Below are 144,179 nucleotides of genomic sequence, written 5' to 3' on the forward strand. Positions count from 1 at the left end.
CCCTAAGCTCGATCGTGGCCCTCGACCCTGAGCTCGATTTGGGCTTCGATCGTGGCCCTCGACCTTGAGTAGGTACCTGCGCTTACTGGGGGTATGTACAGACTCCAGAGAGGATCTTTCAACCCAAGCGCTATAATCTGCACGGACAACTCACGTGCGATAATAATAAAGTATGCTGCAGGCGGGCAACCCCGATCCACACTCATCCTCACCAATCAGGCCCTCGGCCTCACTCAGTCACAAGTATGCTGCAGGCGGGCAGCCCCGATCCACACTCATCCTCACAATTCAAGCCCTCGGGCATTCAACCCAAAACATTTATATACATCAAAATAGAGTCATAAAACTGAGTTGTGCGGTAAACAAATATAAATATGGCTGAGTATAGATGTTCAATCAAAAACGGTGAGAGGATGATAAGAAACAGCCCCTAAGGGTCCAAACAGCAATGGAGCAAGGCCCAAACATGGCATTCAACCCAATTTACTGAAATTCTTTCTAAAACATTTAAGTATCAAATGGTTTCAACAAAGTATGCAACTTTACAATTGCTACGGGACGGACCAAGTCACAAATCCCCAATAGTGAACGCCCAAACGCCCGTCACCTAGCATGTGCGTTACTTCAAAATAATAGAATGATACGAAATCCAGGGTTTCATACTCTCAGGACTAGATTTACAATCGTTACTTACCTCAAACCGGTCAAATCTCTACCCCGCAATGCTCTTGCCTCTGGACTCTGCCTCCAAATGCTCCAAATCTATTCACAATCAGTATAATACCATCAATATACGCTAATGGAATGAATTCCACACGAAAAGCTTCAAACTTAGACCAAAATCCGAAATTGGCTCAAAAATCCCCTGTGGGGCCCACATCTCGGAACCCTACAAAAGTTATAAAATCCGAAAGCCCATCCAACCATGAGTCTACCCATACCAATTTTACCAAAATCCGACCATCAACTCGACCCTCAAATCTACAAATCTTATTTCCAAATTTCTAAGTTTCAATCTCTGATTTACACCTCAAAATCATGAAATCTAGTCGGATTACTCGATGATAATTCAATATTATGGAGTAAAAATGATCACAAGGGACTTACCTCAAGTTTTCCTTGAAAATATATCAAAAATCGCCTCTCTCCAAGCTCCAATTTGTCAAAAATGGCAAATAGGACGAAATCCCTGTTTTTATAATTCTGCCCAGACATCCTCGGTTCTGCCTCGATCTTGGACTTCGATCTTGGCCTTCAATCGAGGTCCTTGATCCTGGTCCTCGGTCATGCCTTCGATTATGACTTCGACCCGGCCTTCGACCGTGACCCTCGACCCTGGGCTCGATCATGCCTTCGATCGTGGCCTCCGACTCTGGGCTCGATCATGCCTTCGATCATGGCCCTCGACTCTGGGCTCGATCATGGCTTCGATCGTGGCCTCGACTCTGTGCTCGATCTGGCTTCGATCGTGGCCCTCGATCCTGAGCTCGATCTGGGCTTCGATCGTGGCCCTCGACCCTGAGCTCGATCTGGGCTCGATTTCTGGGCAGAATCAATTTCCAACAAAAGGAAATTGCAGCAACTGTTCTAGTTCAAATTTTGATCCGTTAACCATTCGAAACTCACCCGAGGCCCTCGGGACCTCAACAAAATATACCAAAAAGTCCTAAAACATCATACGAACTTAGTTTAATCCTCAAATCACCTCAAACAATGCTAAAACCATGAATTACACCCCAATTCAAGCCTAATGAACGTTGGAATTTCTAATTTCTACAAACAACCCTGGAACCTATCAAATCACGTCCGATTGATCTCAAATTTTGCACACAAGTCCTAAATGAGATAACAGAGGTATTCCAATTTTCAGAATCAGATTCCGACCCCGATATCAAAAAGTCAACCCCCCAGTCAAACTTCTCAAAAATAAAACTTTCGCCATTTCAAGCCTACTTCCTCTACGGACTCCCAAATAATATTACGGACACGCTCCTAAGCTCAAAATAACCATACGGAGCTATTGGAATCATCAAAATTCAAATTCGAGGTCGTTTACATATAGGTCCATATCCGGTCCACTTTTCTAACTTAAAATTTTCAATTATGAGACTAAGTGTCTCATTTCACTCCGAGTTCCTTCCGGACTCGAACCAACTAACCTGATGTAATATAATATAGTTGAATAACACAAAAAGAAGTAGGAATGGGGAAAACAGGGTTATAACTCTCGAAACGACCGGCCGGGTCGTTACATCCTCCCCCTCTTAAATATCCGTTCGTCCTCGAACGGGTCTAGAAACATACCTGGAGTCTCGAATAGGCATGGATATCTGCTCCGAATCTCCCACTCGGTCTCCCAAGTGTCCTCCTCCACAAGCTGACCTCTCCATTGCACCTTCACTGAAGATATATCCTTTAACCTCAACCTTCGAACCTGCCGATCCAAAATAGCCACCGGCTCTACATCATAAGTCATATCACCCTCTAACTGAACCGTGCTGAAATCCAAAACATGGGATGGATCTCCAATATACTTCCAAAGCATGGAAACATGAAACACTGGATGCATACTGGACAAGCTGGGTGGCAAGGCAAGCTTATAAGCCACCTCTCATATCCTTTGAAGCACCTCAAAAGGCCCAATGAACCGGGGGCTCAACTTTCCCCTCTTCCCAAACCTCGTAACACCCTTCATGGGTGATACCTTCAGCAAAACCTTCTCCCCAACCATAAAAGACACATCACGGACCTTCCTATCCGCGTAGCTCTTCTGCCTAGACTGCGCCGTGTGAAGCCGCTCCTGAATCAATTTCACCTTATCTAATGCGTCCTGGACCAAGTCTGTACCTAAGAGCCTAGCCTCACCCGGCTCAAACCATCCAAACAGAGATCTACACCTCCTCCCATACAAAGCCTCGTACGGAGCCATCTGAATACTCGACTGATAACTATTGTTATATGCAAACTCCGTTAGTGGCAGAGACTAGTCCCATGAACCCCCAAATTCAGTGACCCAAGCACGTAACATGTCCTCCAATATCTGAATAGTGCGCTCGTACTGCCCGTCAGTCTGAGGGTGAAAAGCTGTGCTTAACTCAACCTGAGTACCCAACTCTCGCTGCACGGCCCTCCAAAACCGCAATGTGAACTGAGTACCCCTATCCGAAATGATGGAAACTGGGACACCATGCAGGCGAACGATCTCTCGGATGTAAATTTCAGCCAACCGCTCTAAATAGTAAGTAGTACCAATTGGAATGAAGTGCGCGGACTTGGTCAGCCGATCCACAATAACCCAAATATCATCAAACTTCCTTGAAGTCCGTGGGAGCCCAACTACAAACTCCATAGTGATCCGCTCCCACTTCCACATTGGGATCTCTAACCTCTGAAGCAAGCCACCCGGTCTCTGATGCTCATACTTAACATGCTAACAGTTTAGACACCGAGCCACAAACCCAACTATATCCTTCTTCATCCGCCTCCACCAATAGTGCTACCTCAAATCCTGGTACATCTTCGCGGCACCCGGATGGATGGAATACCGCGAGCTGTGGGCCTCTTCAAGAACCAGCTCTCAAAGGCTATCTACATTAGGCACACATATCCGGCCCTGCATTCTCAGCACACCATCATCACCAATAGTCACAACCCTAGCATCACCTCTCCGAACCCTGTCCTGAAGAACGAGCAAGTGATGGTCATCATACTGACGCTCCCTGATACAGTCATAAAGAGAAGACGTGGAGACCACACAAGCAAAAACCTGACTAGTCTCCGAAATATCCAATCTAACAAGCTGGCATGCTAAGGTCTGAATATCTAATGCCAAAGGTCTCTCTGCTGCTGGAAGATAGGCTAAACTCCCCAAACTCTCTGCCCGGTGACTCAAAGCATCAGCCACCACATTGGCCTTCCCCGGATGGTACAAGATAGTGATATCATAGTCCTTAAGAAGCTCCAACCATTTCTGCTGACGCAAATTAAGAACCTTCTACTTTAACAGATACTGCAGACTCCGATGATCAATATAGATCTCACAATGAACCCCATACAAATAATGCCGCCAAATCTTCAAGGCGTGAACAATGGCTGCTAACTCAAGATCATGGATAGGATAGTTCTTCTCATGGGTCTTCAACTGGCGCGAGGCATAGGCAATCACCCTACCCTCTTGCATCAAAACACAACCAATGCCTATCCTCGAGGCATCACAATACATGGTGTAAGAACCTGAAGTTGATGGCAAAACTAACACTGGAGTTGTGGTCAAAGCAGTCTTGAGCTTCTGAAAGCTCTTCTCACATTCATCCGACCACCTGAATGGAGCACCCTTTTGGGTCAATTTGGTCAAGGGCAATGCAATATATGAAAATCCCTCCACAAAGCGACGGTAGTAACCCGCCAAACCAAGAAAGCTCCTAATCTCCGTGGCTGAGGACGGTTTGGGCCAACTCTGCACCGCCTCTATCTTCTTCGGATCCACTTGAATACCCTCACTGGACACCACGTGCCCCAAGAATGCTACTGAACTGAGCCAAAACTCACATTTAGAGAACTTTGCATAAAGCTTCTACTCCTTCAATCTCTGCAATACAGCCCTCAAATGCTGAGAGTGCTCTTCCTGGCTACGAGAGTACACCAGGATGTCGTCAATGAATACAATGACGAATGAGTCCAAATAGAGCTGGAATACACTGTTCATCAGATGCATGAATGTTTATGGGGCATTGGTCAGCCCAAAAGACATCACCAAAAACTCATAATGGCCATATCGGGTTCTGAAGGCTGTCTTGAGAATATCTGAATCCCGAATCTTCAGCTGGTGATAACCGGACCTCAAATCAATCTTGGAGAACACCCTCGCTCCCTGAAGCTGGTCGAATAAAGCATCAATACGAGGTAAATGATACTTGTTCTTGACTGTGACCTTGTTCAACTGCCTGTAATCAATACACATTCTCATGGAACCATCATTCTTTTTCACAAATAGAACCGGTAAACCCCAAGGTGACACACTAGGCCGAATAAACCCCTTATCAAAGAGTTCCTGAAGTTGTTCTTTCAATTCCTTCAACTCTGCCGGTGCCATACGATACGGAGGAATAGAAATGGGTTGAGTGCCCGGCACCAAATCAATACCAAAGTCAATATCCCTGTCAGGCGGCATACCCGGTAGGTCTGTAGGAAACACATCCGAAAATTCACGTACCACCGGAATAGAATAAATGACAGGAGTCTATGCACTAACATCCCTCACAAAAGCCAAATAAGATAGGCAACCCTTCTCAACCATGCACTGAGCCTTCAAATATAAAATCACCCTACTTGGTACATAATCTATATAACCGTTCCACTCAACCCTCAAAATTCCCGGCATAGCCAACGTCACCATCTTAGCGTGACAATCTAGAACAACATGAAATAGAGATAATCAATCCATACCCAATATCACATCAAAATCAACCATACTGAGCAACAACAGATCTACTCGGGTCTCCAGACCCCCAATAGTCACCACACATGACCGATATACGTGGTCCACAATAATAGTATCGCCCACAGGAGTAGATACATGTACAGATGAAACTAAGGACTCACGGGGCATATCCAAAAAATGGGCGAAATACGAGGAAATATATGAATACGTGGAACCAGGGTCAAATAAAACTAAGGCATCTCTGTGGCAAACTGAGACAATACCTGTAATCACAGCATCTGAAGCAATAGCATCTGGTCTGGCAGGGAGAGCATAGAAACGGGCCTGACCACCCCCTAATCTGCCTCTCTCTCTAGGGCGACCCCTAGCTGACTGACCTCCACCCCGAGCTGACTGGGCGGATGGTGAGGTAGCTGGGGCTGTAGTCGGAGGCTGACTCCTCTGCTGAGATAGACCTCCATGAAGACGAGGACACTGCCTCCATATATGCCCAAGCTCCCCACACTCAAAATAACTCCCTAGTGCTAGCGGTAGAAACTGAAGGGAACCCCTAGCACCGGGATGACTGGTAGAAGAACCTGGCATGGAAGAGCCCTGAACAGGTGGAGTACGGGACGAACTCTGAACTGGAAGGGCACTAAGTGATGAGTGGCCCTGATGAGAATTGTGAGAACCATGACCAGATGATGCACCCCGATGAAATGGCCGAGCTGACTGAGCCTGTCTGAAATGACGACCTCTACCGTGCTGGAACTGACCCCCAAAAGGAGCACCGCTGAATCCACCCTGACCACGAGGCCTTTTGGCCTCCCGCTCAACCCTCTCCTGATCGCGAACCATCTCAATATGCCGAGTAATGTCGACAACCTCATCAAAGTTAGCACCCGAAACTCACTCCCTGGTCATGAACAACTGCAGCTGATAAGTGAGGCCATCAATAAACCTCATGATCCTCTCTCTGTCCGTGGGAACCAACCAGATAGCATGACGGGCCAAATCGGAGAACCGCATCTCATAGTGCATCACAAACATATCACCCTGGCGTAGCCGCTCAAACTATCTACGCAGCTCCTCTCTGCGGGATCGAGGCACGAACTTCCCCAAAAAGACCACGAAGAACTGCTGCCAAGTAAGGGGTGTTGCGCCGACAGGCCTATGCCTCTCGTAAGTCTCCCACCATCTGAGTGCAGCCCCAGAAAATTGAAAGGTAGTGAACGAGACCCCACAAGTCTCCAAAATACCAGCAGTACGGAGTATCCTCTGACACCTGTCCAAAACGTGCTGAGCGTCCTCTCTCTGTGCCACTGAAAGGTGGTGGCTGAAGTCTCCCAAACCTCTTCAACCTACGCTGATCATCCTCAGGCATAGCAGGAAACACATAATCCTGAGCAACAACAATCGGATGGGCTGGTGGTGCCTATGGTGTCTGAAGTCCCTGAATAACCTGCTCGGGTGTGCGAGCGACGGGAGTCTGAGTGCCTCCCCTGGCCTGAGAAGTGGTTGTGGCCGTCGAAATAGAGACCGCCTGAGCAAGGCCAGTACACGCTGTCAGAATCTGAGTTAGGGCCTCCTGAAGGCCTAGAATCACAATAGGCACATATGGTGCCTGAGCTGGTGCATCAACAACTGGAACTTGGTCCTGATTTGGGACAACCGGTGGATCCGTAGGTACTGCCCCAACTATTGTACGGGCTGCACCTCTGCCCCTACCACGACCTCTACCGCGGCCTCGGCCTCTCGCGGCCCTGGCTGGTGGTACTGGTAGCTGGCCCTCCTGACCGGAAGCACGAGTCCTCACCATCTGTGAGAGAATGAAACAACAGATGTTTAGTTACTAGAATCAACAGATTCACATGACAAGAATTCAAGAATGTGGAGTTTCTTAAAGGTTCTGCAGCCTTTTGAAGATAAGTACATACGTCTCTGTAGCGATCCGCAAGACTCTACTAAACCCGCTCATGACTCGTAAGACCTATGTAACCTAGGCTCTGATACCAATCTGTCACGACCCAAAACTAACCCTCTGCCGTGATGGCGCCTATCGTGGAACTAGGCAAGCCGACACATTTTCAAAACGAAACGAAATTTTTATTTCAAAGATAATTTCAAGGTTATTTAACATAACAACCTCCATTTAAAGAGTTCAAATCAAAGAAAAATAGAAGTGCGGAAAAGAAAAGCCCGACATCGGGGTGTCACTAGTCATGAGCATCTACTATAATATGTCTAACAATATCAAGGCTAACTCAGCCTGGAAAAATAGCTAAATACTACTAGAGGAAGATAAGAGGGAGAAGAGCAGGGGCTGTGATCGCCAAACAGCTACCTTGCTATCTCCAAGAAAATCTGCAACCAGAACACTCAATAACCGTTACCGTGTCCAGCCACACCTGGATCTGCACACAAGGTGCAGGGAGTAATGTGAGTACGCCAACTCGGTAAGTAACAACAATAAATAAAGGCTGAGCACTAGTGACGAGCAATAAAGCATATAACGTTCATATCAGGAAATCTTAGCAAAATACCACATGCTCGTAAAAATTAGGATTTGAATCAAACATCTCGTTTAAACCCAGTTCCAATAAAAATCATTTTAAAGACATTTTCCAATAGTTTTTCAAACAAAGGCTCAATGCAAAGGTGAGCAAAAATGATGAAATCATAAACAGCCACTCGGGCAAACCTCACAGTCACTCGTGCCACTCGGGCATACCTCACAATCACTCTTGCCACTTAGGCATACCTCACAATCACTCTTGCCACTCGGGCATGCCTCACAATCACTCTTACCACTCGGGCATGCCTCATAATCACTCTTGCCTCCCAGTCACTCAGCATTCGGCACTCGCACTCAGTAGGTACCTGCACTCACTGGGGGTGTGTACAGACTCCGAAGGGGCTCCTTCAGCCCAAGCGCTATAATCTGCACGGACAACTCATGTGCGATAATAATAAAGTATGCTGCAGGCGGGCAACCCCGATCCACACTCATCCTCACCAATCAGGCCCACGGCCTCACTCAGTCACAAGTATGCTGCAGGAGGGCAGCCCCGATCCATACTCATCCTCGCAATTCAAGCCCCCGGGCATTCCAGTAAAATAGGGCATTCGACCCTAAACATTTATATGCATCAAAATAGAGTCATAAAACTGAGTTATGCGGTAAACAAATATAAACATGACTGAGTATAGATTTCCAATCGAAAACGGTGAGAGGATGATAAGAAACAGCTCCTAAGGGTCCAAACAGCATTGGCGCAAGGCCCAAACATGGCATTCAACCCAATTTACTGAAATTCTTTCTAAAACATATAAGTATCAAATGGTTTCAACAAAAGTATGCAACTTTACAGTTGCTACGGGACGGACCAAGTCACAAATCCCCAATAGTGCATGCCCACACGCCCGTCACCTAGTATGTGCGTCACTTCAAAATAATGGAATGATACGAAATCCGGGGTTTCATACCCTCAGGACTAGATTTACAATCGTTACTTACCTCAAACCGGTCAAATCTCTACCCCGCAATGCTCTTGCCTCTGGACTCTGCCTCCAAATGCTCCATTTCTATTCACAATCAGTATAATACCATCAATATACGCTAATGGAATGAATTCCACAAGTAAAGCTTCAAAATTAGACCAAAACACGAAATTGGCTCAAAAATCGCCTGTGGGGCCCACATCTCGGAACCCGACAAAAGTTACAAAATCCGAAATCCCACCCAACCACGAGTCTACCCATACCAAATTTACCAAAATCCGACCTCAACTCGACCCTCAAATCTACAAATCTTATTTCCAAATTTCTAAGTTTCAATCTCTGATTTACACCTCAAAATCATGAAATCTAGTCGGATTACTCGATGATAATTCAATATTATGGAGTAGAAATGATCACAAGGGACTTACCTCAAGGTTTCCTTGAAAATATATCAAAAATCGCCTCTCCCCAAGCTCCAATTTGTCAAAAATGGCAAATGGGACGAAGTCCTTATTTTTATAATTCTGCCCAAACATCCTCGGTTCTGCCTTGATCTTGGACTTCGATCTTGGCCTTTGATCGAGGTCCTCGATCCTGGTCCTCGGTCATGCCTTCGATTATGACTTCGACCCGGCCTTCGACCGTGACCCTCGACCCTGGGCTCGATCATGCCTTCGATCGTAGCCCTCGACCACTAAGCTCGATCTGGGCTTCGATCATGGCCCTCGACCCTGAGCTCGATCTGGGCTTCGATCGTGGCCCTTGACCCTGAGTAGGTACCTGCGCTCACTGGGGTGTGTACAGACTCCGGAAGGGATCCTTCAGCCCAAGCGCTATAATCTGCACGGATAACTCACGTGCGATAATAATAAAGTATGCGGTAGGCGGGCAGCCCCGATCCACACTCATCCTCACCAATCAGTCCCTCGGCCTCTCTCAGTCACAAGTATGCTGCATGCGGGCAGCCCCAATCCACAATCATCCTCACAATTCAACCCCTCGGGCATTCCAGTAAAATAGGGCATTCGACCCACAACATTTATATGCATCAAAATAGAGTCATAAAACTTAGTTATGCGGTAAAAAAATCTAAACATGATTGAGTATAGGTTTTCAATCGAAAACGGTGAGAGGATGTTAAGAAACAACCCCTAAGGGTCCAAGCAGCAATGGCGCAATGCCCAAATATGGCATTCAACCCAATTTACTGAAATGCTTTCTAAAACATATAAGTATCAAATGGTTTCAACAAAGTATGCAACTTTATAGTTGCTACGGGACGGACCAAGTCAAAAATCCCCAATAGTGCACGCCCACATGCCCGTCACCTAGCATGTGCATCACTTTAAAATAATAGAATCATACGAAATCCGGGGATTCATACCCTCAGAACTAGATTTACAATCGTTATTTACCTCAAACCGGTCAAATCTCTACCCCGCAATGCTCTTGCCTCTGGACTCTGCCTCCAAATGCTCCAAATCTATTCACAATCAGTATAATACCATCAATACACGCTAATGGAATGAATTCCACAAGAAAAGCTTCAAAATTAGACCAAAACCCGAAATTGGCTCAAACATCGCCTGTGGGGTCCACGTCCTGGAACCCGACAAAAGTTATAAAATCCAAAAACCCATCCAACCACGAGTATACCCATATCAATTTTACCAAAATCCGACCTCAACTCGACCCTCAAATCTACAAATCTTATTTCCAAATTTCTAAGTTTCAATCTCTGATTTACACCTCAAAATCATGAAATCTAGTCGGATTACTCGATGATAATTCAATATTATGGAGTAGAAATGATCACAAGGGACTTACCTCAAGTTTTCCTTGAAAATATATCAAAAATCGCCTCTCCCCAAGCTCCAATTTGTCAAAAATGGCAAATGGGACGAAGTCTCTATTTTTATAATTCTGCCCAGACATCCTCGGTTCTGCCTCGATCTTGGACTTCGATCTTGGCCTTCGATCGAGGTCTTCGATCCTGGTCCTCGGTCCTGCCTTCGATTATGACTTTGACCCGGCCTTCGACCGTGACCCTCGACCTTGGGCTTGATCATGCCTTCGATCGTTGCCCTCGACTCTGGGCTCGATCATGCCTTCGATCGTGGCCCTCGACCCCTAAGCTCGATCTGGGCTTTGATCGTGGCCCTCGACCCTGAGCTCGATCTGGGCTTCGATCGTGGCCCTCGACCCTGAGTAGGTACCTGCGCTCACTGGGGGTATGTACAGACTCCAGAGAGGCTCCTTCAACCCAAGCGCTATAATCTGCACGGACAACTCTCGTGCGATAATAATAAAGTATGCTGCAGGCGGGAAGCCCCTATCCACACTCATCCTCACCAATCAGTCCCTCAGCCTCACTCAGTCACAAGTATGCTGCAGGCGGGCATCCCCAATCCACAGTCATCTTCACAATTCAAGCCCTCGGGCATTCGACCCAAAATATTTATATGCATCAAAATAGAGTCATAAAACTTAGTTATGCGGTAAACAAATATAAACATGACTGAGTATAGATTTTCAATCGAAAACCATCTGAAACTCACCCGAAAACCAATAAAAGGAAATTGCAACAGCTGTTCTAGTTCAATTTTTGATCCGTTAACCATCCGAAACTCACCTGAGGCCCTCGGGACCTCAACCAAATATACCAACAAGTCCTAAAACATCATACAAACTTAGTTTAATCCTCAAATCACCTCAAACAATGCTAAAACCATGAATTACACCCCAATTCAAGCCTAATGAATGTTGGAATTTCTAATTTCTACAAACTACTCCGGAACCTATCAAATCACGTCCGATTAACCTCAAATTTTGCACACAAGTCCTAAATGACATAATAGAGGTATTCCAATTTTTAGAATCGGATTCCGACTCCGATATCAAAAAGTCAACCACCCGGTCAAACTTCTCAAAAATAAAACTTTCGGCATTTCAAGCCTTATTCCTCTACGGACTCCCAAATAATATTCCGGATGCACTCCTAAGCTTAAAATCACCATACGTAGCTATTGGAATCATCAAAATTCAAATCCGAGGTCATTTACATATAGGTCCATATCCGGTCCACTTTTCTAACTTAAAATTTTCAATTATGAGACTAAGTATCTCATTTCACTCCGAGTTCCTTCCGGACTCGAACCAACTAACCTGATATAACATAATATAGTTGAATAACACAAAAATAAGTAGGAATGGGAAAAATAGGGTTATAACTCTCGAAACGACCGGCCGGGTCGTTACATTTCTCTCCTTATCGGGTGATTTTGAAGTTTCTGAATGAATGTTATGACGGAAGAGGGGAATCTCTAAATTGGGAATCAGGGTTTGAATTTTGAAAGTAAGATGATAAATACGGGGAAGAGGCAGAGACGAGTAAAGTGACATGGAAAATTATTAACCCTTCCTGAGTACACGTGTTTTAGTAGCTTAATTGTAATAGATGGCTAAGATTGAAAGTTAGCTAAATCAATTGATGGCCTAGATTAAATCTTCAGCTGGGTTGGTAATTGGGCCTTTAGTTAGTTAGTGGGTCGTTGTAGTATTGGGCTTTATATTCCAAAGAGCTCTAAAGGAGATGGTTATGCAATCTAGTAATTTATTTTCTCTACTATTCCTTCCTCTCATTTTCTCTTCTCTTCTCTTCTCTTCTTCTGTTCTCTCTCTCTCTTCCTTACCCAATTCTAATTCTTCTTTTCAGGTAATTCCTCCATTAAAGTTCAAGTTCCAGCTGAAGACCCAATAGTTTTCTACTTGTAATTACCTTTGAGTTGTAATACAAAAGACAATTATCAATAAAAGTTCGATTTCTATTCCATTGCATTTACAGTTTCACCTAAGAACATTATATTTTGGATCAGAGCATCTCCTGGCCCTACAAATCATGACTATTATAAAACTAGATCAAAATCTTTGGAGGACAGTCTCAAGAAGTTAGATACAACTCCAAAATCACATAACAGAAGAAAGCAAGAAATATGAGACCACATATGCCAAAATTGATGAGCTGGCTCAAAAGTTCAGTGTATTGATGGAAAAGTTATTGCCCAACCACGCAGGCATACAGGGTAGTGAACCAGTAGAGATCCATCAGCAAGAAGAACAGAGGAGTGGCCTCGGGGGGAGCAGATAGCTGCTTCCTTGGTCGGTGAAAGAAATCATCATGGTGGTCATTGCACATATAATTCCAGAGTTGAATTCCCTTATTTTGATGGTGCTGTGGGATCTTACCCTTGTTCTTGGTTGAAAAAGTGTGAGATATTTCCACTACAACCATGTATCCAATTCAGAGCAAAAACTTGAAGAAGTAGTCTTATACCTCAATGGAAGGGTAGAAGCTTGATATTTCTCCTATCACTTAAGTAAAGGAAATATTAGATGGCTAGAGTTTTGTGAAGAAATCTGTAAGAGATTTCAGGATGCAGATAATAGTAGATTCAATCTCATTGGAGAATTTAAAAAGATAGAGCAAAGGGGGACAATTAATGAATATTTGGAGAAATTTAAGAACCTTAAGGCTTAGATTCTAATTAGGAGCCCCACTATGCCAGAAGAATTCTTTTTGGAATTTTTTGTAGAAGGCCTCAAGAAAGACATAAGACATAGTGTGAAGATTATGAATCCCTATACCCTAAGACAAGATGTTGAAAAGGTTAGGCATCAAGAAAAGGTGATTAAAGAAAACGGTTTAAGGGAAAAAGAGTGCAATGCGTGCTTTCAGACCTAAGGCTTCGTATTGAAGGATCTATCTTAGCTCTAGATCAGACTTCTGCAGGGGTTAGTTTTGAAATGTAAACGAATATGGGAGGGTCATACCTTAGCAGTAGTATAGTTTTAGATGCGACGCATTCCAATTACTTGATAATCGTTTTCCGTTTATAATACCGAGCTTGTATGATCCCTTTCCGACGATTTCGAGAACCTGATATGGTCCTTCCCAGTTCGGTCCTAGTTTTCCTTCATTTGGATTTCGGGTATTGAGGGTGACTTTCCTTAGCACTAAGTCCCCAGGCTTAAAATGGTGGAGCTTGGTTCTTCGATTATAGTATCTTTCGATTCGTTGCTTTTGGGAGGCCAATTGGACGAGAGCAATTTCTTATTTTTCGTCCGATAATTCGAGGCTAGAGTTCATAGCCTCGTTATTTGATTCTTCTGTTGCATATCGAAATCTGGCACTGGGTTCGCCGACTTCGACTGGTATCAAGGCTTCGGAGCCATATACAAGGAGAACGAGGTTGCCCCCGTTCTAGATTTTGATGTTGTTCGATATGCCCAAAGGACTTCGGGTAGGATTTCTCTCCGTTTTACTTTGGCGTCGTTCAACCTCTTCTTTAGGTTTTGAATGATAGTTTTGTTTGTTGATTCAGCCTGTCCGTTCCCACTGGGGTGATACGGTGTTGATAATATCCTGTTCTTCAAGCCATTTAGAGAAATAGTCAGTCATAAATAAAATGAATTTATCTTTACCTGGGGTCGATGGAAGAGGGCCGACGATATCCATTCCCTATTTCATGAATAGCCATGGGGATTGGACTGAATAAAGTTGCTCTCCGGGTTGATGGATCATTGGTGCAAACCTTTGACATTTGCCACATTTTCGAACAAATTCCTTTGCATCTTTGCCCATATCGATCCAATAATACCCTACCCTGATTATGTTTTGGACTAATGAATCGGCACCAGAGTGATTCCCACAAGTACCCTCGTGCACTTCACGTAGGATGTAATCGGTATCTCCCGGACCTAAGCATACTGCCAATGATCGAATGTCCTTCAGTATAGCGTTCCATCCAAAGCTAACGTGAATCAAGCAGCTTTGGTTCGTAGAACCCTTGAATCTTTAAGGCCCGATGGGAGCTTTCCGTTCTTTAAATATCCAATATACTTATTTCTCCAATCCCATGTTAAGCTCGTAGAATTTATCTCGGCATGACCTTCTTCGATCACGGATCTCGAGAGTTGAATGACAGTCCCCCAGCTCAACTCACCTTCCTCGACCGATGATCCCAAGTTTGCAAGTGCATCAGCCTCGTTGTTTAGCTCTTGTGGAACATGCTGTAAAGTCCTTTGTTTAAAATAGTGCAAAGTGATATGTACTTTGTCCAAATACCTTTGCATTCTATCTTCTCGAACTTCGAAGGTTTTGTTTACTTGATTTACCACCAGCAAAGAGTCACACTTGGCTTCAATGACTTCTGCTCCCAAGCTTTTAGCTAGCTCGAAACCTGCAATCATGGCCTCATACTCGGCCTCGTTGTTAGTCAACCTGGTAGTTTTGATAGATTGCCTAATAGTGTTACCCGTGGGTGGCTTTAAAACTATGCCTAGCCCGGATCCCTTCACGTTCGAAGCCCCATCCATAAAAAGGGTCCATACCCCCGATGACGTACCCGATTTCAACAGGAGTTCATTTTCGACTTCAGGTACGAGGGTTGGCGTGAAATCGGCCACGAAGTCTGCTAAAATTTGAGACCTGATGGTCGTATGGGGTTGATATTCGATATCGTACCCACGGAGTCTAACGGCCCATTTGGCTAATCGGCCTGATAGTTCGGGCTTGTGCAAAATATTACGAAGCGGGTAAGTGGTTAATACGCATATGGGGTGACATTGAAAGTACAGTCTTAAATTTCTAGAGGCGCTTATTAGTGCCAGTGCCAATTTTTCTAGGTGCGGATATCTAGCTTTTGCTTCTCCTAAGGTCCGACTTATATAATAAACGAAAAATTATGTACCTTGCTCTTCTCGAACTAGGACACCGCTTATTGTGATTTCCTATACTGCCAAGTACAAGCAAAGGTTTTCGTCTTTTTTGGAGTATGAAGTAGTGGTGGGCTCGATAGATATCGTTTTAGTTCCTCTAATTCCTGTTGGCATTCCGGCGTCCAAGCAAAATTGTTCTTCTTTTTTAGTATAGAGAAATATTTATGACTTCGATCTGATGATCTTGAAATTAATCGGCCTAAGGCTGCAATCCATCCCGTTAGCCTTTGTACAGCTTTCGCGTTGTCCACGATGGTGATGTCTTCGATGGCCTCGATTTTATCGGGGTTAATCTCGATTCCCCGATTTGACACCATGAAGCCGAGGAACTAGCCCGAACCGACCCTGAAAGCACATTTTTTGGGGTTAAGCTCCATGTTGTATTTCTTCAAAATCTCGAACGTTTCCTGCAAATGGGTCAAATGGTCCTCTGCGCGCAGAGACTTAACTAGCATGTCATCAATATAAACTTCCATGGATTTACCTATTTGTTCTTCAAACATTTTATTTACTAGGCGTTGGTAAGTAGACCCTATATTTTTTTGCCCGAAGGGCATCACATTATAACAATATGTTCCATATTTGGTGACAAATGAAGTCTTTTCCTGGTCCTCCAGGTTTATCTGGATTTGATTATACCCGGAATAGGCATCGAGAAAAGTGAGGATCTCGTGGCCGGCTGTGGCATCGATCATGCGATCGATGTTGGGCACCGAAAAAGAATCTTTGGGGCATGCTTTGTTCAAATCCTTATAGTCCATACACATTCTAAGTTTGTTCCCTTTTTTAGGCACTACAACTACATTGGCTAACCATTCGGAATATTTCACCTCCCGAATGGACCCTATCTTGAGAAGTTTGGTTACCTCGTCCTTTATGAATGCGTGCTTTACCTCAGACTAGGGTCTTCTCTTTTGCTTCATCGGTCTGAACCTAGGGTCCAAGATTAGCCGATGCATCGTTATGTCCGGTGGGATCCCTGTTATATCTAAATGGGACCAGGAAAAGCATTCAATGTTATCGATAAGAAATTGAATAAGTTTCATCCTGAGTTCGGGGCTTAACCCCGTTCCCAGGTATACCTTCCGTTCGGGCCAGTTCTTGATTAATGTGACTTGCTCCAGTTCCTCAATCGTTGATTTGGTGGCGTCAGAGTCATCGGAAATCACGAAGGATTGAGGGATCCTCTGATCATCATCTTCTTCGATCTTCTGGTTATCTGGTTGGGTCAAAGATGATGTCTGTGATTGCTATTTGGTATCTCGTTCCCCTTCTGAGCCCGATCCCTTTATTGGCGAAGGCGAGGATATTGGTTTCGCTTCCTCGACGACGAACATTTCTCTTGCGGATGGTTGTTCTCCGTACACTGTTTTGACTCCTCTCAATGTTGGGAATTTGAGGACCTGGTGTAGGGTCGAAGGTACAACTCTCATGTGGTGGATCCATGGCCTTCCGAAAAGGGTATTGTATCTCATGTCACCTTCGATTACGTGGAACTTCGTTTCTTGGATGGTTCCGGCCACGTTTATTGGTAGAATTATCTTGCCATTGGTGGTTTCACATGCCATATTGAATCCTTTTAGAACCAGGGTTGCGGGTACGATCTGGTCCTGCAGGCCGAGCTGTTCTACGACCTTCAATCTGATGAGGTTGGTCGAGCTACCTGGATCAATCAACACACACTTAACTTTAGTTTTATTCATGAGTACGAATATTACCAGTGCATTGTTATGAGGTTGTATGACTCCGTCTGCATCTTCATCATTGAAGGACAATGTTCCTATAGGTGTGTAATCTTGAGTTTGAGATTGCTTTTCTCTCAGAATCGATGTCTTAGTGCGTTTAAGCACTGGTCCCTGAGGGGTATCGGCGCCGCCGATGATCATGTGAATGACGTGCTGTGGTTCTTCTTGTTCGTTTTGCTTGACGAAATCCCTGGTTTTAAAATGGTTCTTCGTCCTATCGCTCAAAAATTCTCGAAGGTTCCCTTTGTTGAATAACCGGGCTACTTCCTCTCTTAGTTGTCTGCAATCTTCCGTTCTGTTGCCATGTGTGTCATGATATTCGCACATTTGATTGGGATTCCTCTCGGCAGGTTTGGTCTGCATGGGTCAAGGCCATTTAGTGTCTTTGATGCATCCGACAGCCGAAACGATGGCGGATGTGTCAATGCTGAAGTTATATTCCGATAACCAAGATGCTTCCTTAGATCCGGCAGGCCTATCGAACCTACTTCTGTTCATCAGCCCCCGGGACCCTTGACCTCAATCACTTCTTTTGTTATTTTGCCTGAGGCTATGTCTCGATTCACTGACTCTGTGGCTTCCGTTGTACGGTTGGTATCGATCACCGATTGTTCTCGATTAGTATCCCTTCGAACAGCGGGTTCAGACCCCAATTGATCATCTTCGACCCTTATTTTTTATTGGTACCGATTGTGCACCTCGGCCCACGTGATGGCTGGGTATTAGATCAGGTTATACTTTAATCGTCATGAAGCCGTCAAACTTCGTTCGTTCAAACCTTGAGTGAAAGCCTGAATAGCCCAATCTTCTGTGACTGGTGGCAAGTCCATTCGTTCCATTTGAAAACGAGTTACGAACTCCCTCAGCATCTCGTTATCCTTTTGTCTTACCTTGAAGAGGTCCGATTTCCTTTTTGCGACTTTTATGGCGCCGGCATGTGCTTTCACAACAGAATCTGCTAACATGGCAAATGAGTCGATGGAATTTGGTCGTAGGTTGTGATACCAAATCATTGCCCCCCTTTGAGAGGGTCTCTCCGAATTCTTTTAACAACAAAGATTCGATTTCATCATCTTCTAAATCATTGCCCTTGATAGCATATGTGTAAGAAGTGACGTGCTCGTTAGGATCAGTCGTTCTGTTATATTTGGGAATTAAGGGCATACGGAATTCTTTCGGGATCGGTTTCGGGGCTGCGCTCGAGGGAAAAGGGTTTTTCATGAATTATTTCGAAGCCAACCCTTTTATCATTGGTGGAGCTCCCGGGATCTTATCGACCCTAGAGTTATAAGTTTCTACTTTTTTATCGTTGGCTTCGACTCGCTTTGTGAGTTCCTCAAGAAATTTAGCAATTTCAGGAGTAGTCCCCGATTCTTGCTCATTTTACTTCACTATGGCTGGCTCCGTTCTGTGGCTGATTTCTTGAGGTGGATTGGGCTCCGGCCTGCTTTGTAGCTGGGTTTGGCTCTGCAACTGAGCTATTTCTGCATGTTGGGCTTGCAACATTTCAAAAATCATACGCAAGATAATGTCATTTTCCTCGACGTTATGGGTATCTCGAGCTGCAGACCGAGTGCCACCATGGATGCTATTCTCGGGTTCAGCATATAGTTTCGCCTCAATGACTACATGTGAATTGATATCTATTTGCGCTCCGATTCGAGCTCCAACGGCGTTTACAAGTGGTATTTTAGTACTAGGTGTCAAGTTGTTGTTTTTGTCTTGAAGACCGGCCCCGTTGTCGATTGGTGAAGCCATTTGATTGATGGTTAGTCGTAGCTAATCCGAAATTTAAGATATTTTTGGAAACAAGCGCAAAACACAATGGCGTGTTTTTTCATATTCGTATCAAATAACCACTGTTATCCTTAGCCTCACGGTGGGTGCCAAACTGTTTACCCGAAAAATAGATGGAGTTGAATTTGTATGTAGTTCTAAGGATATGTGGCACAACTTAGTACAAATTATAAGGATAAATAGAAATATAAGTATGACTTTCAAAGAATGCAAAATAGATAAGGTTGTATAGAAGATGAATTTTAGGACTATAGGAGAATATGGTGTTTTGATTACAATGTAAGCATCAAAAAGCTTTTTTTTACAGAAATAATAACCATGCCCTTTATAGTAGACGGATCTTGCTTTAAACATAATTAAAAATACTCGGTGGGAGACCCACGATAAATCAGCTTTTTCACAAATCCTGCTAAGATTCTCTCCTCTAGTGGGATTGCAACGGCTTTTGTCTGTGAGCTCGATCTCTTGATCTTGGTTTGAGCTCGATTCTGACTCGAGCTCTCGATCTTGGATCGAGCTTGATTCTGGCTCGAGCTCTCGAATTGATTTGGGGTCAATGTTGGTCGGTCTCTGGATCATAAGCTTGATAGCTTTTCTTTTCATCCTAGTTCGATTTGGATCTGAGCTTGATAACGATATCGAACTCGACATTGATCGGCCCCTTGGATTCGAAGCTTGTTTGTACCACCTTCGGAACCCATCTCGAGGTCTCACTTCGATCGATTATCTTTCGAACTCGATCAGACGTACGAAGGCCGGAATCTATTTCGACCGTATACACCTTGAAATGTCATAATCATATTTTTCTTGGGCGGTGAAACATACTCCCATGCCACGTGTATATATCTTCTCTTTTGTTTTTGGTACTTTTTCGTTATTCTTTTCATTTATAACTTATTCTATCCAAATATTTTCTTTTTTCTTTTTCATTCTCTTTCATTATCGTGCATATAGTTGCGAATACGGACAATTTTCCTTCCCACGGTCACCAACATTTTTTTCCGTTTCATTCTTTGAATAATTTTGTCGGCAAGCATTTAATTATCCTTTTTTAGTTCTTATTTTTTCTTTTTTTTCTATTCCTTTCATTTCTCTTTTTCTTCATCTTCTTTTTCTTTTGTTTTCTCTTTTCTTTTTCCTTTTCGTTTTTGCTAGTTGCCGGAAATAATGGTGTTCCGATAACTTCCTCCAACTAAGATAGTAGCAGATTAGCGCAAAACAATTCCTATCACATTAATATATCTATCAAAGCAATGCCTTGATAATAGTTGCATCATAATTTTCATTTTATAGTAATATATTCCCAATATATTTCTTTTATTTGCTTTAGGTTTGTAGGGGAGTCTTAGGAGAAGGGTGTTTAGGGTTACAACAGAAGGTGTGCTGTTCTTGGAGGGGATGACTTGATTTTCGAAAAAAATAAAATAAAAAGTTTAAGAGATAATGATTGATGTTTCATACGTCAATGCCATACAAGAGGGGGGAGAGTGATTTGTGTGGTGTCCAATTTTCGCGTGTACTGATTATAGAAGGACATGGTTCTTCTAAGTGTTCCTTATATTACTGTTGCAGAAATAGTAAATGCGAAAAGTAAAGAACACAAGTATTTTTACGTAGAACACACTCGGCTCAAAAGGTGAAAACAACCACGACATACTACTCAGCAGAATTTTTCCCAACACTAAACTAAATCAATGAACCAAAACAGCATTTACAAAACTCTTTGTAAACCTAAGGATTAACTCTAATCTCGTTGTGGAAACCAACCTCTAACTGTTGCAACAACTTCAAGTTAACTCTAACTTGAATACTTAGAGTACCTAATACAATTGCTTCTAGATAAAACTGAAAGGTACAACTTGAAAACACCTACTACAATTGAACTAGAGTGAAAGACAGACGCTTGGAACTGGTTCTTCTATCTTGTTCATGTACCTTCAGGTTCGCACACTTGAATCACATAAGAATTGCTTGCAAAATGCCTTGCTATTTTGCTCTCAACTCACGTTTAACTTCTGCTTTTGTGCGTACCTATAGAATGAGAACATCATGCAATATATAGAGTTAGTAGAATAAGAAACAACTAGAGTTCTAATGCTACTCTTCCTTGGTGGAAGAGTTCTAGTTATCCTCAACTTCTAACTCCTCCCTTATCTTGGATAGTGTTCTCTTTGAGTAAGGAGTCCTTCTCCTTATCAATTATGCAACCTTTTTGATCAGGAGATATTAGATATAACAAGCTAAGCTTATCTCCTTCACGTGCATTCCTCATGCTTGAATCTGCCAGTGTCTGTGTACACAGGAGATGGGCCTGGTTCATGCCTGAGCTTCCTTTGTCAATCTTCAAAATAAAACTTCAATTGGGCCAACAAATTCCCCATTTTTTATGATGACGAACTCTGTACTTTTCATAAGCTTAGGCCCTGTTTCAACTCAGCTCAACATCAACACAATGTTAGAATATTTTACCTTTTTAAAGTCACTTATCATCAAGGACCAGGTTTCCTTAGGTTATAAACATCACTGTCCAAAGTGAAAGCACAACCCTTTTCCCCCATTTGGCATCATCGAAAAGTTGCATAATAATGTTAGATAACCAGATTTTAAGTAGAAATTACTCATGGTCACTGGGGCTACTTCACATGCACTCATGGAGTCAAATATCATCAATCAATCTAAGGATATTAGCCATCTAAGAAATATCAACAAACAGTTAGAGCAAAAACAGTGAATTTCATTGATTGATAAAATCCTACCACAAAGTATAAGAAAAAATAAAGACATTGGATCATGAGCAAAAAAAGCAAAAAAAATCCCGAACTGGGTCACTGGTTGATCTACACTAGGCTAGTAAAGCTTAAGGCTGGGAAGGACCAGATTCTTGGTTTTTGGCTTGGAGCAGTTTCAGCATATCCTGAAGAATGCCATCATTCTTCTCCTTTTCTTTTTCCAGCTCTGCTCTGAGAGCACCTCTCTCAGTCTCCACTTCTGCCAACCTCTTCTTCAGCCTATCAATCTCAGCATCCTTAGCTCCACTTTCTTGCACCAAAGCTCGCACTTTGCTATTTACTGGTACCTTTTTGGATGAACTAAGTTCTTTGGAAGTGGGTTGGACTTCATAGTCACAAGCAGTTAAAGTGTTTGCCCCAAAATGATCCTTGCTTGTACCAACTTTCCATTTCTTGATGGGTACCTTGAAGTGTGCAAGTACAGTCATGAGAATAAAACCATAGGGTATGGCATGAGTCTTGGTGCCATTTAGAACCCTATCAAGAAGCTGGATGATAAATCCATGCCAATTGATTTGCCTCTCACTGTCCAAACATTCCATAAGGACCAGGTCCATGAATGTAGAAATGTGCCTCCTTTACTGCCTTGGCAGCACACATTTGTTAACAAATTCGAATAGCACTTTGTGGGGTGGCTTAATCTCACTTTTGTAAATAGCCTTGGGCTCAAGTTCCTCTTCATTGTCACCAAACTTAAAAGTCACTTTCACCCCCTTGACCACACTGGTGACCCTACCAGCTTTGATCTCACAGTTTGCCATGAACTCTACAATTTCAGTCCTGGCCAGCTTTCCATCCATCTGAAGGGCCATGTCCTTCCATCCTTGCAACTGTAACTTCTCCAGCAACATTAACATTCATTCCTCCTCCAAGTCCTTGAGGAGTCTGCCTTTAAAGATAGTTCTCTTTCCAAATTTAACCATTTTGTCCTTCTCAGCATCAGAAACTTCTTTTTCTTCCTTTCCACTCCATTCTTCTTCCTCCGCAATTTTAACTTTTCTTGATTTCATAGTAGACCTGGTTCTTTTAGCCAAAGTGGTTCAGCGGACTTTGAATTTGAAACATACTTCTTTGTGGAAGTCTTGGCTTTCTTAGCTTTAGGAGTCACAACCTTCACTTCTTCTGTCTCATCTTCATCTCGAAGGACCAGGTCCATCTCATCACTTTCAGCAGGCTCAACCACCTTCTTCTTTCCCTTAGCAGCAACTTTTCTCGTACTTTCTTCTAAGGCCTTCTCTAGTTCAGCCTCACTCTTCTTCTTCTGACTCCGTGTAGCTCTTCCTCTTGTGGGAGGAATTTCTACATGGATAGAATAGGCATCCTTCCTTTTCTTGTTTGCCCTAGTAGTGCCAGGGGTTTTAACTCCTGAACTTCCTTTCTTCTTGGGATTGTAACTGTCAATCACCCTTTTCAGTAGGTCTGCGAGGGTTCCCTATTTAGATGGAATATGTTCATCAATGTTCTTCCCTAATCGAACCAACCCCCCAACAGCTTCTCCAGACCCACTTCCTCCTATTTCTCTCATACTTTCCTTTTCTCCACCAGATTCCTCACCCCAAACTACCATAGCACCTGATTCTTTAGTTAGGCCAACAAGAGTGGGTGAAGAACCAACCACTCATTTTCCCATACCCCTCACAGTACTCCCATCACACTCTATCTCTTTTTCTTTTCTCTTTTTATTTTCACCACCCACCTTTCTAGACTCAGTAGTTTCAACACTTGCCGTAGATCCTACCAGCACAAACCTAGTCTCCAAATTTGTAGCAAGCTCAGAAATAGTGTCAGGAGTAAATTTAGGGCCGGATCCTACCCACTTTCAATTTTTTATTTATTTTCTTGATTTGTTCTTTACCCGCAATAACCTTGTGAGCAAGCATCTTGACTCTGCTTTTCATAAAGGTGGGTGTGATTTTATGTGTGATAGATGGTGTGGGTATGATTTCTTTGGGTGGTGATGATGGATTATCAGAAGGGTTTGCCATTTCTGTATGTGGAAATTTTGGAAAGTTGGGTTTGTGTGTGCTTGGAAGATGAGAGAAGAGAGAAATTATTGACTACTTGAGAATTTAGAAGTGAGGAAATTAAGGAGGCCTAGTCAATTTAAAATGGAAGCTTTTGATTGGGTAACGACAGCCTTTACAGAAGTCTAATCAAACTGAAATTCAATTTGAAAAGACATTGAAGAATGTCCCTAGAATCTAGGCACTTAATGTAGTTTGGAATCTATTTGAATGAAATCGGTCCATTTTTGTAACTGATAAGATCGAGGGGTTTAGAATTGAATGGGACTCTCCTTTTGATCAAAATCCAAATATAATTATTCCAAATTAATACAGAGTGGAGAATACGTACCAAGTAATCTTGATGAACCAAGTTCTTCACTGAGAAATCTCTTGTATAAGTCTGAATTTTCAAAGAAAATAGAGATAATATCATTAAAGATTAATGAGTCATTTTAGCACATGGCACAAGAGTATACTGATGAAAGTATGAGATTGAGCAAAATCTAATCTAATTATGTACAAAATTTACAGATTTTCTAACCAATTTTGTTTTTCGTTATGAATTTGAACAGGTCCTTTTAGGTGATCTTAATCATCCATAATTTTAACTTGTTCCTTTCAAAGTGATATCTACTAGGAGATTTTGTGAAGATGTCAGATATTTGCTTGTCAGTAGCACAAAACTCCACAGAAATCAAACCCTTTTCATAGTTATCCCTCAAAAAGTGATTCCTCACATCTATGCGCTTAGTCCTTTTATGATGAACCGGGTTCTTGGTCATACTAATTGCACTAATGTTATCACAAAATATGGGGATACATCCTACATCAATCCCAAAGTCCATTAATTGCTGTTTGATCCACAGCAATTGAGCACATCATGAAGAATTAGCAACATACTCAGCTTCAGCAGTAGATAAGGCCACAAAATTTTACTTTTTGGTGGCCCAAGACATAAGACATGAGCCAAGAAAGTGTGCCATACCTGAAGTGCTCTTTCTATACACAAGAAAACCTGCATAATTAGCATCAGCATATCCCACTAGATTGAAATTACTACATTTTGGATACCATAGACAAAGGTCAGTGGTGCCTTTTAGGTATCTCAAGATCCACTTGACAACAGTCAAGTGAGACTCCTTTGGAATTGCCTGAAATCTAGCACAAAGGCCTACACTGAAAACAATGTTAGGTATGCTAGCAGTGAGATACAACAAAGAGTCAATCATTCCCCTATACAACTTCTGATCAACAGATGAACCAGGTTCATCTACATCCAATTTTGTGGATGTTGCAATAGAAGTGTCAATTTATTTGGAATCTTCCATTTTAAATCTTTTAAGCAACTCTTTCACATACTTCTACTAATGGATCATAGTTCTATTTGAATTTTGTTTAATTTGCAAGCCTAAAAAGAAATTAAGCTCACCAATCATACTCATTTCAAATTCACTCCCCATTAGTTTAGCACATTCTTTACTTAACTTATCAGTAATTTCTCCAAAGTTTATATCATCAACATATACCTGAACTACCAGGAGATCTTTACCTTTTTGTTTCAAGAATAAAGTATTGTCAAATTTACCTCTCTTGTAGCCATGCTCAAGCAAAATTTTTGATAATCTTTCATACCATGCTCTTGGAGCCTACTTGAGCCCATAAAGTGTCTTGTCAAGCTTGTACACATGATCAGGACATTCCTTGCTTTCAAAGACCGGAGTTTACTTGACAAACACTTCTTCCTTTGGATAGACATTGAGGAAGGCACTCTTGACATCCATCTGATGGAGAGTGAAATCCATGTAAGCAGCAAAGGCTATAAGGAGTCTAATTGCTTCCAATCTTGCAACTGGAGCAAAAGTCTCATCATAGTCTATGCCCTCCTCTTGACTATATCCTTGAACCACCAATCTTGCCTTGTTCCTTGTAACTATTTCATCTTCATCAAGTTTGTTTCTGAAGACCCATTTAGTGCAAATTACTGATTTTTCCTTGGGTCTTGGTACCAGATGCCAAACTTGACCTCTCTCAAATTTGTTGAGTTCATCTTGCATTGTATTCACCCAGTCTGCATCCTGCAAAGCCTCAACAACATTTTTAGATTCAATAAGAGATAGAAAAGCATCAAAAGCACAAAGATTTGTCAAAGAAGATCTGGTTTTGATTCTAGAGGTTGGTTCAGTAATTATATTCTCAATGGGATAAGAACGTTGGTACTTATAAGGTTTCACAACCAGTTGGTTTCCCCTAGATGTTCCTTCAGTGTTTTGTTGCTGAGGAACAGGTTTATGGATAGGTTCCCCCAGGGTTTAAGGATCAGTTCTTCTTTGTTTAGTTTCCCCTGTCAGGTTTCCCTGGGTAGAAGGACCTGTTCCATCACCTATTCATTTTTTTGGTGCAGCTTCAGTCTGGGTTGTGGTTTCATTTGAGTTTCTAACCAGCCCAATTGCTTCCTCTTCATGTTCCTATCTCTCATAAAGAATGTTAGTTTCATCAAAAACTACACGTACACTTTCTTCTACACACATAGTTCTTTTGTTATAAATCTTGTAAGCTTTACTATGTGAAGAATATCCCAAGAATACTCCCTCATCACTTCTGGGATCAAACTTACGTAGAGAGTCTTTATCATTATTGTGCGCATAGCATTTGCATCCAAATGCCCTAAGATGGGATATGTTTGGCTTGCTCCCTTTAAGTAACTCATAGAGAGTCTTCTCTACAAGAGGTCTAGTCATGCACCTATTTATGATGTAACATGCAGTGTTCACAGCTTCTGCCCAGAAATTATGAGGCAGTTTACTAGAAAGAAGCATAGTCCTAGCCATATCTTCAAGTGTCCTATTCTTTCTTTCAACTACTCCATTTTGTTGTGGAGTCCTAGGAGCAGAAAAGTTATGATCTATGCCATGTTCATCACAAAATTCAGCAAATTTAGCATTCTCAAATTCAGTACTATGATCAGACCTAATTGATGCAAGTTGATTACCTAGTTGTTTCTGAGTTTTTCTAACAAACGAAGTGAACATATCAAATGTTTCATCTTTAGATGTTAAAAATAATGTCCAAGTAAACCTAGAGTAATCATCCACAAGCACCATCACATATCTCTTACCACCTCTGCTTAATGTTCTCATTGGTCCACAAAGATCCATATGGACCAGTTCCATTGTCCTGGTGGTGCTTACCATTTTCTTGCTTTTAAAAGAGGATCTTACATGTTTCCCTCTTGCACAAGCCTCACAAACCTTATCTTTCTTGAACTTAATGTTAGGCAGTCCTATCACCAAGTCCTTGGAGACAAGTTTGTTGAGTTAACTTAGACTGGCATGTCCAAGTCTCTTGTGCCAAAGAAAGGGATCATTATCCAACACACTTAAGCAAGTGAGTTCATTTTCTAAAAGTGTGGACAGATCTACAACATATATGTTGTTCACTCTTTTTCCTTGCAAAACTATATTGTTAGTGATAAGATTAATCACAAAGCATTTGGTAGATGTGAATGCTACCATGTTACCTCTATCACACAATTGTGATACACTTATTAGACTGTACTTTAGTCCATCTATCAAGTAGACGTTCTCAATAGAATGGGAATCGTTCTTACCTACTTTTCCAACCCCAATGATCTCACTTTTCTTCCCATTTCCAAAGGAGACATTACCTCCTTTAAGGTCCTCAAGTGAAAGGAATTGGTTCTTGTTTCCTTTCATGTGCTTTGAGCAGCCATTATCCATGTACCATATTTGGTTGCTCTCCTTCACTTGGACCTCAGTTTCCTCATCAGATTCTCCAATGGCCATAAGTTCTTGTTCATCCCCATCATTATCATCTGAGCTTTCTCCCCAAGCAGCGACCATAGCCTTGGTTGATCCTTTGCTTTTCTTGGGTTGAACCTGTTCCTTTTTCTTGTTCCTTCATTTAGCTCTTTCCTTCTTCCATTCAATTTCCCATTGGGGACAGTTTTTGATGTGGTGATCAGTCTTTTCACACTTGTAGCATCCATCATTGGTTTGCCTCTCATGAACTTTTGATTTACTATAGCTTCCACTTCTTGAAAGACCCTTTCCTATCCTCAAGTACTTCTTGAATTCCTTGGTGATCATAGCCATTTTATCATCTTCTATATCAGAACATTCAATGATTCTGAGTGTCAGGTTCCTTTCCTTATTCGGTACATCCATTTTCATGGTTTGTCTCCTAAGTTCATAAGTAGTGAGATTTCCAATTAATTCATCCAGTGGGAGGGTGGCAATGTTCTTTGATTCCTGAATGACAGTAATTTTGCTCTCCCAAGTAACAGGCATAACCCTCGTCAATATTTTCTCGACACTATCTTCTTCAGAAATAATCCTTCCAAGAGACTTTAGTTCATTTGTAAATGTAGTGAACCTTGTGTGTGCATCTCTTGAATGGTTTCTCCTTCTTTTATAGTAAAGTTCTCATATTAAGAATACAGTAGAGTTCCTCTGGACCTTTTTACCTGAGGTGTTCCTTCGTGATCCACTTGCAGAGTGTCCCAGATTTCTTTGGCAGTGGCACATCTTTGGATTCTGCTATACTCATCTAGACCAAGTCCACAAACAAGCCACTTCTTGGCTTTGGCATTCTTCTCCCATTTCTTCAAGTCCTCAGCTGTGCAATTTGCTCTTGTCTTTGGTACCTCTACTTCTTCAACATTTATCTTCATGATAGACAGTGGGCCATCTGTGACAACATCCCATAGCTTATAGTTTTCCTCTATGATGTGATCTCTCATCCTGTTTTTCCACCAGGAGTAGTACTGGCCATTGAAGAGTGGTGGCATAGCAGTGGATTGCCATTCCCAGTTTCCAGGTGGTGCACTCATTTTGATCTTATCCTAAGGTGTTAGCCTCTTCAAGGGTAACCCGCTCTGATACCAATTGATATTTTATGCGTTAATGCCACACAAGAGGGGGGTGATTTGTGTGGTGTCCAATTTTCGCGTGCACTGATTATAGAAAGACATGGTTCTTCTAAGTGTTCCTTATACTACTGTTGCAGAAATAGTAAATACGGAAAGTAAAGAACACAAGTATTTTTATGTGAAAAACACCCGGCTCAAAAGGTGAAAAAACTATGTCCTACTACGCAGTAGGATTTTTCCCAACACTTCACTAAATCAATGAGCCAAAACATCATTTACAAAACTCTTTATAAACCTAAAGATTAACTCTAATTTCGTTGTGGCAACCAGCCTCTAACGGTTGCGACAACTTCAAGTTAACTCTAACTTGAATACTCAGAGTACCTAATATAATTGCTTCTAGATAAAGCTGAAAGGTACAACTTGAAAACATCTACTACAATTGAACTATAATGAAAGACAGACTCTTGGAACTGGTTCTTCTATCTGGTTCTTGTAGCTTCAGGTTCACACACTTGAATCACACAAAAATTGCTTGCAAAATGCCTTGCTATTTTACTCTCAACTCACGTTTAACTTCTGCTTTTGTGCGTGCTTGTAGAATGAGAACATCCTGCAATATATAGAGTTAGTAGAATAAGAAACAACTAGAGTTCTAATGCTACTCTTCCTTGTGGGAAGAGTTCTAGTTATCCTCAACTTCTAACTCCTCGTGTTCTATTTTAGTAAGGAGTCCTTCTCCTTATCAATTATGCAACCTTTTCGATCAGGAGATATTAGATATAACAAGTTAAGCTTATCTCCTTCACGTGCATTCCTCATGCTCGAATCTGCCTGTGTCTGTGTACATAGGGGATGGACCTGGTTCATGCCTGAGCTTCCTTTGTCAATCTTCAAAATAAAACTTCACTTGGGCCAACAATGATAATTAATTAAATATAATTAATGTTTTATCCAATTAAAAATGATTGTTGCACATATTTGTTTGTTATAATCTTATTTTTCGTGCTTTATGTGCTTCTAAGAGAGTGAACTCACTCTCTTTGCCACCTCAACATTTAGAGAGGTAATAATTTCAGATTGAGATAATTTAGGTGGGTAAAAGGACCCCCGAAAAGGAAATATGTGTAGATGAAACTTCGGTCATAGGTTGAAGGGGTACTAATGCGTTTTCCCTAAGATTATCTTGCATGCCAAAAACAATTGGGTCGTCTATATTTTGGTTGCGGAAATTATTGGGTAAGTTAAAATTTAAATTCTATACTAAGGTAGTTTATCAAACACACAGTACATATTTTCTTGTCAAATATCCTATCTTAGGAGAGTGTGTCACACCTTACCTCAAAATCATTCATTTCCAACGAAGCTAGTCTCTATGTCTACCAACAACATTCGACAACCTCAACCTATATTAAATAATATGGTTAAAGTCCATTTTTAATCCCAAAGAAATTTATTCTTTTCAATTAAACTTTGCATAGAAAACCCTAATTCAAGATTTTGATTTTCCAAATCTTGCCTTAAATCTTACCCTTGTAGTGTTTTCAAGTTGCTAACACTATTCGTAATTTTTTTCTTTTTGGTAAGAAATTTATATACCAAAACTGAGTATTTACAGCACAAGCTGTAATGATCCGGCCAGTTATTTTGAGTATTACAATCACGTTTCCCCTATCTACTTCTCAATTTGTACATTACAGTTGTTATATGACTTGTCGGGGTAATTGGTTCGAGTCCGGTAAGGTTTTGGAATGAATTGGAATACTTAGTTTCAATGTTTAAAGCTTAAGTTAAAATAGTAATCGGATGTTGATTTATATGTAAACGACCCCGTAATAACGTTATGATTATTCCAATAGCTCCGTATGGTGATTTTGGACTTCGGAGCGTGTCCGGAAAAATTATTTGGAAGCCTGTAGCTAAATCAGGCTTGAAATGGAAAAAATAGAAATTTAAGTTTGGAAGTTTGACCGGGGAGTTGACTTTTTGATATCGTGGTCAGAATCCGATTCTGGAAATTTGAATAGGTATGTTATGCTATTTATGACTTGTGCGCAAAATTTGAGGTCAATCGGACTTGATTTGATAGGTGTCGGCATCGAATGTATAAGTTGAAATTTCTTAGTTTCAAAAATCTTGTCATCTCACCCGTCTACACTATTCTTCACACACTCACATACACAACAAGGAGGGGTCACGAAATAGGAGGGGATTTTCTACATTAAAAAAAGAGAGAGGGAGTGGGGACAACACTTTTTAGGGGAAGGGAGGATTTTCGGGTGAGAGAGTTTGAGTGGGGGTAACACTTTGAGCGGAAGAGAGGGTTTTAAGGAAAGAGATAAAGGGAGGTGAGAGAATAGAAAAAAGGGAAAAGGGAATTAGATTTCGGATCCATCCTGAACTCCAAGAAACGGACAGAGCAATAGAAAGGGGGCAATTGAGAGAAAACGGAGACAATCGATTAAGCTCACAAAAAATCAGCAGTCTTCCTCATTAACACTATGTAATACACCTATGAAATATACCTTTATCCAGGTGAACCATCGAGCTCCAAATTAAAGCATCACCATCATCATAAAATCACTCGTTATCTCCATTTCTTCAGTTTGTCGAGTAAAGCAAGGCTTGGGTGAGTGGCCGTGTCAAAAGGCGAGGTCGTCGTCGGTTTTTGATTTGAGATTTTCTGTCAAAAGTTCCCTGATGCTATTTCTCTGATTGGATTTCAATTGTCGGAATTCTATTTTTGCTGTCAACATCTCTTGCGTGTACTGCTCGGAGGATATTTTTATTGAAAAATCTAATTAAAGATTCGAGACATTTCGAGGCCGATTCGCGAGGGAAAGGCATTGCAGAATAAAGAATTACACGGTTTAAGGTAAGTAACACTTCTAAACTTGGTTATGAGGGTATGAATTCACGAATGTGGTGTTATATAAATTGTTTGGAGGTTACACAGATGATAGGTGACGAGCGTGTGGAGCACCATAGAAATTGTGACTTGAATAAATCCTGTGAAGTTGTAAAATTAAAGAATCATGTTATTATTCGCATATCCTTCACGTGTTAGGAAATTGAGCTGAGACTCGTATTAAAGATCATGATTTGGCTACGTGCCTATATTTTGGGACCCATAGGGTCGTGTTGCTGTTGAATTAATTATTTTGAAGTGTACATTTCATACTTTGTCATGCTCATCCATTGTGAGGATATTATTATGGGATCGGGTTGCACGTCGTAGCAGGCCTTATAGGCTTTATTGTTCTGGATATGGGCTGCACGCCGCAGCATGCCTTATTGGCTTTATTATTATATGGATCGGGGCTGCCCGCCTGAAGCAGGACATATCGGCTTTATATCATGCTTGGACTGAAGGAGCCCCTCCGGAGTTTGTACACACCACCAGTGAGCGTAGATAATTATGTATATTCGGGATGGACTTCCCAGGGAATGGACTTTCCTTATCTATAATGTGATGAATTTTTCCTGGACATGGATCTTATCCGTATCATTTACATTTGGGGATAAATTACCCCAGGGCTGGATTAGACTTATACAGTACTAAGTGACCGACTGTCAGTCGATATGTATATATATATGGGATAGTATATCCCTGGGATGGATTTGCCATAAATAGTACCGAGTAACCGAATGATTAGTGACCAGTAGTACATGAGGTCTTTCCACTGAGATGTCACATTCCTCATATCATGCAATATTGATATCTGTTTGCTTGTACTGAGTTTAACTGTTGAACTTGAAAGCATGCCTACATTTCTGTACCATTATTTATGTATTGGACTGTACCTGCGGAGCTCGTCACTACTTTCAGCCTAGAGGTTAGTCTTGTTACTTATTGAGTTGGTTGTACTCATACTACACTCTACACCTCGTGTGCAGATCCAGGTGCTTCCGGACATGGCGGCTGTTAGACCTCAGTGTGTTACCAGTTGGAGACTATCAAGGTAGCTGCTTTGCATCCGCTGACCTTGTCTCTCTTCCTAGTAGATATTGTACTGTTCTATATTTTCAGGTAGTGTTTTTAATCAGTCAGGCTTTGTATTCATTTAAATGCTCATATACTCAGTGACACCGAATTTTTGGAGTGTTTTGTATCTGTAATTGTGATGTTTTCTATTGAAATCAAATATTATGTTTCCAACTTAAAGGAAATTACGGTTATTTTAGATTGTTGGCTTGCCTAGTATTGAGATAGGTGCCATCACGACAGGTGAGATTTTGGGTCATGACAAGTTGGTATCACAGCCTAGGTTACATAGGTCATACGATTCATGAGCAGGTTTAGTAGACTCTTTCGGATCGGTACGGAGACGTCTGTACTTATCTACCAGAGGCTGCCGAACCCTTAGGAAAAAATTCACTTTCTTGTATTCTGTCATGCAAATTATTGATTCCAGAAACTAAATTTCTGTTATTTTATTCTTTCACGGATGGTGAGGACACGTACTACCAGATCAGACAATCAGCCAACAGTGCCACCAGTTAGGGCCGTGAGAGAACGGGGTCGTGGTAGAGGCCGGTGCCGAGGTAGAGGTCAAGGTGTAGCTCGTATAGTAGAGCCGACAGGACTAGCTCACGCACCAGTTGTGCCCATTATGATTTCAGGCCTTCAGGAGGCTTTGGCCCAGATATTGACAGTTAGCACTGGCCTTGCTTAGGTGGTTTCGGCTCAAGCCGCACCTGCCACTTCTCAGGCCGGGGGAGGTACTCATACCCCTGTTGCCCATACTCCAGAATAGGTAGTGTAGGGACTTCAGATAGCGGCGGAACTACCAGCCCAACTGGTTGCAGCTGCTCAGGCCCCGGTAGTCCTCGTTACGGCAGATAACGAGGAGAGGAGACATGAGAGATGTGGGAGGCTTCGACCTCCATCATTTAGCTGTGCTAAGTCAGAAAATTCTTAAGGTTGTTTGGACAAGTACCAGTGTATGCTTCGGACACCGGGTATTCTGGAGACCAGTGGGGTCTCATTCACTACTTTTTAGTTTTCTGGGACTGCCTTCAGATGGTTGGAAGCTTATGAGAGGCTCGGGCCGGTCGGTGCAGCACCACTTACATGGCAGGAGTTCTTAGTCCTCTTTCTGGAGAATTTCATGCCGCAGTTTCGCAGGGAGGAACTGTGAAGACAGTTTGAGCAGCTTTGGCAGGATGGCATGTCTGTGACCCAGTACGAGATGAGGTTTTCTGAGTTAGCTCATCACGCAGTTTGTTTGGTTCCCACTGATAGGGAGAGGATTAGGAGGTTCATTGATGGCCTCATGTATCAGCTGCAATTGCTTATGACTAGGGAGAGGGTATCTGGTGCCACTTTTGATGAGGTGGTTGACATTGCTTGGCAGATAGAAGCGGTCCGTATCCAGGAGCGTGGTGAGAGAGAAGCCAAAAGGCCTCGAAGTTCGGGCTGTTCTGGTATGGTACCTTCTGGAGGGCAGTCGTACCACAACAGGGGTCGCCCTTATAGGCACGCTCAGACGGGTCGTCCAGTTCACCGTGGTGCATCATCCAGCCATGGTTTATACAGTTTTCATCAGGGTCAGTCATCTCTCAGTGCCCTGCCAACCCAGAGTACGCCTCGTGCTCCTTCAGTTCAGGGATCATCTGTACCAGGTTCTTCTGGTAGTTACTTTGGTTCTCGAGGTCCGCCTCAAAACTCACCAAAACTCACCACCATTTTTTGAAAGGGATTGCTATGAGTAAGGAGAGCTGGGTCATGTGAGGAAATATTGCCCCCGCCTTTTGCGAGGTCCAGTTCAGCAGAGGAGTCAGGATACTAATTTTGCACCTGTTTCTCCATCACCCACCCACCCAGCTCGGGGTGGGGCTCAGTAAGCTAGGGTTGCCCAAGAGGGGGAGGCCAATCAGGTGGTGGTCAGGCCCGATTTTATGTTTTCCCTTCCTGGCCAGATGTCGTTGCTTCAGATACAGTAATCACAGGTATTGTCTTAGTGTGCCACAGGGAAGCTTCTATATTATTTGACCCTGGTTCCACATATTCGTATGTTTCATCGTATTTTACTCATTATCTGGATATGCTCTGTGAGTCCTTAGTTTCACCTATTAGTGTATCTACGCCGATGGGCGATACTATTATTATGGACTATGTGTATCGGTCGTGTGTGGTAACTATTGGGGGACTGGACACTAGAATTGATCTCTTACTGCTTAGTATGGTTGATTTTGATGTTATTCTAGGTATGAACTGGTTGTCTCCATGTCATGCTATTCTGGACTGTCACGCAAAAACGATGATGTTGGCGATACCGGAATTGCCGAAGGTCGAGTGGAGAGGTTCTCCAGATTATGTTCCCAGCAGGGTAATTTCGTACTTGAAGGCTCAACGTATGGTAGGGAAGGGGTGTTTGTCATAGTTGGCCTTTGTGAGAGATTTTGAGGCAGATACTCCTACTATTGATTCATTATCGGTAGCGCGGGATTTTCCGGATGTATTTCCTACAGACCTATCGGGTATTCCACCCAACATAGATATTGATTTTGGTATTGACTTGGAGTCGCGCACTCAGTCCATTTCTATTCCTCTGTATCGTATGGCACCAGCTAAGTTGAAAGAATTGAAAGAACAACTTCAGGTACTCCTAGATAAGGGGTTTATCAGGCCTAGTGTGTCACCTTGGGGTGCACCGGTCTTGTTTGTGAAAAAGAGAGATGGTACTATGCAGATGTGCATTGACTACAGGCAGTTGAACAAAGTTACAATCAAGAATAAATATCCTTTACCGCGTATTGATGATTTATTTGACCAGCTTTAGGGAGCGAGGGTATTCTCCAAAATTGATTTGAGATCCGGGTATCACCAGTTGAAAATTCAGGATTCGGATATTCTAAAGACGGCATTCAGAACCCGTTATGGCCACTATGAATTTCTCGTGATATCTTTTGGGATGACCAATGCCCCAACAACATTTATGCACTTATGAATAGTGTATTCCAACCATATCTTGATTTATTTGTCATAGTATTTATTGATGATATCCTGATGTACTCACGTAGCCAGGAGGAACATGCACAACATTTGAGTATTGTACTGTAGAGGCTGAGGGAAGAGAAACTTTATGCCAAATTCTCTAAGTGTGAGGTCTGGCTTAGTTTGGTGGCATTCTTGGGACACATAGTGTCCAGTGAAGGGATTAAGGTGGATCCGAAGAAAATAGAGGTAGTTCAGAGTTGGCACAGGCCGTCTTTAGCTACTGAGATACAAAGTTTTCTTGGCTTGGCTGCATATTATCATCGCTTTGTGGAGGGCTTCTCGTCTATTACATCTTCATTGACTAAATTGACCCAGAAAGGTGCTCCATTCAGGTGGTCGAATGAGTGTGAAGAGAGCTTTAGAAGCTCAAGACTGCTTTGACCATAGCTCCAGTTCTAGTTTTGCCTTCAGCTTCAGGCTCTTATACAGTGTAGTGTGATGCTTCTCGGATTGGTTTTGGGTGTGTCTTAATGCAGGAGGGTAGAGTGATTGCTTATGTTTCGCGCCAGTTGAAGCCACATGAAAAGAACTACCTTGTCCATGATTTAGAATTGGCACCCATTGTTCATGCATTAAAGATTTGGATACACTATCTCTATGGTGTGTCTTGTGAGGTATTTACAGATCATCAGAGTCTTCAGCACTTATTCAAATAGGAAGATCTGAACTTGAGGCAGCGGAGATGGTTGGAGCTGCTGAAGGATTATGATATTACTATTCTGTGTCATCCCGGGAAGGCCAATGTGGTGGCCGATGCCTTGAGTAGAAAGGCGGTAAGTATGGGTAGACTTGCATTCATTCCTGTTGGTGAAAGGCCTTATGCAGTTGATGTTCAGACCTTGGCTAATCAGTTCGTGAGGTTAGATGTTTCGGAGCCCAGTCGGGTTCTAGCCTATGTGATTTCATGGTCTTCCTTATATGACCGCATCAGAGAGTGCCAGTATGATGATCCCCATTTGCTTGTACTGAAGGACACAGTTCAGCATAGTGATGCCAAGGATGTTACTATTGGAGATGATGGGAAATTGAGAATGCATGGTCGTATTTGTGTGCCAAATGTAGATGGACTGCGTGAGTTAATTCTTGAAGAAGCCCACAGTTCGCAGTATTCCATTCATCCGAGTATCGCTAAGATGTACCAACACTTGAGGCAGCACTATTGGTGGAGAAAAATGAAGAAAGATATAGCTGGGTTTGTCGCTCGGTGTTTAAATTGTCAACAGGTGAAATACGAGCATCAGAGACCGGGCAAGAATTACTTCAAAAACTAGAAATTCTAGAGTGGAAGTGGGAATGTATTACCATGGACTTCGTACTTGGACACCCACGGACTTTGAGGAAGTTTGATGTTGTTGGGGTAATAATAGATCGGTTGACCAAGTCCGCGCATTTTATTCCAGTAGGTACTACTTATTCCTCTTCGGAGCGGTTGGCTGAAATTTATATCTATGAGATTGTTCGTCTACACGGTGTGCCAGTGTCTATCATTTCAGATCGGGACACGTAGTTTACATCACAATTTTAGAAGGCAGTACAGCGAGAGTTAGGCACACAGGTATAATTGAGTACATCATTTCACCCTCAAACGGACGGACAGTCCGAGCGCACTATTTAGATATTGGAAGATATGTTGCGTGCTTGTGTTATAGATTTTGGAGGTTCTTGGGATTAGTTTCTACCACTTACAGAGTTTGCTTACAATAACAACTACCAATCGAGCATTCAGATGGCTCCGTACGAGGCTTTATATGGTAGACGGTGTCGGTCTCTGGTGGGTTGGTTTGAGCCCGGTGAGGCTAGGCTATTGGGCACTGATTTAGTTCAGGATGCTTGGAAAAGGTTAAATTGATTCAGAAATGACTTCGCACGGCACAGTCTAGACAATAGAGTTATGCCGATCGGAAGGTTCGCGATGTTGCTTACATGGTAGGAGAGAAGGTACTACTCTGAGTTTCGCCTATGAAGGGTGTTATGAGATTTGGGAAGAAGGGAAAGTTGAGTCCTAGGTATATTGGACCTTTTGAAATAATTAAGAAGATTGGAGAGGTGGCTTATGAACTTGCATTGCCGCCTAATCTATCGAGTGTTCATCCAGTGTTTCATGTATCTATGCTCCGGAAGTATATCGGGGATCCGTCTCATGTTTTGAATTTCAGCACAGTGCAACTGGATGGTAATTTGACTTATGATGTGGAGTCGTTGGCCATTTTAGACCGGTAGGTTCGAAGAGATCAAAGAACATAGCTTTACTGAAAGTACAGTGGAGAGGCCAGCCAGTCGGAGAAGCTACCTAGGAGACTGAGCGGGAGATACGGAGCAAATATCCAAACCTATTTGAGGCTCCAAGTATGATTCTAAACCCGTTCGAGGACGAACATTTGTTTAAGAAGGGGAGAATGTAACGACCCGGCCGGTCATTTTGAGTATTACAACCATATTTCCCCATTTACTGCTCAATTTATGCTTTACAATTGTTATATGACTTACCGAGGTAATTGGTTCGGGTCCGGTAAGGTTTTGGAACGATTTGGAACACTTAGTTCCAAGGTTTAAAGCTTAAGTTAAAATAGTGACTGGATTTCGACTTATGTGTAAATGACCGTGGAATAATATTTTGATGATTCCAATAGCTCTGTATGGTGATTTTGTATTTAGGAGCGTGTCCGAAAAAGTTATTTGGAAGCAGGTAGCTAAATCAGGCTTGAAATGGCAAAAATAAAAATTTAAGTTTGGAAGTTTGTTCGGGGAGCTGACTTTTTGATATCGGAGTCGGAATCCGATTCTGGAAATTTGAATAGGTTCGTTATGCCATTTATGACTCGTGCGCAAAATTTGAGGTCAATCAAACTTGATTTGTTAGGTTTCGGCATCAAATGTAGAAGTCGGAATTTCTTAGTTTCAAAACTCTTGTCATCTCACCCTTCTACACTATTCTTCACACACTCACGTACACAACAAGGAGGGTCACGAAATAGGAGGGGATTTTCTATATATATATATATATATATATATATCTACATAGAGAGAGAGAGAGAGAGAGAGAGAGAGAGAGAGAGAGAGGGAGTCGGGACAACACTTTGAGAAAAAAGGAGGATTTTTGGGAGAGAGAGTTTGAGTGGGGGCAACACTTTGAGAGGAAGAGAGGATTTTAAGGAGAGAGAGATAGAGGGAGGTGAGAGAACAGAAAAAGGGGAAAAGGGAATTAGATTTTAGAATCATCCTGAGCTCCAAAAAATGGACAGAGCAATAGAAATGGGGACGATTGAGAGAAAACAGAGACAATCGATTAAGCTCATAAAAAATCAGTAGTCTTCATCATTAACACTATGTAATACACCTATGAAATATTCCTTTATCCAAGTGAACTATCGAGCTCCAAATTAAAGCATCACCATCATCATAAATCACCTGATATCTCCATTTCTTCATTTTGTCGAGTAAAACAAGGCTCGGGTGAGTGGCCGTGTCAAAAGGCAAGGTCGTCGTCGATTTCCGATTTGAGGTTTCCGGTCAAAAGTTACCTGATGCTATTTCTCCGATCGGATTTTAATTGTCGAAATTACATTTTTGCCGTCAACATCTCTTGTGTGTACTGCTCAGGGGATATTTTTATTGAAACAGCTAATTAAAGATTCGAGACGTTTCGAGGTCGATTGGAGAGGGAAAGGCGTTGCAGAATAAAGGATTACATGGTTTAAGGTAAGTAACATTTCTAAACTTGGTTCTGAGGGTATGAATTCCCGAATCTAGTATTATATAAATTGTTTGGAGGTGACGCACATGATAGGTGACGAGTGTGTGGATGTGCACCATAGAAATTGTGACTTGAATAAATCCTGTGAAGTTATAAAATTAAAGAATCATGTTATTATTCGCATATCCTTCAGGTGTTAGGAAATTGAGCTGAAACTCGTAATAAAGATCATGATTTGGCTACGTACCGATATTTTGGGACCCATAGGGTCGTGTTGCTGTTGAATTAATTATTTTGAAATGTACATTTCATACTCAGCCATGCTCATCCATTGTGAGGATATTATTATAGGATCGGGCTGCATGTCGCAGCAAGCCTTATAGGCTTCATTGTTCTGGTTATGGGATGCACGTCGCAGCATGGGCCTTATTGTCTTTATTATTATATGGATCGGCTTTATATCACACTTGGACTGAAGGAGCCCATTCGGAGTCTGTACACACCCCCAGTGAGCGTAGATGATTATATATTCGGGATGGACTTCCCAGGGCATGGACTTGCCTTATTTATATTGTGATAAATTTTCCCTGGACATGGATCTTGTCCGTATCATTTATATTTGGGTATAAATTATTCAGGGATGGATTGGCCTTATACGGTACTGAGTGACTGACTTTCAGTCGATGTGTATTTATATACGGGATGGAATATCCTTGGGCTGGATTGGCCATAAACAGTACTGAGTGACCGAATGACTAGTGACCAGTAATATATGAAGTCTTTCCACTGAGATGTCACATTCCTTATATCGTGCAGTATTGATCTATTTTGCTTGTACTAAGTTTAACTGTTGAACTTGAAAGCATACCTATATTTCTGTACCATTATTTATGTACTAGACTGTACCTGCGAAGCTCGTCACTACTTTCAGCCCAGAGGTTAGTCTTGTTACTTATTGAGTTGGTTGTACTCATACTATACTCTGCACCTCGTGTGCAGATCCAGGTGCTTCCGGAAATGGCGGCTGTTAGACCTCAGTGTGTTACCAGTTAGAGACTATCAAGGTAGCTGCTTGGCATCCGTTGACTTTGTCTCTCTTCCTCGCAGATATTGTACTGTTCTATACTTTCAGACAATATTTTTAATCAGTCAGGCTTTGTATTCATTTAGATGCTCATGTACTCAGTGACACCTGGTTTTGGGAGTATTTTGTATCTGTAATTGTGAGGTTTTCTATTGAAATCAAATATTATGTTTCCAATCTTAAAAGAAATTGCAGTTGTTTGAGATTGTTGGCTTGCCTAGTATTGAGATAGGCGCCATCACTACAGGTGAGATTTTGGATTGTGACACAAGCAGAAAAAAAAAGAAACAAGAGAGAGTGCACATCATCATCATCTCTCAAACTATTTCTTCCACTACTTCTACCATACTCAGATTCTTCAACTAAACTGAACGGTCAAACTTAGACATCAAGGATGGAAATTGAGAAGTTGAAGTTTTCCTATTAGTCAACTCTTTAGGTCACCTCTATAAAATATCTCCTGAACCAACTGTCTAACCATACTATCTTCAGATCTCTGCTATTGTCTGAACACTCTGTGATTCCTCTCGTGCTATAGAATATGCACACTCCCAGCAAGGCACATTCTATACATCTGAATTGTGGAACTATTGCGGAAGCATGTTCAATTGCATGCCCACATAACTTCATTTGGCCATTCCATTTGTTGCCTAAGTATTCATTGCAATACAGCATTTGACTCAATAACCTTGCACTCATCGAGCATTGAAAGAATAAGTGAGATAGATTTCTACTGCATATTGTATAGAGGACAAGTCATTGAGTCAATGATACCCCACTATTCATAATTTAATGGAAGTAATATATAAACGTTGGGTGAAAGATTAACTTTTGAACTTCAAACCCTAACTTCTCTCCTTATCGGGTGATTTTGAAGTTTCTGAATGAATGTTATGTCGGAAGAGGGGAATCTCTAAATTGGGAATCAGGGTTTGAATTTGGAAAGTAAGCTGATAAATACCGGGAAGAGGCAGAGACGAGTAAGGCGACATGGCAAATTATTAACCCTTCCTGAGTACACGTGTTTTAGTAGCTTAATTGTAATAGATGGCTAGGAATGAAAGTTAGCTAAATCAATTGACGGCCTAGATTAAATCTTCAGTTGAGTTGGTTATTGGGCCTTTTATTAGTTAGTGGGTCGTTACAGTGCTGGGCTTTATATTCCAAAGAGATCTAAAGGAGATGGTTATGCAATCTAGTAATTTATTTTCTCTACTATTCATTCCTCTCATTTTCTCTTCTCTTCTCTTCTCTCTCTCTCTTCCTTACCCAATTCTAATTCTTCTTTTCAGGTAATTCCACCATTAAAGCTCAAAGTCCAGCTGAAGACCTAATAGTTTTCTAGTTGTAATTACCTCTGAGTTGTAATACAATAGACAATTATCAATAAAAGTTTGATTTTCATTCCATTGCGTTTACAGTTTCGCATAAGAACATTATATTTTGGATCAGAGCATCTCTTGGCCCTACAAATCATGATTATTATGAGACTAGATCGAAATCTATGGAGAAAAGTCTCAAGAAGTTAGACACAACTCCAAAATCACATAGCAGAAGGAAGCAAGAAATATGAGACCACGGATGCCAAAATTGATGAGCTGGCTTGAAGGTTCGATATATTGATGGAAACGTTATTGCCCAACCATGTAGGCATACTGAATAGTGAACCAATAGAGATCCATCAGCAAGAAGAACAGAGGAGTGGCCTCAGGGGGGGAGCAGATAGCTGCTTCCTTGGTCGGTGAAAGAAATTATCATGGTGGTCATTGCACCTATAATTCCAGAGTTGAATTCCCTTATTTTGATGGTGCTGTGGGATCTTATCCTTATTCTTGGTTGAGGAAGTATGAGATATTTTCACTACAACCATGTATCCAATTCAGAGCAAAAACATGAAGAAGCAGTCCTATACCTCAATGGAAGGGTAGAAGCTTGGTACTTCTCCTATTAGTTAAGTAAAGGGAATGTTAGATGGCCAGAGTTTTGTAAAGAAATATGTAAGAGATTTCAAGATGTAAATAATAGTAGATTCAATCTCATTGGAGAATTTAAAAAGATAGAGCAAAGGGGGACAATTAATGAATATTTTGAGAAATTTGAGGACCTTAAGGCTTGGATTCTAATCAAGAGCCCCACTATGCCAGAAGAATTCTTTTTGGAATTCTTTGTAGAAGACCTCAAGGAAGACATAAAACATAGGCATCAAGACAAGATGTTGAAAAGGTTAGGAATCAAGAAAAGGTGATTGAGACTTGGAATAAGAAAGGAAAATCTACATGGGGAAAAGGAGAAACCTATACCAGTTACCAACAGTCAAACACTCAGAACCTTCATAGAGGTGCCAAGGGTGCAGGGGTGTCCAACTAAAATATACCGGTAAGCAAGGGCTTTGAAAATATGAGAAATAATGGGTTGTGTTGGAAATGTGGTGACAAATATTTCCCAAGACATGTATGCAAGCATAAGCAAATTAATATTATGGCTGCTTCTGAAGATCCAGACTATGATGGAGCCAATAGAGGAAGGAGTTAGTCCAATCTATCAGGCAGGAGAGGAAGTCATGGATGATGCCAATAGCCTCAATGCTCTTTCTAGAACTAAGGTGCCCAACACAATTAAGCTGAGGGGTAAGTCAAAGAAGAACCTAACAACTATTTTGCTAGATTCAAGAAGCACACATAGCTTCATGGATATAGAGAGAGACAAGAAGATGGGGTACAAGATCACAGGGTCTACTCGTATGAGGGTCACTGTGGCAAATGGCAACCATCTTATGAGTAGGCATACTTGTCACTGTTTAAATGGATGATTCAAGGAGTGGAGTTTAAGGATTCTTTTAGGCTAGTCAGGCTTGAAGTAAATGATATGATATCAAGGGGGATTGGATGAATGGCCATAATCCAGTTTTGCTAAAAGCATGTTGGGCTCGCCTATTTACTGTAACTGCAGTAGAAGGGGCAACTAGAGTTAAGCATCCCCTTGTCAGCAACTAGAGTTAAGCATCTACTTAAGAAGGGGAAAGCTATTTGGGCTCACTTATTTACTGTAACTGCAGTAGAAGTTGAAGAACCAGATAAGGTACCTACAGTTATCCAGCAGGACCTGAAGCAATTCCCTGATGTGTTTGTGTAACCTACAACCCTTCCTCCCAAGAGGAATCATGGTCATTATATCCCCCTGAAACCAAACACAACACTAGTCAGCATAAGACCTTATAAGTGCAATTTCTTTCATAAAAATAAAATTAAGAAACAAGTGAATGAGATGCTAGCAAATGAAATCATACAACCTAGTCATTTGCCCTTTTTATCACCATTATTATTAGTTAAGAAGAAAAATAAAAGTTTGAGATTTTGCATTGACTACAGAGCTTTCAATAACATGACTGATAAGGACAAATTTCTCATTTCCTTGGTTGATGACTTAATGGATGAACTACGTGGTTCTTGTATATACTCTAAAATTGACTTAAGGGCAGGTTACCACCAAATTAGAATGGGAGAAGAAGATATTTATAAAACAACCTTTAGAACACATTTAGGCCATTATGAGTTCAAGGTTAAGCCCTTTGGCTTAACCAATGCCCCTGCCACATTCCAATCTCTCATGAACCATGTGTTTAGGGCCTATTTGAGGAAGCTTGTTCTGGTTTTCTTTGATGATATATTAGTTTACAGTGCCTCACTAAATGATCACACACAACGCGTTGGAAGAGTACTTGAAATATTGAGGAAGGAATAGCTCTTTGCTAAACCTTCTAAATGTTCCTTTGGCCAATCAAAGGTAGAATATTTTAGGCACATTATCACTAGAGAAAGAGTAGCTACAAACCCCTCTAAGGTAGAAGCAATGACTAATTGTCCTGTTCCTAAGTCCATTAAGGCCCTAAGGGGTTTCCTAGGTCTTACAAGCTACTACAGATGATTTATATAGTCTTATGGCATCATCAGCAGACCATTAACCAATTTGCTAAAAAAGAATGCATTCCAATGGCCTGTAGAGACTAAAACTACCTTCCTAACATTGAAGCAAGCCATGTCTACTGCCCTTGTACTAGCCCTAGCAAATTTCTCTAAGACTTTTATAGTGAAAACTGATGCATGATCTACATGAATGGGGGTTATGTTGATGCAAGATGGCAAACCTCTTGCATTCTCCAGTAAAGCTCTAGGCCTTAGGCATCTGGGCCTATATACTCATGAAAAGGAATATATGGATGTCCTATCAGCTATAGACAAATGGAGACACTTCATATAAGGAGGATGTTTTATTATTAGGACAGACTACCAGAGCTTGAAATATTTGTTGTAACAAAGAGTGACCACTTCTTTACAACAAAAGGGTCTGGCTAAGCTTCTTGTCTTAGACTACGAGGTCCAATATAAAAAAGGAAAAGAAAATAGGGTTGCAGATGTACTATCTAGAAGGGAGGAGGAAGGGCCTTCTTTATATGTAATTACTACTACCAACCCAACTTGGATGAATGATATTGCGCATAGCTATGATCATGATCCCATGGCTCTACAATTGTTAACTGAGATAATCACTGGCCCTGATAACAGGCCAGATTTTATCCTACAACAAGGTATCATCAAGTATAAATAGAAGATTTGGGTTGGAAGAAATGCCAACCTTAGAACAAAAATCTTTGAGGTCTTCCATCAATCACCTTTAAGAGCCCATTCTGGGCAACAAGGAACTTACAGAAAAATTTAAATGGTTTTCTATTGGCCCAAAATGAAAGAGGATATACATAAATGGGTAGCTCAATGCGATGTGTTTCAAAGAGTGACGACTGAAAATGTGCATTACCCAGGCCTGCTACAGCCCTTGCCCATCCCTAAAGGTCCCTGGCAAGATACAGCTATGGATTTCCTTGAACGCTTGCCTCACTCAGGGCATAAGAATTCCATCTTAGTGGTAATGGATATATTAACTAAGTATAGGCATTTTATTCCTCTTAAACACCTCTAAACAGCTAAAAAAGCTGCAGATGTGTTCCTAAAGGAGATATATAAGTTACATGGGCTTCCCAAGTCCATAGTAATAGACAAGGTTCCCATATTCACTAGTCAATGTTTGCTACAAATGTTCAAATCCTTGGGCACTAAGCTTAACATGTCCACCTCCTACATCCTCAGTCAGATGGCAAGACAGAGAGGCTCAATAGATGCCTAGAGTTATACCTACGAGCCAGGATCTTTTCTAATCCTAAACACTGGCTCAAGTGGCTTTCACTAGCAGAGTGGTGGTACAACACAACTTACCACATAGCCCTAAAGGCAGCCCCATTTTAAGCTATTTATGGATACCCACCTCCTCAAATTCCTATGGGGTCTTTACCTCATTCCATGCATACTACCGTGGGGGATAACCTAGCTCATAGACAAACCATGCTACAATATTTAAGAGAGAATTTGCAGGTGGCACAAGCTAGAATGAAATTCTTTTGCAGACAAAAACAGAATAGACAAGGTTCTAAATAAAGGAGACTTCGTTTACTTAAACCTAGAACCTTACAGGCAAGCTTCAGTAGCAGTAAGAAAAAATTTAAAGCTCAGTGCCAAATACTATGGGCCCTACCAAATCACAAAAAAGATAGGTTCAGTGGCTTACCGGTTAGCTCTACCAGCAGGTTCTTAGATCCATCTGGTTTTCCATGTGTCACAATTAAAGAAGCGCGTCGGTCTAGGTGTGGTGGATCGGCTACAACCTTCAATATGTGGTCAAGATGGTCGATTGATAGTCCAAGCAGTAGCATTCTCTAGCGATGCATAGTCAAGGTGAATAATGCAGCAGCGGTCAAGGTTCTTATTTAGTGGTCGAACCTTGGAGTCGATGAAGCAACGTGAGAGGACTGGGGATATATCAAAAGCCTGTTTCCTGAATTTATGGCTCAACTCCGGCCTTGAGGACAAGGTCGATTTGAACATGGGGGTATTATTATGTCGGAAGAGGGAAATCTCTAAATTGGGAATTATGGTTTGAATTTGAAAATTAAGTTGATTAATACGGGGAAGAGGCGGAGACGAGTAAGGAGACATGGCAAATTATTAACCCTTCCTGAGTGCACATGTTTTAGTAGCTTAATTGTAATAGATTGCCGAGGTTGAAAGTTAGCTAAATCAATAGACGATCCAGATTAAATCTTCAGCGGAGTTGGTTATTAGGCTATTAGTTAGTTGGGTTGTTAGTTAGTTAGTGGGTCATTGCAGTGTTGGGATTTATATTCCAAAGAGCTGGGAAGGAGACGGTTATGCAATTTGGTAATTCATTTTTTCTATTATTCCTTCCTCTCATTTTCTCTTCTATTCTCTTCTTCTCTTCTATCTCTCTTCCTTACCCAATTTTAATTTTTCTTATCGGGTAATTACGCCATTAAAGCTCAAGCTCCAGCTAAAGACCCAATAGTTTTCTAGTTGTAATTACCTATGAGTTGTAATACAATAAACAATTATCAATAAAAGTTCGATTTCCATTCCATTGCATTTACAGTTTCTCATAAGAATATTGCAATAACTCATATTGATTCAATCCATAAGAGTGTTAATCTCAATATTTTGGTGTGATATCTAACAAGCTTTAGTCACGAATTGACCCAAAGAACTTACCTTGACAATTCTTTCAAAGAGGTGCTTGAACTCTCTCTGGAAAGTCCCAAAACAGGTCTTAAGAAACATAAAAAGGCCAAAATTAACTTTCAACTATTGAAAATAGATTATTTTAGTCCTCCCTTATCTTTTGATATCAAATCTACCCTTGTTGTTAGAAAAGTACCCCTTAAAACTAATTGTTGTCCATGTGAGCATATAGAACTGAAAAAATAATAATTAACCCCATTAACCCGTCTCACTTACCTAATAACTTGTGTTTTAACCCGTGATCTGTCTCTTTATCCCCTCTCCTTTAATGCCCCACTAGAAAAATCATCATACTATATTATAAGTGTGAAAACTTTTAGGTTTAGTTATTTTACTAAAATATCCTTCAAAAGTTGAATGACTAAATTACCCTCTACTTAATAATTTATTTATTAATTTAATTTATTATTATTATATATGCAATATTATGAAGAACTCAATAGTCAGTTTTTTCATTCTTTTCGTTGTCTAATATATCAATAGTTACTTCTTTAATACTACCTCTTAATTAGCCTCCCACTCTTCCTCCTCTTTAATTTTCTTAATTAGCTTCTATATCCCATCAAATTCCTACGTCAAGTTATTATCCACATTACTTCAACATTTTCAAGTAACAACAGATGTGTATGCAAAGAACAAAGATCAAATAACGAAAGCGGAGAATTGGATGATCGATAGCATTCTATATGAGATGCAAAGTGTTTTGTAGCGTATCTAAAACCCAAAACATGAAATGGAGTCTTCAAACGTCTGTATTGTTTATGGATTTGTTGTACTTCTTTTTCTCTATTTTTAGTATTTTAAATTTTCTCTGAATGTTTAGGTGGAATATTGAGATGCTTGCAATTATAATTATATCATGAATATCCACTCTTTCTGATGATGATCTTGAACTAGACGCAATATTTGGTCTTGGTATGTTTATCATGGCTAACATTTACGAAGTCGTACTAACAACTAGCCTTTGCAGTTATTGTAAAATATTGATTGTTAAGACTAAATTGCTCACAAATTGTAAGTCTGTTCATGTTATCATTACTTGCGTGGAAAACAATTATATGAAATTTTAAAATATAAATATCATGGGATGAAAAAATATTTACTCCGTCCTATTTCTCCCCCATCAGTAGCTAGCATTTTTGTTTGTTAATTGTATTTTAGGTTGACACTGACTCATATTTCACCTAAAAAAATTGATCTTCCTCAAAACAATTACTCTTTATTATTATATCCTCCGTTATACTATTCACTTCTTAGTGTTATGAAATAAAGTGAATATATATGGATGTTCATTTAATCCATCCATACATATTATTCAATGTACTACTTAGATAGATGTACCTATTAATTCTTAAGATGTATCTGATGATCTTTAGGTGTTATCTTGTATACTATAAATAGGACATTCTTTGTCCATGGAAGTACACACAAGAAACACACTATAAGATAATTTCTACATTCTCCTCCTATATATCTTGTCTACATTACTATATTGTTCTATTTTGCTCTCATTTCTTAACACGTTATTAGCACGAGGTTCTAACCAACTGAGGTTATCTGCTTCATCCGAATTTTATCTTCTTCCTAAAAGAGGTAGTTAGTTTCTTTTCCGATTCAGGTATACATTCCTATGTTTATAACGTTTCTATTAGGATATTCTTTAACCTGCAATTTAATTATTATATGCATAACTTGTTTTGAATATTATTATAATAATTGCACTGGTATGAAAACAATAAGTTTCGGTTAAATTATTATTTCATTATATAAACTATGAAGAAGTTTAATCCTATACATAAAAAAATAAGTATTAAAATTGAATTACAATAATTAGACTAATTAAGCCCACATCCACTAATTTATCATCGCACTGCACATAATTATTTGTTTGATAATTTTACATATAGAATATTAATACACGATTATGTACTGCACTAAATTGATAATAATTCTTGTCATTCTAATTCACTTATTTCTACGATAGTTTTCACTATGTCGAATTTGTCAAAGCTTGAATTTATGGCACTTGACATCTCTGGGAATAACTATTTGCCATGCTGAAATTTACCTTGACGCTAAAGGTCTTGGTGACACTATTAAAGAAGGAAATTAAGCATCAAGTCAGGATAAGGAGAAAGCCATGATTTTCCTTCGTCATCATCTCGATGAAGGGTTAAAAAGTGAATATTTAACCGTGAAAGATCCATTTTAATTATGGACTAGTTTGAAGGAATGATATGACCACCTAAAAGACACGGTATTTCCAATAGCTCGTCGTGAGTGGATGCAGTTACGGCTACAAGATTATAAGACCATAAGTGAATATAATTCTGTTGTATATAGAATAATTTCCTAGCTAAAATTATATGGGGAACCTATGAATGATGAGGGCATGCTGGAAAAGGCTCTTTCCACTTTTCATGCCTCAAATATGGTGTTACAGCAGCAATACCGTGAAAAGGGCTTTAAGAAATATTCTGAGTTAATTTCATGCCTTTTGGTGGCTGAAGAACATAATGCACTTTTAATAAAAAATCATGAAGCCCTCCACCACTGGATCAGCTCCATTTCCAGAAAATCTGGGAACGATAGATCCAAAGTATGAAAAAAGATAAAATAATTATTGTGGCCGTATAAATATATGTGGGCGTGGCAAGAGGCGAAATAATAATCGCCATGGTGGTGGTCGTTATAAATAAGAGAACAATAAGGGTTCTTAGAATAATCCTTCAAAAGGCAAAGGTAATGTTTTCCACCGATGTGATATGAAAAATCATTGGGCACGAATTTGTCGTACACCTGAATATTTTGTCAAACTTTATCAAGCATCTATAAAAGGAAAACAAAATAAAGTTGAGACTCGATTGACTTTTCAAAATGATGTTGAGGCGGGCCCTATGAATAATCATGATAAAGTTGAAGCAATCCTTGCCTTTAAAGATGATATTTTTGAAGGCCTTGCAGATATTACTCATTTAGAAGCTGGAGACTTCTTTGAGCATCATAACTGAAGACTTATTATTGGAAAAAATTATAAGAATAAATGTATTTCTTTTTATGAAGTTCATATTTTGAATAAAACTTTTTATGTTGTCAGTATTTAATTTCATAAACATAGTTTCTTTTGTTCTTAAATTTTTCAATATTACTTATGATGTATTTTATTTTTTTTGAAGAATATGAAAACTTCTCAGTCATCAGTTGGCCGTATGAATAATAAAGAAGAAATATGTCTTCTGGATGGTGCTACGACGCACACCAAATTAAAAGATAAGAGATATTTCTCTTATTTAATTATGAAAGAAGACAATATCATAACAATATCTGGTAGTACAAAATTAATTGAGGGCTCTGGAAGAGCGACTGTATTACTACCAGGAGGAACTATATTGGTTGTTAATGATGCATTATATTGTAGTAAGTCTCAAAGAAACTTGTTGAGTTTCAAAGATATTTGCCACAATAGCTAGACCACTAATGAAGGAAAGGTTGAATACCTTTATATTACTACAATAAAAGCGGAAAAGAAGTATGTCCTTGAAAAGCTTCCCGCATTTTCCTCTGGATTATACTACACTAATATTAGTGTAGTTGAATCACATGTCATAGTAAACAAGGAGTTTACTAATGATTTTATTATTTGGCATGACCGGTTGGGCCATCCTGGTTATAATATGATGCGCAAAATAATTGAGAATTCACATGGTCATTCATTGAAGAATCAGAAGATTCTTCAAACTAAAGAATTCTCTTGTGCTGCATGTTCTCAAGGAAAACTGATTATTAGTCCATCAGTAATTAAGGTTGGAGTTGAATCTCCTGTATTTTTGGAACGTATACATGGTGATATATGTGGGCCCATATACCCTCCATGTGGACCATTCCGATATTATATGGTTTTGATAGATGCATCTACAAGATGGTCACATGTATGCTTGTTATCAACCCGCAATTTGGCCTTTGCGAGGTTACTAGATCAATTAATAAGATTAAGAGCACAGTTTCCAGATTATGCAATTAAGACACTTCGTCTTGATAATGCAGGTGAATTTACGTCTCAGGCCTTTAATGATTATTGCATATCAACTTGGATAACAATTGAGCATCCAGTTGCTCATGTTCATACTCAAAATAGTCTAGCGGAATCATTGATCAAATGCCTCCAATTAATTGCTAGACCAATGCTTATGAGAACAAAACTTCCCATTTCGGCATGGGGCCATGCTATTTTGCATGCAACAACTTTTGTGCGGATCAGACCCACAAGTTATCATAAAGTCTTCCCAATACAATTGACTTTTGGTCAGGAGCCAGATATTTTCCATCTTAGACTATTTGGATGTGCAGTATATGTTCCAATTGCTCCACCACAACGTACAAAGATGGAACCCCAAAGAAGATTGGGGATATATGTTGGGTATTAATCTCCTTCTATTATAAAATATTTAGAACTTATAACTGGAGATTTATTTATGGCAAGATTTGTTGATTGTCATTTTGATGAATCAGTATACCCAATATTAGGGGAAGAAAATAAGCAGTTGCAAAAGGAGATAGATTGGAATGCATTATCACTATCTCATTTAGATCCTCGAACAAATCAATGTGAAAACGAGGTTCAAAATATAATTTATTTGCAAAATATTGCAAATCAACTACCTGATGCATTCACTAACCTACCAAGGGTGAGTAAGTCACATATTCCAGCTACTAATGCTCCTATTCGAATTGATGTCCCGGTTGGACAATCTATAAATGCAAATGAGTCTAAGCCACGCTTGAAACGTGGTAGACCAATTGGTTCCAAAGATAAAAATCCTCGAAAAAGAAAAGGAGCAAATAATCTAGGAGATCATAATATGGATGTAATTGCTCAAAAAGAGCTTTGTGACATAACAAATGATAAGACCTCAGAGGAGGTCCAAGTAAGTGAAAATAATAAGAATGAAGAGATCTCAATAAGTTATGTCTCTACGGCAAAAAGGTGAAACCGAAATAATATTATTGTCGACAATATTTTTGCTTATAATGTTGCTTTTGAAATAATGCAACAAGATGAGGATCTTGAACCAAAATATGTCGATGAATGTAGACAGAGAAATGATTGATAAAAATGGAAAGACGCTATCCAGGCAAAATTAGCATCACTTGAAAAACGTGAAGTATTCGGACGTATAGTCCGAACACCTGAAGGAATAAAGCCAGTGGGATACAAATGAGTTTTTGTGCGAAAACGAAATGATAAAAATGAAGTCGTTAGATATAAAGCACGACTTGTGGCACAAGGATTTTCGCAAAGACCTGGCATTTATTATATGGAGACATATTCTCCTGTGCTGGATGCAATCACTTTCAGGTATCTTATAAATTTGTCAGTCCATGAAAAACTTGATATGCGCCTAATGGATGTTGTCATAAACTATTTGTATGGCACATTAAACAACAAAATTTATATGAAAATCCCTGAAGGGCTCAAAGTTCCTGAAACTAATAAAAGTTTTTGGGAAACTTGTTCAATAAAGCTTCAAAAATCCTTATATGGATTGAAACAATCAGAGCGAATGTGGTATAATCGCCTGAGTGAATATTTGCTGAAAGAAGGGTATAAAAATGATCCAATTTGTCCTTGTGTATTTATAAGAAGGTCTGGATCTGAATTTGTTATAATCGATGTGTATGTTGATGATCTAAATATCATTGGAACTCCTTGGGAACTTCCAAAAGCAATAGAGTGTTTGAAGAAAGAGTTTGAAAGGAAAGATCTTGGAAAGACAAAATTTTGTCTTGGTCTACAAATTGAGCATATGAAAGATAAAATTTTTGTCCATCAATCAACTTATACCGAAAAGATCCTAAAGTATTTTTATATAGATAAAGCACATCCATTGAGTACCCCGATACTTGTGAAATCACTTGATATAAATAAAGATCCATTTCAACCTCATAAAAATGATGGAGAGCTTTTTGGTGATAAAACTCCATATCTTAGTGCAATTGGGGCATTAATGTATCTTGCAAATAATACTCGACCAGATATAACTTTTGCTATAATTTTATTAGCAAGATTTAGTTCCTTTCCAACAACAAGACACTGAAATAGTGTTAAGCATATTTTTAGATACCTCCGAAGGACTATTGATATGAGATTATTTTATTCTTATGAATCCGATTCACAGTTGATTGATTATGCAGATGCAAGTTATTTGTCTGACCCACATAAAGCCCGATCTCAAACAGGCTATCTATTTACTTGTGTGGGTACAACTATTTCATGGCGTTCAACAAAACAAGCTTTAGCTACTACATCTTCCAATCATGCAGAGATAATAGCTATTCATGAAACTAGTCGAGAATGTGTATGGCTGAGATCAGTGACCCAACATATTCAACAATTATGTGGTCTTTCTTTAAAAACGAAGATTCCAACGATATTGTATGACGACAATGTTGCTTGCACAGCTCAACTTAAAGGAGGATATATCAAAGGAGACAGAACAAATCACATTTCACCAAAGTTCTTTTCACACATGATCTTCAGCAAAATGGTGAGATAGATGTTCAACAAATCCGTTCAAGTGACAATCTAGCAGATTTATTCACTAAGGAATTGCCAACATCAACATTTGAGAAGTTGAGACATAAGATTGGAATGCGTCGTCTCCGAGATATCAAATCAAACTTTCATCAGGGGGAGTATAATACGCGTTGTACTCTTTTTTTCTTAACCAAGGTTTTGTCCCAATTGGGTTTTCCTGGTAAGGTTTTTAATGAGGCAGCACTCAATGCGTATTACAAGATATGTGTACTCTTTTTCCTTCACTAGACTTTTTCCCACTGGGTTTTCCTAGTAAGGTTTTAATGAGGCACATTATCTTTCAAATGAACATCCAAGTGGGAATGTTATGAAATAAAGTGAATGTATATGGATGTTCATTTAATCCATACATACATATTATTCAATGTACTACTTAGATAGATGTATCTATTAATTCTTAAGATGTATCTGATAAACTTTAGGTGTTATCTTGTATACTATAAATAGGACATTCTTTGTCAATGGAAGTACACACAAGAAACACACTATAAGATAATTTCTACATTCTCCTCCTATATATTTTGTCTCAATTACTATATTGTTCTAGTTTGCTCTCATTTCTTAACACTCATGGATTTTTTACCGTTACACTATGGGGGCAGATATATCCTTATTTTAAAGATAGTGCCAGGTGTCACTAGCATATTAAATTGACCCATCCTTTTTTTCCTAACCCCGTTCACTTCAAAAAATCCACTACCCAACCCAAAGTCCACCTGCCACAGCTTCTCTCTCCTCTTTTCCTCCTCTCTTCTCCCTCGCCTCACTGTGATTTCTTCTGAAACCCATCAATTCAATGCTTAAAATAGTTAATACAAACTGCAACATTGTTCTACTGTAGTCTCTCTCTGGTGACAAATCTTTGCAAGTCTATTGTCCTACTATTAATTAGAAATTATTGCTCAAGCATGGACATAAAACCAGTTGAATATTGCCAAGATCGAAACCTGCCTTAGTCTCAAATAGGGCGCAAGCTAGGGACAGTACTATATGAACGAGACTTCATCCTTATTTATTAACCCCTTTTTTTCCTGAACATATCACATTGGGAATATCGTTCCAATGCTTAGGCTAAACCAAAATGTTCAAACACAACAAAATCAAGATTCAAGCTCTCTTAATATCAAACAGTGGAGACTGTTTCGAATTCAAATTTCAATAAGCAGCTAAATGACTCAAGCTCTCAGTCTGCTCCCTAAGCCTTGGAATAGTTCTCCTTACGGTAAAAGCGCTAGCATTGTTCAATGTGTGAGCACCACCAACTTTCACTTTGCTGCAGTCTTTGCAACCCCAAACATCAACAACTTTCCTCTTGACAGATTTGATAAATAAATAAATAAAACATGAGAAAAGATAACAATGACTCGCCGGAAAAATGTATTTCCAATCAGATCCAGTAAAATCTAGAGCCGAAACTTTCAGATCTTCGGTCTCTTGTATTTCCGATCAGATCCAGTAAAAGCTAGAGCCGAAACTTTCACACGCGGTCCCGAGGGGCTCGGGTGAGTTTCGGAGTGGTTTCAGACCATTTCTAAGCCATTTTTAACTGCTGGTTTTTGGCTACAGCAGTGTGCATCGCGAGAAATGTCTGTTGCACAGGGCTGACTTTGAAAGCTTATATCCCGCAATTTATAAGGAATTTGAAGATGATCAAAAAATCCCTTTAAGTCTAGTTTCCAGAAAGGTAAACCATTCATCATTTGGATATTTGTACAAAAAGTTATGACGGATTTACTGAAGACTAGTAATGCAGTTTTTGCCTGGAATCAATGAGACAAGTCGCATTTGAGAGATGCGACTTGCTTGGGCGGTAGATTGCTTCAAATTCGGGAGTTCAATATTTTTTCTCATTTTTTGAGTTTTAAGTCTCAGGTTTGGACGATTTCAAAGGAATTTTTCACAAGTTTGAACTGGGTAAGTGTTCTTTATCCTAAATTGATTGTATTTCATGATTTCATACTTATTTACATCATTAATTAGTGAATTTAATGGAAGAAAATGTGGTTTTTGTAAAATCTTCAAAAAATAAAAAATGAAGATTTGAAAGGCGATCCGATGTCAAAATTCGATAATTTTTGTATGGTTGAACTCCTATCGGAACGGGTGTTCGGATTCCGTAAATTTTTGTCGGGTTCCGAAAAATGGGCCCCACATTGACTTTCGGTTGACTTTTTCAAAAATGACTTAAATTAAGTCTCTTTCGAATTGTGAATAATTTCTAAAGCTCCAATTGAATTGTTGGCCAATAAATTGCTAGGTTTGATTGATTTGGAGACTAATTCGAAAGGAAAAGCCATGGCCATGACTTAATTGTTATATTAATTGATTCTCTTATTTTCATTGCTTACTATTATGCCTTGATTTCATGCCTTAATTGTTACATGCTTATTTGACTTTTGTGTCATAATTGCTACTTGACATTTAATATTTCATATATTATATTGTCTAACTCCTCCTTGATTCCACACTTATTTGTTACTTGTCCCTGTTTGTTTTCTATATAAATCATAATTTTGTATACCTTGTCGCCTTATAATTTTATATTAATTGTGGCATTTATTGAAGTAGTCTTACGTATAAGTGTTGTTAATTGATATTGTTGAGGAGCGGGTTGCATGCCGCAACAGAATTGATTGAAAGATATATCAGGGATCGGGTTGCACGCCGCAACATAATTGAATAAAAGTTTGTATTGTGGGAATGGGTTGCACGCTACAACAATAATCAACCCCATTAACCCGTCTCACTTACCTAATAACTTGTGTTTTAACCCGTGATCTGTCTCTTTGTCCCCTCTCCTTTAATGCCCCACTAGAAATATCATCATACTTTATTATAATTGTGAACGACTTTTAGATTTGGTTATTTTACTAAAATATCCTTCAAAAGCTGAATGACTAAATTACCCTCTACTTAATAATTTATTTATTAATTTAATTTATTATTATTATATATGCAATATTATGAAGAACTCAATAGTCATTTTTTCATTCTTTCCGTTGTCTAATATATCAACAATTACTTCTTTAATACTACCTCTTAATTTGTCTCCCACTATTTCTCCTCTTTAATTTTCTTAATTAGCTTCCATAACCCATCAAATTCCTACGTCAAGTTATTATCCACATTACTTCAACATTTGCAAGTAGCAAAAAATGTGTGTACAAAGAACAAAGATCAAATAACGAAAGCGGAGAAATGGATGATCGATAGCATTCTATATGAGATGCAAAGTGTCATTAACGTATCTGAAACCCAAAAAAATGAAATGGAGTTTTCAAACGTCTGTATTGTTTATGGGTTTGTTGTACTTCTTTTGCTTTATTTTTAGTATTTTAAATTTTCTCTGAATGTTTAGGTGAAATATTGAGATGCTTGAAATTATAATTATATCATGAATATCCACTCTTTCTGATGATGATCTTGAACTAGACACAATATTTGGTCTTGGTATGTTTATCATGGCTAACATTTACAAAGTCGTACTAACAACTAGCCTTTGAAGTTATTGTAAAATATTGATTGTTAAGACTGAATTGCTCACAAATTGTAAGTCTGTTCATGTCATCATTGCTTGTGTGGAAAATAATTATATGAAATTTCAAAATATAAATATCATGGGATGGGAAACGTTTACTCCGTCCTATTTCTCCCCCATCAGTAGCTAGCATTTTTGTTTGTTAATTGTATTTTAGGTTGACACTGACTCATATTTCTCTTTCTTATCCGATGTTCGTGTTGTTATTTCCCAAGCACTATGTTTGTTTGTATCATTTTTCTCTATCCTTTAAAATCTAACTTACAAATTTGCCCCTTAAAAAGATTGATCTTCCTCAAAACAATTACTCTTTATTATTATATCCTCTGTTATACTATTTACTTCTAAGAGATTTCTTACCGTTACACTATGGGCCAGATATACCCTTATTTTAAATATAGTGTCATGTGTCACTAGCATATAAAATTGACCCATCCCTTTTTTCCTAACCCCGTTCACTTCAAAAAATCCACTACCCAACCCAAAGTCCACCCGCCACATCTTTTCTCTCCTCTGTTCCTCCTCTCTTCTCCCTCGCCTCACTGTGATTTCTTCTGAAACCCATCAACTCAATGCTTAAAATAGTTAATACAAACTACAACATTATTCTACTATAGAGGAAGAGAGGAAGAAAAGAGGAGAGAGAGAAGCTGTGGGGTTGGACTTTGGGTTGGGCATTGGATTTTTTGAAGTGAACCGGGTTAGAAAAAAATGGATATCTCGTAGTGACACGTGGCCCTTCGTCTAAAATAAGGGTATATCTGGCCCTAAAGTATAACGGTGGGGGCTATGAGAGATGGATACTATAACAGAGGGTATAATTAAATAATTTATGAAAGTAAACGGATATATTTGACCATTTTCTGTTGTATTTAAATAGGTGTGTATCTCAGTTGGTCAGCTGTTAATATTAAGGGTAATTGTGATCCAAAAACTAACGGCAAGGATAGTTTTGATACCAAAATTTAATGGAGGATAAAAGTTGTCTATTTTGAATAGTTCAATTTTGAACCTTTTACGTTTAAGAAAATTGACATTTTTCTCTCTTCATCATTGTTTCTAAGGAAAAGGGCCAAAAATGCCCCTAGGGTATTGAAAATGGTTTAATTTTGCCCTCTTTTTACCTACCGGGCCATAAATGTCCTTAACATTAGTTTTTGGGCTCAAACTTGCCCCTATATCTAACAGAAGGGCCAACAATACCCCTAACATATTGAAAATGGCTCAGAAATACTCTCTATTAACCTGTTGGTCCGCAAATGCCCCTAAAGTTTATTTTTGGGCTCAAACTTACTCATATATATAACGGAACTAACCTGGTCGATTTTTTGACTTTAATTTTGCCATGTGGCATTTTTTTAATCCGCCACGTGTATTATTTGTATTAAATAAACCCACCTGTATCTTTTAAAATATCCAACGACCCTGGCTCGCTCCTATATATTTGGACGGTCGGTTAAAAATAATTACATTCGCTAGTTAAATATAAAAAAAATATAAATTGATTATATATATATATATATATATATATATATATATATATATATATATATATATATATATATATATATATATTATATTTTGCATGATATTATTTTTAGGAGAAATTATACGGTGTAGTTTTCTCTTCAAATTTTACAAATCTTAACAAGTTTAACAAATATAAATTTTAATTTGCAAACATAAAAATGATAATGTTCTATTTATATGATTCTAAAGGAGAAGCAAAGAAACAGATGGAAAGAAAATTATTTAAAACCTTTAATTATATACATATCCAACTGCTTAGCATATTAATGGATTTCACATGATCTTTTTAATGGGAACTAATAGTGTTTTAATATATAACGATAGAGTTAAAATATTAGCAAAAACTGTCGTTCCATTGTCAGATTTGCTTAATAAATTCGAGTTATAAATCATAATTAATAGAAAAAACTACATCGTATAATTTCTCCTAAAAATAATATCTTGTAAAATATATATTAAAATATTAATGTATAATATACATATTTTTATATATAATCAATGTATATTTTTTATATATATTTAACTAGCGAATGTAATTATTTTTAGCCGACCGTCCAAATATATAGGAGCGGGTCAGGGTCGTTGGATATTTTAAAAGATATAGGTGGGTTTATTTAATACAAATAATACACATGGCGGATTAAGAAAATGCCACATGGCGAAGTTAAAGTCAAAAAATTGACCAGGTTAGTTCTGTTATATATAGGGGTAAGTTTGAGCCCAAAAACAAACGTTAGGGGCATTTGCGGACCAAAAGGTTAATATAAGGTATTTCTGAGTCATTTTCAATACGTTAGGGGTATTGTTGGCCATTCTGTTAGATATAAGGGTAAATTTGAGCCCAAAAACTAACGTTAAGAACATTTATGGTCCAATAGGTGGACGGAGGACAAAATTGAGCCATTTTCAATACCTTAGGGGTATTTTTGGCCCTTTTCCGTTGTTTCTATACGTGTTTTTGACTAAAAGCGTTGAAGCCTTGGTGGACGCTTCACATCCAACTGATCCTGCACTTTTCTTCCTCATGGCGCCTTATACTTGTCGCGTCGGGTGTGCCTAGGCAGTTTTTGGCGCTACGGAGGGACTTTGCTGTTTTTCCATTTGCGGCAAAAATAGTCTTTGAGGGTCGGACGCCCTAGGGGACGTGAAGCATCGCCAAATCCTATCACATTTGCTTGATTTCGCTTGCGCAGTTTCATTATATGCAGTTGCACTACTCTAGACCTCTTTCAACTTGTACAACAAATGTAAAAATAACCTTCCAATGACTTTCACCCTCTCATGTTCATCGATATACACCTTTCGGTTTCATTAATTATCAATTACACTTGAAAATATTTTGATTATAACTTTCATAAATTTGTGGGGCCTTATATCATCAAATATATGAATAAAGGAAATTGTAGGGAATTTAATTTCTTGCCATTACGTAATGACACCGACAATTAATGGATTTCCTCTACCAATTGATGATCTTTACCATAATAAGAAAAGGCCGCTAATGTATGAACTAAAGACATTTCTAAAGCTGCATAGTCTCCATCTTGATTGTTGGTGTTGGTAAGGCTGCTAAGATTTATGTCTTTTTCTCTAATAGTTTACTTGGATTTTAATCTCTCTTTTTTTTTTACAGAATAAGAGATACTTATATTAATACTTAAATTTGTCATCAACATTACAAAACACAGAAATGCTTTCTAAGGCATTTTAATTACCAAATTCAGCTAACTAGTAACTTAATACATATGCTATCCGAGATTGATTATCAAGTTCAGCTAACTTTATCTATTGAAACATTTACATGTAACAAATTTCATTGTAAGACATAACAATTATTGAGTTTCAAAAATCAAATAGCAACCTTATGTCCTTATATTTCCAGACTTTCCTAACATTAATGATTAAAACAATATAGAAATCTCTCCTTAATGAAGTCATAGAGAAGAACAGAAAACTCAAATAAGCATGTACCATGATTACATTTATACAACTTGTTCTAATTAAAACTATATAAAGTATTTAAAAGATCTCTATATAAAAAAAGTTTATGGTCACAAAATTTTATAAAATAATACTATATAAATACATACATACACATATGGCGAGAATACACACTGCGTCTACAGCCGGAGCCCCCAGTGACAGCTACGGCTAGGGGCAGAGGCCGAGGTAGAGGCAGAGCTCAGTCTAGAGCTCGAACAACAACACCTGTTGTGGAACCTCAGGTGAATTTTGAAGAGGAGGTTCCAGTTCAGACTGTACCCATTGGACCAGCTCATGTCCCAGAGGGATTCATAGCCACTCCAGTGTTGCAGGACGCTCTAGTCCGTTTGGTGGGCCTTATGGAAAGTGTGACCCAGGACAGTATATTTCCAGTGGCACTCTCACAGGCTGGGGGAGGAGCACAAACTCCCACTACTCCCACTCCGGAGCAGATAACTCCCCAGTATCAAGCTCCAACAGCCTCGCCAGTTGGGGTAGTTCAGCCAATTATTGCGGCACAGGCCGGTAATAGGCCCGCTTTGTCCTCTCAGGCTTTGTTGAGGTTGGACAAGTTTATCAAGCTATTTTCATGTGTAGCGGCGTATAGACGAGATGACGACTGTCTATACATCGTCAAATTGCTTGTTTTCGCGCTTTTACGTGTTTCACTAATTGCCTTATTTCATGACTTAATTGTTATATTAATTGATTCTCTTATTTTCGTTGCCTACTATTATGCCTTGATTACATGCCTTAATTGCTACATGCTTATTGTGACTTTTGTTGTTGGACTCACACGGACTCAGAGAAAGTTCGACGCAGTTTGGGTCATTATGGACAGGTTGTCCAAGTCAACACATTTCATTCTAGTAGCAATTACCTATTCTTCAGAGCGGTTAGCGGAGATTTACATCTGCGAGATTGTCTGCCTTCGCGGTGTGCCCGTGTCTATCATTTCTGATCGAGGTACGCAGTTTACCTCGCACTTATGGAGGGTTGTACAACATGAATTAGGCACGCGGGTTGAGTTGGCTATAACATTTCATCCTCAGGCGGACGGATAATCCGAGCACACTATTCAAATATTGGAGGATATGCTTCGCGCTTGTATTATGGATTTCGGAGGTTCTTAAGATCGATTCTTTCCGCTTGCGGAGTTTGCCTATAATAACAGCTACCAGTCGAGCATTCAAATGGCTCCATATGAAGAATTATACAGGAGACAATGTCGTTCGCCAGTTGGTTAGTTTAAACCGGGAGAGGCTCGGTTGTTGGGTACCGATTTAGTACAGGATGCCTTGGATAAGGTCAAGATTATTCAGGATCTACTTGCACAGCTCAATCTAGGCAAATAATTTATGCCGACCGTAAAGTTCATGATATTGCATTCATGGTTGGAGAATGAGTATTGCTCCGGGTTTCACATATGAAGGGTGTAATGAGGTTCGGAAAGAAGGGCAAGTTGAGCCCTAGGTATATCGGACCCTTTAAAATTTTTGAAAGGGTGGGTGAAGTAGCCTACATGCTTACACTACTACCTAGTTTATCAGCAGTTCATCCGGTGTTCCATGTGTCTATGCTCCGAAAATATCATGGTGATCCGTCCCATGTGTTAAATTTCAGCTCAGTCCAATTGGACAAAGATTTGATTTATGAGGAGGAACCGGTAGCTATTCTAGCCCGGCAGGTTCGACAGTTGAGGTCTAAGAGTTATCCATCAGTTCGAGTACAATAGAGATATCAGCCAGTTGAAGCATCTACCTGGGAATCCGAGTAGGACATGCGGAGTAGATATCCACACCTTTTCACTAGCCCAGGTATTTTTCTAATTCTATTAGAGGACGAACGTTTGTTTTAGAGGTAGAGAATGTGATGACCCATTAGATCATCTTTAAATTTAACATCCAATTATGTATTTCGAGACCCCGAATAGTACCATTCCGCATTCCTCAACCTGCGTGCTCAGTCAATATATTTTTCCGGAAAACTTTTATGTGAAACAAATTGATAAAAATGTGAAGTAGTGCTTCAAAACTCATTTGAGTTGACTTCGATCAATGTTTTAAGCTAATGGATCCAGATCAGTATTCTGACAGTCTCGATGGGTCCGTATCGTTATTTGGGACGTGGGCGTATGCCCGAAATTGAATTTGGAAGTTCCTAGCTCGAATTATCACCATTTGACGGAAACTAAAAATTTAAAGGTTTAAAGAATTTCTAAATTTTGCCATAATGGGATTTTTGTTGATACCAGGTCTCGATTTGAATTCCGAGAGTTCGATTAGCTTTGTAACAATATTTATGGCTTGTGTACAAAATTTGAAGTTATTCCGAGGTGCGTAGGCACGTTTTCCGTTTATTTTTGAAAAAAAATAAAAGGTTTGATTTTATAAAGCTTGAATTTCTAAAGTTTGACCGGAGATTTGATTTTCATTTAAATGACTCTGGAATGGTATTTTGAGGATTTCAATAGTTTCGTATGATGATTTCGGACTTAGGCATATGTCCGGATTTGGATTTGGAAGTCCGTAGAAAAATTCGGCGCATTTTGGCAAAACATTGGAAAGTTGAAGTTTTGAAATATTTATAAATTTGATCGAGAGTGGACTTTGATGATATCGGGTTCGAATTATGGTTCCGAAAATTTCAGTAGCTTCGTTATGTCATTTGGGACTTGTACGCAATATTTGAGTTCATTCTGAATTGATTTGAAATATTTCGGCGCGAGTTATAGAATTGAAAATTTCATAAACTCATAAGTCTGAATCGACGCACTATTTGTAGTTTTGCCGTTGTTATATGTGATTTGAGACCTCGAGTAGGTCCGTAATATATTTTGAGACTTATTGGTATGTTCGGACGGGGTCCCGAGGAGCTCGGGTGAGTTTCGGAGTGGTTTCAGACCATTTCTAAGCCATTTTTAACTGCTGGTTTTTGACTACAGCAGTGTGCATCACGAGAAATTTCTGTTGCACAGGACTGACTTTGGAAGCTTATATCCCGCAATTTATAAGGAATTTGAAGATGATCAAAAAATGAAAGTTGTATTCCTTTGAGTCTAGTTTCCAGAAAGGCAAATTATTCATCATTTGGATATTTGTACAAAACGTTATGATGGATTTACTAAAAACTAGTATTGCAGTTTTTGCCTGGAATCAATGAGACAAGTCGCATTTGAGAGATGCGACTTGCCTGGGCAGATTGCTTCAAATTCGGGAGTTCAATATTTTTTCTCATTTTTTGAGTTTTAAGTCTCCGGTTTGGACGATTTCAAAGGGATTTTTCACGTGTTTGAACTGGGTAAGTGTTCTTTATCCTAAATTGATTATATTTCATGATTTCATACTTATTTACATCATTAATTAGTGAATTTAATGGAAAAAAACGAGGTTTTTGTAAAATCTTCAAAAAAAGAAAAATGAAGATTTGAAAGGCGATCCGATGTCGGAATTCGATAATTTTTGTATGGTTGAACTCGTATCGGAATGGGTGTTCGGATTCCGTAAATTTTTGTCGGGTTCCGAAAAATGGGCCCCACATTGACTTTCGGTTGACTTTTTCAAAAATGACTTAAATTAAGTCTCTTTTCAATTGTGAATACTTTCTAAAGCTCCAATTGAATTGTTGGTCAATAAATTGCTAGGTTTGATTGATTTGGAGACTAATTCGAAAGGAAAGGCCATGGTCGAGTGATCACTTGAATTGCGAAGCAAGGTAAGTATCGTGGTTAACTTTGATTTGAGGGAATAAAATTCTTGAATTATGTGTTCCATAAATTTCATGTGTAGCGGCGTATAGACGAGGTGACGAGTGTCTATATGTCGTCAAATTGCTTGTTTCCATGCTTTACGTATTTCACTAATTGCCTTATTTCATGAATTAATTATTATATTAATTGATTCTCTTATTTTCATTGCTTACTATTATGCCTTGACTTCATGCCTTAATTGCTACATGCTTATTTGACTTTTATGTCATAATTGCTACTTGACATTAAACATTTCATATATTATATTGTCTAACTCCTCCTTGATTCCACACTTATTTGTTACTAGTCCCTGTTTGTTTCCTATATAAATCATAAATTTATATACCTTATTGCCTTATAATTTCATATTAATTGTGGTATTTATTGAAGTAATCTTACGTATAAGTGTTGTTAATTGATATTGTTGAGGAGCGGGTTGCATGCCGCAACAGAATTGATTGAAAGATATATTAGGGATCGGGTTGCACGCCGCAACAAAATTGAATAAAAGTTTGTATTGTGGGAATGAGTTGCACGCCGTAACAGAATTGATTGAAAGATAATATTGTGGGAACGGGTTGCACGCCGCAATAAAATGACAAAAGTAATAATTGATTGTGACTGCCGAATTGGCCTCGATTGTTGATATGAGTTACTAGTTTTACCTTTATTATTATTATTACTATTATTATTATTATTATTATTATTATTATTATTATTATTATTATTATTATTATTATTATTATTATTATTGCTGTTGTTGTTGTTGTTGTTGTTATTGTTATTGTTGTTATTGTTATTGTTGTTATTATTGCTATTATTGTTATTGCTGTTATTGTTATTATTGTTATTGTTATTGTTATTGTTATTGTTATTATTATTGTTATTGTTATTGTTATTATTGTTATTGTTATTATTATTGTTATTGTTATTATTATTGTTATTATTATTATTTTTATTATTATTATTATTATTGCGTACAGGTTAATGTAAGCGACCTGCCTTAGCCTCGTCACTACTTCGTCGAGGTTAGGCTCGACACTTACGGAGTACATGGTGTCGGTTGTACTCATACTGCACTCTGCACTTCTTAATTGTTGGTAAGGCTGCTAAGATTTATGTCTTTTTCTCTAATAGTTAACTTGGATTTTAATCTTTTTTTTATAAGAGATACTTATATTAATACTTAAATTTGTCATCAACATTACAAAACATAGAAATACTTTCTAAGGCATTTTAATTACCAAATTCAACTAACTTAATACATATGCTATCCGAGATTGATTATCAAGTTCAGCTAACTTTATCTATTGAAACTGTCACGCCCCCAAACTGCGTGGGACGTGATGGCGCTCAACCTACCTTACCTTTCAAGCAAGCCTTATTCTAACTAACTGAAAGTCGATGTACATAATATCCCAGAAATTCACAAATAAGTCTTAAAATACTAATTATCTGAAAACTAAAATCTAATATTAATATTAATATGTCTAACAACTGAACCCATTAGCAAAATCACGAGCCTCTAACTGTAAGTCTGAATGCATGCGTCTACGGGGCATTCCCCTAGAATAATATGAAAGTCAAACAATAATTAAAGACTTAAAAGGACACCAACGCCACTGGGAGGAAACAACAGGCTTGCCAATTGAGTCTACGGAGTATGTCTCTTGCCATGTATCTCGTCACCTACAATCTCAATACCTGCCACATGACATGGCAGGCCCAAACAGGCTAAGTACCACCAAAGGATACCCAGTAAGTCTCATAGGCTACCTCATAAAAAGACAGAACGAGACCTTCTGGAAAAAAATCATAATGTGAAAGGAAGTGATTTCACGAAATATCATATCAACAAAATCTATAAACAGGAAATGAGCTAAAACCTGAAACTATAAGTTGATAACTCTAATTTCATATCAACAAAATCTATAAATAGGAAATGAGCTGAAAACTGAAACTATAAGCTGATAACTGAAAACATAAAAACTGAGTCTATAATTGATAACTGAAACTTAAGGTGAAAACTAAGTATTGTTAATGAAATAATATTTTTGATAAATAGTTACACATAGTGTCCCTACGTACGTGAGATTTAGCAACACGCACAGGGGAGTGTCGGCTAATCTTCCCAGCAAACAATAGCCCCTACGAGCGTGGAGTAGCTAACCTTGGCCTCGTGGCACTCACGCAAGGGGAGGTCGGCTAGCTCTCCCTTTCTGAATGTGATCACATTAATGCATGAATGAATGCTAAACTAAATGAAAATATCATAACAAAGTCAACTAATAATTGATAATATATGTAAGCATATAAGACTGTCACATTTTCATACTACCGAATAAGAATAGAGTAAACTGAATACTGGAGCACAAGAAGACATAACTTAGAAATTTTATCGAATATATATATATATATATATATATATATATATATATATATATATATATATATATATATATATATATATATATAGCACATGGGTTCTAATAGAATTTCGTATTAGGAGAGAAAGCTTTAAAACTTACCTTGAATCCAAACTTAAAGATCTGATGCAAGAATTTCAATACTAAACCATCTTAGTCCACCGCTAACATTTGATTGTTATTATGCCTCGACCTCGCGATTTGTTTCTACCTAATCCTTCGAGGATTGCTGGGATTTTCGTTGTTGACTTGTAAGCTATCCAAATAACTTTGTTTCCTTTGAAAAATTGTAGTGGTGGAATTTAAATGACATGCATTAGCTATTCTTCAAATCCTAATAATTTTCCATCTCATTCCTACCAAAAGTGAAAGACAATGATGTATATGTCTTCCCCTATGCTTTATGTTTTGAGAATAACTTACAGTAAAGTTATTTTACTGCCCTTATTTGGTAATCCTTAAGTGGTTGCTAAAACCCTATTTCTTTTCGTTTCAATTTCGTGACCTGGCTGCTGCATTTTCCTTCTTTTAAAATTGACAAATAAAGAAATGACCCTGGTGTACAACATCGTCTTTGGGCTAGGCTTGTAATTCACGTGTAACCTTAATTGTAAATCCAATTTGTGATAATCCTTTACACCCTTGTTTTTCATAGAAAATAATTAATTAATTACGTAGCCAAAATACTAATTGGCAATTCCATATTTCTGCCATCTTTAAAATATTATAATAAACCAACTTGATTCCAATTTATTCCGTAACCCATATATTGACCTTAAAGTATCCTTGAACATGAAAATTTTACTCCCATAGTAGGTAACAAACTTTCTTTTTTGTATTCGATATTTGCATCGGAATCTCACTAAATTTGAATTTGCATTCAGAAAATTTCACGTTAAAAGAAAAATCATTTTCTAATATATGACGTAAAATCTCATGTTCAAAGGTAAATCGTTTCCTAATAAAGCGATTTCATACTTAACATTAGCATCCGAATCTTCATTTGCTACATTTTCAACTTGTTGACAAAGATAAGAGCGAGTATACAGTTTTTAAAACACCAAAAAACGTTTGATATTCGATGCATGCTTTATTAATATTAATACTAATACAAATTAGCGATAAAGACAATGCCTTTGCCAACAGTTATGTATTATTGTTTGTCGAGACTCGTGATTAGATTTTATGCACATTCATAATTCTAGAGATTTTGCTGGTGGGAGCCAGCATATTAAAGACAGTACTAATATTAATAATAGAAATATGCAAAGGCGACAAACAGCTGCATCACTTTCAAATCCAATGAAAATATTATTGAAAGGGAATAATAATCAAATTTTGCATGTGAAATGCCTTTCTCGTTTTCTTTTCCGAATCTCTGAAACAGTCAACTGACCTTTAATTTCATATGGGCTGCATTCTCGGGGGAAAAACCTTTGAATAATTGGCACTATAATGTTCTCTGTCCCAATCAAAAAGACAAAAGTATAATATGCAAAAAGAGAATTTTCAAATTTACTTTTTCTAACGTTTATATCAAATCATAAGTATGATTTATTTGCTTGAACCAAAATATTAATAACAAGAACTTTAAAGGTCAGTTTCAACTTTTAAAAAACTACGGAAAAATATTTCCCAGCCTTTAATCTCCATAAAGATCAATTAATCTTTTATCTATTCTTATCTGTTTTATCCTTTATCTCATTTAAAAATAACTAATCAGATATGAGTTTGCTTTATATCCACAAATAGTGTAAATAAATTTTATACCATGAGATATTCTTATCTTATAACATTTCAAGCTTTGAGCATATTAACTGTGGCCAAACAAGCACAATTATTTAAATTAAAAGTTAGCTAGCAAAAAGATGGTATCGTGCCCAAACTTTTTAACAATGTGGCTTTTCCTCCCTAATAATTCGGCCTATTAAATTGGAAATAGGGTCTCTTGCATTTTCATTAAAACCATTTAAATATAGAAATTATCGGCTAAAGATGGATATTTAATAGTAAAAGTTAGCGGGCATCATAGCAGCTCACTTGGCCTCTGTATCAACTAATATTATATTTGTCTCAATTTTTACGATACTTTTTTTAGTATGTTTAAAAATGAATAATATTTTTTATATTTTAAAAAATTAACCTTAATTTTCTTAATCAACTCTTAATTAGATAATTTATCGTACAGAAATATTTGTGAATTATTTTAGATCACAAATTTTAAAAATTATTTTTTATTTAATTTTTGTAGCAGTCAAACACCTCAAATAAATTGGGACAGTACAAATTAAAAGACAATATAATAGTCCCAACTTGCTTGATCCACCTTTAGGAAAAGAAGAAGAGAAAAAAGACGGGGGGAAAGAACTTAGGTACTTAATTTACTTACAAAAATGTCAAACATGCATCTAAAGCTTACATTTTCATCCAATTTGTATAGTGGAAGTCATGGGGAGAGAAATTGGTATCTAGCAACTCTACGGAGCACTTCATATATTAATCTTGGAAAAATAATACTAATTCTTTTTGGTCAGTTCCAAAAAGAATGACCAATTTCTAAATTTGGAAATAATTTTGCTTAAACTTACAGTTCTACCCTTAATAAGAAGCTTTTATAACCACACAATTACTCTGACCCTTTTTTGAATTGTTTAGGACCACAAATTCCAAAAATATTCATTTTTTCTTAAACTCCTACTATTAGTTAATAGAAATTTTATAATTTTTTACTTATATTAATGTGATACCCTGACCACAAACATGTTATAATATTGATAAAACTTTACATACTTTATTTCCACATGATAAAAATTGTTGAAAATAAAACAAGATTCAAAAAGCAACAAAGTGACAAAAGAGACATTATATTCCTGTTGTTCCGAGACTTCTGTTCCTTTTTGGAGTATATAAATTAGCACTACCACTTGCAGTTTACAAGCAGAAAACACTTGAAGTTAATTACAAGCACAAAACATTCTTCAGAATGGCTTCTCTGTCTCTACACAAAGTATCTTTCTTTCTTTTAGTGATAACTTTCGCATATTTCTCTTCTCCCTCGGCTGCCCAAACAAAATGTAACATCAGATCAGTTTACCAACTCGGTGACTCTCTCGCTGATGCCGGAAATGTCATCCGTACACCCGGCGCTTCCATTATATTCCGAGCCAACCAAGCTCCTTACGGTGAAACCTTCTTTAGAAGACCTACCGGCCGTTTCTCAAACGGCCGTATTATTATCGACTACATTTCCTCTGCTTTCAAACTCTCCTTCCTCAATGCTTACTTGGACAGAGGTGCTTCTTTTAGCCAAGGCGTTAACTTCGCCGTGGCTGGTGCCACGGCGCTAAATTCCTCTTTCTGGGCAGCTCGAGGTATTCGGCTGCCCACATGGAACACGCCGTTGGCTGCTCAATTAGGTTGGTTTAAATCTCATTTACAATCCACATGTGGTTCTAATTGTGCACAAACTCTTAGGAGTTCGTCTCTTATAGTAATGGGAGAATGGGGTGGCAATGATTATTACAATGGGTTTTTCCAAAACAAGCAATTACCCGAGGTCCGTACCTACGTTCCTTTTGTTGTTGCCGGTATTATGAGAAGCATCAAAGATGTGATTCAGCTTGGGGCAACTCGTATTTTGGTTCCAGGAATTTATCCACTGGGGTGTCTTCCTTTGTATTTGACATCTTTTCCTGATTCTAATGCAAATGGTTACGACCAATTGGGTTGCTTGAGAAATTATAATGATTTTGCTTCGTACCATAATAGATACCTGACCAGAAGTTTGGCATCTCTACAACGTGAATTTCCGAATGTTAGGATTGTCTATGGAGATTATTACGGGGCGCTTTTGACTCTTCTTCGCAGTGCTTCTTCCTTTGGATTTAATCAGAATACGTTGTTAACTGCGTGCTGTGGAACTGGAGGACGATACAACTTTAATTTCAGGACTGTGTGTGGATCAGCTAGTGTAAGAGCTTGTTCTAACCCGGCTCAATACGTGCATTGGGATGGTATTCATTTGACAGATGAAGCTCATCGTCATATGACAGACATTGTTGTCAAAGACATGCTTTCCAGATTCGGGTGTACCGTTTAGTTAATGAGTTTCAAGATTCTCTTAGTTTGTTATTTGGGTGTTTTTCTTTATGTTTTTGGTTGGTAATAATGATTTTCTTAGTTGGGTATTTGGGTGTTTAGAACATGATGATATATGTCACACCCTATGTGTTCTTTCTTCTTCATAAAGAGGTCGAAAAGAAAATAAATAAAAGAGTGATTGTAGTTTGCAAATAAATAGTTAAAGCTTATGTTTTTATTACAAACTTATGTCAATGGCGGGTGAAGCTAATAGGGCTTTCGAACAGTAGGGTGTCTTATGAGGGGTGAATGATTCAATATTTTTTTTTTTTAGAATTAATGAGTCAATATCAAATTTAAATAGCTTCTTTTTGGAAAAAAATATGTTCACATAAATTAGAACACGGAGGGAGTAACAAATTTGGCCAAGTGGAATATATTGTTGTGGGATATTTAAGTTTGATTTGATTTCAAAATTTGTTTTAGGATTTTTTCGTCGAACAAACATTTATGATCTCCAGTTGGTCCACGGTAGATGCAAACAAATAAGTTAGTTTTGATCATATAATTACTTCATTACTTTTCAGACTATTCAAAAAATAGATTTGAATAAATCAATTTCATTGATTAGGAAACAGTTGATACTATAAAAGAATTCATTATTCAAAAGCAGAGCCGGGGTTGATCTTTTTCTATTGATATATCCAGTTGGATTTTGCACTTTGCCTGTCAGAGATTATTAGGAGAAAAAAGAAACGTTGGAGAGAACCTAGGATGCTAATTGAAAAAAGCGTTTATTTATATATTGACAGTGTAAAAATATTTGTTAGTGAAATTAGTAATACTAAAAATAAAACAAGTTAAATAGTAAAGGGGATCTTTACGCAAATAAATGACAGAATTTATTATTTATTTTTCTTAGTTGGTATATATAAATTATGCACTAATTATATACGATTATTCACATATTATGCATTGTTAATATATCAATTATATCACCAATTATTTTTAATTTAGGCACTTGAGTGACAGCTATTATAGGTTAATTCTTCAAACATTAATATTATATATTACTCCCTACATTTCAAATTAGATGAGTTACTTTCCGTTGTAGTGTGTTCCAAAATAAATGACACATTTCTAAATTTGGAAATAATTCAACTTTAAACTTTTTATTTTACCCTTAACGAGAATCTTTTATAACCACACAAATGTCATGGTCCCACAAAGCTTTTACCCCTTAACCTTTTAAGATCACAAGTTTTAAAAGTTTTTTTCTTTTTCTTAAACTCCGTGCCGAATTAAACTATCTCATCTAAATTAAAACGGATGGAGTATATTATCACTTAATAAACAAAGAGATGCAGAGTACCATGAGCTAGCCAACAACGGCCATTTACCACAGTAAACAACTTAAAACGAATCAAGCCTGCTTTATCGCAAAGCATACTGAAGGGAGGCATCCGGTTAAAAAGGGCAGCTTGTTGTCCAAGATATTCTGTGTTTACGCAAGATTCTGGCTAAACTCTTGTTTATCCGAAAAATGATATAATTAAATTTGTTCGTGGTTTCTAGACAAGTGAATTAATATGATCCAAAAAGTAATGAAATAATTGATGAAATATGAAATACTTAGTCTTAGAATGTAGATAAAACAACAGAGCTAATGAGTCCGAGAACAAGGTTTCCGGCCACAACAGTGATAACATCAAAAGCGAGAGAATCAAATTGTATTAAAATGCTGTATAGAATATAGCATAACAGTGATACAACATTTCAAATTGTATTAAAATGTTATATAGAAGTTAGCCAGAAAATTCGTGTCATTTACAATGATAACTGAACTCTCTATTTACAGCTATGTCTAGGGAAGGAAGTCCTAGGATCATGCCCTTCTTTAATGTCAATTATGAGGGTCATTGATGAAGATGTAACGTTAGACATAAATGCCAAATTCCTTGTAACGGGCCAACACCGTTAATGTTGCAAAATATTCCGTATTAAATGTTACCGGGCGCAAAGCATTTAATACTCCTTTTATGATCATTATTCCTTCCGGTGACAAGCGGAATAACTATGTTCGGTGGCCATCTCCATCTTGTGTTCCACGTGTCCTTCCTTTAAGCAGCCACGTGCCATGTCGTATTTTTTCCTATACAAATAGTCCCCCTACTTTTCGGTGACATATCTTTATGTTACCGGAAAGTTAGTAGAAACACTCTTTTGGCAAAAATTACTATAATTCCTTTTGAAGGCCACTGACGGTTGATTAGACACGTGTCTCTCCGCATTTAATGCCCCGAACACTTGTCTTCCCATGATTTAGCACGCCTTTTACCGATTATCGAGATAATAATAGCCATGAATTTATCCGTCAAAATTTTAGTTATACGCATCATCCTTCTCTTATGTACTTCATAATCTCTCAAACTTCTAATCTGCGTCTTTATTTCCCAACTTTTCTCTGATCTTCTTCGAACCAGAAATTGTCCTTCCCTCTATTCCAATGGCTTCCTCTTCAAAACATGCTAGTTTTTCAAAGGGCAAGAACAAAACCGAGGATTTCGTTCCTGCAACAGTGGGCTCCATCATTGTCAAGAAGGCTTAGTACTTCGAAGGATTTCGAAGAGAAATTTCCTACTGCTTACCCTCGCATATGGGCCGTTAGTAGGTACCCTTCTTCTATTCGCCTTTCCAGTATTCCTGCTGTGAAGGAAGATTACTGCTGCCATGAGTTGAACATCGTTGCTCCTGACCTATCGGAGCGAGTGACTCTGCCCAGGGAAGGGTTTACATATTTTTCATGTATCCCTTTTTCTTAGATTCGGTAATAATGATTTTCTTCGTTGGGTATTTGGGTGTTTAGAACATGATGATATATGTCACACCCTATGTGTTCTTTCTTCTTCATAACGAGGTCGAAAAGAAAAGAAATAAAAGAGTGATTGTTGATTGCAAATAAATAGTTAAAGCTTATGTCAATTTAAGCTAGGTTGTTTTTAGGGACTATTCTTTTTGGGGCGGATCAAAAAGAAAATAGGTTCACATAAAATAGAATGGAGAGAGTAGCAAATTTGGCCAAGTGGAATATATTGTTGTGGGATATTTAAGTTTTATTTGATTTCAAAATTTGTTTTAAGATTTTTTTGTCGAACAAACATTTATGATCTCCAGTTGGTCCAAGTTAGATGCAAACAAATAAGTTAGTTGTGATAATATAATTACTTATTACTTTTCAGACTATTCAAAAAATAGATTTGAATAAATCAATTTCATTGATTAGGAAACAGTTGATACTATAAAAGAAGGTCCAAATATATCATTGTACTTTCGAAAATGATCTAAGAATACCCCTCGTTATACTATTAGGTTATCTATATCCCTGCAGTCATACTTTGGGTTCAAATATACCCCTCATTTAAACGGAGGGACACGTGTCATCGTCCTATTGGCCAATTTTAAATATCTCCTAATTAATTAAAAAGACTCATTACACATACCCGAAAATCAATTTGTTTTTTGTAAAAACTGAAAAAAACTGATTTTCTTTTTTACTAAAAACTGAAAAAAATGAATTTTTTTTTTTTCAGTTTTTACAAAAATATTGCTTTAAAAAAAAACTGAAAAGCAATTTTCTAAAGCAATTAAAAACTGAAAAAAACTGAAAGTTTTTTTAACTAAAAACTGAAAATAAAATAAAATATTTATTTTTTCAGTTTTTACAAAAATATTGCTTTAGAAAATTGCTTTCCAGTTTTTTTTTAGTTTTTACAAAACAAATTGCTTTAGAAATTATTTTTCTGTTTTTTTTAAAGCAATATTTTTCTAAAAACTGGAAAAAAATATTTTTGTTTTTTTCAGTTTTAGTAAAAAAAAAACCCAGTTTTTCCAGTTCCTACAAAAAAAATTGCTTTAGAAAATTGCTTTTCGGATATGGGTAATGGATTTTTTTAATTAATTAGGAGATATTTGTAATTGGCCAACAAGACGATGACACGTGTCCCTCCGTTTAAATAAGAGGTATATTTGAACACAAAGTATGATTGCAGGGGTATAGATAATCCAATCGTATAACGAAGGGTATTCTTAGACCATTTTCGAAAGTATAAGGGTATATTTGTCCATTGCCGTAAAAGAATTCATTATTCAAAAGCAGAGTCGTGGTTGATCTTTTTCTATTGATATCCAGTTGGATTTTGCACTTTGCCTGTCAGATTATTAGGAGGAAAAAGAAACGTTGGAGAGAACCTAGGATGCTAATTGAAAAAAGCTTTTAACTTTTATATATTGATAGTGTAAAAGATAATTATATGTAATTATTAGTGAAATTAGTAATATAAAAAATAAGGTAAGTTAAATATTAAAGGGGATCTTTATGCAAATAAACGATAGAATTTATTATTTATTTTTCTTAGTCGGTATACATAAATTATGCACTAATTATATATGATTATACACATATTATGCATTGTTAATATATCAATTATATCACCAATTATTTTTTAATTAGGCGCTTGAGTGATAACTATTATAGGTTAATTCTTCAAACATTAATATTATATATTATATTATCACTGAATAAACAAAGAGCTGCAGAGTAGGGCTGCTTATCGGACGGATTGGGCGGTTAATTACTCTTAACGGTTTGGCTTAACGGTTATCGACTTTTAAATGTATTAATCCGCTAGCCACCCGATAAGATATCTGACGGATTGGTATCAGTTTAGCTTTTATCGGGCGGTTTATCGGCCTAATTCAATCTATATTGCGTGCATTAATTGTTTGTTGACCGCCTAGCATACAAATTTAGAATAGAAAATTACACATTGAGTCCAAACATACATGTCTATTAACGCCTACATAAGAATGATGTAGTGTGTCATGTGGTGTAGAGTGAAAAAAGCAAAACACATTGTAGTCTACATTACATCCCAAAGCAGACTATGATATGATGTAATTAAGGAAAAAGTAGTTCTAATGGATATGCCACTATAACTCTTGCTAGCTATAACATGGATCATACAAGGATATCAAATTTTATTGAGATAACTATGTGATTGCCTGGGTTTAGATGCAAAGGAACAATTTCAGTAGTTTAGCTCATTAAATATAATGGCATCAAAAAGCTTTTATTAATTTATTCATATCACAAACGAAGCAACATTACAATAAACGTGCGGTCCTTCCCTTTGTTTCTTGTTCATTTCTCTTAGAAAGGTAACAATATATTAATAATTAACACAAAGAATGTGCTGGAGCCATATTTATAATTTTTAAAAGCAAAAATATGAGCTTGCTCTTCATACTAGAGCACTAAGATAGAGTGTTGGAAGCTTGGAAGTCAATGGGATAGAGTACTTTGCTGCTGGAGTGCTGGTTGAATTTCTACTGAAGCTGGTTGAATTATGGTCGAATAAAGAGAACCATAATTCTGCTGGTGGTTGAAGTTTAGGCGTTAGGGTTCTCATTATTTAGGAATTAGGTGTTAGAACTTAGAAATAAAGTACTAGAAAAAGTGGAAGGGTTTTTGATATTTAATATATATATATATATATATATATATATATATATATATATATATATATATATATATATTCTTAACGGGTTAACGGATTATCCGTTAAGAAAATTGAATAATCCGCCCCCAAACCGATAAGCCATTAATAAAAAAAATTTAATCCGTTCCCCGTCCGTTAAACCGTTAACCCGATACCAATAAGCCATTAAGTTTCGATTTCGGTTCGGTTTTCGGTTTCGGTTCGATTTTGAACACCTCTACTGCAGAGTACCATGAGCTAGCCAACAACGGCCATTTACCACAGTAAACAACTTAAAACAAATCAAGTCTGCTTTGGCTTTATCGCAAAGCAGACTGAAGAGAGGCATCCAAGATATTCCGTGCTTGTGGAGGACTATACTCATGTTTGCCCGAAAAATATTACAATTGAATTTGTTTGTGTTTCTAGACAAGTGAACTAATTTGATCCAAAAAGTAATGAAATAATTGATGAAATATGAAATACTTAGCCTTAGAATTTAGATGAAACAGCAGGACTAATGAGTCTGGGAATAAAGTTTTCGGGCACAACAATGATATGATCAAAAGCGAGAGAATCAAATTGTATTAAAATATTGTATAGAATGTAACATAAGTTATCTAGAAAATTCGTGTATTTTACAATGATAACTGAGCTATCTATTTATAGCTATGTCTATGGAAGGAAATCCTAGGATCATGCCCTTCTTTAATGTCAATTATGAGGACCATTGATGAAAATGTAAAGTTAGACATAAATGCCAAATTCCTTGTAACGGGCCATCACCCTTAATGCTGTAAAATATTCCGTATTAAATGTTACCGGACGCAAAGCATTTAATACTCCTTTTATGACATTATTCCTTCTGGTGACAAGCGAAATAGCTATGTTCGGTGGCCATCTCTATCTTGTGTTCCACATGTCCTTCCTTTAAGCGGCCACGTGCCATGTCATATTTTTTCAATATAGATAGTCCTCCTGCTTTCCGGTGACATAACTTTGTATTACCGGGAAGTTGGTAGAAACACTCTTTTGGCGGAAATTACTATAATTCCTTTTGAAGGTCACTGATAGTTGATTAGACGCCTGTCTCTTAGCATTTAATGCCCCGAACACGTGTCTTCCCATGATTTAACACGCCTTTTGCCGATTATTGAGGTAATAATGGCCATGAATTTATCCGCCAAAATTTTAGTTCTACGCATCATCCTTCTCTTATGTACTTCATAATCTCTCAAACTTCTAATCTACATCTTTATTTCCCAACTTTTCTCTGATCTTCTTCGAACCAGAAATTGTCCTTCCCTCTATTCCAATGTCTTCCTCTTCAAAATGTGCTAGTTTTTCAAAGGGCAAGAACAAAACTGAGGATTCCGTTCCTCCAACAATGGTTTCCATCATCTCAAGAAGGCTTAGTACTTCGAAGGACTTCAAAGAGAAATTTTCTACTGCTAACCCTCGCACATGGGCCGTTAGTAGGTACCCTTCTTCTATTCGCCCTTCCAGTATTCCTGCTGTGAAGGAAGATTGCTTCTGCCATGAGTTGAACATCGTTGCTCCTGACCAATCAGAGCGAGTGACCCTTCCCAGGGAAGGGTTTACATATTTTTCACGTATCCCTTTACTTTGGGTGCATTTTCTTTGAGCGGAATGCTTGATTCTGTGATTGCGGAGTTTTGCCTTCGCTACCAGGTGTGTTTGGCGTAGGTAAGTCCTTTAGTGTGGAGGACAGTCGCCTGCCTTTGGCATTTGTGCCTAGAAACTGGAGAGGATCTAACCCTAGCTCATATGATGAATCGTTATTCACCCTAAATCTTCCGCGGGGGAATGATAAACCTTTGAAAGCGTGGCCACCATGCTTTCTTGTCTAGCATGGATAATGACAACGACCGTGGGTGGATGGAATGGTTCATTGCAGTTGCCACCAGTGACATTATTCCAACAACGGCTTCATCCTTTCCGGTTGCTTGGAACCTCTCTCGTAAGTTCTCTTTAATACATCTTTGCGTACTAAACATTCTTCCATGCTCGTATTGATCCTTCAACCTTCATTTGTTATAGTGACTCGATGGATCCCACCAATGAAAGAAGGCTTGGACCGGTGGATTTAAAAGATCTTGGACATCACAACGCCCGAAACCCGTTTGTTGAAAGAACTGTCCATTAAATACGGGTGGAAGGCAAAAAATCACGGTAACTTTAATTCACCTTTTTTCCACCTTTTGTATATGAAGAACTTGGTTGAACCCTTCTGACTTGCTCACGAAATTAGGTCTACATGCGGGCTCAGTTGATGTCCCCGATGAGGATGTTTTGGCTGATCATGCTGATGGGACGAGGCTGCTTCAGGAGGCACTTACTCGAACAGGCATCTCCGGGCCTGCTTCGGGCGCAAACGTTTCTCTACGGACTCCACGGCCAAAGAACAAGCAAGCAAAATTAATACGTTCCTCTGCGGCCAGGGAAAAGAATAATAGGCCAAAGGTTGATGCCCCCGAGTCATCTCCGGTGGCGATGATGACTGGTCCTCCTTTCGGGCCGGTCATAGACACTATGATGATCGACGATAATGAAGAAACTAGTGATGAGGGAGCTTCTTTACATAGAAGGATACAATCCTCATCATCTCAATAGGATGCTCGACCTGTTGGGACAATTGCAACAACTGAAGATGACGCCTCAGCACTTTGGGGAGAATTTTATTTGGTAGATAATGCCAATTCCCGCTCTCGGGCCCCAATTGTTGTAACCGGTACTGCGAGGCTGAGTACCAGGTCCGTGTCATCTTTGGTTGGCGAGCATCAAACAACCAGCACTGTATTTGATGCAGCTGCTTCACACTCTTCAACTCCATCAGCTTCATCTCCACCTTCACCACCACCAGCAGCTGCCACATCATTTCCATCTTCGTCTACTCTTCAAACAACGGTTGCTACATCATCTCCATCGGCTGCACCTGACCATGAATAAGGTATCTCTCCTCCCCAGTTCATGGGAATTTGGGGCAAAATTAAGCTGCCCCTTCTGAAGATCAACAAAAGAGTAGGAGTGTTACCCTTTCGGTCTCCATCGGGTGCAACTTGCTTTTGAGGCCGGTGGAGCTTGCTAACTATCTGAAGCCTTTGGCTTCAGAAAAAGACTGGGAGAACATTCAGACACTCTCGGGAGAGTGTTTGTTGAACAATGCTATGCATAACGCCGCGGTGGTACGTTTCTTTCATCCTCTGTTATTTCCCATACTTTTGAAAGAATGTATTTTGAGTTTTACCTCTTCTTTTTTGTAGGCCAATTTTCTTGCTTATGAGGGCATTCAAAGGCTGATTCGTGAGAAGGAAGAACTTATGAACGGGATCAGCTTTTGGCGGAACGGGACCAGACTGTTCTCTACCTCTCAGAACTAGAAAATAGAGGCACCAAGGCCGATGTTTTGGAAACTCGGTTGCAGCAAAGCGAGCAAGAAGTGATAACCCTCAGCCAATAAGTTGGCCCGCTGAGGGTTAGATTTGATGAAGTTAAGGCTAAATGGGCTGAAGTCCAGGACGCCATTCTTGCTGCAACTGATCGTGAGGTTGACTCTGCTGAAAGAGTGATTAAATTAGAGGCAGCCTTAATCTCCAAAAGCGAAGCGCTTGCTGCTGTGGTAGCGAAACATACCCAGTTGGAGGAGAAGTACAGGAAAACTATCGAGCATAATAGGCTCTATAGTTCAACTGTCCGTGAGCTCGATGTCAGTCTCAAATATGCTAGGTCCGCCGGGTAAAACCTTTCTGCCGAAATTAATCAACTCAAAGAAGAACTCAAGCGCCGAGTGGCTTCCCTCATTGTTGAAAAAACTTATTCCATGTATAGTATGAGGAGAAAAATCTTGGAAGAGGCCAAGACCGGTATCATTGACAATGATGCCAAAACTGTTAAGGCTAGAGAGCTTGAGTTAGCTACAAAAAATAGACTCCCGGCGCAGTGTGACGCTCCAGGTTCTTCTGATTCCGATTTTGAGTTTTCAGAAACTGAAGAGGTATCGGAAGGTGATGATGCCGAAGACCAAGCTAGGGAAAACGTTGAGCCATCGGCGGAACCAACTCCCGGGAATACAAATACTTCTCTTTCTTTTGATTCCGGAGACGCTTCAGCTTAGCTTTTTCTTTCTGTTTCTATTTTGTACCTTTATCACACTAACTTGCCCTTATAAATAAAAACATATGTTTTGCTCAAGTACCATTTGAGTCTTATTTTCGTTTTGAATATTCATGTAAGCCTTTAACTTTAGTGCTTGCTTAAGTATTTTGCGCAAGTTTATTTGTTCGTGCTTTATTGTGTGTACTCTTGGATGCTTTTTCTTCGAAGCATTTCGATTTTGAGAATTATCCCTTTTACATGAGGGTTTAAAAAAGTATTTTCGCGAGTTTGCTTTTTGCGTCTTTTTTGTATGCAACTTCGGGTGTTTTTTTCCCCGATGGCATTATGGATTACGAGCATTGATTCTTCCGGAACCAACCCTTTATCGTGAGGGTTTTGATAAGAGAGGTCCCTCTTATATTTATGGTGCTCTTGAAGAAGACGTCTCCTATTCATTACGGCACAAACATTTGAAGTACTTGTTTAACTTTCAAATGGTAAAATTAATCATCGTTCAGACAAGAAACAAGATAAAAACAAAAGGATTTCATTTCAACTAATTCCTTCTATTTTCAAACGTACATAAGCATTTTGCTATGCAGAAAAGAAATTGTCATGACTTGTGGCTATAAAAAAATTGCCATGACTTGTGGCTATCTTGTACAACTTGTTTCTACGGGCTAGCTGCGCAGTCCCCAGTCCCGATGATGTATTATTTTCGGAATTTATGTTCCCCGGTTGACGTGCCATTCAGTGTTTCCTGTCATTTAGTGTTGCTGTAACCTCATATCATTCCCCTCAGTGTTCGAATGCGAAGAATACGAATTGGAACTCTGGAAGCCTTGTACCTTCAAAGATCCCACCAATGAATTGCTAGGTAATCCTTCACTCGGCAACATATCTTGTTTCCCATTAGGAACCCATGCTATCGAACGAAAGAATACCTAACAATCCTCTAGTGGTTTGTGCTTGTAACGATCGGGTAACCTCTTTTCGGTAGCAAACTTAACTTCCCGGTAGGAATTTGCTATCGAAGCAAAGATTATCTAATTGTCCCCGAGTGGAAACTTGCTTATTTGCCTTGTTATCAAAGGTCTTATCACTACTGTGTTCGTAGTATGCTTTCCGTCGCTGCCTCGTTAAAAACTTTGCCAGAAAAACCCAAATGGGACAAAAAATGAACGAAGGGAAAAAGAGTGTAACACATACTTTCTGTTTGACTGTTGTTCGTCAGAAGTAATATCTTTTGAGGTGAGCCACGTTCCAGTTGCTGGGCAACTTGTCTCCGTTTTGGTTCTCCAACTCGTATGATCCTTTCCTAGTGATAGTTGAAACTCGGTAAGGGCCTTCCCATGTTGGGCCTAACTTGCATGAGTTGAGTTCCTGGGTGTTTTGAGTTACCTTCCTCAATACCAAGTCTCCTACTTTGAAATATCGGAGGTTGGCTTTTCAATTATAATAACGCTCCATTCTCTGCTTTTGGGATGCCATTCTGACATGTGCCAAGTCTGTGCGTTCCTCGAGCAGCTCCAAGTTGATTAGCATTTCTTTGTTGTTCGATCCTTCGCTCGCCTCAAAGTACCTTAAGGTTGGTTCCCCCACTTCCACCAGTATCAAAGCTTCTGCACCCTATACAAGGGAAATAGGGGTCTCTCCCGTGCTTGACTTGGCCGTTGTTTGATAGGCCCATAGAACCCCAGGCAATTCTTTGGGCTAGTTGCCTTTTGCTGCTTCTAACCTTTTCTTGAGGTTTTGAATAAACACTTTGTTTGTTGACTCCGCTTGACCATTTGCGCTCGGATGATAAGGTGAAGAGGTAATCCTCTTTATCTTCAAGTCTTCAAGGAACTTTGTAACTTTTGCGCCGATAAATTGCGGCCCATTGTCGCACACAATCTCTTTTGGTATTCCAAACCTACAAATTATATTTTTCCACAGGAAGTCGACCACTTCGCGTTCTCCGATCTTCTGATAAGGACCTACTTCCATCCATTTAGAAAAATAGTCAGTCAAAATTAAAAGAAATCTTACCTTTCCAGGAGCCAGTGGTAGTGGTCCGACGATGTCCATCCTCCATTTCATGAATGGCCACGAGGACAACCAAATGTAGGGGTTCTGCCGGTTGATGTACTAGTGGTGCGTAGCGTTGGCACTTATCACATTTTCGTATAAAATCTTTGGCATCTTGTTCCATACGGGGTCAGTAATATCCTGCCCGAACTAATTTCAACACCAAAGAATCCGCATCCGAGTGGTTGCTGCATATCCCTTCATGAACTTCTCTCATGACATAATTAGCTTATGATGCTCCTAGGCACCGGTCCAACGGACCTTGAAAGGAATTTATGTATAATTGGCTATAACGTGCAGCTTTGGCATGCAACGCTCTTGATGCTTTGGGGGTTTTAGGCAACTTTCCATGCTCGCGATAATCGATTATTTTGTTTCTCTAGTCCCAGACCAAACTAGTCGAATTCACCTCATAGTAACCATCTGTTTCCAAGGCTGAGTTTATCAGTTGTACTACCGTCCCCGTTTCCGATCCTTGGATTTCTGTTAATGAGCCCAAATTTGCCAATGCATCTACCTCCGTGTTATCTTTCCTCGGGATATGAATTATTGACCATTCCCGGAATCGTGCCAATAGAGCCTGAACCTTTACCATGTATTGTTGTATACATTCCTCTTTGGTGTCAAAAATTCCGTAGACTTGGTTTATCGCCAACTACGAATCACATTTGATTTCGATGACTTCAGAGTCGAGTCCCCGATCCAATTTGAGCCCTGCAATCAAAGCTCCGTACTCTGCTTCATTGTTAGTTAAAGGAATCGTTCTGATGGCTTGCCTTAAGGTTTCCCCCAAAGGCGTGATTAAAACTATTTTGAGCCCGGACTCTTTTACGTTTGAAGGTCCATCCGTAAATAAGGTCCAAACTCCCGATGTTGATTCTGACACCATTATTTCCTCCTTAGCTGCCTGAGGCAATAGTCCCTGACTGAAGTCGGCCACGAAGTCAGCCAAGAGTTGCGACTTAATTGTTGTCCTCATTTTATACTCTATATCGAATTCGCTCATTTCGACGACCCATTTGGCCAATCTACCCGAGAGCTCGAGTTTATGGAGGATATTCCTCAAAGGGAAAGTAGTTACCACATTTATCAGGTGGCATTGGAGCGGCGACTATGAGAGCTAAGGCCAGCTTTTCCAGATGTGGGTAGCGAGTTTCTTCTCCCGTTATAATCTTGCTAACATAATAAACTGGAGATTGCGTACCTTCGTCATCTCAGACTAAAACTGCACTCACCGCAACTTATGAAACCGCGAGGTAGAGTAGCAACGTTTAACCTTACTTCGGTTTTGAGAGCAACGGAGGGCTTGGCAAATATTTCTTCAACTCCCTCAAGGCTTGCTGACACTTCGGTATCTACTCAAAATTGTTTTTCTTTTTGAGTAGTGCGAACAAGTGATGACATTTTTCCGATGAACGGGAAATGAACCTGCTCAAAGCTGCCAGTCTCCCCGTGAGCCTTTGGACTTCTTTTACGTTAGACAGTTGATCCGGGATGCCCTCTATGGCCTTGATTTTGTCGGGAATTACCTCAATTCCCCTTTGTGATACTAGGAATCCTAGGAACTTAACCGAACTGACCCCGAATGCACACATCTCAGGGTTAAGTTTAATATTATGCTCCCTCGGGATGTCGAATATTTCTTGCAAATGCTTCAAGTGGTCACCTGCATTCAAAGACTTAACGAGCATATCATCTATGCATACTTCCATAGTATTTCCTATTTGTTTTTCAAACATCTTATTCACGAGCCTTAATAAGTGGCTCCGACGTTTTTTAGCCGGAAGGGCATCACATTATAACAATATATACCAAAACTCATTATAAACGAAGTCTTTTCCTAATCTTCTGGGTTCATCTTGATTTGATTGTACCCATAATAAACATCGAGGAAACTCATTAACTCGTGCCCGGCGTATAATCAATCATCTGATCGACATTTGGTAATAGGAATGAGTCTTTCGGGCACACTTTATTAAGATCCTTATAATCTATGAACATGCGAAATTTATTATTTTTCTTAGGTACTACTACATTGGCTAGCTAGTCCAGATATCTTACCTCTTAGATTGAACCAATCTTAAGTAAATGAGTTACCTCTTCTTTGACGAATTTATTCCTTACTTTAGCAATATGGCGCTTCTTTTGCCTTACCGGAGGTATGTTGGGATTCAAGCTTAAATTGTGTATGGCTATCTCTGTTGGGATGCCTGTCATATCTTCGTGCAACCATGCAAAACAATTGACATTAATGTTAAGGAATTCAATAAAAGCAGACCTGTGCTCCAGGTGCAGTCCTGTTCCCAAATGGAATTTCCTTTCTATGAATTCTTTAAACAATGCAACCTGCCCCAGTTCTTCTGTCGTGGACTTTATCGCGTCCGTCTCTTCTGGTACTTGAAAATACCTTGGTACCTGATATTGTTTCGACTCTTCTATCCCCAGATTTATCTTCCTATGGCTCGGGGGCAGGTGCCGGTTCCGGTAATTGCTATGCTGCATGTTCCTTTCCATTGCTACTGGAAACTGAAATTGCATTCATCTCCCTTGCTGCCTATTGGTCACCCCTTATCTCTTTGATCCCCTCGGGTGCAGGAAACTTTAACAGTTAGTGATATGTTGAAGGCCCAACTTTCATCTCGTGCAGCCATGGTCTTACCAAGATGATATTATATCCCATGTCTCCATCTACCACCTCGAAGAGAGTTGTCTTCATTACTCCCTCAGCGTTCATGAGCAGCAAAATTCTCCCCGAGTTTTCACGCTTGCGAGGTTAAATCCAGCGAGGAGTTTTGTTGCCGGGATAATGCTTCCGATGAGTTTAGCTTGCTCCAGTACTATCCATTGTATGATATTAGCGGAACTTCCTGGATCTACTAAAACATGTTTAATTTTAAAATCTAACACATTTAAAGAAATTACTAGTGTGTCATTGTGCGGCAACACTAATCCATCAATATCTTCATCCGTGAATGCGATATAATCTTCCCGGATCCTTTTACTGTGAGTTATCGATACTTTTGTCTTCTTTGCTGCCGAAAAGATGACCCCGTTAATTTCATTCCCTCCGAAGATCTTGTTGATCGTTCGGCGTGAAAGTTCTTCTCCTGCTTTCGAGGTTTCAACATCGCCTCTACTCCGACCATAATTGTTTTTAGCTCGGTCGCTCAAGAATTCTTTGAGGTGACCATTCTTTAACAGTGTAGCAATTTCTTCCCAGAGGTGTCGGCAGTCCCCAGTTCGATGGCCGTTAGTGCCATGGTATTCACACCATAAATTGGGATCCCTCTGGCTAGAATCAGATTTCATAGGTCTTGGGAATTGTGCCTCTGTGATATTCCTCATGACCGACACCAACTCTACTATACTGATATTGAAGTTATACTCTGATAACTTTGGGTAAGAAGAATCTCATGACCCCCAGATTTCTTTATCCTATAGCGATCTGTTGTTCCGGCCATGATCTGTTCTTCTATTAACGGTGAACTTGTTTGCAGTCTGAAAACTCCTGTTGCGGCCCTCTGTTCGCTTGTAGGTCAAAAACCGGCCCCTCAAAGTCCGTCTATCTGTGTCAATATCATCTTTCATTTTTTCTCTGTTCTTCTTCCATCCTTTGGTGGACGATGGGAAGCCAACCGGATCGTCTTCGATCCTTATTTTGACTCGTACCGATTGTGGACATCCGCCCAAGTCGTCGCTTAGAACTCTAGCAAACTTTCCTTCAACTTTCAAGAAGCGTTCAAACTTCTCAGATATAAACCTTTGGTGAAAGCTTCAGCTGCCCATTCATCCGGGACCGCTGATAGTAACATGCTTTCCTTCTGGAACCGGATGACGTACTCTCGTAATAACTCTGACTCTCCTTGTGCGATCCTAAATATGTCGAACTTTCGGGCCTGCACCTTTCTGGCACTGGCATGAGCTTTGATGAAAGAATCCTCGAGCACCTAAAAGGAATCTATGGAATGCTCGGGCAATAGTGAATACCACGTTAAAGCTCCCATCGTGAGAGTCTCACCAAATTTCTTTAGCAACACAAACTCAATTTCGTGAGGAGCCAAATTATTTCCTTTCACTGCTGTTGTATAAGTGGTAATGTGCTCCTGCGGATCTGAAGTTCCATCATACTTCGGTACTTCGGGCATTTTGAACCGCTTCGGGATTCATTCCGGGGCCACACTCGGCTTGTACGGTAACTGAATATACTTCTTCGAGTTCGGGCCCTTCAATACTAGTGGTGCGCCCAGGATTTGATCTATGCAGGCGTTTACTTCCTTCATGAACCGCAAAATTTCCTCCTTGAATGTATCGTTATTCTTGTTGAGGCCGGATCTACTCCCCCCGGCCCCATCGAAGCCAACTTCGCCCCTGGGAGTGTTGTTGTCGACTCTCTACATCGTTTGGTTTGCGGGAACCTTAGGAGGAATTAAATCTCACATGTTCGCATTATTTGAAGCACTTGATAGCGCATGCTTTAGTTCCGTCATAACTTGATCCTGCCGTGTGAGATGGCCTAGAATAATTGCATGTTGCTCTTGCAGGATCCTCACTGCAGCCGCTACATGCTCATCATCAGCATCATCAGGAGTCCTCTCCCAAACCTATTGAGGGTATCGCCCGTCACGCGTCAGTGTGGCGTCGTTCTCCTCATTGCGAGTGTCACTAATTATATCCTCGAAATGAGGTTGTTCCCCTTGAATTTCAGGGTTGCGTGTGCCGTTAATGGTGTTATCTGCCATTTCTTTTGTGATTTTTGCTAGGACAAAAATAATCAAACTCGTTAGTAAAAGAGGTAAGGCTCAATTTAGTTGCACGACTATCTAGGCCCCACGGTGGGCGCCAAACTGTTTACTCGAAAAATGGTACAGTTGAATTTGTTTGTGGTTTCTAGACAAGTGAATTAATTTGATCCAAAAAGTAATGAAATAACTGATAAAATATGAAATACTTAGCCTTAGAATGTAGATGAAATAGCAGAGCTAATGAGTCCGGGAATAAGGTTTTCGGGCACAACAATGATAAGATCAAAAGTGAGAGAATCAAATTGTATTAAAATGCTGTATAGAATGTAACATAAGTTAGTCAGAAATTTGGTGTCTTTTACAATGATAACTGAGCTATCTATTGATAGCTATGTCTATTGAAGGAAGTCTTAGGATCATGGCCTTCTTTAATATCAATTATGAGGGCCATTGATGAAGATGCAACGTTATACATGAATGTCAAATTCCTTGTAACGGGTCATCACCCTTAATGCTGCAAAATATTATGTATTAAATGTTACCGGGAGAAAAGCATTTAATAGTCCTTTTATGATCATTATTCCTTCTGGTGACAAGCGGAATAGCTATGTTCGGTGGCCATCTCCATTTTGTGTTCCACATGTCCTTCCTTTAAGCGGCCATGTACCATGTCATATTTTTCCCTATACAACTCTCAAGGGGTGTGATATAGACAACGTACCCTAATACAAACATTAGTAACTGCTTATACGATTCGTTCGAACCCGTGAAAAACTATTGTAAAAACAACAACAATAACAACAACAACAACCCACTATAATCCCACTAATGGGGTCTGGGGAGGGTAGTGTGTAGGCAGATCTTACCCCTACCCTGGGGTAGAGAGGCTGTTTCCAATAGACCCTCGGCATCCTTCCCTACAAGAACTCCCCACCTTGCTCTTGGGGTAACTCGAACTCACAACCTCTTGGTTGGAAGTGGAGGGTGCTTACCATCAGAAAACTTTTCAAATATTCTGTTTCCTAACAATTGTCCTAACTCCACCTTAGAATTTTCTAAGTGAACAATGGACAACAATATACTCGAGTAGGAAAATTTTGTTTTATGGTAATTTGAATTCTATTCAAAACCAAGGGGTGATTTTCCATAGCGTTGACCTCTCCAAAATAACATACCATACTGATGAAGATTGTGTACGGGTAAAATCGGGGATAAAGTTATCCCGATTTTCTGATAAAAAAATGAGAAACATCGTGATTCATCAGTGGATCAGGTTAAACAAGGGTGTCCGCAAATCGAAGCCTGGGGGGTAGATGGGTGGTACGTCGGTAATCTAGCATGGCCAAACATGGGAAGATCATGATCGAGCAAAACGAAGAATCAAGGTTAAAGGGAGGACGGTTAAAGAGGGAAGATGAGGAGCCAAAATATCCGCCATAAGCCGGATATTACGGCACGAATCACGCTCTATATTAACTGTACATCATGTTTTCTTAGTAAAAAGGGGAAGAAAAGAGGAACCTTTTCACTTTTTGGGTCATTGTTAGCATACATATCAAAGCAATAAAGTTTACTTTTGTATTTTAGCAATTGTTCAAGTATTCTTCAAGCTGTTCATTCATTCAATTATGCTCGAGCTCCATTCTGAGAGCTCGATTGGAACCGATCTTTAGCATTCAAATCCAACGACATGCTTAATTACTTTGTCACACTTGCTTTGATTAGTTTGTTTTCCTTTAATCAAATTACTTGTTGTTATTTGATCATTAGTGTTAAATTAAATCACGTATCCTTTAAACTGCGTACAAATTTAATTGTTACTTATTTTAAGGGTAAACAGTTTGGCGCCCACTGTGGGGCTAAGGATAATATTGATGATTTAATATGAATCTTTATAGCACACTCTATTTGTACACTCTATTTGAATCTTTATAGCACACTCTAGTTGACTAAGAGTTGGGATTCACAACACAGTTTCAATCGCCCCGCTCCGTATTTGAGTGCTAACCTTAAACCTGCAATTACGGCCTCGTACTCGGCCTCATTGTTAGTCATATCCGAGAACCTTATGGACTACTGAATTACTTCGCCTGTCAGGACCTCGAGTACCAGTCCCAGTCCAGACACCAATGCATTGGATGCCCATCTGTGTATAGGACCCATAGGTCACATGTTTGGAAGGAAGCTTGGGCGGCCTCCTCTTCGACTTCAAGCATTATTTTCGCACTAAAGTTGGCGAGCACTTGCAATTTTATCACAGTTCACAATTGGTACGTGATATCGTGCTCGCTGATCTTGATGGCCTATTTGGCCAGCCCTTCCCGATAGCTCATGTTTATACATAATGCTCCTTAGGGGAAAAGTCATAACGACCGAGATGGGGTGGCATTAGAAGTAGGGTCTACGCTTCCGTGAAACTATGACCAAGGCCAAAGTAGATATTTTGAGATGTGGATATCTTGTGTTGGCGTTGACGAATGCTTTGCTAATGTAATAGATAGAAGATTGTGTACCTTTTGTTTTCTTGAATTAAGACTGCGCTTACTGCTACCTCGGATACGACCAGATAGACGATGAGACGCTCCCCCAGCTTGGGTTTTGAAAGCAAGGGCGGCGATGACAGGTATGCCTTTATTTCTCACAGATCATGGACATATTCAGAAATCCATTCGAGGCTGTTGTCTTTCTTGAGTACGCCAAAGAATTTATTGCACCTATGCGACTACCTCGAGATGAACCTTGATAGGGCGGCGATGCGACCAGTCAATCTTTGGACTTGGGTTTTGGTGGTCAAGAGTTGTGGTATCCCCTAAATGGATATGATTTGTTATGGGTTGACCTCGATCCCTCGTTGTGATACTAGAAAACCCAAGAACTTTCCCGAGGCTACACCGAATACGCATTTCTCTGGGTTCAGCTTCATTCCGTACCGTCTGAGTATGTCAAATGTTTCTTTAAAATGATCGATGTGATCTTCTCTCCTCTTGGACTTGACTAGAATTTTGTCTATATATACCTCCATTGTTTTGCCGAGCTGGTCTTTGAACATCTTTGTTACCAACCTTGGATAAGTTGCCCCTGCGTTCTTTAGTCCAAAAGGAATGACCATGTAGCAATGCGTTCCTTAGTGGGTGATGAACGTGGATTTTTACCAATATTTTTCTTCCATGAGTATTTGATTATAGCTTGAGTAAACGTCCAAGAAACTTAGTAGTTCATGCCCGACCGTTGCATCGATGAGTTGGTCGATATGAGGCAATGAGAACGAATCCTTCGGACATGCTTTGTTCAAATCTCTGAAATCCACACATGCGCCGCTCCCGTAATCCACTATAATGCATTTAACATCGGTATTTAAAATTCGTAAAGTAATAACAAAGGTGTCATTATGAAGAAAAGCCAAACCGTCGGCATCCGACTTGTCAAAGATGATACTTTCTTCGAGTTTGTCGTACCGTTCATAGGTGATAGATCACTTGAGTTTGTGGTTAGTGGTGAACTTCACGCTGTTGATAGAGGCGTCATCACCTCCGCTGATAATTATGTTGATGGTACGAGCTGGTGAGGGCGGCTTTGGCGGTCCTTGGTGTTCGCACCCTCCGGAAAAATTAGTTCTCCCCCTGTCGCTTAGCAGCTCTTTGATGTGCCCTTGTCACAGCATGTTTGCGACCTCTTGTCTGAGGGCGATGCAATATTCAGTTTTGTGCCCTCGTTCCTGGTGGAACTCATAGAAGGCGTCCGATTTTCTGGTGTTCGGGTCCGATCTCATTTTCGGCGGCCACTTCACCTTAATTAAGTCCGAGTTTCTCCAGAGCGTAGACTATCTCTTTGGGTGACACACAAAAATTGTGAGTAGATAATAAGGGAGGCATACCTCTTTCGTTCCGATGAGTTCCCGTCCTTGGTCTGGACGGTCCTTCTTCGTAGTGGGGGAGGGCGCAATGGCTGTCCTAATATATGGTTGATGTCGTTCCCTGTTAGGTAGTGAGATTGGATTATCTCTTCTGGCATTGTCTATTTGATCTTTTCTAGATTCAGCTTTTACTAAGGTTAGTCAGTGAGTTGGCCCGTTGAGGTCGTCCTCATCTGCTCGGACCTCGGCGTAATAAGCATTGTGGATTTCGTCCCAGGTGGGTGGGGGTACTTCATCAACCGAGTCAACAGTTTTCTAGTTGATCTTGAACTATCTCTACTCAGCACGTTTTGAAAGGCTACGACCGATATCTCTTCTGATATGTTTGGTAGAGTCATCCTTACTCGGTTGAACTGGGTGAGGAAGTCCCTTAGTCCCTCTCCCAGGGACTGCTTAATAGAAAATATGTCGTTCACTCTCGCCTCGGCCTTCTTGGGTCCAGCATGGGCAGTTATGAACTTGTAGGCCATTTCTTTGAAAGTTTCTATAGAGTGTGCTGGGAGCTCCGAATACCATGTTAATGCCCCTCCTATGAGGGTTTCGCCAAACTTCTTCAGCAAAATGGATGATACTTGTTCCTTGGCGAGATCATTTCCTTTCACGGCGGTGACGTAATAAGTCACATGATCTTCAGGGTCGGTCGTGCCGTCGTATATCCTGAGGTAGAGTGACATTTTGAAGGTCTTTGGTATGGCATGTAGGACTGCATCATCACTGTACGGATGCACGACGAATCGGCCAGCGTCCCTCTTCGGCAACAACTTAGGATCGCCCGGTATCTTATCAACCCATTCTTGGTGTTCTTTCATCTGGTCCCGGAGTGCCTTGTTTTTATTCTCCATTTCTTCCATCCTTTTTAGAAGGGAGGCAAGGGCGTTGTCACTTGCACTATCAATGACATTGTGAGTTATACATGTCGTTGGAGGGAGGGGGTTGGTTGCACTGCTCGTTTGTTGTATCGTGTAAGTCCTTGCGGCTTCGGCAGTCGTGCCACAGGGTTTCGTTATGTTGTAGTGTGAGGGAAGCGACCATCTCACCTAAGGAATGCACTGGGCATTGTGTCCTCACCTGTTGTTTCACAGCTTTCTTTGATGACATTCATAAGGTTGGTTGGGAAGTCACTTGTTATTCTCGTCCTTTCTTCTCGGTTGCCTTCCATGTCGAGTTTGGTGTAAACAAAGAAAGGAGATCTTGGGTTTTTTGACGATAGTTACCCGTGTTAGTTATAGATCTAGAGGAAACTAAACATTCAACTAAGAAGTCCCCACAGATGACGCCAAATTGTTTGACCAACAAATATATATCTTAGTTCAAATAATTAAATTTATGTAAACAAAGGTTAATCTTAGCTAACAATAATATCCCTAGACAGAAGTTTTAAAGAAGCAAGGAGTGTTGTGTAGGTCTGGCTGAATATTGGCGATAACATGCAATATATACTCTAGAAGCCAAATATAATAAAATAACATTCAATGATAAAGAACAACAATGAATGACATTTAAGTAAATAGAAGGAATGATTCACCCAATAAAGGATGTAATAAGTGAATCTTCCTCCTTATAATGAATGATAGACAAATTCTTGAATATTCGAGTTATTCTCAGAATTGATGGAAAAGTATGACCAAGGATCTTAGTGAAAAGGTGATGTTTGTATCTTAGTAAGTGAGAGCCGAATCTTTAAGTCAAAGTGTGTTCTTAACAAATGAATATCACATGCCCCTATCATTGTCTCTTTTTCTATTTATATGGGACATATTCCTAAGAAACCCTAATAGTACAAGTGCAAAGAATATCCACTAGAATATTTTATTTAATATCCTATCTTGAAAACTAACCGTTACAACTCTGTCAACGGTACTCAACCTCAACCTCAACCCTTATTGACATCTCGACTACGGCTCTCGTTGACTCTTCGACCACCAACATTGTGTAACGATCCAACCGGTCATTTTGAGAATTTGCACTTTGCTCGGTAATTTACGGGCATGAGTAGCTCCATATGATGCATTATGACTTATGTGAATCGTCGGTTTTGATATTGAGGTTATTCGGAATCGAATTAGAAGAATGGATTTCATTGTCGAAGCTTTAAATTGGGATTCTGAGGTCCGTAGTGGAATTTGGTTTGAAATGGCAAAAGTTGAATTTTTGGGAAGTTTGACCATGGGATTACTTTTTGATATCGGGGTCGGAATCCTATTCTGGAAATTGGAATACGTCCGTAATTTGAAATGTGACATGTGTGCAAAATTTGAGGTCAATCGGACGTAATTCGATATGTTTCGGCATCGGTTATGGAAGTTGAAGTTTCAAAATTCATTGAATTTGAATTCAGGTGTGATTCATCATTTTGATATTGTTAGGTGTGATTTGAGGCCTTGAGTAGATCCGTATTATGTTATGGGACTTGTTGGTATATTTGGTTGAGGTCCCGGGGTCCTCAGATGAGTTTCGGACGAGGTTCAGATCAATTTCGTTGCATATTGCATTGTTGAAGGCTACTGGTTCTGGTGTTTTTGCACCTGTGGAAATGGGCTCGCAGGTGCGATGGCCGCAGAAGCGATAAAGGCATCGCAGATGCGAGATGAGAGCTGGATGAGGAGGCCCGCAGAAGCGGATAAAAGGGCGCAGGTGCGAAGTGATGGAGCGTAGGTGCGAGAGTCTTCGCAGATGTAGAGCTTAATACTGCAAGTGCGGGGGTTGCTGGGCAAGGCCATTTTTCGCAGATGAAATGTTTTTCCACAAAAGCGGTGGTCGCAGGTGTGACGAATTGTTCGTAAATGCGGAAATCGCTGGGCAGAACCTATAATTCGAGGTCTTTGGTTTCTAGCTTCATTTTCGGATTTTGGAGCTCGGATTGGGCGACTTTGGAGAGGAAATGTTTCACACAACTTGGGGTAAGTGTTCTCTACTCATTTTTGATCTTATATCACGAATCTACCTTCATTTTTGGTAATTGGATTGTGAATTTTAAAGAGTAAATTGGGGGTTTTGGCCTAAAGTTTAATAATATGAATTTTTGAGTGTTGAACATCGAATTGGTGTCGAATTTGAGTAAAACTAGTATGGTTGGACTCATAATTGAATGAGTTGCCAGATTTTGTGAATTTTGTCGGGTTCCGAGGTGTGGGCCAGGGATGGGCTTTTGGCCGTTTTTGGGCTTTTGATTCAAGATTTGATATTTTTCGATCGGAATTGGTTCCTTTAGCATTATTTGATGCATTTGAGTTGTTTTTAGTTATTTTCGAGCCGTTGGAAGTCGGAACGCGCGTGATGGCATCTTTGGAGCATCGCTTGGCTTGCTCGACATTGGTATTGGCTTGTTCGTGGTAAGTAACTCTTCTAATCTTAGTGCTGAGGGTATGAAACCCCGAAATACATGTTATGTGATTGGTATGGAGGTGACGCACATGCTAGGTGACGGGTGTGTGGGCGTGCACCGTGTGAATTGGGACTCTGTTGTTTCCATGGCACAATATAGTGGTCCTTCTTTGTTGATATCCGTATTTTCATCATGTGATAAAGTAGTTAAGCTGTCAATCATGCTTAGGCATTATGCTGATATTGTTTGGACCCATAATGGCTGTTTCTTACTATCATCTCACTGATTTCATTGATATTTCATACTCATTCATATTCATGCATTCATATCATATCCCAGTCTCAGTTATTTATTGATACATCATATCATTGTTGTCGGACTAGTTTCATGACATTGTGAGCCCGTGAGTGAGACTGGAGAGATTGATGACTGAGTGAGGTCGGGGGCCTGTTTGTGAGGATGTTGTCACCATAGCACGTGAGTTATCCGTGTGATTCCAGATATTGATATTATAGCACATGAGTTGTCTGTACGGCACGTGAGTTGTCCATGCGATTCCAGGTATTGATATTATGGCACGTGAGTTATCCGTGCGAATTATAGCGCTTGGGCTGAAAGGAGCCTCTCCGGAGTCTGGACACCCCCAGTGAGCGCAGTCGACTATAAATAGGGATCAGGCTACACGCCGCAACGGATATTGTACAATGCTGAGTGATTGAGTGTGCCGAACATAGTGAGAGAAAATGCGAGATAATAAGATTGAGTACTCTAAGAGTGTGAGTACATGAGCTCATCATCGGGATGCATTGCATTTGACATGCGTATTTGAGATACATGCATAGAGGTGCATTTCCTTCTGCTACTCAGTTTTGGGGACATTTATGATTTTACCTGTATCTTGACATGTAGGCATAGAGAAGTACATTCCTCATGCTATCTGAAAATGAAACATCTTACTATTTGTTGAAAGGATTTTTGGAAAAAATCACAGTTTTCAAACTTACTCATATATTAGTTTTTCGGTAAAAGATTTAAATTTTCACTGAGATACTCGAAAAGAAATGCCTATTTTTCTGGAACTGTGAACGAACCGAGCCTTTTATTTCTGAGATACTTCTTTTGTTATCGTACTATGCTGTTATGAACTGTTGTGGAATATTGGTGTTGGACCCGACTTTTCTGTTAGCTCGTCACTACTTTCAATCTAAGGTTAGATTTGTTACTCATTGAGTACATGGGGTCGGTTGTACTCATAATACACTTTTGCACCTTGCATGCAGATGTTGGCTGTTGATGTTGCTGTGTTCGAGGGGAGCTGAATTTGAAGATGTACCTGCGTCCCGGTAGTAGCTGCCTCTTGTTCGTGGTAGCCTTAGATCTATAAAACTCGGTTTATGTACTTTTCAAACAGACGATGCATTTATTTTATTTCTGCATTGTAAACTCTATTCTTAGAAGCTCATGATTTGTAACACCAGTTCTTGGGGAATGTATCAGATTCAGATAATTTCTTTACTTAATTGCCTTATTGATTGTTATTGGAATTGGTTAGTGGTTAACTGGCTTACCTAGCAGGTTGGGCTAGGTGCCATCACGACTAGTTGGATTTTGTGTCATGACACTTTGCTGCTTCTTGGGCCATCTCGACAAACGACGACTTGGGAACTCTTCCCTTAGTAGTATCTTGGCTTAAATTTATAAAGACATATTTTTACCCATATACATAGTATTTGGTTCCAAGATATATTGCCTTTTGCCTATGGAATAGCAATTAGTTGTTTGTTATAAGAAATCTGCCCAGGAGTTTTTAAGATGATATTTGTAGATATTATTGTAGACTATGCTCAGATGCACTCTGTAGTTAGCAGAGTACTGAAACATTTTGTATCAGGACTGATAAAGGTAAAAGGCAATTGCAGGACCACATATGGGAAGGTTGCGCTTAAGTAGCAAAGAGGATTTTGTTTAACCATTTTTTATTATTTTGTATACCTGCAACTTGGTCATATAGATATTACTTAGAACAAATCATATATTCCTAGTATTTGCTTTATATTGGATTGTCAAGTCTTGATTCAACACCATCAAAACTCAGACCTTTAATCCTCAAGGTGATTTGGTGTGATTTCCAATACTAAAACTAGGCTAGACAAACAACAAACAACAAACAACATCGAAACCACATGAGTATGAACTCCTCAGACAACAAGAAAGGCATAATCTGCAATAATATTTAGAAATGGTACTCTTCCTATTTATAACCTTGAAGCTCTAATAAAACAAAAAGTCAAGAGAATAAGTATTGAATAGTAGGTAAAAGAAATTAAGGAATCCTAGGTTTTTACTCATAGAAATCACTTACTCCCTTGTCCCATTGATTAACACCTCCAATGGGATCACCGAGTTCTCCTTTCCAAATCCTAGCAACCCAATAATAGGTTGTTTATGCTATGAATTAAATGCTTCTTTACCCTACATTATTTGTATATTTCACGTTTCACTATTTCTCATCTTACACCCTACTCACAAGGCATAGGGAGTGGTTTCTCCTGCAGTTGGTAAACGGGTGGGTTGAGTCAAATCTTCAAAACGGGTCAAATCAATAAACAATCAGGACTCAACCACCTTAAAATTTGTTTGTATTAAGATGATCGAATGACGGGTAATAATCAACTTGCCCAATATCTCTTTCGTTTTTTTTACTTTTTTTAAAAAAAAAAACTGTGAAAATATTTTTTCTTAGGTACAAACGCACGATCTGGAGTATGAAGAAAGTAAAACACCCTAGATGTCATTATAACCTCCCCATATAAGTGTGGCCGACAACACACCGATAAGAGAGACTCTACTTGACATGGCTCCATAGACTTTCTAGGACTCAACTTAGAACCTTGTGCTCTAATACCAAGTTTGTCACGACCCAAATCCGCGTGACCGGTACCCGACACACTATCCGACCCGAGTGAACCAACCCATATGTCAAGACTAAGTATCATTGCAGAAGCCAATTGAAAATCTTATACATTTTCAAATCAAGTCACGACATATTTTTTATTTCCAAAATCATAAATGAAACTTTTTATAAAAATGATATAATCAAATTAAATGATTATTCCTTTATGCATGACGTCCACAATCTTATTTTTTTCAATCCAACACAACTATCCATGGAGCCTCTATACCAAAGTGGTGCTTCATAATACCTCGAAAAGAGAGTCATCCTAGCCCTAACCGCATGCCACGTATCATACCTCATCCTGAAATATGTAAAGTAAGCGGGACCCCGAGGAGCCCCCCTAAGTGCTGAGTACACCACAACGGTACTCAATAAGTATCATAAACTCTCTCTAACTTAAGTTTTTGGGACAAACTTATAAAAATAATAATGCATCAATATTTGATATAAAACGATAAGAAGTTTTATCAATTCACGATCCGTGTCATTTTAAATAAAAGACAAGTAAAATGTAAACCACAATATAAACTTTTAAAATATTTACATCAATCCAAAATTTTGGATAAAATCATACAAAATCATTCCGTTTGTTTTAAGTCATTGAAATCACTTTCGGCTCCTTAGGCCTAAACATAAGAAAATCATCCTTACCTTTCACTGGGAATACTATACCATCACCGACATAAGAGAGTCAACTAGGTTATGTACCTAGCGGCAAGTATCATACACCCTACTTGCTCAGGTTGTCTCATCGTAGTACCGTACGAATCGACTCAACCATGCTAATAATAGCACACAATATTACTCTCTTGAGGGAGAGCACTCTGTCGTAGTCTATACCACATAGTGGCCATCTACGCCTACACCGGCACGTGTAGTTTCATAACAACGAACACAAATATGTATTTTAAATAGTGGCCATCTACGCATAGTAGCTTAAAATGATCTATTTTTATCAACTCATAGCATTTATATAAAATCTAAATTATTTGAATAAAAATTAAATAAACAACCTTTTACATGCTACAACCTTTAGCAATTTAACATCAATCTTTAAAAGATACCACAAGTGCTATTTTTTTCGTCAATTTCCAAAAGAAGTACTTTTCATGAAAACTTATCTTTAGCACTCAAATATGAATACTCTTGTCAATATGTAAGTTTTGATAAAAACTTATAACATTTATCTTGAGTGTCATTTTTCCAACAAGATTTAAAATAAAATTTTATAAAACGGCATGACACTACATATACAATATAATATTCTAGTATATGGAGACATTCGTACTTGTTTGTCCCCACAAGCATGAAAGCACATTTGCAAACAACTTAAGTATTAACTTGAAACATACTTTTAGAGAAAGTCCCTCAAGAAGAGTAAGTTTTAATCAACTTACCTCCCTTTCGCTTTATTAACTCCCACAAGCTTTCAATCCTCTTCCATCATTCCAATATTGAGTAAAATGCCCAAACATCACCAACAAGTTGATATCTACAATTGGATTTCCTAATTACATCAAAATATGACCTAAAATATTGATCAATATCCATAGATGTCTCATAAATTGGCTACAAACCTCCAACAACTCAAATCGCCAAATAAATTTACAAGCTAGGCCATTCAACTTCATTCTTATATTTTAATACCCATTCGAAATCATTAATGATACAACATCAATTGTCCAACACCACCAAGTTACAAGTCATCGTCTTTCATAATCAACACTTGCAAAATATATAATTTGGGTGATTACTTAGTTAACCCAACTTTTGCTAATAAATAACTCCATAGGTTCATTGTATTCATCAATTTCATCGCCAAGATTAATACTCATCTTCTCTCTTATTTTCTCAAAAGTACTATTCATTCCATGAACTAGAGTTTTATAATCCAATCTTTCAACCATTAAAACTTCTAACAAATGCTTCAAATACTTCTAACTACTCATAATAAACGAGTTTGAAGCATTGAAATGACCTCTAGTAGCTCAATCTTGAAAAATCACAACTTTGGTGATTTTAGTGTTCTTGAGGATTTGATGATGAAGTCTAGCATTTGGATGCAAGAATGATGTTAAAACTCATGTTGTTTGAGTAATAATCAACCCAAAACATTATTAACAACTTACCTTAGTTTATTGAACTTGATTTGAGCTTAAAATCACCCCTTCACCTGAAGAACCCTAACCCCCAATACTCAAAATACTCTCCTCCCCCGACTTTGTATTTATAGGCCCAGATTTATGGGTTTCGAACGCGGCCTTGGATGTTTTGCATCCCCAGTTCACTTCTATTCAAATCTCGGATACGAACCTGGATTCTATGGCAGCAGTTCACTGCCAGCCTTTCTTTCGAACGCATCCCCGGATGCTTCGCATCCGCAGTTCACTCATCTGCCAGCCTTTGGTAATTTAGTCATAACTTCTTGTAGGAATGTCCAAATGACAAACGGTTTGAAGTGTTAAAAACTAGACTCAAAGATCTTTCATTTTATAGGTATCTAATCACACAACTCCTTATATATATGTATATAGTCATGTCCAAAGTTAGATCTTGTGCGTACTCATTTGAAACTTTAGTCTATCATAAAATTTCCAACTTGATTTGTCCCGAGGGATCTCCTTATGCCATATAGCACTTCAAATACACCTCGTATACTTATTATCATATCTAATTAATATCTATCATATTAATAGTCCTCGTCTACATACAAAATAATATAATTAACACACATTAACTTTATTAAATACGCTTAAATATTTTGAAATTATTCGGCGTGCTACATATAGCCAAAGCGAAATACATAAATACAGAAAAATAACATGTTCTCGTTGAGAGTCGCACTCAAATCCTCTACTTATTAAGAGGGTAGTCTAACCAACTGATCTATTATTTCAACTCAAAATAATTGATCTCTTGTTTCAGTACTACACGTGGATTTGCTATAAATTCAATTATAGCTACAAATAGTAATTTTTTTAAGGTATTGCTACGAATGGTAAATACAGTGTATATGTTTTCTGTGTCGCTTAATTTTTCCAAGAATTATAGCCTAACATGTTTAAATTTGAACCAGCTAGGCGAGTAACTGCAAAATGAATGAATTTTGCCACCTCAATTTCTTCCTACTATACTTCAGGGGAACATGTGTGAAAGGAACAAACCCAGATGTAAAAGAAATAAAAGAAAAAAGACAAAAGCCATAAAAGAAGACAAAGAGAAAAAGAGAAGAAAGAAAACGTGAAAAAACAAAAGCTGTAAAAGAAGACAGAAAAAGAGAAGAAAAGAAAACATGGAAAAGTCAAAGTTGGCAGGCTGCAAATACGAAAGAAGAATTCGGCGTGCAATTTGCGGTATCGTCCTCTTCGTATTCACATTCGCTGAAAATGTTCTTTCGGCAGACGCTCTGCCTATAAATGGACATCCTCTTCCTCAATTGTAAATCATCCCTCAACATCTTCTTTCTCTTCAATTAATAAAGAGCTATTCTTTGTGTGGCCGTGAAGTAGGCAAAAATTGTCGAACCACATAAATCTTGTCTTGTCTTGTCATGTGCAATTTATTGCTTTTCTCTGTTAAATATGTTTTCCCTTCTATTAGCCTGAAACGTTTCCCAACAATTGGTATCAGATCACAAACAGTGTAATTCTGGTAGAAAAGTACGGTATTAGTGCATGCACTATTCACAAGAATAATGCGACGCTATTGATCATCATTACTAACAATATTCACAATAGTGAAGTACTATTCATAAATAATGATATTACTGTTCACCAATAGTGATCGTTGTCTACCTTATACGGTTGGGAGATTTCTTTCTTACACGGAATAGTATTCGTCATTATTATTCACATGCACTATTCACATAAATTCTTTTTTGTAAAAAATGGCATCGGAAGAAGGGAAGGTTAAGATTGACAAGTTCAATGGAAAATATTTTGGACTATGAAAAATACAAATAGAGGATTATTTGTACCAGTAAAAATTACACTTACCTCTGACCGAGGAAAAACCAGAGAATTTAGCCAAAACGGATTGGGATCATTAGATCGCAAAGCTCTTGGTGTGATTTGTTTGACACTGACACGAAATATGACGTTTAACATCATTAACGAGAAGACCACTGCAGGCCTGATGAAGGCGTTATTAAATATATACGAGAAGCTATCTGCTTCAACTAAAGTCTATTTAATACGTCGATTGTTTAACTTAAAGATGACAGAAGGTGGATTTGTCAGTGAACATATCAATGAGTTTAATATAATATTAACTCAGTTGAGTTCTATTAATATAATATTTGATGACAAAGTCAGGGCATTGATTCTACTATCATCTCTACCGGAGAGTTGGTCTGCAACGGTAACTGCAATTAGCAGTTAATCGGGAAATACCAAACGTAAATTGAATGATATTAGAGACTTGGTTCTAAGCGAAGATATTCGCCGAAGAGAATCAAGTGATTCCCCATGATTTGCTTTTAATACCAAAAGTATGGGAGAAGCAACCAAAGAGGACAAAGTCATGGTCGTGACAGATCAAAGTCAAGGAGAAGAGGGCAATCCAAAAATCGCAAGGACATTACTTGTTGGAATTGTGATAAAAAGGGTCACTACAGTAGTCAATGTAGAGAACCAAAGAGGAAGAAGGAAGAAAATTCAGCAAATGTAATTGCTGAACAAGTCAGTGATGCACTAATTTGTTGTGCAGACAGTCCAGTCGAATCTTGGATTCTGGACTCAGGTGCATCCTTTCACTCTACATCATGCAAAGAATTATTGCATAATGATATTGCTGGAAAATTCAGGAAGGTTTATCTAGTAGATGGCGAACCTCTAGACATTGTCGGAAAATGTAAAGTTCATATAAAGACTTCACAAGACACGCTATGGAAATTGCAAAATGTCTGACATGTTCCTGGCCTCAAGAAATATCTGATATCTATGGGTCAAAATGAGAGTGAATGATATACAACAACATTTGGTAACGAATCATGGAATATAACCGAAGGAAATTTGGTTGTGGCACGGGGCTTTAAGAAGGGAACACTGTATGCAACTGCAATATAGAGAGATACTATAGCAACAGTTGATCATAGCCGTGATACAACATTATGGCACCGGAGGCTCGGGCATATGAGTGAGAAGGGAATGAAGTTGTTGGCATCCAAAGAAAGGTTTCCAAACCTAAAGCATATTGAATTAGGTTTGTGCGAAGATTGCATTTACGGGAAACAAAAGAGAGTTAGTTTCTCAAAGCCGGGAAGGACGCCAAAGAAAGAGAAGTTAGAACAAGTGCATATAGATGTGTGGGGACCAACTCATGTAACTTCTCTAGGAGGCTCGCGCTATTATGTCACCTACATTGATGATTCCACGAGAAAGGTATGGATTTATTTTATAAAAAATAAATCTAATGTTTTTGTTACCTTTATAAGATGGAAAGCTAAAGTTGAATATCAGACAAACCTAAAGTTAAAATGTCTCAAGTTTGACAACGGAGGAGCGTATGACAGCCAAGAGTTTAAAGCATTCTACTTTGAGAATAGGATCAGAATGATCAAGACAGTTCCCTGAACACTGGAACAAAATGGCATTGCTGAGAGGATGAACGAGCCAGAAGTATGAGAATATATTCTGGATTGCTGAAGTATTTTTGGGCTGAGGCTGTTAACACGGAAACTTACCTCATAAACATGGGACCCTCTGTATCGCTGAATTTTAAAATTCCTGAGGAGGTAGGAACAGGAAAGGAGGTAACTCTCTCACATTTGAAAAGTTTTGGTTGTGTTGCTTATGTGCATGTAAACTCTAATTATAAAGATAAGCTTGATCCTAAAGCCAAGAAATGTTTCTTCATTGGCTATGGTAATAATAATTTTGGTTATCGATTTTGGGATGATCAGCATAGATATGAATACCTAATTTTTGTACTATTTTAGCACCTCCTAAAGTCATTAGTGTTTTGTTGCTTTAATTATATTTCCTAATTTTTGTGTCTTTGATTGCATATTTCCTATCATAAAATACCAAAAAATAGTTCTTTCTTTATTTGTGCATTTTAGGAATTAACTAACTATTCAATTGGTGAATTAATCTAGTTAATTGATCATTTGAATAAGTTACTTAATTAATTTATTTGTTGGTGTAAATTTAGTTTAATAAGTAGGATTAAGAAAGAAATTGGGCCAAATTTGAAAGAGAAAGTGGCCAAAAGTGCAAGATAAGGGGCTGCCTTTGAAAGGGTCCGGAATGACGTAGTTTTGACTCAAAACTACGTCGTTTCATTAAGTGACCCAAGATCAAATCTCACCCATTGATCACCCCTTGATCTAATGGTCCATATTTGATCTCTCAAGAGGTATTTAAAGCCTCAAAAATCAGAAAAATTCCCTCATTTCCCCCATAACTCTTTCTCTCGTCTCTCTCTTCTCTCCACCGCCGTCGCTGGAAATCACCCACCGGCGGCGGACCACCTCTAAACACCTCCAAATTAACACCATATAATCTCCACAACTTCCTCTTCCCACATCTCCAAACCAATTCCTTCAAAAAACCCTCAAACTCCTTGAATTTTAGATCTAAGAAACTTTAACCACCACTTTTTGGTCCAAATTCTTGAAGCTCCGGCCAACACCACCCTACAACACATACATGAATGAATAGAGCTCCACGCGACCTATCTTTTCCTACCCATTTCACCCCCAAAATCCCCGTCGTCGCCGGCCCGCTCCTCGCCGCCGCCGTGGCTCCACCGCCTCACCACCGTCAAAATGCCCCGAACCCCCATCTTAGCTATTTTTCGACTCAAAAACACTCGTTTCTTTTGGCGAGATGCTGAAACGATAGGCGATAGGCAATTTTAGTCACGTTTGAGATGTAGACCATGTGTTCATACACGGTCCTTGGTCGATATTATTTTTTAATAAAGTAGTCATGTGTGCATTCCCGCTCCTTGACTCTTCAATATTAATTGTATTTAAACCATGTGTACCGACTCATTCTTTGTTTTAATACATATAATTAGGATACATATATTTAAACCTCTCTATCCTTTAATCAAACCTCTCTATCCTTTAATCAATAAAATGTATGGTTCTTTTGCATATATAGTTCTTTTCACGCTAATTTTAGTGACGTGACATGCATGCGGAGTTTTCGGCTAGATTTTAGAAAGCCTATCTAATCTTGAATTGAATCGAGAAAAAATACTCGAAGGATAAATAAGAAGTTGAAGAACTTTGATGATAAGCATGTGTCACATGGAACCAATATAGTCATATCTGTAGAGATTAAAGATGTTTATCTCAAACCTATCATGAATACCGGCTTAACGATAATTGAAAGTTTTGAAGCCTAGTCGGAGTAATCGATGAAAGGCTCTTTGGCCATGACCTACCATAATGTAATCATATCAGGGAAGATGACCCAAATCTCCAAAGAAGGTGCATTCCAAGGAATTTAAAATAGATTAGTTGGTACTGAAATGTATCACTTCACATCAAGGCAAAGACCAATAAAATGTGGCTCCAATTTATGAAAGATCATTTGTTGCGAACAAGATATTGACTACGGAGCTGTACAACTGACAAAACCAAGAAGACATTCATGTCTATCAATGCCGAACCTGAGAAGAGATAGTATGTTTGGCATTCTTGAGGCGGGAGGCCATTTTTCTTCTACCTAAATACTTATACTCTTCGTCGCCCCTTTTGAGCCTGTTTTATTTTTCTTTGACCCCCCTCTCTTGCAATCAACTATAGAGTCAAAGTTCAAAAACAAAAAAAAAAACAAATGCCACCAGAAAATAGGAGCTAGGTCAATTTGTTGTTTAAAACAAAAAAGAGAAGAGAGGAAAAGGAAAGGAGAAAAGAAAAATGAAAAAATGAAAAGAAAAAAGAGACAACAAAGAAATCTTTCGTGTTAGTTTGAACTACGTTTAACTTGATTCCTTTAAAGGATACGTAGGCAGCTCTATACTAGGGTTCAGTCCAACCAAATCAAAAATAAAAATTCCCCAGTATCTGAAACTAGGGCGGGAATTTTTTATTTTTTTTTATTTTTTATTTTTTATTTTTTTATTTATGTTTTTATGAAGAGTCGATTCCAAGAGTTGTAAGTATACAACTCCATCATCTTGAGTCTATTTTGAGCCTTCATACAACCCTTTCTTTTTAACCCTATCCAAAATCCATACAAATAAAGACCTCCCAATTAATCTCTAAGAATGCCAAGCGAAGCACGTAATAAGCAACAGTTGTCACACGACATAGAACAATGTCAAGTTTCTCACACAAGAAAGCAAAAAAAAAAAAAAATTCAAACAAATAAAAAATGAGAGGTCGTACTAGTGAAAACCCTCATGGGCACTGTAAGGTGATGGTAAGTAGAGATAAATAAATGAGAGAGATTGGTTGGTGAAAACCTTCCGGGGTACTACCAGTCGAAGTTGAGCTATGATTTTATGCAAATGATTTGCACAAAGAGGCCAACTTCAAAGACGAAAGGGAATAACAAGTAGAAAGGGTAGATTGGCTGGATAGATTTGGCCGCTCAATCCAAAATGCATGTCATGATCATTAAAGCTTGACTACCATATTCAAAAGAGCCCATTCTATGTTTCTCTCCTCGTAAAGTGTCATTTTTCAGTTAAATACTATTCTTTCTCATTTTCACATCGCGTCATTTTATTCATTTGCATTATTATTTTGAGTCAGTATTTATAAAAAAATAAAAGAAAAATAATTTCAAAATTTGTTACCAGCTTTCTATCTATACAAAACGAGTTCTATCCTAGCACATCAAAGAGGACATATCCAGAAGGCAACATGCACAATAGGTTGTTGAGATTAAACGAGATCTGAGGTTTCATGGAGACGAAAGTTCCAAAGAGAAAACTTTGCTGGTCTATTTGCTTAGAAGCCAACAAAGAAAGGGACACAAAATTGGTCACTGTTCCCCGTAAGTGCAAAACAAATGATGTAAGGCATACACGGTATTGACAAAGGCACAAATCCAACTCTAATTTCCTCTGATAAGCCGAACAAAGTGTTTCGAAGAAATCAAAAAGGTCACTAAGTAGGACTTGCTTCATGGGCAAAGCTGATAGCACCACAGACACAAACTGAAATCAGGTGCAAGATAATCAAGTTTGATTTTTAATGGAAAAAAACCTACAAAGTGAAGACTTGCTTTATAGACAAGGTTCAACATCACCTTAGACATTCGGGTACGAAAATAGTCGAGGGCAACGATGGAAAACCAAGATTTCCAGAAAGCAATACAGAGTATCCGAGCAACTCGGTATCGCGCTAAAAGAATCAGTTCTTTTTCATCAAGGTGGCCGCAAATTCAAACTACTCAGGGCATCAAGGCCACAAACCGACAACCACTGTTAAACTCACAAATCTTTCTTTGTTTGAAGTAGGAAACAAAGTAGCGTAGAAATGAAGTTCTCAAAGTACGAATGTATCAAATGTAAGTTCTTCAAAGACTCTACTTCTGCTTTCTAGGCATGCCCATAATTACTTCATCAACCACTGCATTTTCCAGCATAAGGTACATTAGTCCTTAGTTCAGGTCCCATTTTGATATAGGGCACACCACACCCTAGTCGCATGTTCAGTATAGGGTACACCAATTCCTAGATGTATTTTCCAACCTGAGGTACACTAATCCTTAGTGAGGTTCCACTTTAATACAAGGTATCCTATCCCTGGTTACTTTCTCCCTTTAGTGATACAGGGCGCCAACCCCTGGTTATATTCTTTGTTAGTGATATAGGGCGACAACCCCTGGTTATATTCGTTCTCAGTGATACAGGGTGCCAACCCCTGGTTATATTCCCTCCAAGTCTTTCAACCTCACTCGTAGGAGACACACTTCCTAGTTTGGGCGCCAAACCTTGATTATATTCCCCTTTAGTGATACAGGGCGCCAACCCCTGGTTATATTCTTTGTTAGTGATATAGGGCGACAACCCCTGGTTACATTCGTTCTCAGTGATACAGGGTGCCAACCCCTGGTTATATTCCCTCCAAGTCTTTCAACCTCACTCGTAGGAGACACACTTCCTAGTTTGGGCGCCAACCCTTGATTATATTCCCCCTTAGTGATACAGGGCGCCAACCCCTGGTTACATTCTTTGTTAGTGATACAGGGCGCCAACCCCTGGTTACATTCATTCTCAGTGACACAGGGCGCCAACCCCTGGTTATATTCTCTCCAAGTCTATCAACCTCAATCGTCGGAGACGCACTTCCTAGTTTGGGTTCCAAACCTTGATTATATTCCCCCTTAGTGATACAGGGCGCCAACCCCTGGTTATATTCTTTGTTAGTGATACAGGGTACCAACCCCTGGTTACATTCATTCTCAGTGACACAGGGCGCCAACCCCTGGTTACATTCCCTTCAATTCTTTCAACCTCACTCATAGGAGACGCACTTCCTAGTTTGGGCGCCAAACTTTGATTATATTCCCCTTTAGTGATACAGGGCGCCAACCCCTGGTTACATTCTTTGTTAGTGATACGGGGTGCTAACCCTTGGTTACATTCATTCTCAGTGATACAGGGTGCCAACCCCTGGTTACATTCCCTCCAAGTCTTTCAGCCTCACTCGTAGGAGACGCACTTCCTAGTTTGGGCACCAACCCTTGATTATATTCCCCCTTAGTGATACAGGGCGCCAACCCCTAGTTACATTCTTTGTTAGTGATATAGGGCGCCAACCCTTGGTTATATTCATTCTCGGTGACACAGGGCGCCAACCCCTGGTTGCATTCCCTCCAAGTCTTTCAACCTCACTCGTAGGAGACGCACTTCCTAGTTTGGGCGCCAACCCTTGATTATATTCCCCCTTAGTGATACAGGGCGCCAACCCCTGGTTACATTCTTTGTTAGTGATACAGGGTGCCAACCCTTGGTTACATTCATTCTTAGTGACACAGGGCGCCAACCCCTGGTTACATTCTTTGTTAGTGATACAGGGCGCCAACCCCTGGTTACATTCATTCTTAGTGACACAGGGCGCCAACCCCTGGTTACATTCCCTCCAAGGCTTTCAACCTCACTCGTAGGAGACGCACTTCCTAGTTTGGGCGCCAACCCTTGATTATATTCCCCTTTAGTGATACAGGGCGCCAACCCCTGGTTACATTCTTTTTTAGTGATATAGGGCGCCAATCCTTGGTTACATTCATTCTCAGTGATACAGGGCGCCAACCCCTGGTTACATTCTCTCCAAGTCTTTCAACCTCACTCGTAGGAGACATACTTCTTAGTTTGGGTGCCAACCCTTGATTATATTCCCCCTTAGTGATACAGGGCGCCAACCCCTGGTTATATTCTTCGTTAGTGATACAGGGCGCCAACCCCTAGTTACATTCTTTCTCAGTGATACAGGGTGCCAACTCCTGGTTACATTCCCTCCAAGTCTTTCAACCTCACTCATAGGAGACGCACTTCCTAGCTTGAGTCATTCCAATAGGAGACACACTTCCTAATATGAACCATTAATCCTAGGAGATGCACTTCCTAGTCTGAGTCTTTCAACCTCACTCTTAGGAGACACACTTCCTAGCTTGAGTCAACCGTATTCATTTTAATAGGAGATGCACTCCCTAATATGAGTCAATATTCCAAGGAGATGCAATTCCTTGTTCGAGTCCTTTAATCTCACAGCCATTCCAATGATATCCAGGGGACAAGCACCTCCTAAGTCCAAGCTATATCAATTTTATACCTAAGATAAGAACATCCTTTTCGGAGCCTTTAGTTTCATTTTTGGATCTTTCAAATAAAATAAGCTGACCTGCAGTTTTACCCAATAACTCGCAAAATTTTCTCAGTGCCAAACTGGGGCAAAATATTTTGTTCGTTTTGTTTGTCTTTGATGGCTTTGCAAGCCCTGCCGTAGAGCACATGTTGTGACGATTAAAGCTTGCAGTTTCAACTTTCTCATCATAATAAAGAAGTTTTTCGGTCACCAGATAGTTGGAGTTAGCTTGGATAATGTGTCAGCAGCCCAGCTTCTCGAGTTTCATTTTCCCGAACTCTGATCCAGAAAGCAAGCAAGCAATCGAGAATGAGCCATGATCCTTTCCTCAAAGAGCATCAAGATCCAATCTAAGGTCAACACAAGCGAGCAGGTCAAGAATCAAGGTTTGACTCCACAAGACACATAGATTAGGAATTTTGTAACTCTTAGTTTCCAGACATATGTAGTTCTTTCTCTTTTCCTTTTGATGCAAGCAGCAAGTAACAATAACAACAACAACAGCAGCAATAACAGTCTTAAATCTAGTGTCTGGTAGTCCCAGCTACCAAATATTTCCAGAACTACACTGACCTGATTCCTCTAAACAAGGATATGTAGGCTACCTCGGAAGCAGGGTTCGGTCACCATTTTAAAAAAATGCTTTCATTGGAGTAATATGTGAGCAAAAATTAGCCATGGCATTCACTTTTCTTTGCACGAAAACTCTTCATGTTCTCGAGCAAAGAGGGGCAGCTATGAATACCTAATTTTTGTACTATTTTAACACCTCCTAAAGTCATTAGTATTTTGTTGCTTTAATTATATTTCCTAGTTTTTGTGTCTTTGATTGCATATTTCCTATCATAAAATACCAAAAAATAGTTCTTTCTTTATTTGTGCATTTTAGGAATTAACTAACTATTCAATTGGTGAATTAATCTAGTTAATTGATCATTTGAATAAGTTACTTAATTAATTTATTTGTTGGTGTAAATTTATTTTAATAAGTAGGATTAAGAAAGAAATTGGGCCAAATTTGAAAGAGAAAGTGGCCAAAAGTGCAAGATAAGGGGTTGCCTTTGAAAGGGTCCGGAACGACGTAGTTTTGTCTCAAAACTACGTCGTTTCATTAAGTGGCCCAAGATCAAATCTCACCCATTGATCACCCCTTGATGTAATGGTCCATATTTGATCTCTCAAGAGGTATTTAAAGCCTCAAAAATCTGAAAAATTCCCTCATTTCCCCCATAACTCTTTCTCTCTTCTCTCTCTCTCTTCTCTCTCTTCTCTCCGCCGTCGCCGCCGCAGCCGGAAATCACCCACCGGCGGCAGACCACCTCCAAACACCTCCAAATTAACACCATATAATCTCCACAACTTCCTCTTCCCATATCTCCAAACCAATTCCTTCAAACAACCCTCAAACTCCTTGAATTTTAGATCTAAGAAACTTTAACCGCCACTTTTTGGTCCAAATTCTTGAAGCTCCGGCCCACACCACCCTACAATACATACATGAATGGATAGAGCTCCACGAGACCTATCGTTTCCTACCCATTTCACCCCCAAAATCCCCGTCGCCGCCGGCCCGCTCCTCGCCGCCGCCATGGCTCCACTGCCTCACCACCGCTAAAATGCCCCGAACCACCATCTTAGCTATTTTTCGACTCAAATACACTTGTTTCTTTTGGCGAGATGCTGAAACGCATTTCGTTCTAGCATCTACCCGAAAGAAATGTGTGTTTCGGAGTCGAGTAGTCGCCTTTTAGCATCTCCGGCGTCTTCTCGTGGCTCGAACGGTTTCAAGCATACTTGTTAGGTATAATCGTCATCTCTTTAATTAATTTCTGATTTTTTTTTATTTGGTAGATTAGTTTCTGATTTTTTTTTTTTTTTTTTCTGTTTTGGTTATTTCTTGTTAATTAGAGTTTCAAGTTAGGTTTATTTAATTAGATCTCTATTTAGTTTAGTGGTTTGTTAGATTCGTTATTGATTTAAACATGATCTTTAGTGTATTAGTTAAATCGTTCACTTAGTTAGTCGATTATTTAGTTGTTGTTAGTCGTTGTCCGATTGTTAACGATGCTCATTCTGTTTTGAGCATAAGTTTGTGAATTTAGTTTTTTGTTTAGTAATTAGTTTGCACAAATCGAATTCATTCCCATCAAGTTGGTTTTAATACTTAGTTCAGTCACGTTTTTAGTCTCGTTTATGCTTTATCAATTCATAGTTGTCCAAGTTTGATTTGTGTTGAGCAAGTAATTTGTTATTGATGGTTAAAATCTGAAGTTTAGTTTATTTTATCACAAAATAGGGTAATAGTATCTTACTTTTACTAGTAGGGTAGCTGAAAGGACATTTTTTCTCCTGCTTCTGACACAACAGATTTTCAGGTTGTCCTTTCACCTTTGAGACAGACCTTGAATAGTGTTTAGCACACAAAGTCAGTCTTTTGGACAAATTTTTGGTGAACCAAAATCTGTCCAAAAATCTAACTTTATTTGCCTATTGAAAGGACTGCTTTTCTCCTATAAAAGGGATTCTCTTACACTTAGAAGGAGGGCTTACTCACTGAAAAAGGGGACACTCTATTACACACTCTATCTTATACTGAGACACATCTTGGAGAGTTGCTAAAAGACATATATCTTTGAGAAATATCAGCAGCTTAATACATATAACAAGCTGAAATTTCAGAGTTTTGTGAGGATTATTTGAGTGCAAAAACCTTGAGAAAAATAGAAAGATCCCTTAGGCAATTTGTGAAGTTGATAGCTACCAGTTTCAAGCATTTTTGTTGAGTTTTCTGGGTTGTCTTAACACTTGAGTTGCTGCTGTTTCTACTGTATTTGCTGTTGAGTTTTTTTTGTTGCTGCACTGCTGTATTTTATTATTCTACAAATCAGGTAACTTTCAAATTCTTATATTGCATATTCTTGATGATAATAAGAAGGATTTGATCCCGGTTTGGTTGGTGGAACATATTAGATCTGATTTTGTTTCAAGATGAATGTTATATTAGTGTTATCATCATGTAAATATGTTAAAGATTAGTTAAATTATCATTTTCTTCTTTATATATATGATTGAAATTGCATTCTGTTAAGATTACTTAATTTAAGGAAAAGATAAAAGAGCCCACTTTTAACCATGTTTGTTTAGTTTGGGCTCTTTTTCGTGAGTTACTTTCATGGTTCATGTATAATTATCTAAGAAAGACTTCTAGCTTCAAATGTTTTGATGCTTTGAATTATAGTTAACATAATGTTATACTTAATATAGTTCTTCTCTTTAGCATTGAGGTATTACCGTTTTTTGCAGTTTTTATATTTAGTCGTGATTTTTATGTTGTTAATGAGTGTAGTTTGATTAGTGCCATATTGGTGTAGATGAGTAGAAATATTATGTTAGTCCTTAAGAAATAGTTGGTTAAGAAGATAAAAGATAATAATTAGCATGTAAGTTTCTTTTATGAAAAAATAATTTTTAGTTTGGACATCAATGTAAGAAGCAATTTGGGCTTAGAAGAATACTTGTTATTTTGTGTTGTCTTGGTCATCGAGGCTCTTAAGCGACATGGGCCAAATAAGCTAAAATTTGTAGGCCCAATGACAGTAGAAAGTAAGATGAACATTTTCTTTAAAACTAATAAATTATATTTTGTTAAATAAAATAAGTGGCCCAATACCATGAAAGTTTAACATAAGCTTACCCGATTTTAATGCCTTGCATTAGTGAGAAATTATTTTAATAATAATTTTTTTTTCTCAGTCGGACAAGTAATAAATAAAAAGAAGCGCTTTTTAATTAATTTAAGCGATAGGCAATTTTAGGCACGTTTGAGATGTAGACCATGTGTTCATACACGGTCCTTGATCGATATTTTTTTTAATAAAGTAGTCATGTGTGCATTCCCGCTCCTTGACTCTTCAATATTAATTGTATTTAAACCATGTGTACCGACACGTTCTTTGTTTTAATACATATAATTAAATAAGGACTTTGTGTGCTTGCACGCTCCTAGGCCAAAATTATTAATTATTAAGCAGCACTAGACAATAGTAACTTAAGGCAAATAATACACACTTTATCCAAAAATAATTCAAGCCAAATTTTAGTCAATAAAAGCGACCGTGCTAGAACCACGGGATTCGGGGAATGCCTTACACCTTCTCTCCGGTTAACAGAATTCCTTACCCGGACTTTATTTTTGCAGACCAATAATAATAGAGTCAAAGTGGCGACTCTGTAAATAAAATAATCCCTACTCAATTTTGTCACTTTAATTGGAAAAACCCTTTAATCCACATAATATCTCTTTTTTGGGGGTAAAAAAAGGGGTGTGACGATAGAAAGATCCTAAGATACAGGAATGTCATATTTAATGAAAATGTGATGTACAAGGACAAGCTTGAAGTAGAACCAACCAGCACCAGCAAACAGACATCTGAAGAAGTTGAGTTAGAAGAAATCTCAAAACATTAAGTGGCTAAAGGGATTACAACCGATTTTGAAATAGAAGATGAAGAACCAGAAGCCGAATCTGGATCAGAACCAGAACTAAAGATAGAATTAGATGCAGAAACAAATCTGGAGTGAGGACTTGAATCAAATTCGAGATCAGTTACTCTTGAACCTACATTAAGGTGATCTAAAAGAGTCACGAATGCTCCAGATACTCTCTCTCTCTCTACTATGTACTTTTAACTGATGCTGAAGAACTAGAGCATTTTGATGAAGTAATGCAGGTGATAAACTCTGATAAGTGGAAGCTAGCCATGAAAGAAGAGATTAATTCTCTTCAATAGAATAAAATATGGATACTTATAAAGTTACCAAAAGGAAATAAGGCATTGTAGAACAAGTGAGTGTACAGAGTCAAGGAAGAGCATGATGGTAAGAAGAGATATAAAGCACGATTAGTAGTAAAAGGTTTTCAGCAGAATGAAAGAATTGACTACATTGATATCTTCTCTTTTGTAGTCAAATTAACTGCTATCATGTTGGTGCTAAGTATCGTTGCTACAGAAAATTTGCATTTGGAGCAGCTAGATGTTAAAACTGCTTTCTTGCATGGTCACCTTGAAGAAGACATCTACATGAAGCAACCTAAAGGTTTTCAAGTTTATGGTAAATAAAACCTTATGTGTAAGTTGAATAAGAATTTGTATGGTTTGAAACAAGCTCCCCGACAATGGTACAAAACTTTTGATGGATTCATGCATAACAATGGTTTCACGTTATGTGAGATGGACCATTATTGTTATATAAAATATCTTGATGAATCATATATAATTTTATTGTTGTACGTTGATGATATGATAATTTCAAGATCTAGCATAAAAGAGATCAACATGGCTAAGCAACAACTGGCGGAGGAGTTTTAAATGAAAGGCTTAGGACAAGCTAAGCAAATGCTTGGGATGAGAATTAGCATAAACAGTTCTGAAGGAACCTTAAAATTATCTCAAGAAAAAGTACATACAGAAGGTACTAAGCAGGTTCAGTCTTCATGATGCAAAGACCATAAACACTCCACTTGGAAGCCATCTTAATATGTCGAAAGACCAATTACCTAAGACAGATGAAGAAAGGGAGTACATGTCCAAAGTTCCATATGTTTCGATAGTAGGAAGTTTGATGTATGTTATGGTTTACACTAGACCTGACATAGACATACAGTTGGAGTTGTCAGTAGATACATGTCAGATCCAGAAAAGGAGCATTGGGAATGTGTAAAATGGATATTGCGATATCTCAAATGCACCTCAAGTATGACACTTTGTTTTAAAAGGTGCAATATTATCTTACAAGGTTTTGCTGATGCAAATTTAGGCTTTGATCTGGATAGTCGCAAAAGTACCACGGGCTACGCATTCACCTTAGGGGGTACTGTTGTTAGCTGGATGTCCAAACTTTCGAAAAGTATTGCTCTATCTACCACAGAAGCAGAGTACATGGCAATCTCAAAAGCTAGAAAAGAAATGATCTGGCTCAAGAACTTTCTTAAAGAGCTAGGTAAAGAGCATGACAATTGTGAGCTTTTCAACGATAGCGAGAGTGCAATTCATCTTGCCAAGAATTCAGTATTTCATGCAAGATCAAATCACATCCAATTGAGGTATCATCATATCCGAGAGTTGATAAGTGAAGAAACTCTTTCCCTGTAGAAGATACCAGGATCGAAGAACTCGTCAGACATATTGACCAAAGTTGTCGGTGTTGACAAACTGACAGCCTCAGTTAGCCTTCAAGATTGATAATGTGAAGGCGCCACCAGAGAATAACAAAATATTTTTTTAATTTTCTTTCTTGATGTATATGGGTTTGAGGGGGAGATTAAAAGGAACAAACCCAACTATAAAAGAAATAAAAGAAAGAAGGCAAAATCCATAAAAGAAGACAAAGAGAAAAAGAGAAGAAAGAAAACGTGGAAAACAAAAGTTGTAAAAGAAGACAGAGAAAAAGAGAAGAAAGAAAATATGGAAAAAACAAAGTTGGCAGGCTGCAAATGTGAAAGAAGAATTCAGCACGCAATTTGCGGTGTTGTCCTCTTCGTATTCACATTCGTTGAAAATTTTTTTTCAGCAGATGCTCTGCCTATAAATAGGTATCCCCTTCCTCAATTGTAAATCATTCCTCAATTTCTTCTTTCTCTTCAATTAATAAAGAAATATTATTTGTGTGTCCGTGGAGTAGGCAAAAATTGCCGAACCACATAAATCTTGTCTTGTTTTGTCTTGTGCAATTTAATATTTTTCTCTTTTAAATATTTTTTTCCTTCTATTAGCCTAACACGCTTCCCAACAATGTGGAGATCATATGATTTTTGGGTTTTTCTAACTCAACTACCACTAGCTTTGGGGTATAAACAAAGTTGTTTCGGAGAAATTGGAATTATATGTTTTCTTAGTAGACTTTGTAGTGATAGATCGAGTCAAGTCAATATCTTGTGTGATTCTTCCCTTTCTTTTGGCCTCCTAAAGTCATTTGCGCAAGTCAGTTAGCGTGTTTTTGTTTTGGTAAGAGGGGAAACCCGCAGTCGCTACTACCTCTGTCACAGCCTCTACCCTTCGGGTGAGCATTCTGTTGTGAGCACTTTGTGCGCACTAGGTAAACTTCCCCCGTGTAATAGTCTGCAAACTACACAGGAGATATAAACTGCACTAGGCAAACCATGTGCGACAGGATTAACCCAGAAGGTATTGATGGGGGATTCGATCCCAGTCATCCATATGGATGGCCACCTTCATAATCACGTTTCCTCTTCTTCTTCTTTTTTCAAAATTTTATGGGTACAATGGGTTCAGGTGAGTGCATAACTTAGGCATTAAATCTGCTCCTGAATGAAGTGTACGTAATCTCATGCGGACCTTGGAGATCAGATTTGTATCGGTGTAAAAAGACATGAAACGTGGGCTATCAATAAGCTGACAGGGCATGATACTTGGAACGTCGGTGTTAGGACAAGTGGCGTTCTTAATTAGATGAGTTAAAGAATGTGGAAAAGGCACTGGAAAAATACCCACGGGGTTACGCTAAGAAAAGAACCGGACCTGACAACTATACAAGGAGAAACAGGAACAGAATGAATAAATGTATAAAGAAGGGAAGATACACGAACCTGACATAAATAAGGAAGGGAAATCGATACCGTTACAAGGAATTTTTAGTCATAAATGTTTCTGTAACGCTTAAACATGGTAACGGACGATCAACACAATTAATACCATTAGTGAGCCCAAATTAAGCAAGGGAACCGTTATAATTGTATGCTCCTATATAAGGACTGAAATCTCATTTGTAATGGCAAGTAACGATTCTTATTGAAATCCATACTGTTATTCTTTGCTTTATTCTCCATGCTTTAAGTCTTAATTTTGCGAGTGATTATCAGTTCATTTCTTATTTTCTTTGTCAATTATTTTCATTCTTTGATCTATTCTTCTAAAATTATTAGGAAAGTGAAGTAAATCTTGGTTATCAGTAACCCGATTTCTTCTAGATAATGACTTTAATGAGAAATCTATTTTTGGTTAAACAAGATTCAAATTCCAATAAAGACAAATAACGCTAGGTGAGTTTTCTTCCCATATGCCTAAGCCTTAGTGGACGAAAATATTTGATACATGTGCTAGTGAGGTTCTTCAGTCCATTCTGTAAGTCTCGAAATCCCACTCCTTGAGATAACTGTTTACTCTCTGCTCCTTTCCTTGCATCAGTTTTGCATATCTCTTATATCAAATTAATGTTAGTGCAAGAATTGAGAATGATGCTTGTAGCTAGTTGATTCATTTTCTGTCAATTTTTGATCTTTCATTCGGTTCAAGCTCAGAATCGATCCCAAGATAGTTCCCCCGAGGAATTCGAATGTGGGAGCTTTGGAAATGTGAAGTTTCCATTTTCTGTATCCTCACCACCTGCTTGTGGATTTTACTATTGGGATATACTATTAACCATGCGGTTTATACATAGTATTTTGTTTGATTCTTTATGGAATAATTAATTATATTTTGTTTGATTCTTTATGGAATAATTAATTATTTAATTTATTCAATTCAATAAAGAACCTTTTTAAATATATCACTTGTTACATGTGTGTCCTTTTAGTTATGTAGTAGACAATTTCGTGTGTGACGACTTAGCTCATGCACATAAGATTAAGTTATCGGTTGACATAATTAATAAACTATGTTCACAATCGAAGATATTATTGGACAAAATATCTTGATGATTGTAGCACAAGATTTTAGTATAATTTATCTTGATTATGGGAGTGGTTTTACTCCAACTTTTTGTGCTAGTATACTTAGTGTATATTGAACGTACCAAGAAGAGAAGATATTTTTGTACTGAATATATATAAAATATTTTCTCTAATTCATTAAAATGAGCTTATACTCCTAATCTTGATATAATTATTATGATCAATGTGATTTGTTTATTATTTTGATTTATCAAAAGGTACAACTCTATTAAGAGTTAGTGTAGAGTTAGTGTATGTCTAATAGATTGGACAATAACGAATAATATTTGTGAAATAATAATTAGTTGATAGAATCCATGACTCGGTTTTGAGTTTGATGATACCCCTTTCATGTAAGCTTATAAGTTTTCATGTGAAAATCCGACCGGTGAATTTTATATCTGTCACATAAAATAGTTTAAGCGGAATTATAAAGGATTTAATTAGTTGATTAAATTAAATTTTCAGTGATTTGATTTAATTAACTGGTATTTGGGATCTTAATATGGGGAGTTCAAAATAAGTGTTAGTGAACTTTCGAAATTCATATTGAAGAGTTCAATTGCAATTTTCTAGTGGAATAAACTGCAATTAATTATAGTAAGAATTAATTCATGCAAAATTTCGAATCAATACTATAATTAGTAGCCTCTTATTATTTCTGTTGTCCCTGCTATGCCTAGTAAAAACATGGACTGACTTGGGTAAAAAGTGACTTGGGAGAGAAAAGTCATCTAGTAGAGTTAGAGTAGGATTCTACTTGTGCAAGTAAAATCCTACACATTTTTGAGAGCCTTAATTTTGGCTAAAAAGGTGTCTACTTAAGGAAGATAATTTTTACCCAATAACTCACCTTTTAGAGTTGTATTGTTCTTACCCACTTAAAGCAAATTCGTCCAAGGTCTTACTAGGACCATAGCAGAAGACTGCAACCCTGGATTTTTGCTTTGTGGAGGATTTGTGCAACGATTTCAAGAGGTTAGTATTTCTAATCGAGTAATTATATCATTGTCTAGTTTACATGTATTTGATTCCTGGTTTGTATGCTTGCTTCCGTTGCGCATGTTCTAATAATTGGTATCAGACGCCGTCTTACATCTAACTAGATAATGTAATACATCATGAATAGAGTAATATTAAAATGTGTTGTTTAATGATACATGTTTGGTATGATTATTCTATGTCAAAAACGTGATTGTTTTTATTAGTATTTTAATTATGTTATTATGGATTAATATACATATGCATAAACAATGGTGTTATATTTAATGACAATCTGTTCAATTACGTTTTTTTAATAACGTGACTGTTTTCAAGAGAGTTCAAGCGTGACTGTTTTCCATAATTAACAGTGACTGTTCAAACGTGACTGTTTTTCATAATTAAGTTTATGGATTAATAGTGTTGTTTTAATAAAAATGTGGTTGTTTTAAATGCTATTAGCTCTGAAATTATGAATTAATACGTAATTCTGAACAGTGGCGTTTTCAAACAGGTGAAGAACATTTTTTTTACAATTCTGTTCGAACACAGTTTTTATTAAATAATAATAAAAATATTATTTAGAGTTCTGAAATCATGAATTAACATACATAAGTATATTATGTGATTTGAACTAGTCAAAATAATTAAAACACTTAAAAACGCCAAAAACAGAATACTACAAATAGGTCATGAATTTGGAATTCTGAAATTTTGTCGAACTCCGATTGACCTCAAATTTGGTAGGTTCATCGGAAATGACCCCAAATTTGGTAGGTTCATCGGAATTCTGAAATTTTGTCGAACTCTGGGGTTGTTTAGATGGGTTTTTGGCCATTTTTCTATTGTTTAGAAATTATTTTTAATAAAAGAATTTGTTTTAAAAGAAATCAGTGATGGTAGGGTTCAATTACCATGGTTTCTAATCATGTTTTACAGTAATATAATGAATTTATATGTTGACATAGGTCTTCTTCCACATCGGATAAGTTCATTATAGTTGATTACTGAGGTTTTGCCTCTAGTTATATGATTACTTGTATTAACTCTCCAACTGAGTTACATGTTGATTCCATGAAACTAGAGTTTATAAAAGTGATATTTACCTATCTTAAATTTACAGTTTACTCTCCATCTGAGTTGGTCCTGTTTTAATTTATGGGGTAAATATCTTACATAACTCATATATTTTGCATAAATAGTTAAGTTTTCCTAACGAATCTAACTGTTCAATGATCATGGTTATATGTGTAATGTGCTATTTTAAATTTAATTATTCTAAATACATAACTAATGATCTATTTAATGTGAATATCTCTCAGATTAACCATGTCTTCATTCAACCCACTTACTTCAATTTTGAACCAAAACAAGTTAGAAGGACCGAATTATGTTGACTGGAAAATAAACCTTGATATTGTCCTAACTGCTGAAGGTTACAAATTTGTAATCACCGAGGAATGCCCAGAAAATCTGAAAATGCTACTGATGATCAGGTTAAGGCCTATGACAAATGGGTCAAGGCTGATGAGACGGTGCGATGTTACATTCTGGCCTCTATGGCAAATGTTTTGCAACATCAACATCAGTCTATGAGGTGTGCTCATGACATGCTAGAAAGTCTCAAAGAGATGTTCGATGAGAAAAATCGTGTGGCTAAGCAGATGGCCATGAAAGTCCTTTTGAACACCAAGATGGCTGAAGGATCATCGGTCAGGGGCCATATTCTGAAGATAATGAGTCTTTTGAATGAACTGGAGGTCCTTGGAGTTGTGATTAATAAGGAATCTCAAGTTGAGATGGTCCTGCGGACTCTACCTGACAATTTTCAACAATTTCGCTTGAACTATAATATGAACAAAATGGATTTATCACTGACAAAAATTATTGAATGAGCTGCAAGCGGAAGAATCTATTATCAAATAGCAAGCTCCAGTAGTGGCACTCAATGTTGAGAAAGCTTTGGTTTCTAAGTCGAAAGGCGGTAAGAAAAAGAAGAAGGCTCAAAAGGTTTTGGCACCTGGAGGTGCGACTGGTGTGAAAAAACCCAAAGGAAAGTGCTATCATTGCAAGCAACCTGGGCATCACAAAAAACAATGCCCTGCATATCTGGAAAAGTTGAATAAGCAAGGTAATTTAAATTTAAATGTCGTTGAAACTTGTTTAGCGGCTGTCTCTACCATGTTTTAGTGTGTAGATTCAGGAGCACTAATCATATTTGCACTACTTTGCAGGGGTTTCAGGAAACGCAACGGCTAAGTGAGAATGAAGTTTGCGTTTTTCAAGCCAATGGAGAGCCAGCACTAGCTTTGGCATTAAGAGATATTAGAGTTTCATTTAGTAGTGATAGAGTTTTAGTTTTGAAAGATGCTCTCCATGTACCTTCTATTAGAAGGAATTTGATTTTGGTTTCGAAAATAATGGATGTTGGTTATAATGTTTATTTTGCTAATAACTCTACTGTTATTAAATTTAATAAATGTTTTATCTACACTGCTTCTAGAGTACATGACCTTTTTATTCTTGATATATCTCCCCGTGTGCTACAACAACCAAAAGAATTAAATAACATTAATCTGCAACATAAAAGAAAATGTATTTCTGAATTGAGCCAAACTTATTTGTGGCACTTACGTCCAGGTGATATAAATCTAAATAGGATTTCATGATTGGTCTCTGATGGACCTTTGAATTAATTGAAAGTGGAGTCACTGCCAACATGCGAATCTTGTTTAGAAGGTAAAATGATCAAGAGACATTTTCCCTCAAAAGGAAATAGAGCCAGCGATAAGTTAGAATTAATTCACTCTGATTTATGTGGCCCTATGAATATACAAGCAAGAGGTGGTTTTGAGTATTTTGTAACTTTCACATATGATTACTCAAAATATGGATACATTTATCTGTTGCGCCATAAGTCTGAATGTTTTGAGAAATTCAAAGAATTTTAGACAGAAACGGAGAAACGACATGATAAATATATCAAAACATTGCGATCTGATCGTGGTGGTGAATACTTTTATGCGAAATTCATTAATTACTTATCATATTGTGGAATTACATCTCAATTATCTACTCCAGGAATACCATAACAAAATGGTATGGCAGAAAGAAGAAATATGACCCTTAAGGAAATGGTTAGATAAATGTTAAGTTATTTCGATTTGCCTTCTTCCTTTTAGGGATATGCTTTAGAAACAGCAAATTACATTCTAAATTTGGTTCCTTCAAAGTCAGTACCTTCAACTCCAGTAGAATTATGGACTGGGCACAAGCCAGGTTTACGGAACATTCGGGTTTGGGATTGTCTAGCACATGTGTTGAAAGGGAAAGCAGATAAATTGGAATCGAGGACAGAAGTATGCATTTTTATTGGATATCCAAAAGGAACTAAAGGCGGTTTATTTTATTGTCCCAAAGAAAAGAAGGTAATTGTTACGATAAATGCCAGATTTTTAGAATAGGACTATTTAATGAACCATATTCCTAGAAGTAAACTAGTTTTACAGGAATTAAGTAATGGAGTAACTAATGACTCATCTCTGGAACGTATACCGGAAGCCATTATTGACATACCACTGCATTATTATAGTGGGAGAAATGTCAATAGGCAGCAGAATGCACAAGAGCAATTGCCTAACATCTCACTACCCCAAAGTAGTGAGAGTAATGTTGAGAAACCTGAAATTGTTCTGCAACCTGCACTCCAGGAAGAAGTTAATGATATCTCAGCACCGCAAGGTGTGGAGGATAACATTGACGCTTCAGTTCCGAAAAATGATGTTGTGATTAAACAACAAAATACTGCACCTGTAGTGACTAGTCGTAGTGGGAGAAGTATTAGAAAACCTCTCCGTTTTTCTCTCTTGGGAGAATCTTATGATAAAATCCCTGAAGAGCCTAACACATAACCTATTAATTACGACGAAGCACTACAGGATACAAATGCTGATAAATGGGTTGCTGCTATGAAATCTGAAATGGAGTCCATCTACTCCAATCAAGTCTGGGATCTTGTAGGACCACCTACTGGAGTCAAACCCATTGTTTGTAGATGGATCTATAAGAAAAAGAGAGGAGTGGATGGAAAAGTGCAAACTTTTGAAGCTAGGCTTGTTGAAAAAGGGTTTACTCAAAAAGAAGGGATCGATTATGAGAAAACCTTTTCACCAGTAGTCATGCTTAAATCCATTAGGATTCTCTTATCCATTGATTCTCATTACAATTTTGAGATTTGGCAAATGGATGTCAAGACGACTTTTCTTAATGAAAGTCTTGATGACTGCATCTATATGGCACAACCAGTTGATTTCATAAAACGTGGCAATGAGCACATGCTGTGTAAATTAAAGAAATCCATTTATGGATTGAAACAAGCTTCTAGAGCATGGAATACTTGTTTTGACGCATCGATTAAAACCTTCGGTTTTGATCAATGTGAAAATAAGTCTTGTGTCTATAAGAAGTGGGATGGAGATAAAGTTACATTTTTGGTTTTGTACGTAAATGATATTTTGCTTATAGGAAATAATATGAGCATGTTGAATTCAGTAAAGGAATGGTTGTCCTCACGTTTCAATATGAAAGACTTGGGACAGGCAGCACATATCCTTGGGATCAAGCTTATGCGAGATCGCAAGCGAAGTATATTAGGCTTATCCCAAGCACTTTATATTCATACTATTCTCATCAGGTTTAGCATGCAATATTCCAAGAAAGGCTTTCTCCCTTTTAGACATGGAATCTCTCTATCGAAAGATCAGTCCCCAAAAATGACTGATGAGATAGAAAAGATGAAGGCGGTCCCTTATGCTTCTGCTGTAGGGAGTCTCATGTATGCTATGCTATGTACTAGACATGATATCTGCTTTGTTGTTGGTATGGTTAGTAGATTTCAGTCTAACCCTAGACGAGAACACTGGACTGTCGTTAAACATATAATCAAGTACTTGAAAAGGACTAGGGATTATATGTTGGTTTATCACTCAGGTGATCTTGCACCCATTGGCTATACTGATTCAGATTTCTAGTCAGATAGAGATTCTAGAAAATCTACCTCAGGATATGTTTTTACCCTAGGAGGTGGAGCCATAACTTGGAGGAGCATCAAGCAATCATGTGTTGCTGATTCCATCATGGAAGCTGAATATGTGGCTGCATCTAAGGCAGCTAAAGAGGTTGTTTGGCTCGGGAACTTTCTAAAAGAAATGTAGTTCCTTCGGTTCAAGCACCGATTGTACTGTATTGTGACAATAGTGGTGCAATTGCAAACTCAAAAGAACCAACAAGTCATAAAAGGAGTAAGCATATTGAGCGTAAATATCACTTAATTCGGGACATAACTCAGAGAGGTGATGCAAGAGTGTTGAAGATTGCGTCAGAGGACAATTTGGCAGACCCATTTACAAAGATCTTGTCACATAAGATTTTTGACAAGCATGTGGAAGGAATGTGTGTTAGACTAATAGACGCATGGTTATGAGTCTAAGTGGCAGATTATTGGGATATACTATTAACCATGCGATTTATACATAGCATTTTATTTAATTCTTTATGGAACAATTATTTATTTAATTTATTCAATTCAATAAAGTCCCTTTTAAAATAGATCATTTGTTATATGTGTGTCCTTTTAGTTATGTAGTAGACAATTTTGTGTATGGAGACTTAGCTCATGCACAAAAGATTAAATTGTCGGTTCACATAATTAATAAACTATATTCACAATCGAAGATATTATTGGACAAAATATCTTGATGATTGTAGCACAAAATTATAGTATAATTTGTCTTGATTATGGGAGTAGTTTTACTCCAACTTTTTATGCAAGTATACTTAGTGTATATTGAACGGGCCAAGTAGAGAAAAGATGTTTCTGTACTGAATATATATAAAATATTTTCTCTAATTCATTAAAATGAGCTTATATTCCCAATCTTGATATAATTATTAAGATCAATGTGATTAGTTTATTATTTTGATTTATCAAAAGGTACAACTCTATTCAGAGTTAGTGTATGCCTAATAGATTGGACAATAACGAATAACATTTGTGAAATAATAATTAGTTCCATGACTCGGTTTTGAGTTTGATGATACCCCTTTCATGTAAGCTTATAAGTTTTCATGTGAAAATCCGACCGGTTGACTTTATATCTGTCACATGAAATAGTTTAAGCGGAATTATAAAGGATTTAATTAGTTGATTAAATTAAATTTTCAGTGATTTAATTTAATTAACTGATATTTGGGATCTTAACATAGGGAGTTAAAATAAGTGTTAGTAAATTTTCGAAATTCATATTGAGGAGTTCAATTGCAGTTTTATAGTCGAATAAACTGCAATTAATTATAGTAAGAATTGATTCATGCAAAATTTCGAATTAATACTATAATTAGTAGCCTCTAACTATTTTTGCTTTCCCTACTATTCCTAGTAAAAACGTGGACTGACTTGGATAAAAAGTGACTTGGGAGAAAAGTCATCCGGTAGAGTTAGAGTAGGATTCTACTTGTGTGCAAGTAGAATCCTACACGTTTTTGAGAGCCTTAATTTTGGCTAAAAACGTGTCTACTTAAGGAAGAAAATTTTCACCCAATAACTCACCTTTTAGAGTTGTATTGTTCTTGCCCACTCAAAGCAAATTCGTCCAAGGTCTTATTAAGACCATAGTAGAAGACTGTAGCCTTGGATTTTTACTGTGTGGAGGATTTGTGCAACGATTTCAAGAGGTTAATGCTTCAAATCGAGTAATTATATCATTGTCTAGTTTACATGTATTTGATGCCTGGTTTATATGCTTGCTTCGGCTGCGCATGTTCTAACATGTACACCATAGATTGTGATGCTAAACCAAATCCAGCGATTCATTTGGAAGAAAATATTTTCACTGCTCTGGAACAACGGTCGTATGATGATAGTTATAGAGTTTTAGAACTTAGGCTTAATGATTTATTGGCAAAAAAGAGTTGCCATTCTTTCAATCAAAGTCTATCTTTTCCAATTTCTCCTTCTGTCTGGTTTAGAACCAACGAACGCAATATTATCTTGTTCAGATGCAACAATACCAAGAGCGCAATTGATCATTATTTTCAAGACTATCATAACTATACTGAATGTAGAAACTGTAGCATATACTACAAGTACCCGAGAAGAAGACAAGAAGGCTTCTCGGATGCACAACAAGGAGATATTCATGATAACTGTTTACAAATTCAATTGTCATTTCTATTGGGAATAAACCCCCTACAGAAATAATATTCACGGTAATAAAAGCAGAATAATCACGTAGCACCGAGATACGGTAATTAGCCAGAAAAAGAGTGACAGCTACACCAAGATGTTTACGTGGAAAATCCTTTTAATAAGGGAACAACCACGGCCCCGAGACGAGCAACTGATATCACTATAGCAAGGAATTTTACACTTTGTAGGTCCGAGTAAAATACTCCAAAGACCACTACAACACTCAAAAGAAATAACACTCTTTTGATATTCTCACCTCAGTACAATATCGCTCACTCTCTATTTTTCTCACAGATTATTTTCTTATACCTTGTCTGTGAAACCTCACTCTTTCTTTCTCTCTTTGTTGGTGTGTGGAAATGAGAGTTGAAGTTCTCCTTTTATAGCCTAATCCTCACTCTCTGAAGCCTACTATATTTGACAATTTTCACACACTTTTCCTTCTTTTTTCCTTCAATGTTGACAATTCAACAAAGTTGGCTACCAAACTAAAGAAATTTTCCTAGACACATGCCTATTACTTTGTCTATTGAATGAGATAGAACCCATCAATCTCCCCCTCCAGTCTCATTCATCTAGAGGAGGTAGCATCGTCTTCTAGTTTGAGTGCAGGCCGACAAGTTCTTTGCATAACTTGAACTTGTCTCTTGGTACCACCTTGGTCAACATATTAGCAAAATTTTCACTCGTGTGAATTTTTTTTACCTGTAAAGATTCATTCTCCACCTCCTCACGAATCCAATGATATCTTACATCTATATAATTCCAGCTCTTGAAGAAACTGCTTGAGCCATACCATCTCCTTTCCAGCTTCTGTAGCGGCAATGTACTCTGCTTCAGTTGTAGAAAGTGCAACACACTTCTGAAATTTAGACTGCCATAATATAGCTTCCCCCTGAAAATGCAAACAAATATCCAGTAGTGGATTTTTTGTTATCAATGACACCTGCCATGTCAGCATCTATATAGCCCTTCAAGATTGGATGAGATCCTCCAAAGCACAAACAATCTCCCGTGGTACCTCTCAGATAACTGAGTATCCACTTGACTGCTTCCCAATGTTCCTTTCAAGGCTAACAACACCAACTACATGAGCAATATCAAGTTAGGTGCATACCATTGCATACATCAAGCTTCCGACTGTTGAAGAATAAGGAACTCTAGCCATGTTCCCTTTCTCCTCCACACTTGTCACGACCCAATTTCACCTATAGGTCATGATGGCGCCCTACACTACAGCTAGGCAAGCCAACTAATAAATTAAATATAATCAAGAAAATAAGCAACTCTTAATTCAACCAATGTGTGTGCCAAGACCTGGTGTCACAAGTGTATGAACATTCTAGTAGATTATACAAAACTTAAATACTGTCTGAAATAAAAATAGATAGAATGTAAATATAAGAAGGGACACTGGTAGCTGCAGAATGGCTCAGAATAGACAGCTCACCACTATGCCTTTGGATAACGTGAGTGTAAGGCGATAGGTCTCCCACTAGTACTTGCCTCAGGTCCTGCACAAAAAGTGCAGCAAGTGTAGTATGAGTACGTAAACATCGTGTACCCAGTAAGTATCTATCACGACCCGAAATTTCCCACCGACAGGACCGTGATGGCGCCTAACATTTCACTTGCTAGGCAAGCCAACGTTAGAAAATCGTTAAACCAATTCCTTATTTCCATTCAGTAAATAACAATAATTAACTAAGATGAAATATAATAAGTGCGGAATATCATAAAACTATATTAATTACTACCATCCGGATATGGAGTCACAATTCACGAGGATTCTCAAATTTACTACAAGTAATAGTCTGAAAGAAATACAAATGTCCGAAAGAAAGAAAATAGTAGGACATAAAAGATAGACGGGGACTTCAAGATCTGTGAACGTCGACAGATCTACCTTGAGTCTCCGGACAGCGGACCAATAGCAAATCTCGATCAACCTGAGCCGGTATCAAAATATGCACAGAAAGTGCAGAGTGCAGCATCAGTACAACTGACCCCATGTACTGGTAAGTGTCGAGCCTAACCTCGACGAAGTAGTGACGAGGCTAAGGCAAGGCACCTAAAAATCAACCTGTACAATTTAATAGTGTATACACAAATAATAAGAATGAAGAACTAAACAGGAAATGTCGGGAGGGGAAACATACTGAGGGGAATACAAGATAAAGAATTACAACAGAATGATCACCGGAGCAACCAATATACCATGAATCAACAGGAATAGTGAATACAATAAAGAAAAATGCAAGGCATCACCCTTCGTGCTTTTACTCTCAATCTCACCATAAAATTAATAGAAACGGCATGGCATCACCCTTCGTGCTTTTACTCTCATATCATGGAACGACATCACCCTTCGTGCATTAACACTCACAATATGGCACGGCATCACCCTTCGTGGATTAACACTCACAATATGGCACGACATCACCCTTCGTGCATTAACACTCACAATATGGCACGACATCACCCTTCGTGCATTAACACTCACAATATGGCACGGCATCACCCTTCGTGCATTAACACTCTCCCTTACCATAATGCAATGCATAAATAACAACAGGGAGATAGAATAACAAGTACAAACCTTACTTCAACATTTGGTTCCATAATATCAATCTCAACTTTGAAATAAAAACTCAGTTATCACCAGAAAAATCCGTAAACATGATAAGAACGATAATTTGGACAACACTATTATAACACGTAGCAATTTGGCATAAGAATGAGACAATATCAGAAAAATAGAGAAACATGGGAAAACAGGTAAATTGACGGCGCATAGGTACTCGTCACCTCACATATACGTCGCTCACCTGAATTTCACTTAGCAAATAATCTAAGGTTCCTAATTCCCTCAAGTCAGGGTTAGACACAACACTTACCTTGCTTCGAAGGCCATTTTATTCTCAATCACAGCTTTTTCTTTGGAATTCACCTCCAAACCACTCGTATCTATTCAACAATGACTCAATAATATCAAATATTGCTAAAGGAATCAATTATATTGCATAAATTAAATTTTTTAATTTTTCCTCCAAAAAGTCAAAAAATCGACCTCGGGCCTGCTTGGTCAAAACCTGAGATTCGGACCAAAATCTTTTTACCCATTCACCCCCGAGCCCGAATATGTAATTAGTTTTGGAATCCGGTCTCAAATTGAGGTCTAAATCCCCAAATTCCCGAAATCCCTATTTTCTACCCTAACCCCTAATACTACCATGAAAACTCTAGATTTTAGGTTGAAAATTCAAGAAATATAATGGGTAATTGAAAGAAAATGGTTTAGAATCACTTACCAATAATTTGGGGAAGGAATGACTTTTGAAAAATCGCCCCTCACCGTTTGGTTTTTGAGAAAAATGAGTTTTTTTGGCAAAAATCCCGTTTTGGATTCTGTTAAGTGCTGGGCGACAGTGTTCATCGCGTTCGCGAGAGCACTGTCGCATTCGCGAAATGTATGGGCTGCTAAGCCTTCACGTTCGCGAGGCACTGCTCGCGTTCGCGTAGGCTACCCTTCCCTGGTCTTCGCGTTCGCGAGACATTGCTCGCGTTCGCGATGAAGAAAAGGCTGACTCCCCCTCCCTAATGCCTAACGTTACGCGTTCGCGATGGGCTTGTCGCGTTCGCGATGGGCTTGTCGCGTTCGCGAAGGGTAACGCCCCCATCGCTTCGCGTTTGCGACCAAGCCTTCGGGTTCATGAAGAATAAATCCTCAGCTGCCCAGTTTACTCTTCGCGTTCACGAGAGTACCTTCGCGAACGCGAAGAAGGACATGCCAGAACACAGATTCTGCAAAAAAACCAGATTTCCAAAGTCCAAAACATCTCGTGGCTTATCCGAAACTCACCCGAGCCCTCGAGGCTCCAAACCAAACATGCACACAAGTCTAAACACATATTACGAACTTGCTCACGTGATCAAATCGCCAAAATAAGACCTAGAACTCTAAATTTAGCACCAATTCAAATGAAATTCTCAAGAACACTTTAAAACTTCTAATTTCTCAACTGGACGTGCGAATCACGTCAAATCAACTGCATTTCTCACCAAATTTCACAGACATGTCTTAAATATCATAATGAACCTGTACGGGGCTCCGAAACCAAAATACGGACCCGATACTAACAATGTCAAATATCAATCAATTCTTAAAAACAAATAATTTCCAAGCTTTTAATTATCATCAAAAATTCATAACTCAAGCTAGGGACCTCCAAATTCTTTTTCGGGTATACGCTCAGGTCCTATAATTCGATATGGACCTATCGAGACAGTTAAAGCACAGATCCAGGCCCGTTTACCAAAACTGTTGACCGAAGCCAACTAAAATCAACTTTTAAAGCAAAAATTCTTATTTCCATTAGTTTTCAACATAAAAGCTTTTCGAAAACCTGCCCGGACTGTGCACGCAAATTGAGGAGGATAAAAATGAGATTTTTAAGGCTTAAGAGCACATATTCGAGTTCTAAAACATAAGATGACCCTTTGGGTCATCACATTTTCCACCTCTAAAATAATCGTTCGTCCTCGAACGGACATAGAAAAGTACTTGGGTTGGTGAAGAGGTGGGGATATCTACTCTGTATATCGGACTCGGACTCCCAAGTAGCTGCCTCAATAGGCTGACCGTTCCACTGCACTCGAACTGAAGGGTAACTCTTTGATCTCAACTGGCGGACTTGCCGGGCTAGAATTGCCACCGGCTCCTCCTCGTAAGTCGAATCCTTGTCCAATTGGACAGAGCTAAAATCTAATACATGGTACGGATCACCGTGATATTTTTGAAGCATGGACACATGGAATACCGGATGGACAGTTGCTAAACTGGGTGGCAATGCAAGCCTGTAAGCTATCTCTCCCACTTTCTCCAGAATCTCAAAAGGTCCAATATACCAAGGGCTCAACTTGCCCTTCTTTCCGAGCCTCATTACACCCTTCATGTGTGATACCCGAAGTAACAATCTCTCTCCGACCATGAATGCAACATCACAAACTCTACGGTCGGCATAACTCTTCTTCCTGGACTGAGCTGTGTGAAGTCAATCCTGAATAATCTTGACCTTATCCAAGGCCTCCTGAACTAAATCTGTACCCAATAACCGAGCCTCCCCCGGCTCGAACCAATCAACTGGTGACCTACACCGTCTACCATATAATGCCTCATAGGGAGCCATCTGAATGCTCGACTGGTAGCTGTTATTGTAGGCAAACTCCGCTAACGGCAAAAGCTGATCCGAAGAACCTCCAAAGTCAATAACACAGGCGCGAAGCATATCCTCCAAGATCTAAATAGTACGCTCGGACTGCCCGGCCGTCTGAGGATGAAACGTTGTGCTCAACTCAAACTGCGTACCCAACTCACGCTGAACTGCCCTCCAAAAGGGCGAGGTAAACTACGTACCTCGATCAGAAATGATAGACACGGGCACACCGTGAAGATGGACGATCTCACGAATGTAAATCTCGGCCAACCACTCCGAGGAATAGTTAACTGCCATAAGAATGAAATGCGCTGACTTAGTCAACCTGTCCACAATGACCCAAACTGCATCGAACTTCCTCTGAGTCCGTGGGAGTCCAACAAAAAAATCCATAATGATACGCTCCCACTTCCACTCAGAAGTTTCTAACCTCTGAAATAAACCACCAGGTCTCTGATGCTCACACTTTACCTACTGGCAATTTAGGCACCGAGCTACATAGGCAACTATGTCCTTCTTCATTAGCCTCCACCAATAATGCTGCCTCAAGTCCTGATACATCTTGGCGGTGCCCGGATGAATAGAATACCGGGAACTGTGGGACTCCTCAAGGATCAACTCATGAAGTCCATCCACATTAGGCACACAAATACGACCCTACATCCTCAAAACTCTGTCATCTCCAACAGTAACCTGCTTGGCACCACCGTACTGCACTGTGTCACTAAGGACAAGTAAATGAGGATCGTCATCCTGCCGATCTATGATGTGTTCAAACAAAGAAGACCGAGTAACTCTACAAGATAGAACACGGCTGGGCTCAGAAACATCTAACCTCACAAACTGGTTGGCCAAGGCCTGAACATCCAATGCAAGCGGTCTCTCACCAACTGGAATATATGCAAGGATACCCATACTGACTGACTTTCTACTCAAAGCATCGGCCTCCACATTGGCTTTCCCGAGATGAGACAATATGGTGATATCATAGTCTTTGAATAGCTCCAGCCACCTCCTCTGCCTCAAATTGAGTTCCTTCTGCTTGAACAAATACTGCAAGCTCCGATGATCAGTGAATATCTCACACGGCACGCCGTAAAGATAATGCCTCTAAATCTTCTGCGCGTGAACAATGGCTGCCAGCTCTAGATCATGAACAAGGTAATTCTTCTCGTGAACCTTCAGCTGCCGTGAAGCATATACAATAACCTTGCCACCCTGCATCAACACCGCACCTAGACCAATATGAGATGCATCACAATATACTGTATAAGATCCTGAACCTGTGGGTAACACCAATACCGATGTCGTAGTCAAAGCTGTCTTGAGCTTCTGAAAGCTTGCTTCACACTCATCTGACCACCTGAACGGGGCACCCTTCTGGGTCAATCTGGTCAACGAGGCTGCTATGGATGAAAATCCCTCCACAAATCGACAGTAATAGCCTGCCAAACCCAAGAAACTACGGATCTCTGTAGCTGATGTGGGTCTAGGCTAGTTCTGGACTACCTCAATCTTCTTAGGATCCACCTGAATACCCTCTGTTGATATAACGTGACCCAAGAAAGAAATTGGACTCAACCAAAACTCGCATTTTGAGAACTTGGCATATAATTGCATGTCTTTAAGAGTCTGAAGAATGATCCAAAGATGCTGCTCATGCTCCTCTCGACCGTGGGAGTAGATCAAGATATCATCAATAAAAACAACCACAAAGGAATCCAAGTAGGGTTTGAACACCCGGTTCATCAAATCCATGAATGTTGCTGGGGCATTTGTCAGCCCAAATGACATCACTAGAAACTCATAATGCCCATACCGAGTCCGAAAAGTTATCTTAGGAACATCGGATGCCCTAATCCTCAACTGATGGTAGCCAGATCTCAAATCAATCTTTGAAAACACCTTGGCACCCTAAAGCTGATCAAATAAATCATCAATCCTCGGCGATGGATATTTGTTCTTGATGGTGACTTTGTTCAACTACCGATAACCTATACACATCCCATCGATCCATCGTTTTTCTTCACAAACAACACAGGTTCACCCCAGGGTGAGACACTAGGTCTAATGAAGCCCTTATCCAACAAATCTTGTAACTGCTCCTTCAATTCTTTCAACTCTGGCGGGGCCATGCGATATGACGGAATGGAAATAGGCTGAGTGCCCGGAGCCAAATCAATGCAGAAATCAATATCCCTGTCGGTTGACATCCCCAGCAGGTCTGTAGGAAATACCTCTGGAAACTCACGAACAACCGGCACTGAATCCATGGAAGGAACCTCCGCACTAGAATCGCGGACATAAGCCAAATAAGCTAGACACCCCTTCTCGACCATATGTCGAGCCTTCACATAAGAGATAACCCTGCTGGCAGAATGGCCAAGATTCCCTCTCCACTCTAATCGAGGCAACCCCTGCAAGGCTAAGGTCATCGTCTTAGCATGACAATATAATGTAGCATGATAAGGTAACAGACAATCCATACCCAGTATGATATCAAAATCAACCATGTTGAGAAGTAGAAGATCTACACGAGTCTCAAGACTCCCAATGGTGATCACACATGAACGATAAACATGATCTACAACAATAGCATCTCCCACTGGTGTGGACACATACACAGGAGCACTAAAATAATCATGGGGCACAACCAAATAGGAAGCAAATTAGGAAGACACATAGGAGTAAGTAGATCCCGGATCAAATAGAACAGAAGCATCTCTACTGCAAACTGAAACAGTACCTGTGATAACAACATCAGATGACTCAGCCTCAGGCCTGGCTGGAAAAGCATAACACCAGGGCTGGGCCCCACTACCCTAAACTACATTCCTGGGACGGCCTCTAGCTGGCTGGTCTCTACCTCTAACGGCTTGACCTCCACCTCTAACTGTCTGGCCCCTACCTCTGGCTACCTGGCCCCTGCCTCTGGCTGGCTGAGCAGGTGGTTCAGCAATTGGTGCCGGAACCATGGCACAAGAACTTTGATGCTATGAGCTTCCCGTTACCCGAGGGCAAAATCTGGCAATGTGCCTCGAATCACCGCAAGTATAACATAACCTCGGCTGCTGTGACTGCTGACCTTGGAACTGACCCTGTCGGCCTGAATAACCACCCTGATAACTCTGGAGTGGAGGTGCACTAATAGGAGCTTATGGTGCACTATAGGCTAGCTGGTCGGAATAATGCATCGGAGGGCCACGACCACCTGAGGCACCGTGGGATGCCTGGAGCGATGAATGAAACGGCCTGGGAGGATGGCCTCTACCAAAAGTACTCCTGCCTCTAGATGAGGCACAGTTGAACTCACCGGAATGACGAAGCCTCTTGTTAGACCCCTGACCTCCCTGACTAAGAACCATCTCAACTCGTCTGGCGACATTAGCAGCCGCTTGAAAAGAAATCTCACTCCCAGTCTCCTTAGCCATCTGCAATCTGATAGGCTGAGCAAGTCCATCAATAAACCTCCTCACCCTCTCCCTCTCTCTCTCTCTCTGTGGGAAGCAGAAGAATGGCATGACGGGCCAAATCCACAAAACGGGTCTCATACTGAGTAACAGTCATACCGCCTTGCTGAAGATACTCAAACTGATGGCGACGCTCCTCTCTCAATGTGATAGGCAGAGACTTCTCTATGAAGAGCTGAGCGAACTGGTCCCAAGTAAGAGCAGGTGACCCAGCTGGTCTGGTCAACAAGTAATCTCTCCACCATTTCTTGGCGGAACCAGTCATCTGAAATGCAGCAAAATCGACCCCATTGGTCTCCACTATACCCATGTTCCGTAGAACCTCGTGACAGCTGTCAAGATACTCCTGGGGGTCCTCTGAAGGAGCACCACTGAAGTGACCAGGAAAGACTTGGTAAACCTGTCCAATCTCCATAAAGCCTCAGAAGACATAGCTAGCCCATCTCCGACCTGTGCCGCAATAACCGGCTGAACTAATCTGATTGGCTGAGCTGCTGGAGCCTGATACTGGGGAGCTATCTGCTCTAGAGCGGGAGTGGTAGGAGTATGGGCTCCTCCTCCAGCCTGAGAGACTACTGGTGCCATGGGAAATGTGCCAGTCTCGGCCACACTCTCCATAAGACCCACCAAACTGACCAAAGCATCCTGAAATACTGGGGTAGCAATGAACCCCTCCGGAACCTGAGCTGGTCCGACAGGAACAGTCTGGGATGGAACCTCCTCGTCAATCTCTATCTGAGGCTCCACTGTTGGGGCTACTACCCGGGCCCTAGGCTGAGCCCTGCCCCTGCCTTGGCCTCTGGCATGGCCTCGACCTCTGCCCCGCGTCAGAGCTGTCACTGGAGGCTCTGGCTGCTGCTCAGCTGAGGAAGCGGTACGTGTTCTTGCCATCTGCGAGAGAATAAGAGTAGAAGAGTTCAATCAGTGAAACTTGTTCCTAAACTGCATAGCCTCTGAAGATAAGCACAAATGTCTCTGTACCGATCCTCCAGACTCTACTAAGCTTGCTCGTGAATCGTAAGACCTAAGAAACCTAGAGCTCTAATACCAACTGTCACGACCCAAAATTTCCCATCGACGGGACAGTGATGGTGCCTAACATTTCACTTGCTAGGCAAGCCAACGTTAGAAAATCGTTAAACCAATTCCTTATTTCCATTCAGTAAATAACAATAATTAACTAAGATGAAATATAATAAGTGCGGAATATCATAAAATTGTATTAATTGCTACCACCCAGATCTGGAGTCACAATTCACGAGCATTCTAGAATTTACTACAAGTAATAGTCTGAAAGAAATACAACTGTCTGGAAGAAATAAAATAGTAGGACATAAAAGATAGACGGGGACTTCAAGGTCTATGAACGCCGACAGATCTACCTTGAGTCTCCGGACAGCGGACCAATAGCTAAATCTCGATCAACCTGAGCCGGTATAAAAATCTACACAGAAAGTGCAGAGTGCAGCATTAGTACAACCGACCCCATGTACTGGTAAGTGTCGAGCCTAACCTCGACGAAGTAGTGACGAGGATAAGGCAAGGCACCTATAAATCAACCTGTACAATTTAACAATGTATACGCAAATAACAAGAATGAAAAACTAAACAGGGAATGTCGGGAGGGGAAACATACTGAGAGGAACACAAGATAAAGAACTACAACAGAATGATCACCGGAGCAGCCAATATACCATGAATTAACAGGAATAATGAATACAGTAAAGAAAAATGCACGACATCACCCTTCGTGCTTTTACTCTCAATCTCACCATAAAATTAATAAAAATGACACGGCATCACCCTTCGTGCTTTTACTCTCATATCATGGCATGGCATCACCCTTCGTGCATTAACACTCATAATATGGCACGGCATCACCCTTCGTGCATTAACACTCACAATATGGCACGACATCACCCTTCGTGCATTAACACTCACAATATGGCACGACATCACCCTTCGTGCATTAACACTTACTATATGGCACGACATCACCCTTCGTGCATTAACACTTACTATATGGCACAGCATCACCCTTCGTGCATTAACACTCTCCCTTACTTTAATGCAATGCATAAATAACAATAGGGAGATAGAATAACAACTACAAACCTTACTTCAACATTTGGTTCCATAATATCAATCTCAACTTTGAAATAAAAACTCAGTTATCACCAGAAAAATTCGTAAACATGATAAGAATGATAATTTGGACAACACTAGTATAACACGTAGCAATTTGGCATAGGAATGAGACAATATCAGTAAAACAGAGAAACATGGAAAAACAGGTAAATTGGAGGCGCATAGGTACTCGTCACCTCACATATACGTCGCTCACTTGAATTTCACTTAGCAAATAATCTAAGGTTCCTAATTTCCTCAAGTCAGGGTTAGACACAACACTTACCTCGCTCCGAAGGCCACTTAATTCTCAATCACAGCCTTTTCTTTGGAATTCACCTCCAAACCACTCGTATCTATTCAAAAATGACTTAATAATATCAAATATTGCTAAAGGAATCAATTATATTGCATAAATTAAATTTTTCAATTTTTCCTCCAAAAAGTTAAAAAATCGACCCCGGGCCCGCTTGTTCAAAACCCGAGGTTCGGACCAAAATCTTTTTACCCATTCACCCCCAAACCCGAATATGTAATTAGTTTTGGAATCCGACCTCAAATTGAGGTCAAAATCCCCAAATTCCCGAAATCCCTATTTTCTACCCTAACCCCTAATTCTACCATGAAAACTCTAGATTTTAGGTTGAAAATTCAAGAAATGTAATGGTTAATTGAAACAAAATGGTTTAGAATCACTTATCAATAATTTGGGGAAGGAATGACTCTTGAAAAATTGCCCTTACCGTTTGGTTTTTGAGAAAAATGAGTTGTTTTGGCAAAAATCCCGTTTTGGATTCTGTTAAGTGCTGGACGACAGTGTTCATCGCGTTCGCGAGAGAACTGTCGCGCTCGCAAATTTTATGGGCTGCCAAGTCTTCACGTTCATGAGGCAGTGCTCGCGTTCGCGTAGGCTACCCTTCCCTGGTCTTCGCGTTCACGAGACATTGCTCGCGTTCGCGATGAAGAAAAGGCTGACTCCCCCTCCCCAGTGCCTAACGCTACGCGTTCGCGATGGGCTTGTCGCATTTGCGAAGGGTAACGCCCCCATCGCTTTGCGTTCGCGACCAAGCCTTCGCGTTCGCGAAGAAGAAATCCTAAGCTGTCCAGTTTACTCTTCGCATTCGCGAGAGTACCTTCGCGAACGCGAAGAAGGACAAGCCAGAACACAGATTCTGCAAAAAAAAACTAGATTTCCAAAGTCCAAAATATCCTGTGGCCTATCCGAAACTCACTCGAACCCTTGGGGCTCCAAATCAAACATGCACACAAGTATACGAACTTGCTCACGCGATCAAATCGCCAAAATAACACCTAGAAATCTAAATTTAGCACCAATTCAAATGAAATTCTCAAGAATACTTTAAAATTTCTAATTTCTCAATTGGACGTCTGAATCACGTCAAATCATCTCCATTTCTCACCAAATTTCATAGACATGTCTTAAATATCATAATGAACCTGTACCGGGCTCCGGAATAAAAATACGGACCCGATACTAACAATGTCAAATATCAATCAATTCTTAAAAACAAATAATTTCCAAACTTTTAATTTTCATCAAAAATTCATAACTTAAGCTAGGGACCTCCAAATTCGATTTCGGGCATACGCCCAGGTCCCATAATTTGATACAGACCTACTGGGACTGTTAAAGCACCGATCCATGATTCTTTACCAAATCTATTGGACCGAAATCAACTAAAATCAACTTTTAAGGAAACAATTCTTATTTTCATTAGTTTTCAACATAAAAGCTTTCCGAAATCCTGTCCGGATTGCGCACGTAAATCGAGGAGGATAAAAATGAAATTTTTAAGGCTTAAGAGCGCAGATTCGAGTTCTAAAATATAAGATGACCTTTTGGGTCATCACACTATCAAGCCTAATCTCGAAGTGGTAGAGACGAGATGACCGACTTTAACACTCACTATGGGTCAATAATAATAATTAAAATAAAATTAGAATATCTAAATCAGCATGATTCACAGAATGTAACAATAATTTATTTAACCAACAGAAATAATTAAATTCCTTCAAATGCAACAATTCTCAATATATTAATTAAATTCCCTCAATTCCAATAAATTTCCAAATTTATCATTTAGCCTCATTTACAGGAATAACAATAATTCCTTAACAAGCAGGAATAATAATTTTTTAAATTTCAAAGATTTCCAATTTATCAATTAGCTTCACAAGCTACAATAAACTATCAAAGCATCGTGTGATTACTATTATTAAGTACGATTTCTGCCGAGGTCGTACGACCCGATCCAGAGTATCGTGTACACTGCCGAGGCATTCGGCCCGCTCCATAAGAAAGGAGGACATTTACTTATGTACCTCCAGAATGAGAGTATATTTATTATAAGATAAATTCAAGAGGAAGAACAATTTCTCTTAATAATTAATTAATTTAAACAGAAAATTTAAGCATATGAGATTTCCATCCTTTAATATCTTCCCTATCAATTCACAATATATATATATATATATATATATATATATATATATATATATATATATATTGATTAAACAAAGAATATAATTTACACAATTCATGCTTTCAACTCGGACTTTAGCATTAATAGTAGCTACGGACGGACTCTCGTCACCTAGTGTGTACGTAACCCCCCCCCCCCCCCCCCAAATAGCAACAATTATTACCTCAATTACCTATGGGGTAATTTCCCCCTCACAAGATTAGACAAGAGACTTACCTCGTCTTGCTCCAATTTAATCTACTAGTAGGCTTTTCCTCGATTATCCAACTTTAATTGGCTTGAATCTAACCAAAAATAATTCGATACAATTACTAAAATGTGTAGGAATCAATTCTATAAGAAAATACTATATTTTTAATAAAATCCCGAAATAAATTAAAAGTTCATCCATGGGGCCCACATCTCAGAATCCGGTGAAAGTTACGAAATCGGACAACCCATACAATTATGAGTCCAACCATACCAGTTACACTCAAATCCGACTCTAAATCGATACCGAAATTTCAAAAATTTGTTTCTATGAGATTTCTAAGCATTTCCCAATTTTAAATCTCAAAACACTAATTAAATGGTGAAAACAATGATATATTTGTGTCTATAGACCAAATTCGAGTTAGAATCACTTACCCCAATGTCTTTCCTTGAAAATCAGACAAAAGTCGCCTCTGCTCAAGCTCAAGTTCATCAAAAATGGCAAATGGGACGAATGTCCTCTTTTATAAATCTGCCCAGGCAGCCCTCGAAATGGGCCTCGATTGTGGCTTTGACCATGGCCCTCGAGCCTAAACCTCGATCGTGTCTTCGATCACAGGCTCGAGCCTGGACTTTGGTCATGGCCTCGATTATGGCATCGAGTCTGGCCCTTCAATCATGGCCTCGATCCTATCATCAAGCATGAGCCTTCGATCATGGCATACCTGGAAGATCGAAGGTGGCATACCTGGAATATCTGAAGGAAATCAATATCACGATCAGGTGGCATACCTGGAAGATCTGAAGGAAATATATCGGAGAATTCCCGAACTACAGGCATTGAATCAATAGCTGGAGTCTCTATAGTAGTATCCCGAACATAGGCTAGATAAGCCAAACAACCCTTCTCATCCATATGTTGAGCCTTTATAAAAGAAATAACTCGATTAAATGAACTAACAGACGAACCCTTCCACTCTAGCTTAGGCAATACTGGAATAGCTAAGGTAACAGTCTTGGCATGACAATCTAGAATAGCATGATATGGAGATAACCAGTCCATGCCCAGAATAATCTCAAGCAATAGGAAATCTGCTCTAGTTTCATAACCACATAATGTAATAATACAGGACCCGTAGATCCGGTTCACAAAAAAAGAATCGCCTACAGGAGTGGACACATAAACAGGAGTACTCAAGGACTCACAAGAAACACTCAGGAATGGAGCAAATAGAGATGGCATATATGAATACGTGGATTCTGGATTAAATAATACTGAGGCATTTTTGCCGCAAATAGAAATAATACTTGTAATCACAGCATCTGAGGCCTCTGCATCTGGTTTGGCCGGAAAAGCATAGAATCGAGCTGGAGCGCCAACTGGCAGGCCTCCGCCTGGCAGACCTCCACCTCTAGGATGGCCCCTACCCACATGTCCTCCACCTCTTGGTGGTCAAAAAATTGGTGGAGCAACTGGTCCAGTAATCATAGGCTGCTGACCCCGTTACATTAGCTTACCCCGAAGCCTAGGGCAAAATCTCCGTATGTGACTGGGATCCCCGCACTCATAACAACTCTTCTGTGCGATGGGTTGCTGACTAAGAGTCTGGCCCTGGGGAACTGAATACCCACTGGGAGGACCCTGAATAGCCGGTGGGCGATAAGAACTCTCTGGTATAGCACTGAGATAGGGTCGCACTGGAGTACCCCTAGGAGGCGGTGGTGTTGGATATGGGGGTCTGTTGGACTGCCCTCTTACGAAATGACCTCTGCCCCCAGACGGAGCACCTATGAACTCTCCAGAATACCTGAACCACTTATCTCTCATAACCTGCTTTCGGCTCCACTGACGTACACCCTCAATCATGCGGGCTATCTCCACGACTAACTTATAAGAAGTACCCATATCAACCTCTCGAACCATAGTGACATGAATGCCGGTATGTAAACCCGCAACAAACCTCCGCACTCTCTCTGCCTCAGTAGGGAGTATCATAAGTTCATGGCGAGATAACTCAGAAAACCTTGCCTCATAATCGGTCACTGACATCTGACCCTGCTGGAGCTGCTCAAACTGAAACCTCAACTCTTCCCTCTAGGAGGGTGGAATATACCTGTCCAGGAAGATATGGGTAAACCTGTCCCAAGTTATGGGAGGAGAATCTGCTAGTCTGCCAAGAACATAAGACTGGCACCATCTAAGGGCTCTGCCCTCTAGATAAAAAGTAGCAAAGTCTACCTCATGAGACTCCAATATCCCCATGTTGTATAGTCTATCCTTGCACCTATCAATGAAATCCTGGGGATCGTCATGTCGCTCACCCCCAAAGACAGGAGGATGTAGTCTAGTCCATCTGTCCTATAGTTTCTGAGGATTAGCAGCTGCAATTGGCCTTGGCTCAGGTGTAGCTGCTGCCACAGGCTGGGCTCCACCCACGGTTAGTGCACCCTGGGTCTGATATACAGAAGTTGCATGTCCATGAGCCTGTGCGGTAGGGGTCTGTGCTCCCCCGCTCGCCTGAGATGTGGCTGGGTCTGCCGGAAATAAATCGGCCTGAGTCTTATTGTCCATGAACCGCAGCATATGACCCATGACATCCTAAAATCCCGGTGCAGATGTGAAATCCACCGGAGCTGGCTCTGCTACAGGCACCTCACCCCATTCCTTAATAATAGGATTCTCTGCTGGACCTACTGGCGGCATAATTGGAACAGTCCTGGGACGTCCTCGCCCTCTACCACGGGCTGGATCCCTCCCTCAGCCTCTGCCTCGGCCTCTAACAACTGGGGGAGTAGCTCTTCCCTGGTCTGGAACCTCATTAGAGCGTGTTCTCACCATCTGTGAGAGAATAAAAGAAAGATATTTAGTACTACATTAATTGCACGATGGAATATGAAGAAATGTAGTTTCCTAACACCCTATAGCCTCTCGAAGATAAGTACAGACGTCTCTGTACCAATCCGCAAGACTCTATTAGGTTTGCTCATAACTTGTGAGACCTACATGAACCTAGTGCTCTGATACCATGTTGTCAAGACCCAATTTCACCTATAGGTCATGATGGCACCCAACACTACAGCTAGGCAAGCCAACAAATAAATTAAACATAAACCAAGAAAATAAGCAACTCTTAATTCAACCAATGTGTGTGCCAAGACCTGGTGTCACAAGTGTATGAGCATTCTAGTAGATTATACAAAACTTAAATATTGTCTGAAATAAAAATAGACAGAATGTAAATATAAGAAGATACTCGGGTAGCTGCAGAACGGCTTAGAATAGGCAGCTCACCACTATGCCTCTGGATAACGTGGGTGTAAGGTGATAGGTCCCCCATTAGTACATGCCTCACGTCCTGCACAAAAAGTGCAGCAAGTGTAGTATGAGTACGTAAATAATGTATACCCAGTAAGTATCAAGCCTAATCTCGAAGTGGTAGAGACGAGATGGTCGATATTGACACTCACTATGGGTCAATAATAATAATTAAAATAAAATTAGAATATCTAAATCAACATGATTCACAGAATGTAACAATAATTTATTTAACCAACAGAAATAATTAAATTCCTTCAAATGCAACCATTCTCAATATATTAATTAAATTCCCTCAATTCCAATAAATTTTCAAATTTATCAATTAGTCTCATTTACAGGAATAACAATAATTCCTTAACAAGAAGGAATAATAATTATTTAAATTTCAAAGATTTCTAATTTATCAATTAGCTTCACAAGCTACAATAAACTACCAAAGTATTGTGTAAGTATTATTATTAAGCACGATTTCTGCCGAGGTCGTACGGCCCGATCCAGAGTGTCGTGTACACTGCCGAGGGACGTGCGGCACGATCCATAGATGCATCTATCCTGCCGAGGCATTCGGCCCGCTCCACAAAAAAGGAGGATATTTTTTATGTACCTCCAGAATGAGAGTATATTTATTATAATATAAATTCAGGAGGAAGAACAATGTTTCTTAACAATTAATTAATTTAAAAAGAAAATTTAAGCATATGAGATTTTCATCCTTTA

General features: G+C 39.0%; 1 protein-coding gene across 1 annotated transcript; it reads left to right on the forward strand.

The window, feature by feature from the left end:
* Positions 1–70,108: 70,108 nt before the first annotated feature.
* On the forward strand, positions 70,109–71,492 carry LOC104096477 (GDSL esterase/lipase At5g03980-like). Its single transcript, XM_070199690.1, has one exon. It carries the CDS (start codon positions 70,151–70,153, stop codon positions 71,264–71,266), a length of 1,116 nt encoding a protein of 371 aa, XP_070055791.1. The 5' UTR covers positions 70,109–70,150; the 3' UTR covers positions 71,267–71,492.
* The last annotated feature ends 72,687 nt before the right edge of the window (positions 71,493–144,179 follow it).

The sequence above is a fragment of the Nicotiana tomentosiformis genome, chromosome 4 (assembly GCF_000390325.3).
Source record: "Nicotiana tomentosiformis chromosome 4, ASM39032v3, whole genome shotgun sequence".
Taxonomy (NCBI): domain Eukaryota; kingdom Viridiplantae; phylum Streptophyta; class Magnoliopsida; order Solanales; family Solanaceae; genus Nicotiana; species Nicotiana tomentosiformis.

Coding starts and splice junctions, on each gene's coding strand:
- LOC104096477 (XM_070199690.1), top strand. CDS start 70,151: ATGGCTTCTCTGTCTCTACACAAAGTATCTTTCTTTCTTTTAGTGATA.